The following is a 144,179-nucleotide window of genomic DNA, read 5'->3' on the forward strand; positions in this document are numbered from 1 at the left end:
ATACGTCCCATGAAAAACCTTACTTACCAAGAAAGTGGGTCAGAGGAGAGGACATCCTATTGAGACTTTAGGCGAGAGTAGCATGGAAGAATGGGGAAATAACAGGACCCACAGGGTCCTGGAAACCTACAAGAAGAACTTTATGACAGGCAGATCTGGGTCCTGGGGTCCTCCTCAAACTAAGGCACCAGCCAAGGAGAAATAGGCAGTAAACTTCGAACCCCTACCAAGACCTAGCCGACGAACACGATATTCTCCACTGTTGAGTGGAGAGTGAGATCTGATTCTCACGTGAACTCTGGTGCCCCTTTTCTGACCATGTCCCCTGGATGGGGAGGCCTGGTGGCACTCAGAAGAAGGATAGCAAGTTACCAAGAAGAGACTCAATAATCTTAGAGCATACATAGGGGGAAGAAGTCTCCCTCAATCACAGACATAGGGGAGGGGAGAAGGGGGGAAGTGGGAGGGAGGGAGGAATGGGAGGAAACAGGGGAAGGGCTAACAATCAAGATGTAATATGAATAAATTAATTAAAAAAAATTCTCTTGTAGATTTCAAAAAAAAAAAAAAAAAAAAAAAGAAAGAGGTCACTGGTACCTAAGGACATAGATGTTGAAGTCCATACCTCCTCCATCTCTTGCTTGGTGTACTTGGATGGATATCACCTCTAGACTTGTTTTGTAGTTTGTTTAATGTGTACTATAAATAGTTTTTTTATAAGAGTATCTTATGACTGTTCCTGAGGGGGATTTCCTCCCCCTGTATATGCTCATAGGGTATCAAGTCTCTTCGTGGTAACCTGCTGTCCTTCCTCTTAGTGCCACCAGGTCTCCCCCTCCAGGGGACATGGTCAAATATGAGGCACCAGAGTTCGTGTGAAAGTCATATCCCATTCTCCACTCAACCGTGGAGAATCTTCTGTCCATTGGCTAGATCTGGGTAGAGGTTTAAAGTTTACCGCCTGTATTGTCCTTGGCTGGTGCCTAAGTTTGAGTGGGACCCCTGGGCCCAAATCTGCCTTTCATAATGTTCTACTTATAGGTTTCTAGGACCCTCTGGATCCTTCTACTTTGCTATTCTCCCATGCTTCTCTCATCTAGAGTCCCAATAGGATGTCCTCCCCTCATAGGGGAGAGGAACAAGGGGAAAATGGGAGGGAGGGAAGAATGGGAGGATACAAGGGATGGGATAACCATTGAGATGTAACAAGAATAAATTAATAAAAAATTAAAAAAATTGTCAGGACAAATAAAAAAATAAAAACACAACCACATAAATTATTGAAATATAAAACCAAAATCCTGCACATGTGTTTTAAAATGTTACTCCACTGAGCACCAAATGACCTATGTCTAAGATAATAAACAACAAAAAAAATATACCTGTTTAAGATATCATAAAAAAAGAGCATCTTTTTTTTCACACACAATATATATACTTTATTTTTTTTCTTTTTTTCTCCTTTATTAATTTATTCTTGTTACATCTCAATGGTTATCCCATCCCTTGTATCCTCCCATTCTTCCCTCCCTCCCATTTTCCCCTTATTCCCCTCCCCTATGACTGTTCCTGAGGGGGATTACCTCCCCCTGTATATGTTCATAGGGTATCAAGTCTCTTCTTGGTAACCTGCTGTCCTTCCTCTGAGTGCCACCAGGCCTCCCCCTCCAGGGGACATGGTCAAAGATGAGGCACCAGAGTATGTGAGAAAGTAATATCCCACTCTCCACTCTACTGTGGAGAGTGCTCTGTCCATTGGCTAGATCTGGGTAGGGGTTTAAGGTTTACCGCCTGTATTGTCCTTGGCTGGTGCCTTAGTTTGAGCGGGACCCCTGTGCCCAAATCTGCCTATCATAATGTTCTACTTATAGGCTTCTAGGACCCTCTGGATCCTTCTACTTTGCCATTCTCCCATGTTTCTCTCATCTAGAGTCCCAATAGAATGTCCTCCCCTCTGTCTCAGTTTCCTGGTAAGTGAAGGCTTTCGTGGGACATGCCCCTTGGGCTAATATGCAGATATAAGTGAGTATATACCATTTAAGTCTTTCTGCTTCTGGGTTAACTCACTCATTATGATCATTTCTAGCTCAATCCATTTATCTACAAATTTTGGAAATTCCTTGTTTTTAATAGCTGAATAGTATTCCATAGTGTATATGTACCACAGTTTCTTTATCCATTCTTCTATTGAGGGACACTTAGGCTGTTTCCATGTTCTGGCTATTATGAATAAGGCTGCTATGAACATGGTTGAGCAAATTTTCTTGTTGTGTGCTGGAGCATCTTCTGGGTATATTCCAAGGAGTGGAATAGCTGGGTCTTGAGGAAGCCCTATTCCCATTTTTCTGAGATAGCACCAGATAGATTTCCAAAGTGGTTGTACTAGTTTTGCATTCCCACCAGCAATGAAGGAGTGTTCCTCTCTCCCCACATCCTCGCCAGCATATGGTGTCGCTTGAATTTTTGATCTTAGCCATTCTGATGGGTGTAAGATGGAATCTCAGAGTTGTTTTGATTTGCATTTCCCTGATGATTAAGGAGGTTGAGCATTTCTTTAAGTGTTTCTCAGCCATTTGATATTCCTCTGTTGAGAATTCTCTGTTTAGTTCCAAGCCCCATTTCTCAATTGGGTTATTTGGTTTGGTGGTGTTTAATTTCTTGAGTTCTTTATATATTTTGGATATTAGACCAAAAAGAGCATCTTAAAGGCTTTAAATGGTGTATATAATGTTCCTAATGCAGTGCCCAGTACACCTCAGATTTCTTATTTTTTTCCTCATTAACTCATTTATTTATTCACTTTGCATTCTGATTGCAGCCCCTCCCTCCTCTCCACTGGGTCCCTCCTTCCCACCCTCTTTTCCCTTCCCCCCTCCGTTCCTCCCCAGGAAAGGGGAGGCCTTACCTTCCACCATCAAGTCTCAGCAGGACTGAGTACACCCTCTTCCACCGAGGCCAGACAAGGCTGCTCAGCTCTGGCAAAGTAATCCAAAAGCAGACAACCGAGTCCATGTCAGAGTTGCTCCAAATGCTAGGGGGCCCACAAGATGACCAAGCTGCCCATCAGCTGTATAGTGTTGGGAGCCTAGGTGTAGTTCATGCTTTTTCTTCGCTTGAGGTTTCAGTCTCTGTGAGACTCCATGGGTCTAGTTTAGTTGACTCTGACAGTCTTCTTGTGTAATTTTTGTCCTCTCTGTCTCCCTCTATGCTACCCCCAACTTGTCCACAAGACTTCCAGAGCTTTGCCTATTGTTTTGTTGTGGGTTTCAGCGTTTGTTTTGTGGTAGCTAGATTATATACTCCTAGTCTTTAAATGAGTTTGGCTGCTGCAGCTGTATGACCTGTAACTAAAATGGCTTGACAGAACTGCACAAATTATTTCTAAGTCTTAGGGAGGTCTAATGGAGACCACTTCAGGTTTTAGGATCTTCACATCTCTAATTGCCTGAAAATTAATAGATTTGTGACATTTGAACACTCCAAATCACAGCTTCCACGGTTCCAGGCTTGTTTCCTCACATGGCTGGAAGACAGGCCTGTTCTTCTTCACTGGTCTTGTTTGTTCATTTTTTTTTTTTTTTTTTGCTTCCTGCATATGTTTTCAAGTTCAGCTTTTCTACCTGGTCGAAGCCTTCTGCTACTCCCAATCCTAAACATATATGGATGCCATTGCTTCCTGCTCAAGCAGTCCCTTATTATTTTCAGATAGCTAATTGTTAACCTAAGTTTTGGTAACTTTTATCACATTCTTTTTTTAAAAAAATATTTATTTATTTATTATGTATGCAGTGCCCCGCCATGTGTGCTTGCAGGCCAGAAGAGGGTAGTAGGTCACATTACAGATGATTATGAGCCACCATGTGGTTGCTGGGAATTGAACTCAGGTCCTCTGGAAGAGCAGTCGATGCTCTTAACCTCTGAGCCATCTCTCCAGCCCCTTTGATCACATTCTTGATGCTCTTATAAATGTTCATGTGGAATTCATATACACTCCATAGGAAGCTACTCTTCACTTTTACAGACAAGAAATTCTGGCCCCTAGATGTACAGGGACCTTGAGGTCAAAGCTGGTGGATCATGGAGACAGGCCTTGTGGCACCCATTCTGCTTTCTGTGCTGTGCAGTCAATTATTTTGTCTCTACTGCCCCTAACTAGTATTTCATGCTGGGAGATCTACTGGGCCTATGCTACATCTGGCATGTTAGGGAAAGAAGACAGCCCCATGTTTTACATGTTGGATAATAACAAGTGTAGTTGGGATATGAGCCCTTTAAGCTATGTGAGCAATCGGTGTGAGTGATTTTCATCGTTGAAATGTTACTAAAGGAATTATTATGCATAACATTTCAAGTCTGAGTATTAGCAGGCCCACCACCTCAAATGTGTATCATTTCTTTATGATGAGAGCAAGTAAAAGTCTAGTTTCTGTTTCAAAATATGCACTGTGGGTAAGCACCACTTTAATGCACAACAGAGCACCAGAACTCATTTGCACATCCTGTTCAGCCTCTCACATCTATATCCATTGTCCAGCCTCTCCCCATTCCTGAGTCATGAATCTGATTTTATTTTTATCCCATTTTTTAGCTTGTCTATTCCATAGAGATTAAGCTATTCTGTAAGGAAAATTTTCTTTCATATTTTCACACTCTTCAACTTGAAGCAGATTTTATTGTTGATCATTTCCCAGTGTTCATTAACATCTTCAACAAAGTATCATGTCTCAGCCGATGAGGAAAAATCTTTGAAACATTATCCAATACTTAAATACTATTTTTTTAACCTCAGTGTGCATTGCTATATTTGGATGCCTTTTACCTAGTTATTTCTACTGCCTATTGCTTTGTTGTTATTATTTAGTTTTAAAAATGTATTTATTGTCACTATGTATTTGTATTTACAAGGTGTGTGTGTGTGTGTGTGTGTGTGTGTGTGTGTGTGTGATATCCTGAGTACATGTGAAGATCAGAGGTTAACCTTGTAGAGTTGGTTCTTTCCTATCTTTACATGGCTTCCAGAGATTGAATTCTGATTTTCACGCTTGTGCTTTGAGCACCCTTACCTGATAAGCCAGTCTGCCCATATGATACACTCATTTTTTAAGGCGTAGATCTGCAGTTGCAGGAAAAATATCTCATGATGTTATGAAGTTTTGATGTTGATTTGAAGACAGTTTTAAGATGTTTACTGAAATCACATTTTTCTTTCTGGTAGTGTAATGGCTTGTAGCAGCGTTCTTTCCTCTGACATTTAGCCTAGGCTGCTTTGGGTTTATCTAATTCACCTCTAACAAGATTCTACTGATGTCTCCATGGATGGCACAGCCACAGCAGGAAGTGGTGCCAAGTGTCCCCAGTGCAGCCACTTAGACACTCTGGAGGAAAGTTTGCTTCAGGAAACAGGGCTGAGTTCCTCATGCAGCTTATTTTCAAATATACCGAACCATCTTATTAACACATTTTCAATTCGAAAATAAGGTATAAACAGTCTTTTCATTCAAGGGCATTTTATATAATTAGTACATTTAAACACTCCTGATTTTGTGTGTTCTGGAAGATTTTTCTTTGCAGTGTTTCTGAGCTTAAAACATATCTTTGATCTTTTAGTCAATTGCTAAAATAAAGACCAACTTCATAGATATTCCTTAAACTACATTTCATTTGAAGGATTTAAATTAGATATACTTCAGCTCGGTTTTAGGTTGTTCAGGAAGCAGAAGCCTGTATCACCATCACCAAAATTGCCACCATTTCACCTTTAGAAGGCTCCTCTTCAGGCAAGAAAGGCAGCTGCTAAGACAAGCGTTTCTTTTCCCTGTCTGCATCAGTGATCCGATCCTTAGGACCTTTTCAAATACCTAGACTCTGGCTGCAGGCCTTTCTTCTGATCAAAACCATTAGAAAACCATCCACTTAACACTGGAAACTTGTCAGCTAGATCTGCTTAACGTAAAGGTCTTTGGTGCTTCTGATACCAGACTTTTAAAATATAGCTTCTGTCTTTCCCTGAAGCCATCGCCTTTATCACCTCCGTGTTTTTCCCGCCAGCACAGGCTTTCCTCTGCCTTCCACTTACCCCAGGCTCTGCAAATCCACATACCTTGCTCTTTCACGCTTAGTACTTTTTGATGCTTTGGGTCCATCACTCCCTAACCCTAATCTCCACACATCTGTCTGGCTTGTTCTTGCCTTCTAGGATTGTCTTATAGTACAAAGTCAAATTACTGGATAAATCATCTTTATTACGGCTCCCTTAATTTCCCAGTGGAAAGAGGAGTATTGGAGAAAGAATTGTGATTTGGAAATATATGATGTTTTTTTCAGGGATGGATAACAGGGTTCAGCCATGTGGGAAATGAATAAAAACGTAGCTGGAAGAGCTAGTTAGTTCTAGATCATACATGTGTCTAAAGCCCCATGGTAAGGGGTTTAAACTAATCACATGAGTGATAAGAATCTGTGAGGGAATCTAAGAAGAAAGGTGGATGATTAGAGCTGCATTAAAAATAAATTAAATAGTAAGTACTGCATGGAAGTTAACTTTTCTATAGAGGAAAATTGAGAGCCCCAGACAGGTATGAGGATGGTTGGGCTTGTGTGGTTATACTGTAGTCTGGTGAGCAACTGAAGTAATGACTTCTTTACAATGCCTTATATGACTATTGTTTTTAAGGTGTTTATAATGGCCTGTTTCATTTATAGGATACTTGCCAGAAGACCATGGTTTCTTTAATAAAATGGATTGTCAATTCTATTTCTCAGAGAAAGCAAACACAATCTCTAAACTATTTCTTTAAAGCAAAGATTAGAGTGTATCTGTTCTGTTGTTATAACTGAAAAAGAAAACCAGTTTATTTGGGCTTGTGGTCTTGAAATTCCAAAATATGACAACTGTATGTCCTTGGCTTCTGGAGTGAGGGGCTTATAGCAAAGCACAGCAGGTACATACATACATACAGAGGACTGAGAGAAATATGATGCCCAGACACTTTACAACAAGCCTCTGTCATGATACCCACCCACTGTCATGGATTCTACATTAATCTTTTCATGGGGACCTACGTCCTATAACACAGTACCTTCTAAGTACTCTCTGGCTGTAAATAACTATCATACTGGCAATTAGTTTTCACTATGGATATTGACAGGGACAAACTATATTCAAACCACTACAGCATATTTCCACAGATAGAGTTAGACTCTCTCTCTCTCTCTCTCTCTCTGTGTGTGTGTGTGTGTGTGTGTGTATGTAGAAAGTGTGCCTACCTGCTGCTCAATCTCCACTATAAAATCATGATGGCCTTACACTTTCACCTGTCTGAATATTGTAAAAATCATTGAAACTTTCCTAAAATGAATTTTAAAAGTAGTGATTGAGTAATCAAGATCTGAGTCCTTGCCAAGGGGGTAATAACAATGACCATAAACATCTCTGTAAAGCATCCCCCAAATTGAAGCATCTTCGGACTCAAAGTTTTAGCAGACTCATCTGAGTCATTGTGATCTTGCATTGAGCACGCACTGAGGTCCTTCACAACTCATGTATGACAGTTACATGGCCTTGGATTAGGAAGCAAAATCATAGTGTGGATTCTTTGGATTTTCTCTTGTCTTTTGGTCATTGGAATTTTATATATTTTTGTTGTTTTTTGACATTTTCATTTAGATTTCATTCTGCTTAAGGATTTATGTTTTATTAATTAAATTTATTCTTTGAAAATTTCACCCATGTATACAATGCATTCTGACTACATTCATTTCTATCCTCTCTTTATTCATTTATCTATTTATTCACTTTGCATCCCAATCACATCTCCCTCCCTCCATTGTCCCGCCTCTCTTCCCAGTCCTACTCTCATATTTCCTCACACCATTCCTGCTTCCCCTTCTTCTCAGAAAAGGAGAGGCCTCCCATGGGTACCAACTAGCTGGGGGCACATCAAGTAGCAACACAGGCCAGGGCTCATCTTCCCCCACTAAGACTAGACAAGTCAGCCCAGCTAAGAGAAAGGGATCAAAAATCAGGTAACAGAGCAGGGACAACTCCTGCTCCACTTGTTAGGGGACCCATATGAAGACCAAGCTGCACATCTGCTACATATGTGTAGTGGCCCTAGGTCCAGCCCATGCATGCTCTTAGGGTATGGTTCAGTCTCCATGAGCCCCCATGGGCCCAAGCTAGTTGATTTTGTAGGTCTTCTTGTGTTGTCCTTGACGCCCCTGGCTCCTTCAACTCTTGTTCCTACTCTTCCGCAATACTCCCCAGCTCTGCCTAATGTTTGGCTGTGGGTCTCTGAATCTGTTTCCATCAGCTGCTGGATGAAGCCTCTCAGAAGACAGTTAATGCTAGACTCCTGTCTGCAAGCATAGCAGAGTATCATTAGTAGTATCAGGGGCTGGCTCTCTCCTTTAGGATGGGTCTCAATTGTTTACCTGATCTTTATTTAACGTTGGTAAGTGGTATCTATCAAGATAATCATCTATTTCATTTAGATTTTCCAATTTTCTGGAGTAAAGGTTTTTTTGTTTGTTTCTTTCTTTCTTTTGTTTTTGTTTTCGTTTTTTTAAAGTAAGACCTAATGATTCTCTGGATTCCCTTAGCATTTACTGTTTTGTTCTCCTTTTCATTTCTGATTTTGTTAATTTGGATATTTTTCTCTCTGTTTTTTAGTTAATTTGGCTAAGGTTTGTCTATCTTATTGCTTTCTCAAAGAACCAGCTCTGGGTTTCCTTAATTCTTTGTATTGTCCTCATTGTTTCTAATTTATTGATTTCAGCCCTGAAATTGATTATTTCCTGCCATCTACTCTTATGTGTTTTTGCTTCTTTCTGTTCTAGAACTTTTAGGTGTACTGTTAGGTTTCCAGTATCAGAGCTCTCCAATTTCGTTATGAAGGCACTTAGTGCTAAGAACTTTCCTTTTAACACTGCTTTAAGTGTGTCTCATAAGTTTGGGCATGTTGTGTCTTCATTCTCATAGAATTATAGGAAGTCTTTAATTCCTTCTTTATTTCTTCCCTTGACCTAGTAGACATTGAGTAGAGAGTTGTTCAGTTTCCTTGAGCTTGTAGGCTTTCTGTAGTTTATGTTGTTATTGAAATCCAGGTTTAATACATGGCAGTCTGATAAGATACAAGGACTTATTTCAGTTTTGTTGCATCTGTTGAGGCTTGCTTTGTGACAGAGTATGTGGTCAGTTTTAGCGATGGTTCTATGAGGTGCGGAGAATAAGTTATGTTTTTTTTGTGTTTGGGTAAAATGTTCCGTGGATGTCTGTTAGGTCCATTTGACTCATCACATCTGTTAGTGTCACTATCTCTCTGTTAAGTTTCTGTATGGATGGCCTGCCCATTGTTGAGAGTAGGGTGTTGAAGTTGCTCACTGTTACTGTGTGGGCTTTTATGTGTAATTTAATCTTTAGTAATGTTTCTTTTATGAAAGTGGGTACCCTTTCATTTGGGGCTAAGATATTTAGAATTGAGATGTCATATTGGTGGTTTTTTTTTCCTTTGATGTATAATGTGTCTTTCCTAATTTCTTTTGGTTAATTTTGGTTGAAAGTCTATTTTGTTAGATATTAGAATGGCCTTTAGCCATATGGTTGTCCCTGATGCTGGAAGGTCTCCTCAGGGAGGCAGACAGAGCAGGGGACCTGACAATGGAGCTCAGGATCTTTCCAGGCAAGGGTTTTTGGCTAAATATTTGAAAATTCTAAACCATAAGAAAACAAAAACAAAAACTAAGATCTAGATTGAAAAAAAATTTGCGGCCATCAAACACTATAACTAGTGGAACAGGAATAGTTAAAATTTCCAACCTTGTCTGAAAAACAACAGTGTATCAAAATTATATTGACTATTTGCATCAAACTATTTCTTCTCTTAGTATGATATTTTTCTAATTTCAGTGAGATATAAGGAATATATTTAAAATTTTGCATTAAGCTACCCATTATGGAATAAAAATTCAATGAATGTTTTTAACAAGCAGTCTATAGATTATGTACTTTCTAATCTAGTGTTCTAAATTGAATAGGATTATTTTGCATAAATGTCTATTTATTAATGTAATTTAATTTTTCTCCTTTATTAAATTTGGAGGATATTTGTTAAATTCTCAACTTCCTAATATAATACCAGTTATTCAAGAGCAGGATTGAAATTTCAACTTGGTTTAGTGAAGCCAAGTATGTTTATGAAGTATGTTTATGGTATTTAATAGAGTTCTATGAAATCTACTTCAGTACTGCTTTTGTTAGCTCATTAATATCTTAAACCATGTGAAATTATAACACGATGTCATATAAATAGTGACAGGACAAATTTAAAATATCTTATTATCAAAAACACTGCAATGAGTACTTACTTAACATTTCAATGTTTCTGTTAGGGTCATAAGACACAAAGAAAGATACAATATCTAATCTTGTAGTAGGATAAATAATTAGTTACTGGAGATTCACTCAGGTTTTAAAAAAAAAACCACCTTTTCATTGAGCTCCATGAGGTGTGACACTAGACATTATTTTGTTATGATGTGCTGTATGTAAAATAAGGTTGCTTCTTAATTGAGCAGAGAGGAGATTGTCTTCTGACAGTCTTCGTTATTATAAAGCTTCTTCCCCTCCCTCTCTACTCAAGCACACACATTTGCAAATACATTATTAGCTAAGGCCATTTCTGTTACCGTTGAGGTGAGAAGATGAGATAAAGCATGAGAAAGATGGTATTATTTACTCTGAGTGATAGATCCATGGATAATGAAGTCAAAACACTTTGGAATGCACAAGGAAATGGTCTTTTAATTTCATCTGGATTTTCATTAATGATAGAACGAGAAACACATGGGTCTGTGAATGAACTAATGTTGATTGTAGTAATAGCTTAGCTCACTTTTAACTCCTATATATAGTTATATGTATACATATATAATTATTAAACTGTGATACATATATATGTATATATATACATATATATATGAGTCTTATCCAGTTAACTTTCAAAGTACACTTTTTAAATAGTTAGAAGTTTAATTGACCGTAGTTTCAATCAAAACCACATTTGTTGCATCGATAGCAAGCAGCTTTGAAGGACAGCGGCAAAGGAAGCTTGTGAGACATCAAAATCGATTTCTAAGTGGACAGTTCTTCTGCAGTGTACTCCACATGTGTCACTTGCATGTCTCTGCCATGACTCTGGGGAATCAGGGCTCAGAGAACTTATGCGGAAATGAAGATATTCTGGGTCTGCTGCTCCTCTTGCATTTGCAACTTTTGTTTTTCTTCTTCCTTCTTCTCCTCCTCCTTTTTCTCCTTTTCCTCTTCCGTTTCTTCTTATGATAATAGCCATTATATCAGCGATGGGGGTCATGTGAATATTTTACATTTTATTCTTTTCATAGTTATTGATAAAACACTTATATAGCTTTTTGCGTAGTCATATGTCTGTCTTTGGAGAATGTCAATTCAAGTTCTGTGACAATTTTAAAAGGTTGGGTTATAAGCATTTCATTATTTAGCTTCAAGATTTCCTTATAATGATGAGTTTTTGAGAGCAGTCGGATCCTTCATGTCCTGATTGTGCATAACTGAAATACTTAAGATACTGGACATCACGGTCATCAGCAACCAACATGGGAAAGTATCTCTGTGTTTTTTTGCCTCATGCCAATGAGTATCAGTGACTAGGACATCTGTGGGAATTCATAAAGTAGAAGCAAGATATATTAAGATTTATAAAGAAAAATGAGAAATTAGGGAAACTTAGAAGTTAAGAAAATCAAGAAACTTGGTGAGAGGTAGAGAAACAGGACAAAGCAGCAAGATTTTCTTGTCTAGGGGATTTTATGACATGTCAAAAACTGGACCAAGACTGAGGTGATCTCTTCTGAAGTTGGTTAATTCGCTGGGCTGTCATGAGCTGAGCCAGGGGAGGACACACATGTTCAATGCATGTTTCCCCTCATAGTGGTCATATGCTGCTCATGCACTTTCCTGCCAGTCATGGATGGTCAAAGCCAGGGGAGGACACACATATTCAATGCATGTTTCCCCTCATAGTGGTCATATGCTGCTCATACACTTTCCTGCCAGTCATGGATGGTCAAAGCCAGGGGAGGACACACATGTTCAATGCATGTTTCCCCTCATAGTGGTCATATGCTGCTCATGCACTTTCCTGCCAATCATGGATGGTCAAAGCCAGGGGAGGACACACATGTTCAATGCATGTTTCCCCTCATAGTGGTCATATGCTGCTCATGCACTTTCCTGCCAGTCATGGATGGTCAAAGCCAGGGGAGGACACACATGTTCAATGCATGTTTCCCCTCATAGTGGTCATATGCTGCTCATGCACTTTCCTGCCAGTCATGGATGGTCAAAGCCCCACTCTATCTATCCCTGATTCCAGTTCTATTAGCCACTGGCCTTGCTTGTCTGCTGTAAGTCGCTTGGCCAGAGTTATTACCTTGCAGCTATTTAATCACTGTTAATTATATTGAGCTCTGTTTGTTCTCAGATTTACCTGGTAAGCCTGTAGCTTTAAACTACAGAGGGTTCACACAGCCACCAAGATGTAGCTGCAACCTTTCTTGGTTTCTTTATATTTATCTCCTTGTGGGATGGTCTGAGTTAGATTCCTAAGTGAATCATCTCGTTAGAAGCCATCCTTACTTACTACTTAGTCTGTTAAAATTGGCTACATTAAGACTTCCCATTTACAAACGAGAAACAGACTGATAAAGACCTCAGGGAAACAAGATGCTTCACAAAAGCCTCAAAAAAATGTGTTGGAATAACCCTAACCAAGCAAGTATAAGACTTGTATGATTAAAAGCTTCAAGGCTTTGAAGAAAGAAATTGACGAAGATATCAAAAGGAAAAATGTCTCATACTAATGGATAGGAAGCATTAATATAGTGAAAATGACCATCTCCTAAAATCAATATTCAATGCAATCCTCATCAAAAGTCCAACACAGTTCTTCACAGAAATTGAAAGGATGCTTTCAGCTTCCATGGACACACAAAAAACTTGGGGTAAATAAGACAACCCCAAATAATAAAGTAATTGCTAGAGGTATCACAGTTTCCAATCTCAGTTAGTACTATAGAGCTGTAGTAATAAAATTACCATGGCATTTGCATAAATACCAGATACATTGATCAGTGGAATCAACTCAGAGACTCACACATAGCACCACACACCTACGGACACATGATTTTTGACAAAGAAGTCAGAAATACGCACTGAAAAAGAAAAGGCTAGTACCTTCAACAGATGGCGTTCATCAAACCGATGGCTGCATATATAAGACTACAAATAGATACATGTACCTGCACAAAATTCAACTTCAAATGGATCAAGGCCCTGAACATTAGGCCAGACACTCCGAATATGATAAAAGAGAGTGGAAAATAGTCTTGGAATCCTTGGCATATGACTTTTAACCCTTAAATCCTCCTTTTGATGGTAGCCTTGTAAGGACCAGACAAACTCCATTTTGAAAGAGAAATTCCATTTTGTGTTAAACCTTGCCAAAGGCTGAACCCAGATTCCAGGAAAATAACAAGCTAGTCTAAACAGAAAAATATTCCCTAGCAACACAATCAGCTCACCTTGGGAAAGTCCAAATATACTCTCTGCTGGTCAAGCTGACCAGGGTGTGGTCTGGCACCTAGCAACCACCAATTAGGAAAAGCCAGGTCAAAGTTCCTAACACCCCCATGGCTGCTTCAACCAATCTTTTCTATAGGTCAACTTGACCCTACACTAATTAACCCAACCACAAAACACAGGGCTTGTAATTCCCTGCTTGCAGCCTTTCTGCTCAAATGCCATCCAACTATATGCTACAAACCCCATTTCTTTGTCTAAAATCTATTCAAGACCTTCTCAACTGAGACTCGGAGCCACTTCCTTGTATCTGCTGTGTCAGTGCATAGGAAGTGTGACCCCGGGTTAAAATCTGCAATAAAGACTTCCTTGTGATTGCATTTGGACTTGGCTCTTGGGTGGTCTGTTTGGGAAGTCTCTCAAAATTTGTACATAATAGTCTCTGTTATCCATACTGCGTATGTGAGAAACTTGCAATTTTTACCGTTGGTCTTTTACCCTCGCTGACTATACAAAGCCAGATCTGGCATCGCTTTTAGATGTTTGACTCTTCTTAGATATCATTTTTAAGCATTTTCTCCAATTTAATGAATTGTTTTATTCACTCAGATGATACTTTGCCTTGTTGAGCAGAATCTTTTCAGCATGATGCAATCTTACGTTTTAATGCTTTGTGCTTTTGTACCCCATGCTTTTGTTGTTATAACTGAGAAACCACTGCCGAGGCCAAGACCAAGAAGACTGTTCTCCATGTTCTCTTAGTAGTTTTATGGGTTTCAAGTCTTAAGGAGATGTCTCTAGCTCACTTTGTGTAATTGTCCAGTCTCATTCATGTGGCTGTGGATGCCCAGATTTCACAGCACTGTTTATAGATGAGACTATATACATTATCATTTATTGTTTATTTTTGGCACTTTTGCCTAAGATTAGTTGGCTGTGTGCATCCATGTTCATGTCAGAACCCGATATTTTATCTCATTATTTTATATTTATATTTGGTTGAATTTTGGTTTTCCTAGAACCAAAGCCTTTTGATTGATTTTATCATATAATTTGGAAATGGGAAATGTAATGTCCCAATCTGTCTTTTAGTTCCATTTGTTTTGGAAGGCTAGTTTGTAAGCTTATTAATAGTTACACATAATTATTACCAGATGGCAAGTTTAGAACAGGTTTCTTTAAAAGCAGCTAATACCTAAACACAAACCCTGGGCCTGGGAGTTGGCTCAGTGGTTAAATGCACCCTCTGCTCTTGTAGAGGATCCAGGTTTGGTCCCCAGCACCTCCATGACATCTCACAACCACAGTAACTCCAGTACACTGGAGTATAGTGTCCTCCTCTGTGAACCACAGGTACTGGGCAGACAAGTGTACACTCATATACAAAATAAAATAAATGTTTGGAAAACATAACTAAGGACTTTCATTAATCGTGCATCAGAGATATGATGTCACATCATTTACTTTCCCCTCCTGAAAATTTACAGTTTAGAATCATAATCTTTATTACTATTATGAATATGACACAGAGGCAATAACTTGCCTACTGTAGGCAGAAATAGTCCCTGGGGGTATTCTATAATATGAGAGTCTCATGTTAGTTGTTTTGTTGTTCATTGGTATCTTTTTATTAATTTTTGGGAGTTTTGAGTTTTATACAACATGCTTTGATCATATTTACTTTCCCTCCACCAACTCTTCCTAAATACACGCTTTCCTTTCAACCCAACTTAGTGTTATATAAATGTTTTATTAATTTTATGAGTCTCGTACAATGTGTTTTGATCATTTTCAATGTCCCCCCAAATTGCTATAGATCCATCCTGTTTTTGTGGCCACTCCAATTTGTGTCTTTTAAGAAAATCAGTCAGGTGCAGCTTGTGCTGCCCACTTAATGGATGTGTGGCTTTCCACTGGAGCGTGATCAAATTCCCAGATGCTATATTCTCATAGGAAGCTGACCCTCTCTCCCAGCTGTGATGAATTTCTAGTAGCTCCTTTGCCTGGAGTGGAAGTCCCCTCCCAATTGTTCTGTCTATGATGGAATATGTTCTGGCTTGAGCTGGCACAGGTCATGTGATGCTGGCACAGCCATCATGAGTCCATATGTGTGGCTACCCTGCTGTGTCTGAAAACAATTTTCTCACAGTCATCTACCACCCTCTCTTCTGTAACGATTCTTGTGTGTGTGTGTGTGTGTGTGTGTGTGTGTGTGTGTGTGTGTGTGTGTGATTAGGATCATGCATTCCTTAGTCTTTCATTCTCTGCGTCATGACAGTTTTGTGTCTCTGTGTTAATCCACATAGAAGTTTCTCAGAGATGCCTGATTCTATGAGTGTAACGATGTGATTGTGGAGGTATGCTGAGTGGATGTAACAACTGTCAATAAAGTGCTTGTTTAGCCAATCAGCTGGGCAGAAAGACAGGGAGCTGAAGGTGGAACCTCCTGGAGGAGAAGGAGGATTGTCAGTTGGGAGGAGAGAGATGGTTGACTGTGTAAGCAGATGAAGGGGAGAATGGTCGGAGGAATATCTTAGTGGCAAATGCTTGGGGTATATGTATATTATATCAATTTAGAGTAGTTTGTTTACCATAGTTTAGGAGAAGATTCGTATTAGTTTAGATTCTGCCCAGGCTTGTGCTGGCAGCCTTGAAGTATGCTTCAGACTCTGTGTCTTTTATTAGTAATCTTAGGCCGAACTGATACATTTTTAATGTAACAGATTAGCAGTTAGTTTAATAAATAATAATTACAGTTTCATTTTAAACTAACCTTCACCTCTCTCTGCGTGTGTGTGTGTGTGTGTGTGTGTGTGTGTGTGTGTGTGTGTGCGCGCGTGCGCAAGTGCCTGAACTGTAAACCCACACAAGAGATCTTAGAATTATTCTCTCAATTCTGTAGTCCACAACTTACTTCAAAAAGAGATTCCTTTATGCACAAACACATAGGAATCCCAACCTTTTCCACTTTACTATCATTGGCTAAGGACTGCCCATTCACACACATGTTTTTAGAAGGCTGTGGATCAGGTGGTGGGCTAGTGCAACTTTTGTGCCATATTCCCCCTTGCTTATTTATACTGTCATCTTTCTGAAGGCAGAGCTCCTTTAGAGTCAGTACTGGTTCCCCACACAAGGCTACATCTTCCTGAAACATAAAAGAGGCTCCATAACCATTTATTTGTTTGAATTAATTAAAAATCTGTTTAATTACAACCGACACTGTTTCCAGAACTGATGTTCACAGAGATATCAAGAAAATGGCTTACTCTAGGCACAATACTTCTGCATATTTCAAGTATCCAGCTGTATCTCAAAAGAAGGTTTTGATAACCATCTTCTGTTTCTGTAATCTTTTAGTTATTCCTCACACCAGAGCTCAAGTAAAGAAATAATGACAGAAAACCCTGAGAGAACTTAGTAAATGCCAAGTGTATCTCCTTGTATGTCTTCATTTGGCCATCAGAGTGCTAATAGAAATGCTGTTATCTGCCTTGCAAATGAGCACCTGTGAAGGTGGCAGGATAGAAACTTCCTTACGGTCATAAAATTAGTTATCAAAGTAATCAGGAGTCAAGTGAAGATATCTTGCTTCTCAGCCACCCTCGTGTTCAAGGGCAGAGATGAAAGATGATCCATCATTTGCAGCAGCTGGCCAGACAATCTTGAACATAAATTGAAGCGATAATTACTTTGACACTTGAATTTTTACTGTAGCAAAAAAAGTTTCAGCTCTAAAAGTATTTTTTGCTTGCTTATAATTGGTACATGTTTCCTTCCTAGGTTATGACTGGAACCTATTAAGCAAGTTACCTCCAAGGAGGAAAATACACACTGTATTTGACCAGAGGTTGAACTCCATAAAGATTATACCAGTTAATATGTGTTTGCAACACTCTTTTACTTTTAAATGATTAACAGTCACATTCTACCTGTGTATGAGTTCATGTGCTATTTCAATATATACTTCATGTAATGATATTTCCTATCTGTTCACCCAATAAGTGTTTTTAAATGATAACTTATACTCATTTTCATACATCAAAGTGAGATTACTTTGTCAAGTAACTGTTAATGAATTCTTGCTGCCCCTTCCTTGTTAGGGATGATATGAAATCCTGTAGTTGGCATGTCTATCACCTTAAACTTTTATTATTTATTTTCATTTTGTATATTTCAAATATTCAGATGTATTTTTTTTTCTTGAGACAGGGCTTTGACTATCCCTGACTTGCTTTGTAGACCAGACTGGACTCCAACTCACAAAGATTCACTTGCCTCTGCTTCTCTGAGTGCTGGAATTAAAGGCATGCACCACCAGCTCTGCTTCCATTTGCTTCTTTAAAATAGGTTCTGACACTCAGGGAGGCAGAGGCAGGCTGATCTCTGTGAGTTCAAGGCCAACCCGGTCTACAAAGTGAGTCCAGGACAGCCAAGGCTACACAGAGAAACCCTGTTTTGAAAAAGAAAAAAATGTTTGATAATCATTTGCTGTTTTTGTAATCTTTTAGTTATTGCTCATGCCAGAGCTCAAGTAAAGAAATAATAACAGTAAACCCTGAGATCTTAGTAAATGCCAAATGTTTTTTTTTTCTTTTGGTAGGCTTCGTTTGGCTATCAGAGTACTAATAGAACTGCTGTTATCAGAAAATTTCCTAAATCTTCTTTCCTATCTATACTAAAATATGCAATTAATTGTCAACCCCATTTGCCCCACTGTGCTGTAGAACATTAGAAGTTATTTCTTTTCTCCAACCGCATGCCCGTTTTCTGGTAACATCTTTTATCTATCTCTCCTGAAACCATTCATGGCCTCTGATAAGCACCAATAAATGATGCTTTCTGATGGACTGAAGATAGTGATAGAATTCTTAATCATTCTGTCATTATAGGCTGATCTATAATTTTAGCTTACAAGCTTTCTCATGCCATCATCTCTTTGTGGGAATGCATACCTTGAGCTTAAAGTGAAACTCAAGCATAGATTCCGTAGTGTATTCGGTTTCTTATTCAATCAGATGACAAGCAAAGATTTTTTTCTGATGTGGATTCAGTGTAGAGTACAAGTGTATACATGCTTTAAAAAAGTAAATGTCAGAACCCAGCAACCCGATGAACCAAGAAAATTTAAGAATAATGTCACATAAAGAAATGAGCATCTTCTTTTTTTTCTCCTTTATTAATTTATTCTTGTTACATCTCAATGATTATCCCATCCCTTGTATCCTCCCATTCTTCCCTCCCTCCCATTTTCCCCTTATTCCCCTCCCCTATGACTGTTCTGAGGGGGATTACCTCCCCCTGTATATGTTCATAGAGTATCAAGTCTCTTCTTGGTAACCTGCTGTCCTTCCTCTGAGTGCCACCAGGTCTCCCCCTTCAGGGGACATGGTCAAAGGTGAGGCACCAGAGTATGTGAGAAAGTAATATCCCACTCTCCACTCTACTGTGGAGAGTGTTCTGTCCATTGGCTAGATCTGGGTAGGGGTTTAAGGTTTACCGCCTGTATTGTCCTTGGTGGCTGGTGCCTTAGTTTGAGTGGGACCCCTGAGCCCAAATCTGCCTATCATAATGTTCTACTTGTAGGCTTCTAGGACCCTCTGGATCCTTCTACTTTACCATTCTCCCATGATTCTCTCATCTAGAGTCCCACTAGTATGTCCTCCCCTCTGTCGCAGTTTCCTGGTAAGTGAAGGCTTTCGTGGGACATGCTCCTTGGGCTAATATGCAGATATAAGTGAGTATATACCATTTGAGTCTTTCTGCTTCTGGGTTAACTCACTCATTATGATCATTTCTAGCTCAATCCATTTATCCACAAATTTCAGGAATTCCTAAATGTTAGCTCTTACTAGACTTCTTGGGACTTAAATTTTTATGTCATATAAAATTCACATTTTTCTTAAAAAGTATACTCTTAAAATTGTGCTTTTTAAATGTTCAGCTAGAATACTTAAAAGAAAGAAAGAAATATAAGCACATTTGGACCACACAGAGTCCCATTTATAACCCAGTAATAAATGACATGTGACAGTTAGCAGTTGGATTTCCCTTAGCTGGAGTTCCTAACTTCCTCACTACCAGTACTCTGGACCAGGTCATTTACAGTTACCAAGATTTGTTCTTTGTATTTTAGGATGTAATTGTCTGGATCTTTCTGAAGAGACATCTGTTCATTACAGATGGGGCACTGAGAACAGAAGAGAAATTATTCCACCCAAGGCTAGCTTTGTGATTCACTGAGTTGACTGGGGTTACTTAGGACCATGGGGTTGGGGTTTCTTATAGTATCATGGGTGAATCAGACATAGCTGTATCACTGAAAAGCAGAACCCAACATGAGTGACAACTCCTGAAAGTTACAACCCAACGTGTAGGTAGCTCCACTGAAGAAGCTCCTCCTGCCAGTATTTGTTTTCTGCATATCTAACCTAGACGAGGAGCCCCAGCCTCTTGCAATTTTCTACATCTTGCTTTATTAGTTTGCGGATTCTAGGAGCCTTTATTATTTCCTCAGAAGAGACAATTTCAATCTGGAGGAAATTGCTGTGTAGGAGAGATCAGTTGCTTCTATCTAGTAGCTGCTAGTTCTTCTTCCTCTCAGCGCCAGCAATCAAAAATGTCTCCCAGAGCTGCCATAGATCCTATGGAGAGCAAAATTGCCCTAATGGAAAGTAGCTGCGTATTGGTGTCTAATATAGTGTAACACTAAGTGGCATTTTAAATGTGGAACATAAAAGTAACACAGGAAGGACTTAATAAATGACACATTTATATCAAGTAAATGTATCACAGAGTGATACATTATATCAAGTATATCAAGTAATTATATCTCAGAGTGCTAAAAAATTGAAGAGGTTCAAATAGCTTTAATACAGAGAAGTCTAGAAACACTTTACTCATTAGTAGAAGCATCCAGAACTTATGTGATAAACCTATACTGAAGCAATTAATTAGTTGCAGTGCAAATGTAAATGTAACATCTCTCTCTCTCTCTCTCTCTCTCTCTCTCTCTCTCTCTCTCTCTCTCTCTCTCACCACTACATTCACTTGCCAATTTGAATTCTGTTGCAGTTATGGTTTTGTTTGCATATATTGTTGAACTTGTTTTGGTCTTAGAATGAAATCTGTAAGATAAACTCTAAGCATAAGGAAATTCCACCTAATTTTGTATTTGCACATTTAAATTTTTTATTTTTAATTTATTCGCTTTATACCCCAATTGTATTTCCCTCCCTCCTTCATCCCCCTCCCCCATAGTCCTCAGAAAAAGGGAGCCTGCCTCCCCATCATCTGACCCCAGCCTATCAAGTCTCATCTGGACTACCTGCATCCTCTTCCTCCATGGCCTGGCAAGGCTGCTTTGCCAAGGGAAAGTTAACATAATAATAAAAGTGATTTGTTAGTACTAGAAATATTCAAAGATCACCACTTCCATTGAAAGGATTTATTATTTTTCTGAGAAACATTGGTTTGGAGTATCCTGGTGTGGGCAGAGCAAGGGTCACATGTCAATGGGAAATTGACATATCAAAGAAATATGGACAAAAGTCTAAAATTGGAGATTAGACTTATGTAGCATTTTAATTTTAGCTAATCATGTAGAGAATAAAGTGAGTTTCTATTTGTTTAGTTAGCTTACAAAAGGACACTGCAAATTTTTCATTATTCTGTTATTATATTATTATATAGTTTTCCTTTGACCAAAGTATTTTAAAAATATTTTTATCATGAATACACATCACAAGGAAATTAGCATAGATTAACTGTAAAAAATAAGCCTCACTACATTTTCATACATGTATATGCAGTTTGTCTTTTCTGTGCCCAGTCATCCCCCGTCATCTGCTCTTGTCTCCACATTGGTCCCTTTCCCATAGTTTTCCTTCTACTTTCATGTGTTATTCATTTTTTAAATCTAACTTCTGAGGAGAGAGTTTTATAGAGCATTTTTAGGTAACTGTAAGCCCTGTTTTCTCTCCCTCGGGTAAAAGTGACCCTTCAGTGTTTTCCCGTATCTTCATGGAGTTTTGGGTTGTCTGGAACTTAAGGTCATTTTGCATTTCTGAAAAGGCACAGGAGGAGTCCAGGCAGTGAGTTAGGCCAAGATGTCACTGCATCATTAGGATGACTCTCTGCTAATTAGTATCCTTTCTTTATTCAAAAAAGTTAGGGGATTCAGGTTACATTTTAGACATAATCTTTGGAAAAGAAGCATTTCCTCGTGCTTCATGCAACATAATTAAAGCAAAATGTTAGCAAAGACAGTTCATGTGACAAACCTCACCTGTCACTACACAGCCTGCAATGCACAGTTCATGCTTTGAGGACCTGTTATGTGAAGAAGAAACGTCTTCAAATTGTTGTTATTCTGAATCTGTCTCCTCGTCTCTATAAATGAACTAGCCACACTGATAGAATACTAAGGGTTACACTTATGATGTCGTACTCAAGAAGACAAGTGAAAGAGTAAGTTTGGTGTTTTACTTGTATAGTGTCTTATAAGCCATCAACACATCTGATGGGTGCAACTTCGTAATGAGCTTGTTAAAGTTACACAGGAGTACCAAGAAAAATAAAATTAGAGTTCTTACTGCTAGAGTTCACCAGCCCATTGAAAGTGATGCAAGGATATCTTCCCAGTTAACCCTGTATAGCAGCATCTGGTCCAGGAGATGCCCTATGCAGTTTCCTTCCGTGTAGATCTCCCTGACTACAGATTATGGAAACAAAATCATCTGTAATGTGATGAAGCACATTCTCTTCTGGGTATATATTTATTTATTTTGTCTAGAACTTGATACAGAATTAGGAAGTAGGCTATCATACTTATTTTAAATAGGGCTACTTATATACATTGTTGCCAAATCTGGTTCTATATTGCTAAAAATGTAAATCACTGCCTTAGAAAATTATTTTATATATTAAACAAAGACATTTTCTAAGCAGAATATCCTTTAGGTTTGAACATAACTACCTACCTGTTATTCCTTTTCATTGAAGAAGAATCTTTTCCTAGTAAGATAATGCGTATGACTGGTAATTTAAATCTTGAATTTCAGTCATCATGATAGAAAAAATTAGTTTTTCTCAAGCATTGATTTTTTAAAGTAATATTTTATTCTTTGAAAGTTCCATATATTCCTATAATATATTGATCATATCTATCCACTATTACCTCTCACAAACACCCCCTTGTACTCTCCACCCCATCCCCTTTCCAGCTGTGTGTCCTATTTTTTTTTATCATAAATATCCCTCTGAATCCAATTAGTGTTGCCCACATGCACGTGAATGTGTGTGCCCATCCACTGGAGCATGAGCAACCTATCAACAGCCATATGCCCAGAAGAGAGAGACTTCATGCCCTCAACAGTCATCAGCTGTCAGTATCTCCTCCAATAGGGGTTGGGCCTTTGGGAACTCATTCCTGTATACTCTGGTATTATGACTGCCTGGATCTTGCATAATAAGCATAGTTGCTGTGAGTTAATTCATGCAAGAGCTATGTCATGTCCAGAAGTCAGCATTTCTCAGCTCTCTTCCCCATCATCTGGCTCTTGTGTTTTTCCCATCCCTCTTCCTCAAAGTTCTCTGAGCCATGGGTGGTAAGACCTTGGCATAGATGACCCATCCAAATCACTCACAGCTAAGCATTAAGTAATTCACATTTGGTGCTTTGACTAGTCAGTAATCTTTACTTCAACCACCACTTACCGAAAAAAATAAGTTTTCATAACCAAGGTGAGGGCAGCACAAATACACATTTCAAAGGTACTTTGGCAACACCGCCATTTAACAGAACAGCAGCAGTAGGCATAGTCACTCCATCGCTCCCTTCAGGCCTATGACCTCCTGTTCTGAGCTTTTGAGTGAGTTTATGGTACCAAGGAAAATCCATCTCACGGAGCAGGCCTCACAGCTAATAAGAAAGCAATTGGTTAACCCCAAAGGCTTCACGAGGCTTCACGCCACCTTTGTAGTAGTGGGTTTATGCAGCCAGCAGGTCAGTGTTGTAGTATGCTTGGTGCAGCCCTATATTTAATCACTGATTTTTTTTTCTCCCACAAGGCTGCATAGCACCTTCAAGCATACTGCATAATATTGCAACCAAGGAGAGAGTTTCCTAGTCCATTCAAGGTTGATTTCTTTGTTGTGCATGCAAAGCAAGTGGTGTCTTCAGTGGTAGGGTCTTACCATGTAAGTGTAGCAGTATAGACTATATTGTAGGCAGCCAAGATCAATGGAGCTGGCCTGTGCCATTTCGGGATCTTCCTCTGGGATCTTCCTGACTAACAAGTCATAGGGAGGTAACTTGTGCTTGCACTGAAATTTTTATTTTATAGCTAATCTCTTCTTGGACCAGCATTTTTCACCTATGTAGAATACTTCTGTTTAAAGAAACTAGGCTTGAGCCCTGTAATTGGTTTTAGGGTGTTTAGCAACTTTTTCATTGCAACTACTGTTCTTATTATGCATATTTTCCAGTCACAAACTAAAGTGCTCTTGTGCTCTGTGTACACAGCAGAGAGGCACATCTAAGAAGTCCAAACACATTTGCATAGTTGAGTCTGAAACATGCCTTCATTTCTTCCTTACTCCTCTACTTTTTGTTGCACTTTCTTTTCATTCAGAGATTTCTTCTCTATTATTAAAAAAGTTGATTTTGTGAATAAAGACACATGGTTTCTCAATTGATAACAAATTTTACCTTACTGTTCAACCGTTTCCCACTATACTTAAAAGAATCAAGACACCATATATCAGCTAGAGACACTGAGCCATCTCACATGACATTGGCATATATGCACTGTATAACTATTTTACATATGCCTAAGATGCGAAGTGCAGATCTATATGTTTTCTAGAAATTACTTGTGTTTTTCTACATGAGTAATTGATTGTTATGTTAGAAATATGTGGGAAAACTATCAAAATTATTTTCACAGTAAAGAATTCTCCCTAGAAGATAGGTAGCATTTAATGCTAACAGATATAAAATCACAACCCTGCAACAAAAAAAAGAAAAAAAAAAGAAAGAAAGAAAAAGAAAAAAGAAAATAAAGTACCCCCAGAGGAAGGAGATGGATGTGTTCTAATGCAGGCAAATAGAATCTTAACAAATATCAAGAAATGTGATAGATTAGCTGGTTGGACTTCTTCGGCTTCCGATCCAGCCTACCACTGACTACCTTCACTGTTAACCAAAGTTCTTGCTGCACTAGAATGTGTTCTTTCCAACATTTCTGAGCCACCTCTAGCTGGAAGACCATGGCCAGCTTTTCCCAGCCTTTGAGCCATTCCTAACTAGAGCGATGACTTTATGAATGACTTCAGCATCAGCTCCAGTAAGCACCCGAATCATCTTACCCTGGGATCTAGGGCCAGTCCTGACACTGAACTTCATAGCCCATGGGCTGTCTGATATTCTTCAGGTTTTTTTTTCCAAGCGACACATTGTTCTGAAGGAATTAACGGACAGGACTCACATAACAGTAAGTTCTCTGCTATTTGCTCTTCTTCCCATGCAAATTTGCCCTGCAGTGAACCTTCTTGGAAAATAAGCCAAGACACAAACACCGCTGACAAACCACAGAGTCCTCAGAGTGTGGTGCCCCATTCAAAGAAAGAAACATTGGACTGTATATAGGCTAGAAAGACTGTTTGCTGATCCTAATCACCCTTGCTTGTTGGTGTACGGCATACGTTATCATGAACTCCTACTTGACTGATTTGTTGGCATCCAGTACGTGTTGAGGCTATCTGCTCCCACTTTATGAGCATATTGACATCTCTTTTTCATTATGCCTTGGAGGAGTATCGGTTTGTGTTTCGTCTGACTTGGGTTGTTTGCCTAACATAATTAAAATCCAGACCCTCTTGCCACCTGCATTTACTTTACTTCTATGAGACATGAGAGGAGGATCAAGATTAAACATCACAATATCATTTCTATCTTAGTTAAAGCATCCGAGGTTTTAAAATGCAGTTTGTTTACTTTCAAATTCTTCGTCTATAGTTTCCACTTGATCAAAGCACAAGTGGACATGATAATATTTAAAGACCCTTTAAAACCAAAATATCCAATGTTTCAATGAAGATATGACTCACTAATTATTTTTAATGTATTTTGTAGTATTTAACATATTCCAACACACATGAAAATATCCCACTTTTATACATTAGACAATTATTTCTCTTAATTCAGTTCAACTTTGATGCCAATTAGGCTACAGTGACTTTTTTTTTTTATCCTCCCATATACCCTTCCGGACTCTTCTTCAAATTCTTGGTCTCTTTTTTCATCAATTGTTATTGTATTTGTATTTACATATATATCCCCAAATACAGCTTGTTGAGTGCATATAATGTTATTTGTATGTACATTTTCAGGACTGACAAGTTGCCATTAGACGACTAATTGCTTTGCTCTTCTTGCCTGGGGATGGCCACTTTTCCTGTTACCAGCCTCACTCGGTTGCATGTAGTTCTTCGTGTAGAGTAAGATCTCATGAGCTTTTCCATATGCAATTTGCCACGTGGTTGATGTCCTCCTTGTTCAGCTCACATTTGGGCAGTCCCCGTGGTGAGACTTTCAGGTGTAGATACTGAAACAGATCCCACTTCGCTATGGTGTCTGGGAACCACATCAATGACCTGCAAGGCAAATAGCACTCTAGGTGCAGGAGTGACACACACACTTTTGGCAGTAAGCAACAGCTCTCTAGCTGGACTTAAAACCTGCACAACAAGAGGAATATATACTATGCTTGGTATCAGAAACCAAGCCGATTAGCCGGTATCAGTACTTATGGTTATTGAAGGAGAATTTATGGCTACTAATTTACAAAGTGATTTTAATGTTATGTAAAGCACACATTTCTGTATCTTTCTCCTTTTATTATTCTGAAAATACACATAACTTCTCCACTCCTTTGCAGACTCTACTGCATGTGCCTTGTGGTAATGGGAGAATGGCAGGTACGGCAAACAATCCAGCATAATCTGTGACCAAGACCATAAGAATAGCATCTGGCGTCTGGTTTTCTCTCCAGTGATGGGCTTGCAATATTGTTTTAGCTGCTGGACCATTATGCCAAAGGCTATGGAGAACTGTCAGATTGTAGGACTTCAGATTGTTGAAAAGTTAAAAAAAAAAAAACCCAACCCAAACCAAACCAAACCAAAAAACAACCGACCATAAAACAACAACAAAACAAATGCCTTTTAAGTTTAGTTCTTTCATGTTAATAACTAACATTAATGAGTTAGTACTCTTGTCCATGGTCCATTCTCCTTTGCAATACATTTCAGAAATGATCCATGAGAAAAGTATAATAATAATAGTAATAATAACAACAACAACAATGACAACAACAACAATAAGAAGAAGAAGAATGTCTTGGGTTAGTGGACAGTGCATATAGTGTTATAGGTTGATAGGAGGTGAGAAAATCCACTGATATTAAATATATATCAGAAAACTTTATAACCAGACTTCCTCAAAAGTAATGGAGTATTTTTAACTGACTCAGCTCCAGTGCTCTTAATGAAAGATACTGTAGTGTAAATGCCCTGGATCATCTTGTTTCCCATTGGAATACTGTATTGTATAAAATGATTCTCTTAAATATCTGCAGTCAGTGGACTAGTTCATAACTGAATGCACCGTATATTTCAATAAAAATTTTTGGTTTATAAAAAATAGACCATAGGAATATATAAAATTAAATATTTGAAAATATTAATGTAACAAAGCCAAAAGGTGATAATATTTGTAATTATGGGAGGTATTCAATATGGCTTACTGAAACTCATCATTGTTTTTTAACATCTTTCATTTTATGGGAAATAGATATTTTTCATATAATGTATTCTGATTATGGTTTCTTCTTCCTCTGATCCTCTCAGTTTGTCCTCAACTTTCCTCCGTCCACATCTTCCCCTTTTTTGCCTCCCATTAGAGAACAAACAGGCATCTAACTCATGGCTCCTTTTATAGAATTGTTATCACTGGAAAAAGGAAATACAGGGTTAATATCAAAGCAACAGATCCATGGAACATCCTTGGGAAACAGAAAGATCCATATAGGTCCCTGATGTGGCTCAGCATTGAGCTGACACACTATGGACAGCACCTTTTAAAAATATTATTTTTCTCTCATAATTTTAAAGGGCTGTGATAAGGCCGTAGTAGAAAATATCATGACATTCTTCAAATAATTGCTTCTAGAGATTGTGACAATTCCTAGGGATCAGTAATAGGTAACATGACCTCCTGATGACCACTCACTTGCCCTGCTTACTTGTTTATTTTATTTTGAAAAGATTTAGGGACTAGATGGCCATAAATCCAAAGCATAGGTAACATGTGATTTTCTGTACTCTCAATGGTCTAGTCAGCATCTGGAAGTATAACAGTAAAACTGGAAAGCCAACCTCCACCATTACCCACTGAAGAGGTGGTATACAGAGAGAAATGACAGGGTCAGACCACACCACTGACCCCAAGTGAGCTACTTGGAAACTCCTGACATCAGAATTGCCTGATAGCTGAGTTGTCAAACTGGCGAGCAGAGGAATTCAGGTTGTTGGAAAGTGAATCTTTTTTGTTTTTTGATGAAAGTTTAGACCTTTTATATCTCTTCCAAGAAATTATTTATTTAAGGCATATTGCATTAAGAGAATTTTAACAAGAATAAAAATGGTAGGCAGGTTGGAATTGCTTTGTTAACATGAAATTAGAAAGTAAGGCCTGCAGCCATTTTGAAAGGGAATTTAGAAACACATATTTATTGGTTATATTTGATATCTTTGTTTATTAATACTAAGCTTTCAAGTCAGTGTCCTGTGCTTTCTAAGCACTGGGAATATTCTACCATTCATTTATATCTTTAGCCCATTTGTTTTTGAGACAAACAGTGTGAATATGTTATGACTGACAAGAAAATGTGTGGTGAAAGTAGTCTAAATGGGTTCAAATATTGCAAAAACACCAATTGGCTTGAATAGAATAGAAGACACTTATATTTTTGTGGACGGGGAAAAAAGTTAAACTTCTTCTAAAATAAATGGCAAATTCGTATTTAAAAGCCAGAGATATTGGAGAAATGCTGGGCTTTGGCCTGCTTAATGTGTCTCACTTTCCCCTGATTTATAGGAGTAAATTACAACCAAGCACATGGTGCTCACAGGTTCTAGTGAGCAACTGTGATGGATAAGGTGGAACGAGGCTGGGCTGAGAATTCGAATGGTCCTTAAACTAGTGACAAGGAAAAAAAGGAACACGATGAATAGAGTATTGATTGTCACTTTCTGAGACTTTATGTGTTTGGAAAGTACTTTTGCTATAATTGATCGGATTTTAAGTGTAGTAGATCATACCAAGGCTCACATGTGTGACAGAGAGCACTAGCTCACATAGTCCTCAAGTAACCAGTTGCTGTTGTTAACTTTCTGAACATTACACAGTTAGGAGAGAGATAACTTTATTTTTCTAGGTCCTTTCACTTGGGGCATCTGGCCACCTTTGTGTTAGCTGAACACTCTGCTCATCCTTGGCTAACCATGTTAACTGAAGGGGTCCCAGATCCATACAAGGAAAACGAGCCACCTTTTCAAGTCAAAGATGCACCTGTTATTTTTCTTATGTCTAATGATCTGTGAAGACTCCAGTGGTTTGAAGAATTGAAGATTTTGCTGTCTGTGCACTATAGGACAGCCAGGAAACTGAAAGTTGTTTTAAAACCATGGCCACTTAGAGGAAATCATTACACATTTTTTTCCTGACCAGATATTTTATAGAAATCAAAATGGAAGATGATTTTTTTTTAAACATGATCTGATTTATTTTGAGGTTTGGGAAGAGGCTGAATTTAAAAATATTCCACTATAATAACTATAACAACCCAAGGTTCCTTTCTACCATCTCCTTTCTGTCATTACTCAATCACTATGACACATTCCTTACACACTTTAATTTTCTCACTCTCTAGAATCTCACAGGAAAAATACAAGAACCAAAACAAAGAAAGCTCAGTCAGTTATGCAAGGCAACGCGGCTAGTGAATAAGAAAATTTCTACTCAAACTTCAGCCTCTTTGATCAAAACAAAAATCATTTAAACTCTCTTACATCAATTAAATATAATTACCGTCCTCTGTCACATGACTGAGGTGTTAGCAAGACTGGTTACTGCAAGTGACAGCTGATAAAAGAAAATGTGTCAGAAAGACTATAGAACGCTCACAGAAAGAGTGAACCCGTGTCACAGAAATTGGGCTGTGCTCGAGGGTGGAGCTTAGAGAAAGGCCCAGACATAAGATCAGACCCAGTTCTCACGTGTTCCTGTGTTATGGCAGAGCCCACAGTTGTTAGCACTGCTGTGTATGCAGCATCATCGCTCTATGTTTGCTGCCGTTCTTCCTTCTGACAGCTGTGATAACTAAGACATGACACATACATATACCATTCTTGGCTGGAATCATTTGCATTTTATGAAAGGAAATGCTATTGGACTTGTTGTAAATTACAGAACTTCACATTTGAATAAATATATATGTTAATGGGAAATAACAATACATTAAAAATCAACTTTATACTTGAGAATGTTTGCATCTCAATTTTTTTTTTTACTGAACCCAGCAACAATATATTGAGCAACTTACATCTTGCTTAAAGTGTTGGAAATTATGCTATATAAATAAATAGAATTTACCTTTACTAGTAGGGATTTCATTACTTTTTTTTTCTTTTTTGAGACAAGGTTTCTCTGTGTAGCCTTGGCTGTCCTGGACTCACTTTGTAGACCAGTCTGGCTCCAAACTCACAGTGATCCTCCTGCCTCTGCCTCCCGAGTGCTGGGATTAAAGGTGTGCACCACCACGCCCAGCTTTCATTACTTTTTTTGAAAAGAGTTTTAACTAAATACTTCTCTAGCAGATGGATTCTTCGAATACTAAATTTAAACTGTAGCAAACAATACAGTAAAAAGAGCTTCTTTAATGTAATTTATTAATAATAACAACTTTATGTTGACATGCTAATAAAATAAATGTGCCCTCATTGATTAATTTCTGCCATACCGAAAAGATTTATATGAAAATCTTTTACTACATGAAGAAATCAGATAGAGGTTTCCAAATAAGGTGCATTGTCCACAAGGTGGCGTCCTGACATTAACGACCAGGAGTCTGTGCTCCTCTGTGGGACCTGAGTACAAGTTTTACTGGTTGAAAATGCCAAGTGACCATGCGTAAAAATAATTACTCTTCAGCCCACGTTTTTGTGCACAACGTTCTTGGGAAGATGTATCGTTCAACTCAATTTGATTTAGTCTGTCTCTCTCTCTCTTCCAGCTTTGTACTTATTTACATTATTGCTGCAGTGGGATATTCAGTCCATTAACTTCTAATTTAGCTCAAACAAAGAAAAACTATTTTCTTTGCACATTGCAACAAATTTTCAGATAGAGCAGTGCCTGACCTTTACATGACATAAACTCTTTGCCATCAGCAGAAACAGACGAAGGAACATAACATTTTCATCATGTGTAAAACAATGTTTTCCTAATGGGCTCTTGTTGGGAACTCCAGGATGCTAGTAAGGGCAGTTAATCTGGAACCCAGGAACATTGAAAGCTGGGTCATGTTAGGCTACATTTCATTTCCTGAACTGAACCCCATAGTTTTTTTTATATCAAAACACAATATTTAATTCCTGGACCCTGAGAAATCGCTGTCTCAGTGCCTGTTGCTTTTAAGGGAATCAACTAGGGAATCCGCTTAGTTACATGGACAGTTACTACCTCTCTTTTTCTTTGACATTTAAATAAAAAGATACTTTTTAACCTCTCAATCGAAAGTCAGGCTTTTAATTTTAAAGAGAAAATTTCCTCTTTTGTGTTGTTTCCACTTCAGCCATCCCAGGAATTGCTTAAAATGTGAGTTTTTAGTTTTTGAAGGGGACACGATCTTGAAAAGAAGAAACTATCAAGATGTTTTTTAAAAAGATACTTCCATTTATATATATTTCAATTAATAAATAAATGTTGCATATGTTTGCGATATACAGCATGGTATTTTAGTATGTATACATATTGTGGAATGCCTAAAATCAACATAATTAACATATTCACTGTCTCAAATAAGAATGTTGTAATTAAGTTATGAATACTTAAGATATCTCAGCCATAGTTAAGAGCACAAAAACATTGCAATTGCTTGTGGTCACTATGCTGTAGATAGGTAGATCTTTTGATTTTTTTTTTCTTTTTGCTCCTGACACTTTATATCCTTTGACCATTATGACCTCAATCACCCTTCATGCTATTCTCTGAATTTGCCCTTTTTTTTAATGGTTCACAGGTGCTGTACAGGAGCCTGGACCATCAGCCCCCTCTTGAGGAGGGAAGATGGTGGCCCCTAGTGCTAGGAGAACAGGGTTTTTAAAAGGAAAAGCTGTAGGCAGGGGGTGCGGTGGGGGTGGTTTCTAAGCCTTGTTGTTACATGATAGATGGGAGGGGTAAAAAAGTGTTGCCCTTTAAGCTGATTGGCTGGGAGACCAGGGCTAAGTGAGGGGACCAGGGCCAGACCACAGGGGGAAATTTTTCATTTGTTCTGGTCACTGTGACCTGTAGCTCTGATTGGTGGGTCCCATGTGCAGGCTTCTATGAATAGTTGTTATCTGTATGTTTGTGGTTCTCCCTGGAAACTCTGGGGATGGGGGTTAGGTGCTTAGGTCCTGAATATAAAATGGCGTTGGTTTGGTCTCTACAATGCAATCACGTAGTAGTAGGTCTTTATATATCTAACATCTTTTACTTATGGTAAAATTCCCTAGCTATAGCCATGTTGTTACAATGAATAGAATTTCCTTTGTAAATGATGAATACTATTCCATTGGCTGTAAGTGCATGCACATATATGTATGTGTTATATGTAGATGTACCCACGAATACATGTAATGAATGTACATTGATACGTGTTTTAGAATATATCCATTGAAGCTTATAGGTACATCCTATATGTCAGCTGCAATAAGTATTATACCGTTTCCTTTCAAAACACTGGCATCCTGTGCTTTTACTAAAAGTACCTGAAAGGGCATTGCTGGAAGTTGTGCTTTGTGTTTTCAGCAGCCGCTACGCTGGCATTCTATACCATTGTATATCCCTGCAACTGTGTACAAGGGTCCCCCTTCCTACACATCCTTGTCACTACTTATCTTCGGTCTTTAAAAATATTTATTATTTTCATTTTATGTGTGTTATAAGATCTTTGATCTCAATGTGATCCCTAAGATTGTGAACTGTACAAACCTGCCTTTGATCCCATTGTGATCCCTGAGATTGAGCTGTAAATCTCTGTTTTTGTGGTTGAGCCCTAACACACCTTTAATCTAAGAACTGTTTATTATAAACAGGTGATTAAGGTGTGGTTCAGACAGCCTTATGCACACCTTTAATCCCAGAGATATCTGTACACAGGGTTTAATAAAATTAAGCGTAGGTCAAGAGGCAGAACAAGAAACCACCTGACAGGGATTAAAGAGTAGGAGAGACATTGAGTTGAAAGGTATTTAAGGCAACATGTAGAAGTAGAAAGGTCTTTAGGTTTTTAGTCTTTGGTGCTTTAGTCCTTTACCTTGAGGTTTTAGCTTAGCTCTTACCTCTCTAGCTCTTGAGCTCCTCCGCTTCTTGTCCTTTGGCTTTTTGAACTTTGAACTAGCAAGCCTTTGCCCTTTGGTTTTTTGGCCTTTTCCTCTGGGGCTGTCAGCTGAGCTAGTGAGCCTTTTGGGGCTTTTTCCAGTGGAACATGAGCTGAATAGAAAGGTCAGTGGGGTGCTTTCTCTGCCTCTCTGAGCTAGCAGATTTTTAAAAAATTTTATTTTATTAATTTATTCATATTACATCTCAATGGTTATCCCATCCCTTGTATCCTCCCATTCCTCCCTCTCTCCCGTTTTCCCCTTATTCCCCTCCCCTATGACTGTGACTGAGGGGGACCTCCTCCCCCTGTATATGCTCATAGGGTATCAAGTCTGTTCTTGGTAACCTGTTATCCTTCCTCTGAGTGCCACCAGGTCTCCCCCTCCAGGGGACGTGGTCAAATACGAGGCACTAGAGTACATATGAAAGTTAGACCCCACTCTCCTCTCAACTGTGGAGAATCTACTCAGATCTAGATAGTAGGTTTTTCACCACAACAGCTGGCACCTGAGTCTTTATTGGTAAAGTAGAAGGATCAGGGATTTTCAAGTAAAACAACATACGTGTATGTGTGTATTGCCCAAATGTGCATCCCTTCATCATGTGCGTGGAGTGTTCCTGGAGACCAGAAAGGAGTGTTGGGTCCTCTGGAACTGCAGTTGCAGATGGTTGTTAGCTGCTGTGAAGGTGCTGGGAACTGAACGCAGGTCCTCTAGACGAACATTTCCCCAGCCCTATCTGTTATCACATGTGCATATACCCAATGAACTCATGTTGAATTTTGAATGAGAAAGCATAGTTCTCAGATGTGGAGTAGCTTGCTGATTCTGAGACAGAGGTATTGCTTTGGAAGAAACTTATGGGAATTAATTTAAGATTAAAGGCAACCGTTGAAGATAAAAGAAGAACAACCAATTAAACTTTGGGGTGGGGTGGGCTGTGCGGCAATCACTGTGGTCTCAGATCCTACAGGGCTCACTGGAGGCAGGGTATGCCTGCATGGACATTTTAAGATGGAGGAAAAGTGACTTTGTCAAATGCTCCTGTATGACCTCTCTCTCTACTCCTCCACTGAGCCCACGAGATGTGGACTAGCCCTAGAAAGGAGGGTGGTGTTGTTTCTGTGATCCTCACTCAGTGCTCTATTAGTATTCCCAGAAGCTGAAAATTTGATCCTTTTAGTGCCAATAATCTTACTATAATCTAGCTGGGGTGATCAGCAGGTTAACAGGTGCACAAGGTGCCCACTAGGTCATCTGGAGATCTGAGTGAACAGCAACATGCTTGAAATGGGTAGGGGAGAGGGATAGAAAGTTATACAAGAAAAATATGTCTAATAAAAACACCTCAACATGCAGCAATTGCGCATCCACACAGCAAGCTCAGCCAGGTGTGGAGGTACAGGCCTCTGATCCACACTGGAGGTGAGCAGCCAGCGGGAGAATCCCCAGTTCAAGGTCAGCCTGGCTACATGGCAAGACCCTGTCTCAGAAAATTAAAATGCTTCAAATGCTTTGAGAGTAGAAACAATATGAAAAATTCATGTTTTTACCTGGAGAAACCTCCTTCTGAAACCTTTCCATGACCCACTTTCCTGGAATATCCTTACTTTTCTACATAGCATATTTTCCTTTGTGAATACTATAGAGATAAAATGCTCAGAAACGAAGAACTTACAGTTTGTAACTTTAAAGATTCCTGAGAGTTAAAGATCTCAACCTTAAAAGTATAAGTGACTGACAGAGGTAGTCTCATTATTCTAGGCAGCTATGTCAGCATTCTGGATGTGGTTACTATAATCATGCTAAGATGCTCTGTTGATGATAAATGTGTCTTCTATGACTAGATAACTATGTCTCTAATGTACATGACTGAATGCATTGTGCAGCTAGGCTCTAACATGGCTTGGTAGTTTGATTCACTGATTAAACAGCTCTTGTATAGCAGTTTATTTAGTCCTTGGAGACTAGAAACTGGAGACAGTAATGCAGACTTTTTTAGGGTAGGATGTCATGCAACGTACAAGTGACATTAAAGGGAAGGACACCGGAGGAATAAATGATGCATAGGACTGTGGAGTAGGGGAGATCAGCCCTGCAGTGTGTCCTTGTGCCAAGTGTCTACCAACCTGGGAACAGATGGCGAAGGGATGGGAGAGTGGGTCAGGATACCTGACTGCAGCAGAGTATGTGAGGGTACCACTAAGGATCATGGTGGCCATGCAAGAATGCTAACGCAAGAGATGCAAAGAGCGGGAATAATTCATGTTATAATCTAGCAGGCCTTGGTGAAAGCAAGCCACGTGGGCTGTGGCAGAGAGACTTTCAAGGCATGGTCATCATGTTTCCATCTAGATTAGGTCTTTGTTGTGCAAATAGTTTTCTTCCCATGTTATTGTGACTTTTTATTTGTTTGCAGTGATTCTTCCTTTGAGTCCTCACATATTGCAGTGATAATTTCATCGGTGCTTGGACAGCGTCTCTGTATTATGTAACGGAATACTCATCTGTTGTTACTTCTGAAGTCACTGCATTTTCACAGATTTCTACTCACATGTTTCCCCCAACACAGTTCTCAATTGTGAGTCTGCAGTCATCAATACCATTGCAAAAGTAGCTTCCTTGCCATTTACAATCAGCAGGAACATGCTTTCAGATGACAGCAAAGACCACAGACATCCACATGGTTTCAGGAATCAGCACAAGCCACTGACCTTGGCAGGGTCTGTGGTGGCAGTTCAGATGACAGACATCAACACAATCCTCAGCTGCTACTGGGGTCACTTGGTGGCAGTGCAGACAAAGGACATCGATATGGCCTTAGGTGGCTGCCCAGGACACTCCTATCAATGTGGCCCTCAGGGGCAGCACAGCCCATGGTCATCAATGCGGGTTCAGGATGCAGCACAGACCATGGGCATCTACATGGCCTTCAGTGATAACATGGGCCATGCACATCATCAACACAGACCCCCAGGTGCTGTGGGAACACAGATCTGGGCTCTGGAAGCAGCACAGAATAGACATCACCATGTTATTAAGTGGTAGTGCAGGCCAATATGGCCCCTGCAGCAGCACAGCCCTTGAATGCCAACATAGGTTCAGGCTACAGCACATCCACATGGTCTTTGGTGGTAAATTGGGCCATGGACATCAACACAAACTGAGCTGGTAAGGACAACAGACCCAGAAACAACCTTTGGTGGCAGCACAGACCAAAGACATCAGGATGGCCTCAGGGGCTGGCCCAGATGAAGGATATCCATATAGCCTTCCATGGTAACTCAAACCAGGGACATCAACACGGCTCCCAGTTACTGCAGGATCATGGGCAGTCATGTGAATCTCTAGCTTGAACATGGCCTGGGGCAGCAGACCATGGATACCAAAGTGGCTTCCAGGGGCGCCATGGACCACCGAGATCTTTTGAGCAGGTCTAATTCAGAAAACGAACCATTCTTCATCCTGGACACGCCCTCGCCCAGAACCAGGACAACAGCCTGGCAGCTTGTACAGGGGCTGAGTCAGAGGGCAAGCTCCGGGATGCTGCACACCACTTTGTTGGTCCCACGTGGCAGCGACACTTTCATCCCCTGTCCACCATGGCCCGCCATCACACCGACTAAGGTGATCCCATCGATGTCTCTCTTCACCACTCACTCACCTGCCTGATTCCTCCCCCTTTCCCACCTCTCCATCTCACACTCAGTCATCATAATGGCATTGGAAACTGCAGTGTGACACACCGCATATTTTTTTTTTTTTGTCCAACAGCTTTACATGTAAATAGTTATTGCAATGGGTCATTGGTCTAGTTCAAGGTTTCTGGATTCTGATGTACCATAAATATTGGGCCATCATTGAGACTCCTCTTGGATATCCTGCTGTTGCCAAGGATCAGGGTGATATTGTGGCCAGGCAGGGATTCTGGGGACAGGTTCCAGGTGAGCTCCAGGCTGCTGCACACCTCTACCCCTAACTATCCTCAACCCCTGTACCTGCACACTGCAGGCAGCATCGCTGCCCTGTGTTCTCTGTCTCCCAGCAGGGCAAGTAGCTTTTGCTGCAGCCACAATGGCTCCATGGTGGGGGCCAGCCAGATGGCCTAGGACTGGCCCCATTCAGTAATGACATCTAGTTCTGCAGGACTGGCTCCTCTATTCCCTCTGGCAGCACATAGCTGGAGTAGATGTTGTAGACTGCGTTGACCAGTGTGCTCGTAGGCCTGTCTTCTCATGCTGCACAGGGCAATGAGGAAAATTATTTTTATTTACCTATTTGCATCTATTATTAACGGTATTTCACGTGTGACAATAAAAAGTTAACCATCAAGACATTCAACTTAGATACTGCTGACACTTTAATATTTTCAGGGCCAATTAGTGTGATTGAAATCTAATAATTAAGACTTTGATATCATTATATTCTACTAATGGATGTAATTAAGCTCATAAATCATGTTGTTGAAGACGAAGCATGTACTGAGGAATCTCCTGTGGAATAAGTATTTCATTTAGTTTTTCCGATGAACTTAACATGGATTTGATCTCAAATCCTTCACTATAAAGCAGAGCTGCACAGATCTCTAGAACATGAAAGTGGAAACCCCAGGGTATAAGTTTGGCTTAGACACTTAAAATTGATATGACTTCTCAGTCTAAGTGTATTAGAAAGATGAAATAACACCTAGAAGACAGAGCTGTGAGAAAAATGTTAACACGAATAAGGGAATTTCATAGATTTCCTAGTGCAAAGTCATCATAAAGTATTACTACTCTCATATTTTGCACAAGAACATTGTCTCTATGTTCAATTTGAATTCGCAATGAATTATATTTTCTGTGACTGCTATATTAACTTAAAGATGCTTACTTCAGTTGAGGAAGGCTCAATAAAGGTCAGAAGTCAATCTTTAGATTGCGATCAGGGTTTCAAGCTCTCATCTTTGCTGGTTCAAACACACAAACAGTAGTGAACTATGATGAGCAGTAATTAGGTCAGTGTATACTTTTCATACCTCCTGCCAAAGATCAACGAAAGTTTCCCCATTAAGAAAAAAAACAACCTAATTATGTGCTGTTCCACTTGGAGATTCCTTGAAAGTTGCTCAGCACATCCCCACATTTCAATCACTAATACATAAAATAAATAAACTTAGCTAATAAGAATTTTTGTTATTTTTTAATATGAAAGAAAAAAAGACGAGATCAAATTAGTGGGACACTTGATAATGTATTTGAAGAACTAATGGAACAGTATCTGTTTTGATAGATAGAGTTGAAGTTCTCGGTGAGTTCTCAAGGGGCTCACCAGATAGCTTGGGGCCAAATTTATTTTCTGCGTGCTTCATTCCTGAAATGTAGTTGTAGGTGCTGCCCAGAGGCAATGCCGGAAGTGGTTTGTTTATGAGGTGAGAGATAGTTGTCTCAGGGAAGACAGGCCTGGAAAATGTAATAGACACATTTTTTTTTTAAAGTGAACGCCAGATCTAGCTCTATGCACTTTATTGTGAAAATTGGCAGGGAACATACTGATGTTGATTAAAAGTGGAGTCACAGAAACAGGGAAATGTGTTTTTTTTTCCAGAAATCTTAAAATCTACTTTCAAGTCGCTATATCAGCTCAAAAAGCAAAGATACATATTTTGTGCTGTTACAGGCCTGTGTTTATTCCGTGTGCTAAAATGCATAAAATTGTCTTAAGATGAGTTGGTCACCACTTCAGGTTCATTTAAAATGCTGTTATGATTTGAAATAACTTTACTGATAAGCTGCTTTTTACCTTAAAGACCCATGTTTAACTCATTTAAATGAACAACTAAATGCAGTAAACAATGCAATTTCTGTAAACCAGTTTTCATTGTCAAGTACTGACACAAATACCATTTTTTTCATACCATAAATGACTTTATATCACAAATAATAAACTCTTTTTACTACGTTGCCTTGACTTAGATACCTTATTTCCAAATAACAAATGATGTCATTAAAACCAACACCAAAATTTTCAAGACATTCTTGAAATTGGTGGTGATTCAATATGTTGGCCCATATGAAACTCATATCCTGATGGCAACATAAATAACCTAGTCAATTTTAATGCTTTTGTGCATCAGTTTTTAATGAAATACTTTGTTAAACATGAATATGAGTCTTAGAGTCTTATAGAGTAATCACATCTTTTCCTATTATTTTTCCAAGTCCCTCTTTTTAATGACCATCGCTGGGCACAATGAGTATACTATAGTAGATAATGTTGACAACGAACAAGAGTACTCAATTTAATATTTCAGTGCATTGCATACATTTATTGATTTAGTTGTGTCTTGTAGTGGCAGAAGGAATCATTTCTTCAGTGACGCCATATTTATCACTAACTCTTATGATAACTGAAAAGTTGAGTGGTACTTGTTCTATCAGTGCTGTCATCCAGGATCAGAGTCTAAGCATCAACAGCTCTGCTCTCCAGACCTCTTTGGATAAACTTCCAATACCTTCTGTTTGCCTGGAAACAGTGTGCAGAGACAAACTGGCTTTTAAAAATACCTCTACCCCTTTTAAGATCAGATCATACCTACAACATTTTTTATACATTGCTTAATGCATTCACCACTAATAAATGATTTTTGCTATTAAAAAAGTTACCACATAGCTAGCTCATATAGCAGAATTAATGTACGTTGTAACTTTTTGGAAAATATTGTGTTGTGAAGACAGATATTTTTGGTTTTGCTATTTGGTCCTTATAGCACACTCCTTGATACAACATAACCCTTGACATCCACTGAATTGAGCAGCTTTTTTTTCTTTCGTTGTTTGTTTGTACATATAGTGCCTCTTTGGTATACTACTTGAAATCTTATCAAACTCCCTATAAACAGATTGCTTTATTATTTGCCTTGAGTAAGAAAAGGAATTGTCTGTACACTTTGCTTTGAACAATCTTCCTTCATCTATACTTTTTGGGATCATATTGCCTTGCTTTAGCAGTTTTCTTCTTCTGTATCGTGGTATATCTGTTTCAACATCTATCTGAAGATCTTAGTAAGCAGCCTCTTTGAAGTGTGCAAATTACAGTACCACTTAGAAGGAATAAAAAGGAAATTGTTACGACAGCTACAGAGCCAACTGAACAAAATTTTAAAATCCACGTAAATTCCACTAAAGTCCACTAGTAGGCCACCAATGAATACAGAACAGAAAATGGCAGAATTAGTATTTTAAGCTAAAAAAAATGTAGGAGAAATAGTAGATGAATGAAATAAAAAACAGGAAGATAATAAAAGGGAAAGTAAAGAAAAAGCAAGTTGGATAAAAGAAATGAAAACACGAATGAAGAGAAAGAGAAGAAAGGGCAGGTGGCAAAAGAGACTGCTCAGTAATTTGACAAACTCTAAACAAAATTAAACATAAGAAGGACATTTAAGGAACAACACCAAAGCTCTTTAAAAAAGAAAAAAGAGTTGTGGCACCATGTATTACATCATAAAAGGTCAAGGGCATGAAACATAGAAGGCACACAAAAGGGAAGACTGTTGTATTAGCTTCTTTTCAAAAACTTCAAAATTGGTGTCAATTAGGTGGTTGTATGGTGGATAGAGGGGAGGGCTGGGGGGCCTTGAAGATCTGTCTTCTAGATCGGTGGTTGGTTCTCAACCTTCCTAGTGCTGAGATGCTTTAATTCACTTCCTCCTGTTGTGGTCACCCCAACCATAAAATTATTTTGTTGCCACTTCATAACTGTAATTTTACTACTGTTATGAATCTTAATGTAAATGCCTGATATGCAACCCTCCCCCCCCCCCAGGTTGGGAACCGCTGTATCTAGTGATTGGTTAGCTTGCTCCTGAGCCTGTCGTCCACTGTCAAATATCCAGCAGAGCTTTCTTTATTTTCTCCTTTCCACACCAGTGTCCCTCTGCAGTCTGAACTTGGGAGCTTGCTCTACTGAGAGGAGGCTCCTTAGTCCATATACCCTGGAGGTGGTTAGCTTGTAGCCCCGTGATGCAAACATAGCACTGAGATCTGTGCAGAAGACTAGGATCCATGTTTTCAAAATCCACTAAGCGTTAAACACCCCACCGGAGGGATCAGACTGTAAGTGTTCAGTAGCATAACGGAACTTCAGAGCTCTCAGTCTCCGTGGTAGTGAGCCTTGCGGCTTTGGAGTTTCGTCTACTAACTGACCTAGCTCCGGGCTATTGTAATTATCAATTGTTGGTGTCAGTTCCTAGCTGCTGAGGGCAGAGATTCTGCCTACTTGACTCTTCACTGGCTGAGCCTTCAAGCTTCTTGTTGCCAGACCATCATCAATGTTTGATGGTCTCTTTACCATCGCCTTTTGCAGCTGTCTCTAAGAACCTGTGGTTCTGGCAGGGTGACTCCAGGACCTCTGACTTATTTTTGTTCTTCTCAGGCTTCCACGGAAGCTCAGCTAAAACAATAGATTCCCTTTCAAGGTTGTGTCTAGTCACAGCCCCTTCCCTCACAAAGAGTGACCAGATGGAAACATTCTCTCCCCCTGACCCATAGTGCTAGGGGAGTCACCCTCTCACTAAAACCAGCAATGGAATTCAAGGCTGTCAAGGACTGTAGGCTCGTCCGGTGGGTACAACTTCCAGTGTCTTCTTGCTGACTAGCCTGGCTTGCCCTTTAGATAAGGTTTTCACTTGCACTTACCCATGCCAACAGCCAGGTCACTGCAGTCATGTGATCCTTACCTTTCTGCAAGGAGTAGCCCTTCTGTTTATCCATACTTTTCAGCCATCCTACCATTCTCTCTGTGTTCTCAATACTCACCCTCTTTGGGAAAGAATCTTTTCTCAGTCACCAAGTCACACAGAGGCATCTTCTAATCCATGATTTCATCTTAGTGCTGGTGCAGTATTTTATATTGTGAAAGCCGCAGATTTTGTTTTAAATGTTAGGCACAAAGATTTACTTCTTAGTTATAAAATTTTAATTTGTTTGCTTATAATTTGTAATAATATCTAGGAATAGTGTTAATTAAATGTTTTTACATTGATAGGCATGTTTCCATAAATGATCTCATTTGCTATTTTAGTTATAAAATGGGCTCTGCCAAGGTAAGAACCCTCAATTTGCTTTCTTCTCATTTGAAACTTTGTTTCTTCTCTATTCAGTGCTCAGTGGTTTGTGAGGACAGGGCCTTCCAGGTAGTGCCTGAGCTCTGCTGATCTTGGATAGCACTCTCCCTGGAAGGCTGTCCTATTGCTTGTTTCTCAAGCCTATCCTTTTTGCTGACTTATTTTCTAACATTTACAATCACCTTCCCTCTCTGTGCTCTTGATTAAAGAGAGAGAGAAAGAAAAAAAAAACCTTGAAAAAGCACATTCTATATTTTCCACCTCATTTCCCTTAATCTGATTTGACATTCTGCCTCCACCACTCCTAAAGGCATTACTCTGAAATAACTATTGACTTTCTGATCACCAGCTCTGATGGTCTCTCAGTCTACAGGCACTGTAAACTCTGCCCTGCCCTATCCGGGAGGAACTCTTTTCATGCCTCTAAGATCAGTGCTGCATTTTAACACTGTTGTCTTGATATTTTTATCTTCTGTTTCTGAATTTTTTCAAGGAATTTAAAATTTTATCTGCCCTAAATCTATATAGAGCCTATCCAGTTTGTAAATTTCTGTATTGGGGCCTGTCTCCCGTTTTCCTCTTTCTTTTGGGTACCAGTAGTAATACTAAGAGCAATTACTAATTAGTAATATCTTCCTGAGACGCTTCCAGCCCCTTCTCCAATACTAATATTTTACCATAGTTTTCATTGGTTTTATAAAATTTATGAGAATTCCATACATGAGTTCTCTCCAAAATTTTCCTAAATGTCTAGGTTATCACTTCTGACTAGTTTCAGGATATTTTAATCATTAAGTCATTCATTATCATTATGGGCCTACTAGCTGGCAGGCAGGTCGCTAGAATTATGATGACAGTGGTGAACAAAACAAAGGGTCTGACCTGAGAGAAGAAATTCTGAGCAAAGCAAAAAAATGTATCTGGTGGTAATAAATGCCATTGAGAAATGAAAATCAAAGAGAGGAATTGAGTAATGGAAGAGACAGAGACTAAGTTGGGATAGATGACCCAGAAGTCTCTCTATAGTGGTGATCAGAGAGTGAAGGGGGTGAAAATGCAACTTATATTTGCTTTTGGAGGAAAGTGCTCATCACAGAGGGAACAGGCTGGATGTCCCGGGGCCAGTGGCGACAAATACGGCTGGGTTACTGACCCCCCTTATCCCCTGGCCCCTGCCTCCTTTCCTTCTCCTCCTCTCCCTGCTTCTCTTTCATCTTTTCTTGTTTTCATAATAGAGAGATAATATTGATGATCCCAACATTCATGGGTATTTATAACTCTTGAAATTCAACACACACCCCTCCTCCGCCTCTTTCAACTCTTACCGCTTGTTACAAACATCCATAAACATATAAAAAGTGAATCTGGTCCAAGAACATCAGGCACCAAAATCAAACAGGGCTATGTGAGGCATGACACACATCATGAGCTGGACATTTTTTTTTTGTCTAAGTTAGGGGAATAATGAAAGAGTCTTGAAAAGTAAAAATAAAAGCTCTAAGGTTGGAGTCAATAAAATAGAAACCCACATTGGGTGCTGCCTTGTGGAGAAACAAGACTATATAAATAAGTACGGATACAGTCAGAGCTGTAAAGAACGTGATGTAAACCATAGTGATGCAGGGATGGATGAGAGCTAATAGGAAAACAGAGGCTTTAGAGAGGAGCAATGATTACAATATGGGAAGAAAGAGGAGGGTTGTGTATGGATGGACCATAGTGGTAGAATGGGACTGTATGTATAGAGATTAAAAGATTGGAATATACAGTCTTTGGAGGGCAAGGAAATTAACAATGTGGCTTTAAACAGGACAGATTTGAGATGTTTGATATATAGCTGAAGAAAAGTGTCCAATGTTTGGTACTCAAGCCCAGAGTTCAAAGGGAAGAATTATTGCATTATATAAATATGCTATTTAAAAAAAAACTCATTTGGTTTGATGAGATCTGTAGGAAAAAAATGCAGCTGTACGTGAGAAATCGAGAAGCAAGGGCAGCTCTCTAGCATGGTTCAGGATTTAAAGGTCAGGAGCATCAGAGAGGGTTAAAGGATAACTGAGGTATGGGACAGTGAGTGACCTCACACACCGACAGCGTTGAATAAGAGGAGGCTGGAAATGAATTTGTAAATGCCGAAGCCACACAACTTTGACAAGGGAGACAGACTCTGTGTGAAGCTAAACTTGGGAATGATCAAGTGAGAGAAAAATAAGGAGGGAAAGTAGAGAGTTGACCTTTGGAGAGCAGACCTAAGACACGTTGGAAAGCGGTGGATACATGGTGGTAGCTTACTGTTTTCTACAAGTATTTTGAGTCTAAGGATAATGTTATTTGTTAAAGATGAGTGGTGGTGGGAGGAAAGGGCAGTTTCCATTCTCATGGGAATCAACTAAGGAAGATGGGAAACCTTTGCGGGAGACCTTACTATAGGCATCCTCTGCTCGTGGGCTCTGTGGGAAGGCTGAGGCTGTCTCCTCCAACTGTTGCAGCACAACCCAAAGCGTAACAAATATATACAGATGTAAGGGGGTGATTAATTCAGTGCAGGACCAGTGAAATTTTCCTGCGGTTACTTCTAATTTCTCAGTGAGTAAAAGGATTATCGCTGACAGTAGGAAAAAGAGATTGGGAGACTTGAGGAGCTAGGAGACTATAAAATAATTATCTGAAAGAATAGCTATTGAGTCTTCGAGACGGCAACAGAACAGGAAATGCCACCCTCTGAAAATGTAAGCTCATGAGAACACACACGCGCACACCTGAAGCAAACGTCGTTAGACAGCACTGGTACCTCACCAGCATTCACTTCCGTTCTAATTTGTTCACAGAAAGTGCATGGTGACTCACTAACCAATCTCAGGACATACTAATGGGTTACGATGTGCTGTTTTGAAAAACACTCATCTAGGAAAACTGAAGAGGAAAATTTCTAAAGACAGATAATAGGATTTCTGTGCAGCAAAACAGACTACTTCAGAATAACATGGAAAATGAGACTAATCAACACAAGTGGACTGGAACCATCACACACTCCCCCCTCCCCTACTTAGATCTCCTGCTGAGAGCGCTGTTTATTTTTAAATCACATATTTTCCAGTAACTGACTTGAGACATATCAGTTTACTTTCCATATCCTGTTTTTGTCACCCTTTTCATGCAATTGATCATGAGTACAAGATTTAAATGATTTAATCTCTGAATTCTCACTAGCACCTATTTGTTTCTATTCTGTTCCCATAATTTTGACCATAGTTCAAGACGTTATTGTCTTTCTTAACATCTTATATTTTGTTTTTCTTATGATAGTAATAAGGATAAGAACTTATAATAATCATAACTTCTTATGATAGCCATAAGAATGTTGTCTTTTTTTAACAGATGATTTTTAAAAACGTGAACTACAATGCCACTTCTAGAGAGGCCCTAGTTAAATCATATATATATTTCAGTCATTCTAATATTTTCTGTAAGTCTTCCTATATATTTAGACTTACGTAATGTAACCCCATGTGTGACACTGATCGTTCTTAAAATAATGCACTAGAAATTTATGCCCACATCAGAATGTGTTTAACAAAATTGGATTTAATGGCAGCTCCCGTGTTATCCCATGTATGGCGTTTCCCTGGAAACAGTTGGATCTGCGTAATCACGGGCACATAGTCTTCAAATTACAGGCTACAGGGGGCCTAATTTTCTGAGGGCCCCAAGCTGCTCCTCCAAAAGTCAGCATTTCTTCTGCATCAATCACCCAGGACTTTGGAAAGAACTTAGGTCAGTGTCTGGGATACTGAGCTTCTTCTGATGACTTTGACTGAAGGTCTCTTGCTAGCTCTGTACAGATTTCCATGGAACAATAAATTTCCATGAAAATACTCATCACTTTCTTTCCCTCCTTAGGCACCAGATTTACAGGAAGCCTAATGTAAGACTCTTACAGATTTTAAGACTTTCCTATAAGAGCCAACAAACAAGCCCAGCTTTCCCTAGCTTCTTGTGTACCAACTTTTTGTTATTTGTGTTTCAGAGGACTCAAATTAACCATAGACATTCATGTCAATGCAGGCTAAGCTGCTGATTGTTCAGTGTTTTGAGCATTCCTCCATTGGAACACTGGAAGCCATATTCTTTTCCCACATCTATAGTAACTTCGGCCAAACACCCTCTGTCCCTTATAGCTACCTACACACCGCTATTCCCAGGCTGTTCCCCCAGCCATCAATCACATAGGTCTCTGGTTTATTCCAATACCTGTTCAACAAGCATCACCTCCCACTCATCTTACCCCTTCCCTCCAAAAAACCTTCACCCAGGAGGATTCATTCTTCATCCTTTTTTGACTTTTTCTACCCCGTAGTTCTTCATCCCCTGCATTATAAACATGATGCAATTCATTTTATGAAAGAGTTTCCATCTGGATGGTACAACCCTATGGTTAGAGTCTGGTACAGATACTGAAGCCAAACTGACCTGCTCTGTTGTGTTGTACTTATTTTTTAAGGCAAAAAGAGCATAACAAAGCAAGCCCAAATCACCCTGTCTTGAGACAGCATGTGTTTGGGAAACACTGAAACCGAGTATAAGGCATTTTTGATATTTTTGTGTGTGTTTAATTAAAAGACTTCTCAGAGCCCTTAGAGCGTGAATCCACTGAGATGTCCAACACCACTGATACTTGATGTAGCCAATACCTAATTTGCCGTGAAAGTTTAAAAAAAAACTAGGTCATCCCTATACACTGCCATTTCAGAGCACACTGGGAAAATAGCATAGTTGTCAAAATTTTAGATGTCTGATTTTCAAAGTACTCCACACCTCTGTCTTAGAGTTATAGTTATTTATATATTATATCTTTCCCCCACTGAGCATTTTGCATACGCTCTTCAAGATGGTACAGAATGTTGAATTGAAAATCATGGAATCTCATTTTAAGTTCATGGTTAGCAGCAACATTTGATGACAATACTCGAAGAACATGATCTTCTATCTACTTTCAGAGTTATGGTTTTTTTTTTTTCATCCTTTTCATACCATAGTATTCTGGGCTATCTTTCAGGCTGGAAATATAATAGTACTTTGATGTTGGTAGAAAGCTGTGGTGAACACTGGGCTCGGTATATTTTCTCTACGAAACACTGGCAGAAGAGTCCAAAAAGAAGGAGAATGTAAAGACGGAGTTGAATTTTAAGGGCAGGAAAGCAGGAGACCGCTAAGTCCGGGTCTTGGGACCCACTTGAGTACTGGAAAGGCAGCCTCTGACTTAGTGCTTGCTCTCGCTCCCAAGGGTGTGCTTGTCGAAAAGATACTCTGCCAGGCCAGCAGCTGGAGCCCCCATGGTGACTAAGTTGTGCACGTGGTCACCTAATTCTTTGATCGACTTCACCTGTTCATGCAGGTAGTGAGTTTCCAGAAAGTCACACAAATGAGGATCTCCTTTCTCTGAGGCCAGGGTATGCAAGTCTAACAGTGACTGGTTGACACTCTTTTCCAGGACCAAAGCACATTCCATGGCCCGCAGTCCACTCTCCCAGTCATCTTGGTCCGGCTTCTTGATATCCTGGAGGCAGATCCGGCCTCCACGCTGGTTCTGCAGTCTCATCAGCTTCTCTGCGTGCTCCCTCTCCTCCAAGGACTGGCGAAGGAAATACTTGGAGAAGTTGTACAAGGCTACATCATCCCTGGAGAAGTAGTAGGCCATGGACAGGTACACATAGGATGCGTAAAGCTCCATGTTGATTTGGCGGTTGATGGCGGCCTCGGCCTCTGGGTGAAAGTTCTGGCGCACCCTGGCAGGCCCAGTGGTGTCCTGGGAGGAGGCTACTGATGCCAGCAGGCGGCGAGGGGAGGCTGGGAGGGGATCTAAAAGATACCTGGAGGTCAAGGACTGTCGGGCAGTGAATCTGTGTAGCGTTCGGGGCAGGGATATCAGTGCAGGGCCGATGTGCTTGGAGAAGAACCAGAAATAGGGCAGCATGACTCCTGGTTGAAAGTAGGGGAAACCGAGGCCAGGCAAGCTCAGCACAAGGTCTGCTGTTGAACGTTAGGTCTAAATAAGAACGCAGCCTTAGCGATGACTTCTGCGTCACACGGCCCTTCTCTTTCACGATGCCGAGTTCTAAGAGATCGTGGCCACGGATGCTCTGTAACTGTCTTTTGTCGCGGTAAGCATTAGTGTGGCACTAGGCCCTTGGGAAAGTGAACACAGGTGGATGCCGTATAACAAGACTTGTGCTGAATTACGAACACCAGATTCTGTTCTAGATAGCGTCTAGTTGGTTAGTTTATCTAAATTAAAATCACTGTTTTAAGAGTAGGCTCAGTAGCTCATGAAGAAAGGACTGGACTGTCCCTTGTCTCTCTCCACCAATCTTCTCCTGTCTAAGATTCTAGGGACATAGAAAGGAAATGCCAGACTTACAAATAACAAATACACAAGGCGGGAAGCAATGACCGGCGCAATGGACAGTTCCTACCTGTAGTAGACTGCTTTTAAAGAGCATTGTCTTTTTAAATACAGAATTTGTCTTCATTGTAAAGAAGTCGTATTTTAAAAAAATTGGAATGTGCATACTGGCTGTAAGCTTGCTTTTACTATATTTGTTGTCAATGTAGAGGTAGACACTTTTTTGTTTGTTTTTATTTTTGCTTTTTGAGACAGGGTTTCTTTGTTTACCCTTGCCTGTCCTGGATTCGCTTTGTAGATCAGGCTGGCCTCGAACTTACACAGATCCGTCTGCCTCTGCCTCTGGAGTGCTGGGATTCAAGGCGAGCGCCACCATGCTTGGCTTTTTTTTTTTTTTTTTTTTTTTTTTTAAATCTGAAGATTTAATGGCTTGTTTTCTGTAGCCAAAGCTGGCCTGGAATTCTGCCTCCCACCTCTGGAGAGCCGAGACTACAGGCACGAATTACTACTCTCCTTAATGAAGACCAGCTAATCATAACTGAATTTTTAAAAATTGTTTTGGGGTATTAAGAAAATGAATATGAACATATAGAAAAAACCTCTCCAATTCTTTCCCTATCTAGTGCATGTTAAAGTGTGGACGAGATTCCCACTAAGATGATGGTGGAAGATACTTCACAGAGGAGTGCATAAATATTTGAACAGCTTTATCCAGGAATAATTGCCACATATTAAATTTCAGATATTTATCACAGTTTCAGCTCAACATCTGTGAAACCACCAGCTAAACCCAGATAATGACAACATTTGTCACCTACCTCTGAGTCCCTTTGGACTTCCCAGTTGTGACTCTTCCTGCCTGGCCACATCCCTGATACCCACTGACTGGATTGGCCTCGCTCTATAGGTTAGTTTGTATTTTCTAAACTCTTATATGCTGAATATAAAACACCAAGCACAAAGCTGAGTTTCTTTCACTCCGAGTAATAAAGTCTGTTCATGCTGGAGTCTACTAATACTATAGTCTCTTTTTCATTGCTGTGTATCATTATAAAGATAAAACCCAGTTAGTCTTATCTGATAATGAACACTCTGGCTGGATTCAGTTCAGGCTATCAAAATCAAGCTGTGATAGACATTCCTGTAGCGGTCTTTGTGGGTTTAGATGTTTTTCTCTTGGGTAAATAAATACTAAAGGTATACTCGTGTGGCCAGGGGAGTATGGTAAGGGTGTGGTGAACTGTTTACAAACTGCACCGCTTTCCCCAAAATCCTCATAAAATGACGTCTCTCCTCCATGTTGGGTCCAAGCTCCTCCTGGAACTTTCTATCACTTAGCTCTTGGCATCATCGTTCCTTCAAAGCTAAAAACATTTCAGTCGTTGTGATAGGTGTATGCTAGCACTTCTTTGTGCATCAAATTTGTATACTTGAAATAATGAAATGACAGCATGTTTTCCTGTGCTGCTTTGCCAATTGTCTATCTATCATTGATGAAGTATGTGGTGTATGTGGTTAAGTATTTTGCCCATTTATAGATTAAGACTTTTTATTTTTGCTTTGGGAGCCTTGATACTTTACTTTTTGCATCTACGGCCTTACTACTATTTCTCTTCAGATCCTCTTTATATCATACACACATTACCTCTTTATATCCCTTTTCTTTTTTTCAACAAAGCAAATTCACATGATGATTTTAGGTAAGAGTCTTCAATTGTTAATTTATGATACTCCTAGTGTCCACTAGGCAGATAAATAAGAGAATAAAAGGGCATTTAATATAGTACTTAACTGAGAATGAACATTCAATTGTTCTCTAACAGATCTTATTGAACATTCTTGCTTAATTTCCAGAATTATTTAATATTATTCAGTAAGCAAGTATTATTGTGAATAAATGCGAAATGTGTTTTGATGACTAGAAACACATATATTACATAACATTGTCATGTATAAAAAGTGGGGAAATTACTTTATTCTATGAGAATGCCAAATTTGTAGTTTTATAGTCATCTCGCTCCTTTCAAGTGAGCATCCTAATGTGAGCCATAAATAAAAGTGGGTGCTTAAAATCAAGGAACTAGTAGAACATCAGTGGTTACTTACCCAGCAATCCCTCATGGGTTTTCACTTTTCTAGTCTCATTTTACTTTTATTTTCTCTAAGCTTTTGCTAATTGTGAGATATATTTTTTTAATGAGAGATTATGAAAATGGCTATTCAAAGTCATATTAATACCAGCTTGCTGCTGCTAGTTAGTGCTTCAGGAAATTTTATGCCACTTATTTAAGTGTTTTCTTCCATGTAATAAAATGCATAGATAAAACAAGTGCTGTAAGAGATGATATAGTGCAAGGCTATTCTCCAAATAGGATGCATTGAGACTTTGGCACAGTAACTGCTTAAAGTTTTTTATTTTTTAAATAACAAAATTTGCCATCTAATTAGATGTAAAGAGTGGATGGTAGATATTATGTTTATTTTATGGAAATTTTGATTTCTAGGATTTATAGTAAAATCAAGGTTGTTTTAAGAAGATACATACAGAAACCACTGCACACTGCTATTCTTCAGACATTTGTTCTTAGATTTAGTGGCCTCTTCTCTCCTTGGAGCACCTCGTAAACGTGTGTTTCTCTGGGGCTGCCTTTGCAGCTTCACAGTCCTCTTCTCGCCTTCCAGTCTCCTTCCCAACTTTCTTTTACTACGTTGTGAAGTCTTTCTCATCTGGAAAAATGCCTGCAAGTATTAGCATAAGCATTGCTTATAAGATTTTATATAACAGCATTCAGAGTTAAACACTACTTTGTGGATGTCAAAACAGTTTGTTATACTGAGAATTCACCGCATTATAATTCTTGTGTGTAACTGTGTGTAAGCATGTTTCCATAGGAGCAGAATGTGCTTTCCTCTTTTTAAATTTCCCAGGATTATCACAGTGTTTGATGCACCTTAAGAATGCATAATACATAAAACCAGCTGGAATAGAAATTCATCTATATTGTGTCAGATTAGCTGAATATACTTGTATAACCTATTCTGGGAGCTGTCTATACTGTAATTTAGATTCTGCGAAGCTGCGGAGGAAGTCTCTGCAATTTGATTGGGCCAGATTGGAAAGGAAGACAATGTTTACTTTTTTCCTCCTTTATACATATATTGCCAATAGGGTGTTATCATCTGCGTTGACATTCTTGGCCAATGAGAATTTAAAGACTTGTATGGAAGTAAGTTGTTTTGGTTATGCCTGCTTTTATTTGTCCAGTACATAAGATCAAATTTTATATTTGTTCTTCAAAGCATTTTATTTTAAGTAGCAAAAGTTTTGAGGATTTACTTAGCTCGGAAATAACCTTTAAATTTGAAGAGAGGATGAGAGTCAGAAATAATGGGGAACAGACGAATATCATCCTAACCCCTTTGTACTTGTGCCTCTACTAACAGATTCTTGCTTTTTTTTTTACTTCTTTCAATCAACATTTTACACAATAGAATCAGAATTATTCTGGCGTTTTCTGAAATTACATGTTGAAAGGCTTCCATGACAAATCGAAGATGGAGATAAGTTTATTGATGACTATTGTGGGCCCCAAAACACAAAAAAGAGGAGAGAGAGATAGTTTATTCTAGAGCCAAATATGAGTCACCATGGCTCAGGAACACAGATTTAGGTTACCCCAAATTCCATGTTCTAATATAGAAGCAGTTTTTTGAAGTTTTCATAGTAACCGAACAATGCCAGGCATAAATCAAGACACTTTTCAAACACAATGGTGGAAACATTAAGTAGGTGGTTAAAGCAAAGTGACAAAGAAACAAAACAAACAATGTCAGCTTTAGGTCTCAGATGCTATCTGATGACTCAGCTTTTTGATTCTTGAAAACTATGGTTAAGTTAACAAAGTCCAAAAGGCTTTGTCTGTTATTCTCAGGATGTTAGGTTTGATACAAAGGTGGGCAAATAAGATGGCTAAAAACAGCCCAAGATGAGTTGTAATAAGGTTCTGGACCTGTAATATTCCAAATGCTCTACAAATGTTGACGTTCTAAAAAGTTTTAATCAGCCAAAGGTTGTGGTTTGAAGTTGGGCTTCCTTCCAGGGGCTTTCATTTATGATAAAATATGCCTTAGTTTTGATTGATGTATTTGAGAGTTTTAAATGGAAAATAATAGAGAGCTTTTTTTTTGTGGGGGGAATATGTTCATTGTATATATTGTTGCTCTGAGTATAATCATTGGCAAATCTCTCAGAAAGTGGTTGGACACAGTGAGTGAAGTTTTGTTTGTTTGCTCTCAGCTGGGATCCATTTGCAATGTGAAGGTCTCTCTCTCTCTCTCTCTCTCTCTCTCTCTCTCTCTCTCTCTCTCTCTCTCTGTCTCTGTCTCTCTCTGTCTCTGTCTCTCTCTGTCTCTCTGCCTATCTCTGTCTCTGTCTGTCTGTCTGTCTGTCTGTCTGTCTGTCTGTCTCTGTGTTAGAGAATGAGGCTTGAAAATTGAGCAGAACCAAACTCTAAAGCACAATGTATAAATTTTGAAGGAAGCTTTAGTGCACTTGATTTTGGGGTGCAAAGTGAGAAATCCCTTCATTACTTTTGAATCGATTACTGCATTCATTAAGCCACCGCATTTCTAAAATAGCTCATGCCCTCTTCTGATTATTTACAAAACTCTCAGCTAAACCCCAAATAACGTTCTAATATAATCCTCAGTGAGATGTTAAAAAAGCCAGTGCCTTTGGATTCATTGTGACTGGGAGCAGAGCAGTCAGCATATCTTTGAAAGCAAAATCATGACTCAGAAGAATGTCAGCTGCCTCGGATGCGCCTTCATGAGGGCTATTGGAAATAGGATATAAACCAACTTCAAATCCAAGGCCATGATCAAGGCACCTTCTTGGTCTTTTTCATTAGTGATGCTGTAATGGCTAGCCTTGATTATTGTCCACTTGACACAGCTGGGAAAAGGGAACCTCAGTGCAAGAATCACCTCCTTTAGCTGAGCCTGTGGACATGTCTGTGGGCTACTTCACTGGTCACTGATGTGGGAGAGCCAAGCCTTCTATGGGAGGTGCCGTCCTTGGGAGGTAGGCCTGGTTATACAAGAAAGCTGGCTGAGGCAGAACACTGAGAATGAGGCAGTAAGCAACCATCCTCCATGATCATGGCTTCTTCCTGATTTTGTTTCTCGGTTCCTGTTGAGTTTCTGACCTGACTTTCCTCAATTACGGACTATGGCATGCAAACGTAAGCAAAGTAAACACTTTCCTCCACCAAGTTGCTTTGACCAGTGTTCTGTCACAGCAACAGAAAGCCAATTAGGACAAAATACCATGTCTAGAACGATGGGTGTAGTTAGAGTATGCCTTAATCATGAACCTTTGGGGATTTGTAGAGAATAAATTGGTACAGTCAACGGTGACAGAGTGAGGACATTCACCCCTGATTCTTTTGAGTCTGGGACAATGACACAGTCCATCTTTTCTTAGTGCTTCCGTAATAAGCAGTAAGCCATTGGCAGAGCGTCGGGAGCATGTGTTCTTACTCAAAAGCAAAATAAAATATTTCAATATTTCTTGTGTCATGTTTTCACTGTTCCATTAATGCTGAAATATTTGTTGTGTGTCTGTGTCTGTTACATAGCATGAATTATATGTAATTTCAGTCTGTCTGAATTGCATAATCAAGAAATAAAAGGTAAGGCTTGTTTATAATTCAAGATGTTAACCCTTTTGCACTTTCAGTGACATTAAATAGTAAATAAAACCACAATAAGTTAACAAGGACCTGAAGAATAAAGGCAAATATTTTACCATTAATGTCTTCAGTAGTTATTCTCCCTGCCTTCTAGAGCAACCACAGGCTGTCTTTTGGTGATGGGTCTTCTCCAGGGCAACCTCAGTTGATTTCACAGGCATGCCTTATAAGGAGTTCTGAACTAAAGGCAGAACTCTGGCCTTTCAAACGCATGCAAACTGGAAACTGACCAAGCACATCATAGAGAGATGTAGGTTTCTCTGTGCTTGAGTTGCAGGCTCTCTTCTTAGATGCAGCCCAGAGGAAGAGAGAGGTACCCTTACCTTAACAGTATATGATTTCCATGGAGACCTTTTGAGGTATACTAACACTAACTTATTTCCTGTTCTCATATCATATTGCCATTACTGTAGGAAATATTAGAAATCAAGTGACACAAATTAATTAGAAGAATTCTAAACAGGCTTAATAAAATGATATTATACAAATGTTTGCAACTATTCCCAGAAGAGGTAGTTCAGCACATCTGAGCTAGTTTCGACAGAAAAATTGGTTGAAGGGTAGTTATTCAGAGAAGCAGAGATAGCTGATAAAGCCAAAGCCAAAGCCACAGCCAAGGCTGAAAACATCCTAGAGCAGTGGTTTTCAACCTCTGGGTTGGGACCACTTGGGCGTCAAATGACCCTTTCATAAAGGTCACATATCACACGCACTGCATCAGATATCTACAATACAATTCATAGCAGTAGCAAAATTACATTATGAAGAAGCAATGAAAGAATTTTGTGGCTATGTGTCACCACAACATAAAAACTGTGTCACAGGGTCCCAGCATTTGGAAGGTTGAGAACCACAGCTGTAGAGAGATGTTTTTTCTGTCCTTTTCTTCTAATCTTCATTTTAGCTCTTTTCTTGGGTAACTTTCTAGGGTACAGTCAGATCTCATCTAATAGAAATCCAAGAGGTATAGTGTTGTTATTCCCAAAATTTGAGAAACTCCCTGGACAAACCACCCAAGAGCTGAGTACAAATGCATTCACAAGGAAGTCTTTATTGCAGGTTTGAGTCTGGGCTACACCTCCTATGTGCTGACACAGCAGATGCAAGGCAATGGACCTGAGTCTCAATTGAGAGGAGTTTTTGTACGTTTTAGAAAGAGAAATGGGTTTTATAGTATATGATTGGATGACATTTGGGCAGAAAAGCTGCAATCAGGGAGTTACAAGCCTTGGTGTTTCATGCTTGGGTAATAGGTGTAGGGGAAAGTTGATCTATAGAAAAGATTGGCGGAAGCAGTCATGGGGGCATTAGGGACTTAGGCCTGCCTTCTTCTAATTGGTTGTTGCTATATGCCAGATCAGCTTCTGGTCAGCTTGATCAGCAGAGAGTATATTTGGACTTTCCCAAGGTAAGCTGATTGTGTTGCTAGGGAATATTTTTCTGTTTAGACTAGTTTGTGGTTTTTCCTGGAATCTGAGTTCAGCACTTGGCTAGGTTTAACACAAAATGGAATTTCTTTTTCAAAATGGAGTTTGTCTGGTCCTTAGTGTTTGTAGTTCATTTAGAGTCTAAACTTTACATCAATCCCTGAGGAAACAGGAGGAAATGTTAGAGAGAGGATTTGCTTTAATATATATGTGAAATTCTCAAAGAATTAAAAATGTGACTTACAAAAAGGGGGGAAGAAATAAAATAGTAAAAACATGTCAGACACAAGCTCCTACAGTATTTACATAGGAATTTTGGTTACTTAAAATTATTTAGATATTAAAAACGAACTAATTGATGCAATAAGAAGAAAGGAGTAGCACTGAAAGATAGACTATAAACATCAACCAGGTTCCAATGCTCTTCTATTCTATTTTCCACAGGAGAGCCAATGGTTGTAGAGTGACGGAAAAAGTATAAAGAGCAAATGGCACATTGAAAGGAGAAAGGAAGCTGATTTTAGTCCCTGTGCACTTACAATACTAGGACAGAGCCACTTGTGCTCACAGAGAGCCCTGTTCATAAACAAGGAAGCAAGGTGGGCACCTTCAGGGGCAAGACACCTGTGTTCATGCACCTTCAGAGTGGCCTTTCCTCTATTTTCTGCTAAAGCTTTACAGTGCAAGTTGCGCATGCCCAGAGGCGTTTGTCTATTACTTTAATCCTTTGCGTATGAGCTACATGACTTCCAGCTGAGTACCCCGCAAAATGTGTCTTGTATCTATTCACATTGAATTGTGACCTTAAACTGAGCATGGTCAGGACTGTACTCCTTAGCTAACTGTGTTTGGAATGGGCTGACCGTAGTAGGCATGTGTATTGGCTCCCAGTGTAAAACCCCAGGCTTCCTTTGTTTAGGGAACAAATGTTTTGGAAATGGTTCCAGTGCACTACTTACTTGCCTGATGAAGGTAACTAGTGTTTTTTCACTCTTCTGCTTTGACTGGTCTTATTCTGGCTTTGTATTTAAGGTGTGAACCCATTGCGTTCAGTACTGCCTCAATGTCTGAAAAGAGCTTCAGGAGACGAATGAGTGGCTACTTTGTAGGGATGGGAGTGTTTGGCTATAGTGTTTGGCACGTGAAAATGATATGCAGGAATAAAAGCAGCACTGGAAACTTTCACTTGGACTAGAAAGAAGCATACAGACAAAACTTTTGAGGAGTTTAGTGTTGTGTAGCTGTTTCCTCGGAGATTGAAACACGTCGTCCTTCAGGGAACCAGAAAGTAAACAATTTAAAAGAGCTTCAGGAAGTTCCTAACACTGACCAGATTCACTTCCCCCTCCCCCACCCCACCCTAAAAAATAAACACAGGTAAGGGGGTTACTCTAAGGTGAACCAGGCAGCAAACAAGGCTCTATAGGAGCCAAGCTGCAAAGACCAGTCTGTAAGGAGACCAGCGGCCTGGATGGAGCAGAAGTGGCTGAGCTGTTTGGAAGAGGCTTAGAACACTTAACACACCAGGAAAGGACACTCTCTATCATGCCGAGCTGCTTGCAGTGTGCTCTGGCTTTCCGTTTTTGTTTTTGTTTTGTTCCATACCTTAGAGGAAAATGGATTTGGAGTCGATGTAAAAAACTTAAAGTCCTCTTTTTGTGCCATAAAATTCCATAGCATCTATGTTCTTGCTTTCTGTTGTTTGGAACAAACAAAAGAAACGTGTACTAAGTACTACCATTTTGTTTTGAGAGTCTATTTAATTAGAGGGAGAGAAACTAAGTTCAAGGTCCCAGGTCCTAGGAGAGCAAGGGACTTCTCAATAGCTGAACAGTTTCTGTTGTAATGAAATAGTTGTGTGAGTCCAGGCATCTCAGGAACAACTTGTAAGGAGACAATTGTCTGAGTCCAGCCATCCCAAGGACAACTTCTCCATCTTGCTGGCAGGGTCAAACTAAGTTCATGTTCTCAGGCCCAGGAACCAACTCCTATCCTGATGGATGGAAATTCGCCTGCTCACGCTCTTATGCCAAAATATAATTGGACAATGCTACAGCCCACCCTGCTCCCCCTCCTTGCTTGATGGTTTCATCTTTTAAATAGGCTGCACAGTGTCCCTTCAGGGTCTCAGTTCAGCTTTTGAGTCTGTACTGATCACTTAGTAGTGTCTTGATTACAATAAAATTTTGTCACCTGCATTGACCTGGTATTTGAGGTATGTTGGATTTAAGCAGACTCCACATGATGTAGTACCATCAGATTTCATGATATAAGAAAATTCATAAACATACATGGATTGGCCTTAATATCAGCCAGAGATAGATGTCTAAGTGCTAGGACTTGGCAGGGATGCGGCTTTCACAGAAAGTGTGAGTTGTCATTGCTGGCCATGTGACAACATGAGGCTCTCTCAGCTCATGGGTTAGAGCTCATTAAGAAACAGATGACCGTTTGTGGATATAGGTATTTTTCTGCTATACCTTAGTTACTTCAATATTAGCTCATAAGTAAATATGGAAGTCTTTTTAATTTGTTTCAGGGACCATGATAGATTTTATATCATTAAAATATTTTAACAATGACTTAGTATTTAATCTCATTATGTGTACCAATTTTTTACACTTTGAAATAAGATATAATGATTCAACAATTGATATGTAATATGAATAAATTAATAAAATATATTTTAAAAAGACATAGTGATTCATTTAAATATAAGCACAATTTTTTCCAGTGGCCATAAAGGAGGAAAGTTATAGTCTCCAGATGTTGTGTGTATGTTAAATACTACAGAATTCTGCTTAGGACCATTCTCTCAGAGTTACTACAAAACAGGGCTCAGTAGAATTAATGTACTGAAGTTTACTCTTTACAAATTGCAGAGGATGCATCTAAAATTATCTACTATTTTATAGAACCACGATTTACAACAATACTATCTAAAATTTATTTTTTTATATTTTTTAAAATTATTTTTTATTTTTTAAAGTGAATAATTTTTTATTTTTTTCTCCTTTATTAATTTATTCTTGTTACATCTCAATGGTTATCCCATCCCTTGTATCCTCCCATTCTTCCCTCCCTCCCATTTTCCCCTTATTCCCCTCCCCTATGACTGTTCCTGAGAGGGATTACCTCCTCCTGTATATGTTCATAGGGTATCAAGTCTCTTCCTTCCTCTGAGTGCCACCAGGTCTCCCCCTCCAGGGGACATGGTCAAATTTATTATGAGGCTCTCTCCCTGGCTTTTCTACTGCTCTCTGGCCTTCTGATCTATGTCAACAGAATTCAGAGTAAATGATTATAGGTCATCGTGTTGAGATCTTGCTGTGCCCTGGCCTAAGTTACTCAATACTATGTATATTTTCAAATTGTGGCTTGCCCAGAAAGACTCCATCTTAAAGGCAGCTTTTGATTCTATTTTAAATATTAAGCATGACTCTGCAAGAGAAGATATTGGATGAATCTTTTTGATATCGTTCACATGCAAAGACTGATAAATTACTTGTTTCTGAGGTTAGAAATGATGCAACCTTATAAATTATCAAGGTGCTTATGGAATATGTAAAAAAAGTATCAGAAAAATCAGAACTGAGAACTTACTAGTGACACACAAGACCAAGGAAAGGCTATAACTACCTTTTCTGGACACCGTAAGGAGTGGACACAAAACACAGTAATCCTTTCTGATTGGATCCAAGGACTGACCAGGAAATAACTCTGAACTCTCTAAGGAATTTTGTCTCCGCTCAGTTTTTGCTACTCACATGGCCTATTTGGATTTCCATATGCATATTCTCGTGTTCATCTATGTGGTCCAACTCCCCACCTTTCCCCATCACTCATTTGTCTAGGCCATGTCTTGCCCATTCACTTCCTTAGATGAACTCTACAGTTCAACTTCGACCTTGTAGCCTACAGAAGCTGGCTCTCTCAGGGGCTCTGGTTGGTTATCTCACTTAGCACAAATGTCTTTGAATTTCTGTCAGTTTCCATTATTTTCTGGCTTCTGCAATCTCTTAACCATTAATAGTCACTCTATTCTATATAGGCATCCATATAGATTTATTCTATGATGCATGGTTTCAAAGTCAATCTTGGTTATTAAGACAGGAATAAAGAAGACTTTCTAAGGCAGGGCTCTCAAGGAAAATGAAGTATCTTTCTTTTTTAAAAAATTTGTTTATTTATTATGTATACAGTATTCTGCTTGCAGGCAGGAAGAGATGGTTGTGAGCCACCATGTGGTTGCTGGGAATTGAACTCATGACCTTTGGAAGAGCAGTCAGTGCTCTTAACCACTGAGCCATCTCTCCAGCCCCTGAAGTATCTTTCAAATTGTTGCCACTGGAACCCTGAACTTTATAAAGGTATCACTGTTCATTGTGGAGACACAAGTGACTTCATCTGATTCTCACATAGTTACTCATGTAACAAGGAAGGCAGACAGGCGGCGTTTGTTACAAGGTAATGCAGAAGACCCCCAAGAGTGAGATTTGGTGCTGGCCAGAGGGACCATTGCAGATAAACTTACTGTCCAGGAGTTGGGGTAGACTACAACTAGAGAGACCACTGTGATTAGGTGCACTTACTGCAGAGTTTTTTGTTTTTAACTATTTCTAAAGTTTCTGGGACAGATAGCTTTCCTGAGAGGCACTTTCTTGCTGAGGCCCATTTAGTTAGTTTTTTTTTTTTTTCACAGAAGAATGCTATTGCAGCCTCCTTCTAGATAGTAATCTTGTGACCTCATGGGCATTTCAGAAGTTCAGAATGTCATGTTTCTATTCAGGGTCAGAGACACAACTCAGGTCTCATTCTTTTGACCATTATTCATGTAACAGAACACTTTAGAAAGAAGACAGATGATAGAATAAAAATGAATTCATAAAAATAGCCAGGCTTTACCAGCAAGAAATAGATTTTCTTTCAAGGATATCAACAAAAGCCCCATGCCTCTATCTTCTTCCCCTTTGTCTAGGCTGTAGCCACTGTTACTCATAAAATCCTAAATTTTAAGGAGAGACAATTGTGAGGTTCTCTCTCATCTTTACAAGGTTGTCAATTCTGAAGAAAGGTAGTTGTCATTTGTCCCTCTGATCTTTTCATTCAGTCTGTTGACAGGAGCAAAGGTGTTGGGGCTTGTGGTGTTTTGAATAGGAATGTCCCCCACAGGCTCATATATTTAGAAGAATGGTCATTAGGGAGCAGTGCTACTTGCGAGAGAATAGGAGGTGTGGCCTCATTGAATAAGTGTGGCCTCATTGGAGAAAGTGAGTCACTGGGTGTAGGTTTTGGGATTTCAAAAGCTCAAGCCAGGCCCAGTGTGCAACTGCCTGTTGTCTGCAGATCTTGATATAGAGCTCTCATCCTCTCCAGCAGCATGTCTTTCTGTGTGGTGCCATGCTCCCACATGGCAATAATGACAGTGGTGGACTAGCTCTCAGAAACTGTAAGCCAGCCCCAATTAAATGTGTTACTTTATAGGAATTGTTGTAGTCATGGAGTCTTTTCCCAGCAACGGAACAGTGACTAAGGCAGCGGCTGAAGCTGATAAGCTCTATTTTATTTTTAGGCATGTGCCTTTCCATGGATAGGCATTTGAGCGTGGCTACCCACAGAGGCCAAAGGAAGGTACCAGATCCCCTGGAGCTAGAGTTACAGGTGGGTGTGAATGGTCTGAGATGGGTTCTTGGAATTAAGTCCCACATCCTCTGAAAAAACAGCAGGTACTCTTAACTTCTGAGTCATCCCTTAGCTAGTTTTCCAGGAAAGCATAGAGCACCATGCTCCTTCTTGAAGGTCTGCTGGTAAAAGGTCATGTCCAGGGCCAATGAGCCATGGTAACTATGGGAGTCTTCTACCCATTGTCTTATGAAATCTCTGCCATCTTTCCCTTTTGAAAAATGAGGAGCTGCTCTCTCTTCCTCTCTCTGTCTCTCTGTCTCACTCTCTCTCTCTCTCTCTCTCTTCTTCTTCTTCTTCTAACTTTCCCTACCTCTCTATATCTTCCCTCCCTCCCTTCTTCCTTTCTTCTTTTTAATGAATTAATTTATGTTTTAGATGTTCCTAGCCTATTGTTCCAAGCTTGGACTTGAGTAAAATTCTTCTCTTGAATCTGAGCCTCCAGGTCATTTGGTAGAGACACTGGGCAATAGGACCTCTACATTCACATAATGACTTGAACCATGCAGTTTCATTTCCTGGTTTTACAGCCTGTGGATTATGAGACAGGAGTACATTCTCAACGACCATCAAGTCATCTACTATTTAACTAGCTACCTAATAAAATCTATTCTTTAGCAGCCTCACCTTAAGAAATTAGTCATTTAGAAAAAGGTGTCACAGAAAATTTTTATAAAATTGTACATTATCTTTATTTCTAAAAATTAAAAATGAGAGTTTTCTCACTATGTTTATGTCTCTTCTGTATAATATATGTTTAAAAATAGTTTTATTTTATGTGTATGAGTTTTGCTCCAACTGTGGATCTGCGCCATGAATGTATCTGCTGTCCCTGAAGGACAGAAGAAGAATCCCATCTTCTAACAGTAGAGTTACAGAGGTTCTGGACTGTCATGTGGGGGCTGGAAATTGAGCCCTCTGAAGGAGGAAAAACTGCCAGCTTCTCCTTTATAATATATATTCTTTATTATAACTTTTAAATGAATGTTTGTCTGGTAAATACTCCTGCACCTTGAGCTACTTATCAGCACAACATGTCTTCTTGTGTAAATAAAAAGAGATAGCCATAAATGTTCTCAGTGGGGGGGGAAAGGTAGTGTGTGTTCCCCTTTCTGGAGAGAATAAAGAAGTGGAGACATAAATATGCCAAAAGGTCCCCCGGTGCTTCCATTCCCCAGACCATAGCTCTGCCTGCAACCCATGAGGTCTTCTTCCATCAAAGACTATCAGGTGAAACCCCTCCCACCAATCTCCTGCCTAAGTCACCCTAAAGCACTCGCAACAGCAGTAAACTTCACCTGCTCCCCTGTGCACCATTTTCTGGCCAACAACTGCTCATATTATTGGAGGACTGCCAACATCAGGGACAACCAGATGGCTAAAGGCCAGCAAAAGAACACAATCAACATGGACCAGGGCAACGTCACCACGAGAACCCAGGTATCTTACTACAGCTAACCTAGGATATCCTAACACTGCAGCCTCTCAAGTGGGTAGCCCAGAATGCAGGCAAGGTCCCGCCTGCTGAGGTGATTGGCGTGGTACCCAGAAAATCTGGACAATACTAGGTCCAGTGGGAACAGAGAGTGTATTTCTGGGAGCCCACAGAGTCTCAGAGCCCACGCAGAGAGCACGGACCACCCTGGAGAGCTGCTGCTAGGGCTGCAGCCACTCAAGCGGGTAACCAGGAATGTAGGCAAGGCCCCGCCCCGAGATACACCACTCACAGTTCAGTCTCAGATACAAAGCTCCTGGATAACAATGGCGGACAATTTTCATGATCGATTCCACTTGCCAAAATTGAATAAGAACTGATAAGCAAATTAAATAGTCCTATTTCTCCTATAGAAATTGAAGCAATCACTGATAGTCTCCCAACAAAAAAAGCCCAGGGCCAGATGGTTCCAGTGCAGAATTCTACCAGACCTTCAAAGAAGAGCTAATATCGATACTCTTCAAGCTACTCCAAAAGACAGAAATGGATGGAACTCTACCAAATTCATTCAATGAGGCGACAGTCATGTTGATACCTAAGCTCAACAAAGACCCAACAAAAAAAAGAGAACTTCAGACCAATTTCTCTTATGAACATTGACGCAAAAATACTCAATAAAATGCTCGCAAAACGAAAACAATAACATATATATATTATTCACCATGACCAGGTAGGTTTCATTCCAGGCATGCAAGGATGATTTAATGTATGGAAATACATCAATGTAATCCACCATATAAACAAACTGAAAATAAAAAAAAAAAAAACCACAGGATCATCTCCTTAGATGCAGAGAAAGCATTTGATAAAATCCAACACCATTCATGTTTAAAGTTTTGGAGAGATCAGGGATACAAGGCACATACCTCAACATAATAAAGGCTCTATACAGCAAACCAATAGCCAACATCAAATTAAATGGTGAGATACTTTAGGAAATTCCTCTAAAATTTGGAACAAGGAAAGGCTGCCCACTCTCCCCATATCTCTTCAGTATAGTGTACTGGAAGTTCTAGCCAGAGCAATAAGACAACAAAAAGAGATTAAGGGTATCCAAATGGGAAAGGAGGAAGTCAAATTATCCCTATTTGCAGATGATATGATAGTGTGCATAAGTGACCCCCAAAATTCCACCAGAGAACTACTACAGCTGATAAACACCTTCAGCAAATTGGCTGGATACAAAATTAAGTCGGTAGCTTTCCTATATAAAAATGATAATCATGCAGAGGAAGAATTAGGCATATATAATTTAAAACACAGGGTGCAGAGTAATAATGTTGTCATCAATCTTGAACCATCATTCTTAAATCATTAGATTGGTATCAGTGTATGTGCCCTCTTTATCAAAGATCAATGCTTTCTCATTACACCAAACATCTGTGAGGTTTTTTCTTAGCTCTTCCATCAGTATATGGAGTTTTCTTAAACACTTTATTTGTAAGTCATATCATAAACTATGATTAATTCTTAGCAATGGTTTTATTAACAAGTGGAACAGAACTTGGTGGTAAAATTGCCTGAATGACCCTTGGCTGCAGTCCCAAGTTAGGGGTCTCCTAGGAAGACAGTTATGTTTGAAATGTTCTGACAAGGAAGCATGCCAGAAAGAGAAAACAGTCAGAATGTTCCAAAACAAGAAAGTTTTAATCAGTTACTCCTGGCAGGAACATCAGAGCCATTCCAGGAGGCCCTCCCTGTTGGGGGGGGGTCTTTGCCTTGGGTTTGTGTAGTATTTGTCATACAGACTCCACTGGAGGGGTCATGACAAGTATAACTCTAACAAAGCAACTCTAACAAAGTATCTGTAACAAGAACTTCAAGTCTCTGAAGAAAGAAACTTAAGAAGCTATCAGAATATGGAAAGATCTTCCATGTTTTTTGATTGGTAGGAATAATGTAGCAAAAATGGCCATTTTATGAAAAGCAATCTACAGATTCAGTGCAATTTCAATAAAAATTCCAACAAAATTTCTTACAGTCTTGAAATAACAATTTTCAACATCATATGGAGAAACAAACAAACAAACAAACAAACAAAATCCAGGTTAGCCAAAACACTCCTGTACAATAAAAGAACTTCTGGATGTATCAGGGTCCCTGATCCCAAGCTGTACTACAAAGCAATAGCAATAAAAACGGCATGGTACTGACATCAAAACAAACTGGTGGATCAGTGGAATAGAATCAAAATCCCAGAAGTAAACCCATGGTCGTATTAACACTTGCTTTTTGACAAAGACTCCAATATTATACAATGGAAAAGGAGAACTTCTTCAACAAATGGTGCTGGTCTAACTGGAATTCTGCATGTAGAAGAATGCAGATAGATACATATTTATCACCCTACCCAAAACTCAAATCCAAGTGGATCAAAGACATCAACATACAACCCAATACACTAAATCTGGTAGAAGAAAAAGTTCGGAATAGCCTTGAATGCATTGGCACAGGAGACAACTTCCTGAACAGAACACCAATAGCTCAGGCTCTAAGAGCAAGAGGTAGCAGATTTTGGGACCTCATGTAACTGAAAAGGTTCTGTAAGACAAAGGACACTGTCAAACGGACAAAATGGCAGTCTAAAGAATGGGAAAAGATCTTCACTAACCCTGCATCTGGCAGAGGGCTGATATCCAAATTATGTAAAGATCTCAAGAAATTACACACCAACTAGCCAAATGACCCAATTAAAAATGGGGTACAAGGAGTGGAATAGCTGGGTCTTGAGGAAGCCTTATTCCAAGTTTTCTGAGATAGTGCCAGATAGATTTCCAAAGTGGCTGTATTAGTTTGCATTCCCACCAGCAGTGAAGGAGTGTTCCTCTCTCTCCATATCCTCACCAGCATGTGATGTCACTTGAATTTTTTTATCTTAGCCATTCTGATGGGTGTAAGATGGAATCTCCAAGTTGTTTTGATTTGCACTTCCCTGATGACTAAGGAGGTTGAGCATTTCTTTAAGTGTTTTCCAGCCATTCAATATTCTTCTGTTGAGAATTCTCTGTTTAGTTCTGAGTCCCATTTCTCAATTGGGACAGTCTGTAGGCTGTCCTTTGTTCTGTTGACAGTGTCTCCTGCCTTACAGAAGCTTCTCAGCCTCATGAGGGCCCATTTATTAATTGTTGACATTAAGACCTGGGCTGTTGGTGTTCTGTTCAGGAAATTGTCTCCTGTGCCAATGTGTTCCAGGATCTTCCTCACTTTTTATTCTATTTGGTTTAGTGTCTTTGGTTTTATGTTGAGGTCTTTGATCCACTTGGACTTGAGTTTTGTGCATGGTGACAAATATGGGTCCAATTGCATTTTTCTACATGTAGACATCCAGTTATACCAGCACCATTTGTTGAATATGCTATTCTTTTTCCATTGAATAGATTTGGCTTCCTTGTCAAAAATCAACTGACCATATGTGTGTGGATTCATATCTGGGTCTTTGGAATATACCCAGAAGATGCTCCAGCACACAACAAGAACATTTGCTCAACCATGTTCTTAGCAGCCTTGTCCATAATAGCCAGAACATGGAAATAGCCTAAGTGTCCCTCAGTAGAAAAATGGATAAAGAAACTGTGGTACATTTACACTATGGAATACTACTCAGCTATTAAAAGCAAGGAATTCCCGAAATTTGTGGACAAATGGATTGAACTAGAAATGATCATAATGAGTGAGTTAACCCAGAAGCAGAAAGAGTCAAATGGTATATACTCACTTATATCTGGACACTAGCCCAAGGAGCATGTCCCATGAAAGCCTTCTCTTACCAGGAAAGTGGGACAGAGGGGAGGACATCCTATTGGGGCTCTAGGTGAGAGAAGAATGGGAGAATGGGGAAATAGAATGATCCATAGGGTCCTAGGAACCTACAAGAAGAACATTATGACAGCCTGATCTGGGCCCAGGGGTCCTGCTTAAACTATGGCACCAACCAAGGAATAAACATGCAGTAAACATCAAACCCCGACCCAGATCTAGGCAATGGATAGGAGGACATTCTCTACAGTTGAGTGGAGAGTGGGACTGACTTTCACATGAACTCTGGTGTCCCATATTTGACCACATCCTCTGGATGGGGAGGCCTGGTGGCACTCAGAGGAAGGATAGCAGGCTACCAAGAAGAAACTTGATACCCTATGAGCATATACAGGGGGAGGAAGTCCCTCTCAGTCACAGTCATAGGGGAGGGGAGTAAGGGGAAAATGGGAGGGAGGGAGGAATGGGAGGATACAAGGGAGGAGATAACCATTGAGATATAATAAGAATAAATTATTAAAATATATTAAAAGAAAGAATCTAAGGCGAGTGTATTCTCACAGGTATTGCAATCATTTTGATGTAAAACTACATTTAAAAATGTTATTCATATTTTATTACCACACACTAACAAAAATATTTTCCATTAGCTTTATTATTAACTTGGTCCCCTTAGACATGACTTGTAATGTAGTGGAGAAAATATAGATTTTACTTACACCTACTGTTTTTTTGGGAGGGTAAAAATAATACATATTTCAGTTCAATAACATTTATAACAGCTTCTTGCTGCCTTTGAGCATGAATACATTTTTTCTTGAAAACTATGCAATGAATTTTAATAAATGAGAGTTTTGTGGTTCATTTAATTATAAGCCCAAAGCAAAAGTGTGGCTGTATCTTGGTGATATAGGAAATGGCGTTATCAAACTTTCACTCACCAAATTGATGATCCTCACTCAAGCATGCCTACTGGAAAGAGCACAGAAATAAATGAAATATGGAGTCATTTTGAGATAGTATATGCAGGGTGTTTTGAAGCCGCTCCTTGTTACCCATTAAATATCTTTATACATACAAAGTTATAGCTTCCTCTTTCACTCAGTTTATTTTTTTAAGTGTAAACTTTTCTTCTTCACATAAAGTGGATTTTACGGACTTGTCTTTGGTAAGGGCTAATAAGGCACATGTTACTCCCGGGTCAAGGCTTCTGTCCATAGAACCTTTACTGTATTTGTAGCACAAAGCAGGAAGTACATGTCAGGATGAGTGTGTCCTAAAGTATGTTACAGATGTATTCTATTTCTCTGGATTTCTATAAGAGATAAAGTATTTACCTGAGCTATAACCAAGCACAAAGATTGCTGAAAGTGCATTAGGTTATAATTTATAATCAATCGAGATCACAGCTCTGAGATTTTTTGAAGCTTTTGATAAAATCCCTAATTTCCAGATGCCTCCTTGGAGTTTACGAGCTCTTAACTTTCTAATGTTGTCTGTTTCAGCCAATGCTGTTTCCTGGGTTCATTTGTGCTACTGTGAGAATTATCACAGAACAAGTGGTTATGAGAAACATGATGGTGCTGTCATCTTGAAGTTCAGTAGCAAGGTGACAGCATCTGGCACCAGCCTTCACCCTGCATCAGAAAGGCAGAGCAGAACAAGAGCTGGAAAACCAATCAACCAACCAACCAACCAACCAACCAACCAACAAGAAAGATGTCGAGCCTCAGTTGTCAGCTCGGCGAGATCTGCGATCACCTGGGAAATGCACTTGGGGTGGCTGTCAGAGCTCACGTGGGAGAAAGCAGGCAAGCCTGAGCAGTCGCCACACTCTGCTTCCTGACGGTAGACTCCATGTGACCAGCTGCCTCAAGCCCTGTTTCCTCAATTTCCCTTTGAATGGTCAGAAAATAACGCATTTCCATTGAGCATTTTTACTTGGAGAATTTTATCTAGCAACAAGAAAAGTAGCTAATATAGCTAGCATGAGGAGGATAACTCATCTTATAATAATGCTACTAGTTCATTCATAAAAATTGGAGCTCAGTGACCAAAAACCTCTTAAAAGGCCTGCAAGCTAATGTGACAAAATGACAATGAAATTTCAGCAACAATTTAAGAGCGAGCAAATGTTAAAATCACTTTACTATGCTCCTAGATCCTGGCTTCATGTCCCAGTCAGTCTGTCCTAATATATCACGATGGTTTAACTAATTTTAGCATAAACTCAAAAGTCCAGAATCTCATCCAAGCTATCATAGGTGAGACGCAACACAGAGTTGTCCTTATTCAAATTCCTCTCTAGTTGTAGGCCTGTAAAATACAAACAAGTCATCCTGTGCTAAAGTAGTGTGGTAGTGGTTGTGGTTTCATTTCTTGTTGCTTTGATTAAAAACTCTCATACAAGCTTTGTAGGGGGAGAAAGGGCACAATTCCAGGCTATAGTACGTTCTAGAACTTCAAACAACTATTCACAGTCATGGTCCAGAGCAGTGAGAAAATGAATGCCTGGTGGCCAGCTCACATTCACTACCTTCACATACTGCAGGACACAAACCCAGGGAATGGTGCTGCCCACAGTGGGCTGGCTTTTCCCACACCAATAAACTTAACCAAGATAATTTTCTATAGAAGTGCCTATGGGCCAACCCAACTGTCATAACTCATCACTGAGACTCTCTTCCCAGGTGATCTTTAAGATTGTGTCAAATTGACAAAATCAACCACAGCAGAGGAATGAGGCAGAGTATACACACGTCTGCTTATAGAAACCTTCATGGAAACAAGTTAGCCAGATGCCACATTGACACAGACCATTTGAACTGTGTGCATATCAAGTATTAAAAAGTGATGGATTAAGCAAAATGGCCACAGAAAGGTGTATTTCTAAAACAGTCTTACTAATGGGTGTGAAAGCACCTAGTTATGGTCACCCTGCATCCACACCCCTGAGAACCTCCTGCCTGGAACATGAACTGGATTCTCTGGCTGCTCACAGACAGAAGCTGGGAAAGGCTATGGAATGTCAAGCTCCTTCTTGGATCATGTACTGTGAAGGGAAAAACCAGTCGCTGTGTCGTTGCCTGACCTGTGGAGAGGACTAGACAAGTGAGCTTGGATTTAGGCCTTCAAAGGCTTACCAACTGCCACACATCTCCTTGACAATCCCTCCTTCCTCAGCCAGTCTAATGAGAACACAACCTCAAGTGACAGTTGACTGCACTTCCAAAACAGACGGAACCAGATCAGGTGGGCCAGGCAACGTCTTCAATCCTTAGTCACAGACGCTCAGGGAGAATTTTTTCCTGCTAATTTAATTACATAGTGATGCATTTCTAATATGTTTGTATCAATATACTTTTATGATTATAATTTTTAAACACTTTCTTACTAAAGACAACATGAATCTGAGCAACTTCCATGTAGCTTCTGAATTTATATTGCATGCTATTACCATCTTGAAAAGATATGAAATAATATATTTGAAAATCATAGAAGGGTCGTATTTTATAACATAGCTAAATCCTAAACTTCAGGCAGTATTTACATTCAAGTTAAGAACGCTGCCCAATTTTGAATTAAAATTAAAAATAATGTATTAAATCTATTTTTAGAAGAATGTTCTGTATTAGTATATAAATACTAAATGAGAACTGTTTAACCCCTATACATACATTGCTTCAGTGGATCCATGCCTATTATTTCTTAAGGTAAATACATCACATAAGGATATATTTCTAACTATATTCTATTTAGGTTTCATTTAAAATAAATGAGCATTTTATATAAGTTCACTCTGTTCCCAAACAAAATAGTAGAGGGATTGAGGCATTCCTAATGCTTATGTGCATTGTTCAGTATGCACAGTTATGAGAACTGATTATGATCATCTCCATGGGGGGCCCTTACAGCATGTTTCACTGTAAAAGTCCTATTGTAATATTCTTTTTTTTTTTTTTTTTTGGTTTTTTGAGACAGGGTTTCTCTGTGTAGCCCTAGCTTTCCTGGACTCGCTTTGTAGACCAGGCTGGCCTTGAACTCACAGTGATCCGCCTGCCTCTGCCTCCCGAGTGCTGGGATTAAAGGCGTGCGCCACCACGCCCGGCTTGTAATATTCTTTATATCTGGGCAACATCTGCCAGATTTATGAGAAAAATAGACCCCATATTTAAACATATATTAGTAATACAAAGAAGTTTTACTCAATATGTGGGAAAATAGTGATGTAAATATGCTTGCTACCTTTCCCCAATTTCCATAAATAGATTAATCTAGACTTGGATCCTGGGTGATGAATGGTGATTTTGATGGTTTATCTGGGCAAAGTAGCCTGCCCATACCACAGCTATTCTTTCCAGTGCCTGTAGGTTTTGTTTGCTATACTAAAACTAATACTTCAAAACCCTAAAGAAAGAGATTGAAGATGACATGAGAAGATGAAAGGATCTACCTTGCTCATGGATAGGGAGAATTAACATAATAAAAATGGCCATCCTACCAAAAGCAATCTACAGATTCAATGCAATCCTTATCAAAATACCTACACAATTTTTTAAAGACATTGAAAGTTCAATTCTGAACTTCATATGGAAAAACAAAAAAACCCAGAATAGCTAAAACAATCTTGTACAATAAAAGGTGCTCTGGAGGAGTCTCCATACCTGATCTCAAACTGTACTATAAAGCAATAGTAATTAAAACAGCATGGTACTGGCACAGCAACAGGCCGGTTGATCAGTGGAATCGAATCGAAGACCCAGATATGAATCCACACACATATGGGCATTTGATTTTTGACAAAGAAGCCAAATCCATTCGATGGAAAAGGGATAGCATCTTCAACAAATGGTGCTGGTCTAACTGGATGTCTATGTGTAAAAAAATGCAACTGGACCCATATTTGTCACCTTGTACAAAACTCAAATCCAAGTGGATTAAAGACCTCAACATAAAACCAGAGACACTAAATCACTTAGAAGAAAAAGTGAGGAAGAGCCTGGAACATATTGGCACAGGAGACAACTCGCTTTAATTTTATAAATGGAGAAATTTAAATATCTTTGGCTCTAAAGGACATGGGCCATTGAAATAAAAGGTAGAGTAAACCAATATGCTTGGTTTTATTATTAAAGACCACCATACATTTTTGTAGTAAAAGGTAGTTTAGTAGCTAATATTTGACAAGTGCCTGAACTTGTCTCAAGTCACTACTTCCTTGTGACTCTCATACAGGGGGATTTGTTACAGTTCATACATCAGCAAACCTATCATTTTCTTTTCTTTTCTTTTTTTTCCATAGCATATTCTGTGTATTGTGTAAAATTTCTCAGAATCAGTTCAGTGCTGTTATGATTGTTAGTTTGCAACAAAGCCTTGAAATGTCAGGCTTGCTGAGCAAAGGGAAGCATCATGCAGAGCATGAATCTTTTACTCACTTGGAGAAGCCCTTCCTAACCAGGCTAATCAGGCTTGCAGTGGCACCAGAGGATGCTTCTCCTGTTCTTTAGGAAGCTGGAAGATTGTGAAACATATTCCTAATCTTCCTTTCTCCTGAATGACCTGGAAAAGTCACAGGGAATGGTCTTGCTAAAAAACAAAACAAAACAAAACTAGAATAAATGGCTACATTTCTTTATGTAACATGAAATTACAATAACCCAAGTTTATGTTTCAAAGCTATAAGCTGCTTCCTTCCCTAGTCAACCCCAGTGGACCTATTCTTTTTTCTTTTTGTAGAAAAAGAATGGTGAGAACAGTGAGGTGTCAAATCCACGTCTATGGGAGACAGAGGTAGGCAGAACTCTGGCACTGTTTCCGAAATAGTACATATAGTCTGGCATATTTTGTCATTTTATTAAGACATAATTTTCTTGTGTGTATGGGGTGCTGGAGGTGAGAGAGATGAATCACCTGGTTTTTGAATGAGTTTTATCAGCTTTAATATATGCAGTTAAAGGTCCGTTGATCTTACAAAACACGGTGTTGCTTGTGAAGTAGTATTACAGAACATTGTGAGGGAAGTGTGGAGTTCTCCAGGTTAATTCTTCTAGAATATGGAAAGCTACAACCAAGAGTCCAGAAATCCCCTGAGACCAACAGAACCATCATCCATGACAAGGCATCTCACATCTATAGGATTCAAAGGAGAGATTAGGCCTTTCTTGTTCCCAGAGTACTTTTTTTTTTTTTTTTAGAGAGTTGCACTGAAACTTGGGCAAGATAAGGCCATTTTCTTAACTACAAATCTTTAGAGAGTAAGCTTTTGTAGTGCTCTGGATGCCTTAATATTTGAGTTTTCCTAACTAGAGAGAAGAGAGTAATTAAAAGAGACAATTTATGGTCTCATTTTGATTCTCCAGTTTTACCCAGACAACATTATTTCTCACATTAATAAAGTCATTGACGATCTTGGTAAGCAGGCCACATACCTATCCCTTGTTATCCACAGGAGATTGGGCCCCCTTTTGATACAAAAACTATAGATGCTTATGTGTAATATAGAACATAAAACATGTAAATAGAATATTATTGGTGCTTGTATTGTACTATGTAGGGTATAATATAAAGCAAAGAGATGGTTCATAAAACCATTTTTTACTATTCTAATTTTATTAACTTTTTATTATGTTTCTTTTTAACACATATATTTATATTATTTCACATGTGTAAAATAAACTACATGCAGCAGGAAGAACCATGAGACAATCAGGAATTATATAAATGTTACATTCATAGTGATTTGCCTATTTGTATTTGGCAAACTTGAAGTAAACATCTTTCCTATCTTGTTGGGTCTAAATTTCTGAATGGAGATTAATATCTATCATATCTCATCTCTATTAACTTAAAACATGTGTCTTGATCTAAAAACATCTTAACCCCTAACCTACTAAGCTTAATTGACAGACTAAACTATCTGGTCTTCAAATGCATCAGAGACTTCAGAAGGATAAAACTTAAGTACTTGAGTGAACACGGAGTTCAGGTTATCAGCTTCCAAAATGAAAAATGACTGAGACAGTTTACTTCATGAACAGTCACCCAATACTCTGTATAACATTGGAGCACCATCTTCATCCTTCTCACTCAATATCTCTGACAGACATATTTGCAAGACAGGAACTATTGAGGACTTGGTCTAATAGATAGATACGGTTCTATAGGTATATGAGGTAAAATAGTTATATAAGGTTTTCAAAAACCTAAGAGATCTACAGAATATGGCATTTAAAGATGTTTTTATTATTCTAAAGATTATTTGACAACAAGACAAGTTAACTCCTGGCAACACCCAGCCTTCCTCAAAGAAGAAGACAAGCTTCAAAGAACCCCCGTAAGGAGTTGGCTTCAAATGTGGCAAACCAGTCACTGGGAAAAATGTCCTCGTTTTTGGCACAGCCACAATTCTGTGTAAAAATGGGCAAGTTTAGATGCAGGCAGAGTGGATGGCCAAACTCTGCCAAGACAGGGTAAACCATTTTTTTTTTGTCTTGAAAATTTTAATCCATGTTTGGTTGATGTTTAAATGTAGGATCCTAAGATGCAGAAGTCTGACTGTATACTGTTTTCTGTAGATAGTGGAAATGGTTTTCTTCTTAATATTTTTGTAACTATATCTTTCGGATCAACTTTTGGTGGTTTCCTAGGAGATAGTAACAGTGTCAATTTACAGAAACCTCACAATAACATTTAGAGAGGGAATGTTTTTTGCATATATCTCAGAAAAAAAAAAAAAACAAGCAAAAGACCAGCATGGCAACCTACTCATTGTTCTATAGTGATGATCCAAAAAAATACTGGCATCCTCTAGAGATTTCTATGGTCTATTCTGTTCCTTACTTTTCATTTTAAAGTTATGGAAATCAAATAAATTAAAGAACTAACAAAAGAAGAGAAATAATTTAAAGATGGCACTTAGCAATGATAAGATTTTTAAAACTATGCATGAAAATGGACCATTACAATTGGGGACAATAACTCTCTTCATCATGGATGACAGTTGGTAATGGTAAAGTCATGAATTTGTGCCTTCAAGGGAAGGCTGCTTTACAATATAAAAAAGAAGGTAAAAGCTGGATAACGTATTTATTATTTTAGTCTGTGAATTAATAACTTTTTTCTGTCAACATTGATATTCAGTACTTGCTTTCTATGTTTCTTCTTTTCCAAACCTTGATTGAAGTTTCTTCTTTAAAAAAACAAAACAACAACAACAAAAAAAACCTTTTTATTGATTCTTTGTGAATTTCAAGCCCATGGCCCTCATCCTCACTCATCTCTCCATCCCTTTGTATCTGCCCTCTAATCTTGCAAACTCTGCCCCACAAAATAACATAAAATAAGACAGAACAAACAATAAGTAGCCATCTTTTCCTGGAAGCTATAGTGTGTCACAGGGTGTCCCTCCCCACACCCTTTGGTCCCCACTTTTTTTTGCTTTCAAATATCCATGGCAATGAGTCATCCTTCTGTTTCAAGGCCCCTGGTTTCTGTTATACTATCAATACTGGAACTTCACATGGACTCCTCTCAAGTATCCTGTTGTTGCTCTGTGTTGTGGAGAACCTATAGCTTTGGATCTGCAGGGCCCACCCGGCCATGCACTACAGAAGTTGATAGATGTTGGGGTGGATCAACTCAAAGCCATGGATCTAGGCCTGGGAGGTAACTGAGTTGGTCAGCATGACAGGTCTTCTGAGCCTGCACCACCAGGGCAAGCTCTCTGGGTCAGGGCCAGCTCTCCTGCACTCATGTCCTCAAGGCCAGCTCTACTGTACTGACCAGGCAAGGTGCAAGGCCTGATCTCCTGAGTGCTTCAGCCGGTGAGGTGCCAGAACAGCTCAGTTCTTCTTTTGTTAAAGATGTATTATTACTTTTAATTATGTTTATGTGTGTAGATATGAACATGCCAGTGTGGTAGGAGAAACATGCATCCCCTTGGACTTGGAGTTATTGGCAATTATGAGTCGCCTGATGTGGGTGTGAGGAATCAAGGTCAGTCCTTCTGCAGTAGCATCAAACACTCTGGATCACTGCTCCAGCCACAACTGTATCTTCATGAGACAAGAGAAATCTCTCTGCACAAATGGGAAGATTAGGATTGCCCAAGGGCTTTGTGAAAGACGAGGTACTCACAATTGTGCTTTCACTTCCTGATGAGTTTTAAATGGTTTCCTTATCTAGTCAGGCTTTGGCTTTACTTCTTAAAAATTAAACACACACACACACACACACACACACACACACACACACACACACACACACGTTTTGCCCATATATATGCTTGTATACCACATGTGTGCTTCGTGCCTTTGGAAGCCAGAATAGGCTGGGTATAAATTCCCCTAGAACTGGAGTTACAGACAATTGTAAGTCACCATGTGGGTGCTGGGCACTGAACTCAGGTCCTCTGCAGGAGCAGGAAGTACTCTCAACCCTAGAGCCATCTTTTCAGCTGCACTAATTACTCCATAAAAGTAGATAAAATGGAACTTTACACCACCTCCCCAGAAAACACAGGATGCATTTTCATGTCGCAAGAGACTCTACCTCCTAATCTGTGTGTATTGATACAAGATGTAGTTTTCATGGAGCTCAGGAACCACAGAGAGCAGAAGACAGTTCTAAATTTTCCTGCTATTTTCTGCTAATGGTCCACCAGAAAGTGTACTGTGCCTGTCTCTGTGACTCCTCTATTTTTAGTAACAACTTGGTCATATTAAGTACACAGACCATAGACCAAGGGAGGAACATAAATCAAATTGGCATATCTGATTCAAAATCATAAATCAGTTTGATAAAGGTTGGGTCTTAAAGTGTCTGAGACTGACTGCGAATCTTCTAAATCGTTTCAGCAGAAATGATTGGATACTGGAGATCACTTGGAGAAGATTTTGCAGCTTGAGGGACAGGCCAAAAACTCATCTGTATTTTTAGGAAAATTAAATATTTTTTACCACTACAGTTGGCGGCATGAACCTAGGAGAGCAGGGCTAAAAAAGGACTACAGTCTCTTGCCATAGACAATTTTATTCAGAGCATCAGGCAAATTTATATTCTGAAGGTTAAGAAGAGTCACCTGAGTAAAATTATCATGAGCTCAAGCTGTATACTGCCACCAGGACAAGGCACACATGACAAAACCATATTTTTCCATAGAAACACATAAAGAACAACAGCTGATGTAAACTCACTCCTAACCACTACACCTGGGAGGAGCACGGAAACACAGTCCAAGAACAATTCCACGCTTTTTAAGAAACTGAGGTCACAAGACTCTTGTCTTGTTTTCTTGAAGTTTTCTCACAAGCACTTAAAGTTCTCACATAACTCCATTCTTAGACTATGTTCCTACAAAGTGACATTAGAATAACATGCCTATACATTTTTTTCCTCTTAAAAATTGTTCCCGACAGCTGTTGAAGTTATGTTTTCATTTCTCTGATTATGCATTCAGTATAGTACATAGATATTATTAATGAAAATGCTATTTATTTTATTTATATGATTTTTAAAATCTTATGATTCCTTATTTGTCAATATCCTCATATTTTTCATGTAATATCTTACCCAGACATACAATTTCTTTTCCAGACTGTAATGGCTATTCTTGGTTGTCAACTTGACTATTATTGGAATGAATTAAAACCAAAGTGGCTGGGTATTTCTGTGACAGATTTTTTTTCTTAATTAAATAAGCTGAAATGATAAGACCTACTTTTAATCCAGACCTTTTAAAGTGTGAAGATCCACCTGTAATCTGGGCCACACCCTCTGGGGGCAGCCTGTGTAAAGGCATGGATGAAGGAAGGTCTTTCTTTGCCTGCTTGTCCTCATCTTGCTGGCAAGTTTGTTCCTTCACTGGCATTAAAGCACATTGCATGAGGATTCTAGTGAATTCTGAAGACAAAATGAGACACCCAGCCTTATGGTCTAAACAACAACTGGGTTTTTGGATTTGGTGGACAGTCGTTGTTGGCTTAGCTGGAGAACAGCCTACAGTCCACTCTAATAAATCTTCTCTTTCTCTCTCTGCCCTCTCTATACACACGCAGACTTAGACCTAGACCCAGACACACACACACACACACACACACACACACACACACACACACACACACATACACGCTTGCACGCACCCACACCTGTGCACGCACTCTCCGCGGTGGTATATCAGTTCTGTTCCTGTAGAAAATCCTGAATAATACACCTTCCAAATGTAAGATGTTAATCTCTCAAATCTTCCCAGGCATTTTGAATAAATCATTCTAGTAACAGAGTTCTCTGGCCACTAAAAGCATGTTCCTATGTTAGGAGATATCATTTCACACTGTCAGGGAAATGCACTTCCGAGAATGTCGTCCTTCGATAAGTGATGAAATGCTGTTTTGATATTGATGGTTTTAAAAAGCCCTTTGGGTCATTTCCTAGAAGTCCGTGTTGAGTCTAGGTCCAGTAGAATTTGTTCCTCTGATGTATAATTACTTATTTGTAAGATGCTAATGAATGGATGCATTCAGTAATTTAGCATCATTCTTTATTAGTAAACTAGAGAAATCTAGTTTCACATACTTGTTATATGATATATATATATGATGTTTTATATATATACTACATATATATAAAATATTCCTTTAGAAGATAACAGTAACAATCTTTACCAAATGATCTTCATTGTCACTTCTTCAAAAAAGTTGATACTATGAAGCTTTCCCATGAATGTGTTTTGACTTCCTGGCAATCTACTTTCAGGATGTGCACACGCCCCTCCAGGATGCAGGTGGTACTGCCTTTCCTCCTTTGGTCTGGACCATATATACTACATGACTACTGTTGTGTGTCATTCTTAGCACCATTCTCCTTTGCTCAGTAGGAACCATTGCTATCTTGAAATGTCTTACTTATCTTTTCTGTCTAGTCAGGTCTCACCCAGAATTACAGATGAGGTGAGACTTTTGGATTGGATGAGACCAGGAGTACAGTATCTGTATTTGCATAGCAAGTTTGACCCCAGAAGTAACTACACGTCAAACTGACAAAGACCATCTCATGGAAGACCTGACTTTAACTTTTACCATCTGCACACCCTGAAAGCCCTGGTCTCCCAACACAAACCTTGTAACCCTCATTGATCAACCCTCTTTATTGTTTCGATTGTAAGTAAAGCAAAATGTCATATCGTGAATAGGTTTACAAATCAAACAAACCTGATTTTGACTTTGTGAATGGCACTTAACAGCTGCATAATATTGGGAAAATCAGTTAACTTCTTGAGATTTATCAATTAGGCAAACAAATATCTTTCAGGATGGTTGAAAAGGCTTGAGAAAATATATTTCCATCATGACATCTTATGGGTAAGATTAGAGAACATTTAAGCATGAAGAGCTGTGCGTTATCTCATCCTTCATAGCAGAAAATAATCTTAAGCAAAATATGATCCATTAGTGACCCAGGAGATTATTTTAGTGCGTGTTTTTCTACCATTAAAAACAAAAACAAAGCCAGGCATGGTGGTGTATGCCTTTAATCCCATCACTCAGGAGGCAGAGGCAGGTGGATCTCTGAGTTCAAGACTAGCCTGGACTGTTGAGTAAGTTCTAGAATAGTCAAGGCTACATGGAGAAATCCTGGCTTGAGGAAAACAAAACAAAACAAAATGATAAAGTAAAATAGGACAGTAAATTTCAAATATCTTCACATATGATCAGGTTCATATGTGGAGCAAAGGAAGGCTCTAATAAATGTGTAACGAGTGAAGAACACCTTGCTTGAATGTGTATTATTGTCAAGGACCCCAAGGCATCAGAATCCTAAGAATTGGTAAAGCCTTCTCTTTGTCAGGCTCAGAGAATTGGAAAAGCCTTCCTCTGGCCTGTGAACAAATGTTGACAGAATATACAGAAAGCATAGACCCCAGCTCCCTCCTCCTGGATGTTCATGTCTTGAGACTACTCCACTGTGGAGACACACTAACTCTTCCTCCCTGGCCTAAACATAGCAAACACACTGAGTTTTCTAATCATTGTGTAGGGGGTGTCTCTCCATCACAGTATACATGGCCCACTGGCTCCCATCTTTTCTGTTTGTAGGCCTGCCCCGTGTTCCTTAATTTCTTTGTTACTAGTCGGGTTTCCAAGACCAATTCATGTGGGGATGTGAAAGGCTTATCAAATGTTTACTGTAAGTTATTATTTTAAAAAATATCTTCATTAAAGTTTTGTGCATGCTGTTTATATGTGAAAATTAGTGTGTGCTGTGAACATGCACACAGGGAAGCATGCACACGTGGAGGCCTGAGGTTGATGGGAGGTGTGACCCTTGATTGTCCTGCCCCTTGGAGCTCACTAAATTGTCAAGTCTGGATGGCCATTGCATGCCGGAGATCCTCCTGTCAGCCCTCCCAGCACTAGGATTCCAGGTAAGCCACCACCATGTCTTCCTTCTCACAGACGTCCTGGGGATCTGCTGCCAAAAGAGAAAGAAACACACTCTGTATTTGAGATCACTCTGATCCTTGTCACTCTGGAGGTAGAGGGAGATGCTCCGCACTCCAGGATTTTCATCCCAAGGAGCTACAATCCAATTTTCTGGAGATGTATGGGCTTATGTTCTCATGCATTTTTATCTATACTTTCTCATCTTTATGATCTATTAAACAAAATCTATTCCTTGAAAACATAGGTTTAATGCCTGTGTAGTATGTTAGGTGCTGTCACCCACATAAAACTTCAGTGTAAGAGGCATATTAGTTACCTGAAACTTCCCAGAGTCTCCTTGGATCCTCACCTCACAGAGGAACTTTCATGCTTTGAACTCCAATCTTATTTTATGAACTGATCCGGAGTAGGGATCAAACTTGTGTCCTTTTTGTGACAAGTTCCTTACAGACTAAGCCACCTCCTTTTATCTGCCATTAAATACTTTACATCTCCTTTGAAAGTCATGACATTAGAAGGGCCTAACTCTGGACTGCAAAGTCAAAACCCCATTAGTGGTCACAGGATCTTGTAAGCTACTTAAATACAAGAGGAACCAAATCTTTTGTTTCTTCACCAGAGGCTAATGAGACCATAAAAAGAACTCACAGGGATGTAAATATCATCAATGTATACTTTATACATATATGAACCTGTCAAAATTAAACTCCATTCTTTGTGCAATTAATATACTATAATTTAAAAAAATCACAAAAAAGCCATCTGCCTTCGAATTTAATGCAGTAATGTCTGATAGTCTGTTATAGGAATGAAGAATTTAGAAGGTGAAGACTAAAGGAATTTCAGCTGGATTTCTGGCAGAAAAGACAACTGTGACAGAATGAACAAAATTGAGAACCACTTATACCTGTCAGGAAACATGAAAATATATCCAATTTTCAATATGAACTGCTGAGGCTAAAGGCTTTTTGGGTTTGTTCTTTATTGCCATTTTTGCAGTCTGTAAGAGAAAGAAACCTTTGCACAGAGTACTTTTTTTTTCTCTTACCAGGAAAAGCTAGATAGTAAAGATATATAATAATCAATATGGGCTCCAGAAGGTTTATTGTATGGATCTAATTTAGACAATTGCTCACTATAGCGGTATAGATGTTCTTTTATTGGCCAGACAGAGAATGAGTAACTTCCACTTGACCATCATGAACTCATCAGTATTCTAGGTATGGAGAGTGTGCGAGGAGACAGAAAAGAAGCAACAAAGGTGATGAGCTTATTTGTAAAATCCAGTAAAATGAAGAAATCCAAGCAAACCTGAATAATACCAATACTGCCTGGTAACATAAATCTCATATATTAAGCCTCATAGGCCCCATTGTCTATCTTAAAAGTGGCAAGTATCTGGTCATTTTAACACGTATCTTCTTACATGCATCTTCTCCTCCCATGCTCAGATGCAATCCTAGTTTTAGAAGTTGTTTGCTTTTTCCCATACATAGTCATCTTTTTTAAAAAAAATCCTATAGTCTTAAGTATTGGTGGGTTTAAAATTTTAAGGATGACTGATGTATTAAGTTTCATTGTATGCTCCTATTGTGTGACACTGATTTGGGGAATACAAGAACAAATATCCTCTTATCCCGCACTCTGAACCAAAAACAGACCAAATTAAGATGCTACCAGGAGTTGGTTGGGGTCATGTTCAGGGCCATGAGTGAGGAGTTACACACAGGAGCACAGGAAACTCAGAATCAGCTGCGTTATTGAAAACCCCCAGCAGAGTAGGTGAAGAGTCAATGCAGCTGGGATTCTGGAGTGTTTCCTATCAAGTGTAGGCAGCTGCCTGCTAGGAAGCCGATTAAGTGGGCCAGATCCAGGGGCAGGTGAAGTCTTCAAAGATCCATCCTTGGTGCACACCTGTTGCTAGGACTCAGGTCTTAGAGGCTCCACAGCATTCAAAACAATGCCACAAGTTGTGAACAAATTTTCACAACAGGAGCACGTGTGGGACAATTCAGAAACCATGATGGTACAGCACCAACAGCGACTTAGCAGTATTTAAGACTGTAGATTTAAAAAAAATTTTCCTCCATAATCCCTATCCCTTCTGTAATTTTCAAAAAATCTCTGGATAGCAGTGAAATTGGGAAAGTCAGTTCTTTACATACATGTATAGGGTTTCCATATAGATCATGGCTACTTCATGAAAAACTCTTAAGATGGAGCCTCAATTCTTATGTAACTAAAAGTAAAAATCAGCCAAAATTTTATTTAAAATTATTCTAATTTTTGTACTATAGTGACCACACTGGACTATGTGGTTATTTTTCTTTTTCAAAATCTACTTCATTGACAAAAATGATATATATTTCATATTAAAATATTTTGAAATATATGCATTTACTGCAGAATGACTAATTTTAAGAAATTGATATATACTTATATATGTTTCATTTCTTATATTTAGGAAGTCAGCTAGTTCCTAAACAAAAAAATATATTTATTATAAAGTTCACATAAAAGATATTTAAATAATCCTGCCCATAAATCGGAAACAATTCCCCAGCAAAACAGTTCTTATCTGTTGCTTTTAGAAAACAGGAGTAAGCCTATGCCTTTGCTTTGGTACTGACTGCTGTAATGAATTCCTCAAGCATGTCAAGAACAGCCCAGTTAATTTCATTCTTAGAGAAATCTGTCTGCAAAGTAAGCAGAGAACACAAAGGGTTCGTTAGCCAGACCTTTCTGTCATTGCATTTCCTGTGTTCGACTCATCTCCAGTGCTGATGAAGACACAGATTACCATCTCCCCCTACCTGAGAATTAGCATCTCTAATAAACTCCCAAGTGATGCTGAGGCTTCCATCAGAGGACCACAGTTCAAGGCCTATCATCTTCAGCTCTTGCTGGCTACCATGTCTAAGAGGCTTAACATGTCCTCATACAATGTAGGGAACCTGACTTTTATTAAAGGTTATAATCTCTGAAGCTGTTCTCCCCCTCACCTCATTGATTCTGATTTTTGAACATAATTAAAAAAACAAATAAAGTAGTTTTGAAATACCTACTGTATGTCAAATTTCAGATATAGGCCAAGAGCATACCCGCAGCATTTTCACACATATTTCCGTGATACCACATCGGTTACTTCTCTTGATTTTAAGGAGACCATGAGGGTTACGATTAAAATACTCCCTTTGCACTTATTTTAGTTAGAAATCCTCCATAATGTAAAATATGGCATCATATCTGCTCATTACTTTTATGTTGCTGTGATAAATGGAAGGGTGGGTTTATTGTGGTCAAGGCTTCCAGGAAAATATCGTGGTGTGGAAGGCCATGGCACGGCTGCTAGAGGAGAACGCTGGCTGACTCCTTCCCCCACCCCCACCCACAGACATATAAAGCAGAAGGAAGGATCAAGAAGCTGTGTAAGGCTACCGTCCCTCAAAGCCTTCTCCCAGTGACAGACTTCCTACAGCAAGGAACTACTTCCTAAAGGCTCCATAGCTTTCCCAAATAGCGCCACCAACACGAGGCCACATGCCGTTCAGACCACCACCAAATGCAATTAAATATTCAAAGATGTAAAACCTTCAGCAAGTTTTGCTCTGTTTCTGAAATCTCATGAACAGATGGAGAGCCTTCGCAGGAGCTGTTAATTTTTATTTGTAGAGGTGGTCGGAGTCTGTCTTTTCCACGAGCAGTTTATGTAGAAGAGCTAATGTTTTCTAGCCACTTCTGTCTATATATAGACACAGTGCATTCATTTAACAAGTACTATGTGCTTAGCCCTCCAAACATGTTAACATGGAAACATTTTCTATATTAATTCCCTTTACAAACATATAATGTGTATACTATTTGATATATTTATTTAGTAGACTAGGAAACAGGATCAGAGAGTCTGTCTTTTCTTTCTTTTTTTTTTTTTCTTTTCTTTTCTTTTTTTTTTTTGTAATGCCAGTCCATTGTGGCCTTCATTATGGAAGGACTTAAGTACATTCCCTTTGAAAGATATGTTGAAAATAGCCAAAGCATTTACATGTAAGACATGTTTACAAGTTCTGTACCTGTATTAATTCTTTTAGTTTTTTTCTCCTTTATTAATTTATTCTTGTTACATCTCAATGGTTATCCCATCCCTTGTATCCTCCCATTCTTCCCTCCCTCCCATTTTCCCCTTATTCCCCTTCCCTATGACTGTTCCTGAGGGGGATTTCCTCCCCCTGTATATGTTCATAGGGTATCAAGTCTCTTCTTGGTAACCTGCTGTCCTTCCTCTGAGAACACTCTCCACAGTAGAGTGGAAAGTGGGATATTACTTTCTCACATACTCTGGTGCCTCACCTTCGACCATGTCCCCTGGAGGGGGAGACCTGGTGGCACTCAGAGGAAGAGTCTGTCTTTTCTAAATTGCACAGTAGCTTAAGTGTAGAGGCTGGGTCAGAGTCTGATTCTAGGTTGCCCTCCACTCCACTACGAGCTACTAGCCTTCACATGCAGTTTCTCGTACTTGTCATGCATTGTAATACTTTATTGTGCAATATGTACTATCCAGGGGCTAAAGAGATGGCTCAGTGGTTAAGAGCATACAAAGATCTTTCAGAGGATCTAAGTTTAGATTCCAGCGTCCATGTTTGGTTCCTCACAACTGTCTATATCTCCAGATCCAGGCCATCTGGTGATCTCTTTGGGCCTTTGTCAACACCCAAATGCATGTACACACACACACACACACACACACACACACACACACACACACATAAAATCTTAAAGGAAACGATAACTTTAGTTTCAGTTATCTTGATATCTTGAACATGAAACTTTTAACAAGGAAAATATCAAAACACAGATATCCAGATGTATACTAGATGTATCCAGATGTATACTTTCACATTATTGTTTGATTATTCCATCTTGGTGTTTGTTTAGAAATATATTAGTTTTAGTTTTGTGTATTGACTTCTTTTGCTGCTCACAAAGCAAGCATGAAAATCAAAGAGTTTAAGAACCTTTTGGGAGGAGTCTCTGCTGCTATTACCGGGAAGGCCATTTGGGATGGCAGCTGATCATGGATGACTTATTTACATGTATGGTGTTTGATCAGCTCCTGGGTGAGCATGACTGTGACGGGCTGCATGTTTCTCAGTAGCTGACTCTGGACTTATTCTCTTGGAGGTAGTGGCAGATGCCCTAGGAACACAAATTATATAAGCACTGATGTGAAAGAGCTTTTAACCTTCCTGCTGGGGTCATGTTTTCTGATGTCCATTTATACCTTGTGTTTATGGCCTTCACAGACAGAAGACAAGGGGAAATGGATTCTGCCTCTTACAGGAGGAGTGACAATTATGAGCACTTTAGTAATATAATTTACTATAACCTGTCCTCTGATCATAATTACTTCACTTTCAAGCTGCTCCAAAATTATAAACATCTTCTCTCAAGATCCCTCCCCCTTGCAAAGGCTCATTTAATTTTGGCCTTAGGCCAGGTCTCCAGGATGTCATGATTTATATGAGACTTAGATGCCGGTCTTTGCATGTGTTCCTCTTGGCCTCATGAACCAAACAATGATACGAAATTTAAATATAAGGCATCTGACTTCCAGACACAGTGGAGACAGGATAGAGCAATTGGTACCTACTTTTCAATTCATAAGAGGAAATAAGTGACGTGGCCACTGATCCATTGTAATTCTGACATAATAAAGGGTAAATGCCACCAGGAGATTGATAGGGGCATGGATGATTTCTTAATCACTGTGCAGTGCTGCTCCATGTGACTGTTACTCTAATAGTTGTGTAGCAGCCCCCTCTTTTATCCATGGGTTTTCATTCCGTGTTCTCAGATCTTGATGCTTATTTCCTGAAATATAATTATTTTCTCAGAAAAGTCATTTCTGTTTGTCCTGGGGAGCTTCATGAGCTTGCTCTGCCATTAGAGAACACTGGTTTAGAGGAGTTTTTTTTTTTTAATTTTAATAATCTCCTCTCATCACGTAATCTTATATAACACTTTCACTGATAGAAATTCCTTAACAACTCTACGGGCTTCCAATTAATAAGATTCCAATTTTCTGCTTTCAATAAGATACAAACTCCTAATTTCTTTGGAGTCTTCCTTTATCCCTTGGCTTGATAAGTGCCTTCTGGAGGGATTAGGTTCTTGTGTGAACACTCTCATAAGATTTTTTTATAAGCTTTGTACATAATTTAGAGATATCATTCATTCACCACCTGAATTGCTGGGATTTTAAGCTTAGGGTGTTAGGGACACATCTTTTATTTCATCTTTGTTCTCACTGATGTGTTTTCTCAGTCTTCATGTTGCTTTGAAATAATTGACCAGATGAAGATCCTAGTAATGTGAAGCTGTTTGTTTTCCAGCTTAATGAGTCCTAGCTCTTTAATTTTCCCTTTAAAGTCTGCCTGAAAATATAGCATTTCCTTTTTTTAAAGTTTATCTCTTTCTTCACTTATTTTCAGCATAGTAGATAAAAGAAGCCAACTGCACTTTTAACCCTTGCTTGAAAGCCATCCCGTTGATGTTCACAAGTTTATCAGATGTATTTTTATCTTGTTTTCCATATTGTTAACAGGTGACAGTTTTGCACAATGGCTTAATAGCCAGCCTACCTGGCCAACCACTTCATTTTTAGCTTAGCTATTCAGACAAGTTCATATCTAATGTGATAGATTTTTGGATCCATATCAGTACATCACTTCTAGAAACCTATTTATTTACCGACTAACTTGTCAAAGTGTAATATACTCCAGTACTATTTTGTTCGCTCATGATCCTGAAGTTCTTCTAAGCTCAGGGATTACACTTCTGGCCTGAGGTGGTTTGTCTAATTCCAGCTGGGTTGGCAAATACAGTGTTTGTATTTGGGTTGGCTAGGGGATGGCTGCGGTAGAGTTTCCTTACAAACTCGACTTGTGACTAGGTGTTGTGTAGTGATCTGAGGTGACAGCAATGTGTTTCTCCTCATCTGTCAGGCTATCTTAGGGTCTTCCATATTGTGAAGGTCACCAGGGACCCTAGGGGCTAAAACATGTGCAAGTCCCAGTGAGAAAATGTTTTTAAATTATCTGCTTGGGCTATCATTTCCTAATATCTTCTATTGGTCAAACATACGCCCATAGGCCATGTGTATTTAAGGATTGGGAAATATATTCTACCTCTAAATGGGAGAGGTGGAGACTGTCTCAGTGAGGGTTTCTCCAGCTGTGGTAAAACACCATGACCAAAACCAAGCTGGGGAGGAGAGGGAGAGGGATTTTTTTTTCACTTTCCAGCATGTAGAGCATCACCTTGGGAAGTCAGGGCAGGAACTTAAGACAGGAACTGATTCAAAGGCTATGGAAGAGTGCGGCACACTGGCTCACTCCTCATGGGTTACTCAGCCTTCCTTCTTATATGACTGAGGACAACCTACCCAGTGTTGGCACTGCCCACAGTAAACTAGGCCCTGTAATGTTAATTATTAATCAAGACAATGACCTAAAGGCCCCCACACTGGTCAGTTTGGTGGGGATATTTTCCCAACTGAAGTTTCCCCATTTAAATGACTCTAGCTTGTGTCAAATGACAGAACAGCAGCCAGTACGTTGTCAACAATCATCATTCAACATTTTTCCAGTTCTAGGAACTATGTCTTGTTAAAGTCCAATATCCACAGCCAGAAAATAGAATTCTGAAGAAAACTGGAACATATTTCTTCTATACATTTTAAAATGATTATTTGCCAGGGGAAATTTTGATTCTGCATATTGTTTATATATGTTGTGTATAAGAATAAACAGATATTTAATTGAAATTTGGAGACTTGACACATATACTATTAAAGTTTACAAATATTTAATTGTGCTATTGATAATAAACATATGCTCTGTGAGCTGTCTTTGATCACTATTCAAAATATCTGCAACACCTCCCCCACTTTTGAAGCATATACAGGATATGTAGAAAGTACTATTACTTTCCAGCAAGCCAACTTTTCTTAAGTGTTCACTTGTAATTTGTATAGGAGATAATGGTGTGACATCAGCAGTATTTGTTTTTATCACCATTTGGTACACTTTCTTGAATTAAGGAGGTTGAAGAATTAAACTAAATTCTGTAAACTTCTTTTTATGATTTATGTTACACATGCTATCTGAAGGCAACCAGAGAAACTTACTGCTGAGATTAGAAGTATGTTATTTACATGTAGCTAAGAGGAAACTGAGGGGTAGGCTTTTGATCTACCCAAGTCTCAACATTTTTTTTTAAAAATCCAGGACTCATTTTAAGCATCTGGGTATAGTCATGAAGTGTCACTGACAACAAGAGTCTTAGCCTGTGAGCAACAGAGATGTCCACTAACTCTACCCAAGGGAGTAAATTAAGATAGAGAGAACTAAGTTCCTAAGACTTACAGCCTCTCTACTTTCCATTCTTCTATGAACCCATACACTGGTTCAACCAAAGAGAAGCCATCTGTGCCAACAGTGTACTGATGAAATTGGGTGAGCACACACACTGGCCCAACAGAAGAGAATTTGTTTGTGCCAATAATGTACTCGTGGAGTAGCAATGATAATCATTGTGAGCTGGAGATCAGAGAGGAAATGACAGGACACATCTGGAGGGGCAAACAGCAGATATCAAGTTCTGGTTGCCAGTAGCTGCCAAATGTTTGGTTCTCTGTGTGATAGCTGGCAGGGAGACGCTACATCAGAAGTCTGAGTGGAAGAGTCTTTCAGTCCTATTCTGTCTGAAACCTCCATGTTGTTTTAAAAAAAGATTTATTTATTATTTATATACTATTCTGCCACCTGTCAGTCAGTCACTGAGCAGACCAGAAGAGGGCACCAGATCTCATTATAGATGGGTGTGTTCTTCCAAACGTCCCTGGGTTTTTAAGCACCCAAAGTTGTTGTTGTTGTTGTTTTGCTAAAGACAGGTTTCATTAATGACCTAATGTTAGTACATTCGCTCTGGCTGAGATGATACCCTGTTGCTGGAGACAAAGACTTTTGTAGCAGATGTGTAGAAATTTCAAATGTGTAAGAATAAACCCTTAAGGAAATGTACGTGAACTGAAGATAAAATCATTACCAGATGTCTTAGAAAACTGTCTAGTGATTAACTTTCTAATACAAAAATTCGAGCTATTTTTCAATAGGCTGGTGCCATAAATAGCTGAAGTCTGTGCCTTGGTGATCAGTGTTTGATCTAGACTGCTGGTTTTGACAGTCAACTAAATCTGAGTCACTGACTTGTTTTGAATCTGTCAACAGTGATGCTCTTTGCTGGAAAAAAAAAAGTCCTTAAGTCAAATTTTAGCTTATAAGCTTCTAGAAGGATCTGTGTGAGCCTGAAGCTCATGAACCTTGTTTTAGAGAACCAAAGGCAGGTGAGACTACTGAAAACATAAGAAGGTTTGTGGTTATGGGGGATTCCTGCCCATTTCCACTGCTACAGTCATCTTTGGTTGTTTATCTTATTTCTTGTTTTGATTTGTCTTGTGTTTTGAGGGACAGCGATTTACTGTCTAACCCAAGCTAACCCAAACCATAGGCAATACCTCAGGCTTGGCTCCTGTGTGATGAGATTACAGGTAAGAGTCACCATGCTAGAGACACTACAGCATCAAGATGATCCCACAAAGGCACCTAGTTCACCAAGTAGTTGGGTGTTTGGTAGAATTTGTCTGGGAATGCCTTAATCTAGTGTCAGAATTGCTTATCAGCACATTTAAAGAGCTTGTTACTAAAAGCCGAGATGCAAACATGCTTGCTAAATTGCAGGCTGGATCATTTTCTTCTGAGTTTATAACAACTTGAGAAGTGTGTGACTTGAATCTGAAAAAAATAATTTACTTTTATTTGAGTTCTTGAGCTGCAAGCCATACATTTCTTGGCGTATATGTGAGGCACATTAGTGAGAGCCTGCACAATTCACATAACATTGGGACGCTGTATTGAATCTGAGCCACCGAATTAATATTAAATTATATCTTTTGCATTTTAAAATTGTAAGCAGTAGAAAAAAATAAATGCAGTAAGAAGATGCATGCATTTTGAACATTCTTTTTGTCATTTATAAATCATGCCATTTAACAACATGTCTTCAGTGACAAAGATGAAAAATGTTGATTGTAAGTAACAGGACGCATGGTGGTTATGCTGGTTTTCACTCTTACTCTACACATTCACCGTCTGGATTCAAATAGTTTTCAGTGATTAGGTAGATTTTATTCTTCTATGTTTTCTTTGTATTTTTAGTGGTGTTTGAGAATGAAAATAGAGGCAAAAACAAAAATAAAAAAGGAAAGTAATGTGAAACAAAACCAGTGGTTTTTTTTTCAGTCATGGAATAAAAACAAGAGCTATGAGATATAATTTTGACAGTTATTTGGAAATAGAGGCTCTTGTTTGTAAGCTGAAGACATTTAATTCTTTTTAATTGTACATATAAAGCTTTAATGTAACAATGTGATTACTGTAAACTGCTATGTGTGTTTATTTTCTTCTTTAACAGTTTTTTTTGGCCACAAGTGCCTGAATTATCTAATCTTGATACCATATTCTATATGTAGCATCATAGATATTACATTAACCATTAACAAATGGCTGTAGTTTTGTTAAGTTTGTTTTTAGAAATGTAAGCCAGAGTCACCTTTCAAATGGAAGACATGTGTAAAGAGAAAATAAAGATTAAGTCAGAACTTAACTTTAAAATCTTCATCATCATCACATGCATTTGAGAAAGTGTACAAATGATGAGTGGCCAGATTGTACACAAAGATGTCATTCTTGCCCATTGTGTACAGTTACCAGGTTAGGATGTCAAGTAGCCCACGGCACCCAGGACTTGAGTAATCACCAACAGCTTTTCTGCTGTGTAAACTCCATTTCCAACTTAGGATCCCTTGGGAAATTGAAGCAGTCACATGGGGTTTTCTAGTTGAGTGGCCACACTTTTCTCATGCCAACAACGCCCAGTCAGGACATATGAGAAGACTTACCTGTCCATTCCCACCCCCATAAAGCTTTGCCATCGTTATTCCCGCCTTTATGGCTCTGCTCTAAGCACAGCCTATACTGGTTGGTTATTTGCTATAGGAATCTCTTCTGAATAAACCGCTTGCTACTGTGTGGGTGGGCTTCATTCATTCCCACGTGTTTAGCAACATATTCCTTTCTTAGCACTCAGATGTTCTAATTTGGTTCTCATCGTTAGAGAAAGAAACAACCTTTATAACTGTTATTTCTCAAGAGGCTGAGGTTCTCTGAAAGGAAAGCTATCTCATATCGCTCTGTAACAGAAACAGTAGATGTTCAGAAATTGTTGTCCATTTAGTGCTTGAATGGATAGATTCCAGTCTTACCACTCTGCTAATAGTAGAACACAAAATCTATGAAATCTTATCTGAAAATATGATTCATTATGACTTCTCCAGGTCCAACTTACTCCTGTGTCTTTCCAAAAAGTGCACAGGTAATTGGATCACTTCTGAAAGAGAGATAACGTCTTTTGCACTAGGGGACAATTATTGATTAATGACATTTTCTTTGTTTCCTAAAATTGTATAATTATTTGGGTCATTTTATTCTTTCTCAGTGCTTCCATTTTGGCTGCCTTTAATGGAAGTTTATTTTTGCTAGCCATTTAAAGTTCTGAAATTATAAGCTATCTTAAGATCTCCATTGAACTATATTTTATTTTCTCCTACTGTGAAAGATGGTATTCTGTTTAAAATTTGTTCAGTCAGTGAGCTTCTGGTAAGTGAGAGGGTCTGTCTTAAGCAATAAGGTACAAAGCTATAGAGAAAGACATCTAATTTCCTGCTCTGGTCTCCACAAATGCACACACACACACACACACACACACACACACACACACACACATACACACACACACACACACAGCTTCATGATAGTGAGCCAATATTGTTTCTATCTTGTGTATTCATTCTATTTTATTTGTTTATTTGTGTCAATATACAGGTTTAATTGTTAAATGTAAATAAAATATTACTTTTAAACAAGTCAATTAAAAGAACAAATTTTATTATACATAAGAAAATTATATTGGAAATATAATTTCATGTCTTTATTTTACTTCTTTAATTCTGTTTATTTATAGAGATAATGTATTGCAAGTGCAATTTTAATAACTGCATGCTTTCAGAATTCAATTATTTCTTAATTATTTTACCTATTATTTACTATACTATGTTCTTGTAAGATTCAGTATAATTGAATGAAATATTTTTCCTGAATGCTATAATTGTTTTGGGGACACTTATTGTATAAATAAATGGTTTTCATGAGTTATTTTTTCCTAGAAAAAAAATATATATATATACACATATACATATATACACACATATATACATACACACATATATACTTCCATTTATGATGTGTCCTGGCCAGTGAGAGAAATCGAGTCAAGGTTCACCTGAAAGAGGGAGTGGGGATTGAAAGTAGGGTACAGAGACACGGGAAATAAGGAGTCAAGGTTAGAAATTGCTGATCAAGACTCATTTTCTACTAAGAATATATATAGAGAGAGCAAGGTCAATAGGATCTATTCTAATCCCACTTACCCTAGCCCTCAGGCAAGAATACAATAGACTGAATCACTCCCTGTAGAACTTCCTAGTTCTCTGGGTAACTCCCTGTTAAAACTTCCTATTTCTCTGAGTAGTTCCCTGTAAGAACTTCCTTGATCCTCTGGGTGGTTCCAAGTTGGGACTTCCCTACTTTTTTCAAATAGTCCAAGAATGGCCTAGAACACAAGATCTTGTGAGGCAAAGGTCGGCAACCAGAAGGTCACAGCATGCAGCATAAGCACAGGATTTCTGACATGGCAGAATTTGACATGGCTCCCCACACCTTTCTACAAAGAAGATTATTGAAATCTTATTTTCTCTCCTTCTTTCCTTCCTTCCTTCCTTCCTTTCTTTTTTGAGACAAGGTTTCATATAACTTGGTTGGCCTAAAACGCCCTCTGTGGCTGAAGATAACCTTGGCTTTTGGTCATTGCACTTTTACCTTCTTGAAATCACAGGTGTGCTCCACCACATCTGCTTTATGTGCTGTTGGCAACTGAGCTCATTGGTTCACCATACTGGACTTTGGTGGTATTCATCACTTTGGTCTGTAGCACTCAGAGAAAGCACAGCAAACAGGAAAGTTGGGGATGACTAATATTTTTAAGTTGGTGAAATAGTAACGGTCAATGGTCAATTTGGGGTCACAAGATTAGAGCCTTGAAAGTAATAGAAAGACATACAGAGAAACATCTGACTTTTAGATTATGAGTTCTCAATGACATTAGAAAAACTAACCATTCCTAGGATGGCTGTTCCCTCAGGTAAATCAGTTACTTTTGTTTTGCTTTGAGCTACCAGGATGATAAAGAAATATCCTTGAACTATTGTTGTGTTGTTTTGTATCTGCTTAACATCTCAAACTCACAGATGGACTGTTTCTTGGGAGTGTGTGTCCATGATTAAAGATTACTAGTGCAGAAGAGAAAACCATCTAATCAATAAGAACTGCTGAATAATGAAACAGATTGATCAGTCCTTTGTCACAGAGAGGATTCTGGGAGACCTTTGTGATTACAAAATTACCTGCATTTGATTTTGCAGGAAGAATAATTTATCAGTTGTTTAGTTTCTTTTCCATAAATAATCTCAGTTTATTGCATTGTCATCAAAGATTGTATTTAAATACATCAGAAAATGTAAATGCTAGTAAGGATCACAATTGTTCTTGAATCTTTCCCTTGAAAAACTAAAGATTGGGATAAATATCTATTCTAGATAAAATGACTTGCACACAACTGAATCAATACTGAGTGAGAAGCTGTCCAAAATCCATTTGAAATCATTATGGGTGTTGAAGGTATGGATCTCTTTTATTAATTAAAAAATTTGTATAATATGTTTTGTTCATAATTTTCCCCTCCCAGTGTAGCCAACACCATAGTGACTAATGGGTATTTGTATATTTATGATTCATTTAATTTTAAATATGGTATTCTTAAGATTTATGTTGTAGAGTTTTTCCTTTATGACCTTCTGTTTGGCACAGTAGACAACTTAGAGAATTAAGATCAACTTGAGAATGATGAATTGTGTGTGTGTGTGTGTGTGTGTGTGTGTGTGTGTGTGTGTGTGTGTTGTGGTAGTAGTAGTAGTAGTAGAAAAGTCAGTTTAAATTCAAGATCATAACCCATAGATCATGATGAAACATGACATTTCTAGATATAAAATGAAGCCAACACTTTTCCTGTATCTAAGACTGAATATATTTGCATTACCTAGTCAGTCACTTTATAATTTGGCCAGTAGAGTTCATAAAGTTTCTCTCAGCAGCAGAGCAATCACCACTGTTTTGTTCCATTTCCTAAAGCACTGAGGATTTGGTTGAAAGTGTGATCCCTCTAGGGGAAGTGCTACTGTCATCTGTCTGTTTGAAACAACCTTGGCTTCATTGTGACCACCACAACCTCAGCCAGAATCTCTGGCACTGGGCAACAGAAACTATTTTAACAATTTCTCCAAAAAAAAAAAAAAAAGAGTCTTACCTTGCTAACATGTGAGAAACACTGTTGCAGGTCATAGGTAAAGGAAGATGTGTGCTAGGGCCACTCAAATATGTATCATAATCCTTTCTTTTTCATTTACTAGCTCTGTAAACTGCCGACTGTGTGCCACAGTTGTCATCTCTACACAAGCATGGTAATGACACAAACACTTAGGGCCACTATAGCACTAAACGACAATGCATAAAATAGTAATAGAATGTGGACCGTGTATGTTGGTGTATACCTTTAATTTTAGGACCCGGGAGGCAGAGACAAGTGGCTGTTTCAAAGCCAGCCTGGTATACCTAGGGGATTATAGGCTTGCCTTATCCACATGGGAACTTCCAGGTCAGTAAAAATCTACACAGTTCAACCTCAAAAAAAAAAAAAAAAAAAGATGGTATAATGGACACAGAATATGAGCTTGGTATTTTTTACCATGTGGTAATGATATGCACTCTTATTTATATATTTTCTTGGTGTCCATGTAATTGCTTTATCTGTACTATTCATTTAATTTCTAAAGAAATGTCACTTAGTATGTATTATCTGTTCATTTCTTAGAGAAAGAAATTTAGGTACAAGGTGTGAATTTTTAGCTACACAGGTCACTGAAGAAAAGCTAGTGAAACCTATTAGCTTTACAGTTTCATTTTTAAATTTAAAATGTTATAACCAATAATGGTATCTGCAATTCTATTTTAAATTCTGAAAAATGGACAATATAACATTAATCATTAGCCATTAAGTGCCTCCTCTCAATCAATGTTTTTTTTCCTCTCCCACCATACCATCTGTGTATTGTTCATTCAATGATTTAGTAGTAGGCAATTTGATTTCATATGGTCTGTCATCATCTTTAAACTATTTTAAATAATATTGATCAGTTGGAAGGTCACTGAGACATTTGTAACATTTGTGCTTTTGTGACTAGAGTTGTTGGGGTCAGGATATGGATCCTGGCACCCCTAACGCACTAGGCTTAGCCATCCTTTCTCAATGGGCCAATTAAAGAGACAAGGAATAGTGAAAAAGGCAGAGAATGCAGAAGAATGCAAATGGATTGACCTAGAAATTATCATAATGAGTGAGTTCACCCAGAAGCAAAAAGAGACAAATGGTATATACTCACTTATATCAAAACACTAGTCCAAGGGATACGTCTCATGAAAAACTTTACTTACCAAGAAAGTGGGTCAGAGGAGAGGACATCCTATTGAGACTTTAGGCAAGAGTAGCATGGAAGAATGGGGAAATAGAAGGACCCACAGGATCCTGGAAACCTACAAGAACTTCATGACAGGCAGATCTGGGCCCTGGGGTCCTCCTCAAACTAAGGCACCAGCCAAGGAGAAATAGGCAGTAAACTTCGAACCCCTACCAAGACCTAGCCGACGAACATGATATTCTCCACCATTGAGTGGAGAGTGAGATCTGACTCTCACACGAACTCTGGTGCCCTCTTTTCTGACCATGTCCCCTGGATGGGGAGGCCTGGCGGCACTCAGAGGAAGGATAGCAAGTTACCAAGAAAAGACTCCATAATCTTAGAGCATATATAGGGGGAGGAGGTCTCCCTCAATCACAGACATAGGGGAGGGGAGAAGGGGGGAAGTGGGAGGGAGGGAAGAATGGGAGGAAACAGGGGAAGGGCTAACAATCAAGATGTAATATGAACAAATTAATAAAAAAAATGGTAAAAAAAAAAAAAAGAAAGAAAGAAAGAAAAAGGCAGAGAAAGATTCGTTCAATGTGGCCACACTGGGAAGAGAAGCAAGTAAAGAGGTTTGCTGATGCTGCACATCCATCTTCATGGTATTGACATGATGAACTTCCAGCTTGAGGAAAAGTCTAGAGATGTGCATGTGTAAGCTGCATGCTCAAGATGTGGTTCTGCACAATACTGACTCATCGTCAGTTCGGTTCCCATCTCTCCTGAAAGGTGGTCTGTAGATTTGTCAGAAAATTGTTAAGTCTCTTCCTGGAAGACAAGCTCCTTTTCTGTCTGATAAGAAGCTTTTGCCTTTTCCTTCTCCCAGCCTGAACCTTCCAGTGTGTGTTGGGGGATGGGGTGGGGTAGGGTGGCAGGCAAATTTCAGTTCCAAGGAGATTATCTGATGGTCTAATGGATAGTCAATGGTGCTTTTTTTTTTTTTTAAAGAGGATCTTCATTTCTCTTAGGATGGTTATCTTTTTCTGTGGCATGTATATTGAACCTGGGATTAATTGCATATATTAGAGACAACTATATATTCGATTTATACATTTTGGAGACAACTATATTTTCAAAACATACATTTTAGAGCCAACTGTATCTTCAATATAAAAGTTGCTATATTGTATTTTCTTGGGAAAGATATTCTGAAGTCATGTTTTTAATATTTCATTTTTTAAATGGAAGAAAGGTTGATGATATCAGGGAGAATAAATAGGTATATTATTCTGTCTGGACTGGGTCATGCACTTTTCAAATGAAATGCTTACATCGTATTTCTGTGAATTGAAGAATCGGTGCCCTCTGACCTGATGGCCTGGGATGGTGTTCTGAGTACTTCTAATCACCACTGCTGTCTTCACAGAGAATGAGAATTCACCTCTTAGCCATCACTCTTTTTACTGCCCTGATATTTCCCGTGTCTCTATTGCAATTATTAGCAGCACCATAGGTGATAAACATCCTCACCTACATTTTTTCTTGCAATGAAATACAAATCACATAATCCAATTTTATTTTGTTCTGAGCCTGTAGTAAGTTAAAGACATTTCCCAAATAAGGTATCTTTTGATATTAAAAAAGAATGAAGGGAATAATGAATAGATTTTTTATGTTCTTTCAAATGGAGTGACAGGTACAGGGGAGAAAATCTTTGGATGAAGCATTGAAATGCAATGTCTCAATTAGGAAGTTTTTTTCTTTTTTCTGGTAGAAACAAAAAGCATTCCATTGCTACAGATAAAATTCACATTGTTTATTAATTCTTGCTGTATAGGTTTTTTTCTTTGTAGAGTATGTGAATAGTCTTTTTCTGCATGCAATTTGTTTCCAAAGGGAAAAACAATATTTGCTCTTCATCCAGTTCTTACTTTTAATTATAAAAACATACTTTTCACTGTTGCATTTTATTAGATGTGGTTTACATACTCACCCTTTTTAACAGTCAGCATCTCTGAGAATAATTATAGCCGTGTTTCATGTAAGTCTGCTTTATTGTGCTAATGATTAGCTACGTATTCAGTTGTTCTAATCTTGTTCCATCAGTGAACTCTAAGGGGAGACTTTTTTTCTTGATGCTGTAGGTCAGAAACTACTCTAATTTATGTGGAGGGTGGATGTTTGTAAATGGAAAATTGAAATCAGGGAGAGGAGAAGGAAAGACAAAGGAGTAGGAGAAGGGAACAGGCACATAGAGAAAATCATAACACACAGTCAGTTTGAATGAAGGAGATTATTTGAACGCATTTTTTGATGGTTAACTCGTACCTTTCCGTTAATCAATTTCAAGGCATGGAGGCTTTTAAATGTTGGCAGTAGTCCTCTGCTCTCCTCACACATCACATTTTTAAAGGATATCCTCACTTAGTGTAAAGTGTTGTCTTATCCCAGTATTAGAGACTGTAGCGAAGATTTCCATTTACTACAAAATAAACATATGGTAAGCATATCTACCTACGGTGCTCATGTGAGCAGGTTTCTGTATCACATTATTTATGATTCAGCATGTAAGGTTAGTGTGGGAAAGGTTTTCCTCTGTTGTCAGAAGTGGAGGACCACTGAGGCAAAAGGTCAAAATTTTCAAGCCAGGGCCTTCTGGTAAGAAAGAGGGCTGCCTAGTCTAAATAGGACATCTCCATCAAATCCCTCTCCTCAAGCCTCAGTGAATCCCACAGAAGGGGCTACAGAAAGATTGTCTGAGCCAGCGGGGATGGAGGACTCTGGAAACACAAGGCCCTCTGAATCAACTAAGCAAGGCACGTATGAGTGAACAGAGACAGAAGCAGCAAGCACAGGGCCCAAAGAGATCTGCAACAGGTGCTCTGCATATGTATTACACCTGTTAGCTTAGTAGTTTTATGGGACTCCTGACTGTGAGAATAAGTGAGTTTCTGACTGTCATGCCTGCTCCTGGGATTCTTCTCTTTCTGTTAGGTTGCTGTGTTCAACTTTGATAAGATAGTTTTTGCTTCATCTTATTATATTTTATTTTGTCATATTCGGTTGTTATCTTTCAGAAACCTGTTCTTTTCTAAAGAGAGACAGACAGAGTTGATCCGGAGGAGAAGGGGCTGGGGAGGAACTGGGAAGAATGAAGGGAGGGGAAACTATAAAAAGGATATATTGTATGAGGAAAAAAAAACCCTCTGTTTTCAATAATAGAAGAAATTGAAGAAAATAAAGGACGGTCAGAATAGTATGTGTTTCAGATATGGAGTCACTATAAATTCCTCTCCAAAGAGAGTTAACTCTTCAGAAAATGTATGTATCATAGCAACAGGGCAACAGAAAAATATGGAGGAAAAGATGGAAAGGCATCAAAAAGGAGTAAGTGAAACTGAAATAGGTCTGGCTGTGCAGTTCTCTACTGCAGTAGAAGAAGCATAAGCATTATCTCAAAGCCAGGACGCCCCAGTGAATAGACACGGGCAGCCACACAAGAAGGACAAGCACAGAGCTCTAAAGCTTAAAACCTGTAACATGAGTTTGTGTGAGGAGGTATATCAGGAGGACCTGGGTAAGAGAGGTTCAGGGAGGGGGAAATCATGATCAAATACATAAAAACATATTGTATGAGATATCTTTTTAATATACATTAATTTTATTACCCATGCATAAAACAAACTACATGCAACAGGGAGAACCATGTGACAACCATGAGTTCTGTAAATGTTACATTCGTAGTGATTTGGCTATTTGTATTTGTCAAACTTGAAGTAAACATCTTTCCTGTGTTGTTGGGTCTAAATTTCGGAATGAAATTCACTATCTATAAAAAAAAAAAAGTTGCAGACTGGGGTGAGACAATGATTCTTCAAGCTAATGGCCACCAGTGGGCAGGAGTACCATTATGTAATTCTGCATGACTCAAAGTGGTGCGATTCCACCTCTAGATGGACCCTACTGTTCAATAGTGATCTGGAGACCAGAGGGCAACAGCCAGGTAGGGAGGTTGACTTTATAGTGCAGCAGCCTCAGGGGGAGAAATGGCTCTAGGGGGCATCTGTGGAGATTGTAAGAACTGGGCTGAGACAAGTCCAAAGCCATAAACACAGGGGCAAGGAAACTTACTTAGGCAGTGAAGTTCAAGAGGGCAGCGTCATCCTTGGTGTCCTGGAATAGACTTTACTGAGGCTAACCCTGGAATCAGATCTGTCTGAACCTGAGATCAGCAGATAGTTCTGGAGCTTGCTCCCTGTTTGCAGTTTAGTGCCATGGAGTCCAAGATTGCTAAGCACAAGCAGCTGTGTAACCCCGGGGTTATGCCTCTGCTGCAAGGTGATCCGTATCAAGTGGCGATGAGGGTTGAAAAGCCGGAAGTCAGGCCTTCCAACTGTGTGTTTCTCAGTGCTTGGTTAGTCCCTTTCTCCAAACGTACTTTAGAGACACCTTTGAGCTGGAACACGGACCATTCTAAGTGTAAGAATTAAGAAGGCTAACGGGGAGTGGGTGTGTGTGTATGTGGAGGGGGGAGCGGAGAGAACTGACCTAAACCACAGGCTCCAAATTTGAGTAAGGTCATCAGAGACCCCCAGAATACAAAGACAAGAAGTAAGGCAACATAACCGCTTCAGACAATTCTAACTTTTCAAGTACTGTGTTTAAAGATCATTAAATGGGTAAAATAAGGACAAAAATTTCAGGGGTTTACTAGTAAAAAACAAAGACAAAAACAAAAACACTATCACTAATGTCAATGAGGAAACAGATGAATCACTCCACAAACTCAAGCAGAATGTCAGCCACATGTGGGAAAAAAGTCATCGAGATGGATAAGAAAATTAGGTCAGCAGCACAGCAGAAACTGAGCGGAAACAAACAAAATAACACAAAGGAAATATTGGGAACAGAACAGTTACTAAATCACCATAAAGAGAAAATAGCAGCAAAAAGCACCTGTGATAGATTTGACCAAGCAGAAGAAAGAGTGCCATGAATGGAGGATGAGACCAAGGAGATGACACACTCAGTCAGTAAAGGAAAAAACCAGAGTGACAATAATGTGTCGGAGCTCTTGAGTATGATTAAGAGGCTAACCCTCCCCAGTGCTTTCTGATTAGATTTAACACCCACTCCACAAGATGAAACCCATATCTAGTATAATTATTGGGCCAAGAATCTATGAATAGACAGAGAACCTACTCTCAATTGTGTTGCTAAATGGACATCAAATCAAACCAACTCCTGAGTAATTATTGCTATACCACCAGAGCAATAATAGATCTTTGACTCCTCATCTGAGAAAGTTCTATTTGCAGCAGATGGTGGCTAACAGAGAGAGCCCCAAAATGGACAAGGTGCAGAGAATAGGACACTGAAGAGTGTCCGGTGCTGCAGGGAATATGTATCTTCTATTCCTTGCCCCACCAAGCCTTAGGGATCGTTGTAGCAGATGAGCTGGTAGAGTGTAAGGACACAGTATCTTCTGGACACAGCAGGGCAGCTGCATGTATGAACTCAGTGTTTGTGACAGAATGCACAAAACCCATGCAAGCATAAGCCAGACAAAACCCCTGCATGGAGAAAGGAATACAACAGTCCTGCCGGTACCCATGGTACTATTGGTGGTGGTTGGCTGCTGGGAGAAAGAGGATTTTTCTAATTCTAGTTTCCTATTTAGCTTGTATTAAGCGGGATGCATTCCGTACCTCTCAGGGGTGCTTGTTTAAAACAAACTGTATGATCACTAGGTAACAGCCGGATACAGAGTCCTTTCTGTGTGGGTTTAAACATGCAAAGATGGTACTCACCTTAGGTGCTGTGTTCACTGGGAAACAGGTCCTTGGCATTCTGGATTCATCGCAGCCCCCCCCATCCTTCCACCTGCTTGCTCTTCATTTGCATTCCCACCTATCGCTAGGCATTTTGCCATAAAATTGAAGGCTTGGCTGTTACTCAGCAAAGATGCTGGTCAATAATGCCTCAAGAAATTGGCCTTCCCAGGACCATTTATATTTAAGTAGAAATCCATTCGTGTCAAATAGGTTTAGGAAGACCCAGAGGAATAATTTTCAAATGCCTGAATTTAAGACATTCAGAGGAGGAATCATTAGTCATCTGATCTTACTTTGTGTTATTTTTCTCTATTTGGATCACAAGAATTATACTATCTTTTAATATCTTAGAATTTCTAGGTGTAGATAGAGTTATTGACAAGTTTTATGTTACTAAGCTTGAGAAGGGAGAGCAAAGGGGACAAGGATTCCATAGCTGCATGATCACATTTCTCTCTGAATTTTTATATACTGAAAAGCAATATTTGGCAAGAAAAGAAAAGAAAATAACTCTTTAAGCTGCTATGTAACAATAACTTCTTTTACTTATTGCAAATTGCATTTGTGCCATTTTCATAATATGAAATACATTGCATGGCCCTTGTCTCCATTGCAAACAAGTCTATAATGTTCCTTAATGTAACTTTTAAAGCATCGCTCGCCGGGTTTCTATATGGTTTTCACATCTACTCACTTTAATACATGAATATTTTCCCCATAATTTGATGTCGCATAATTTACCCTATCATTCTTTTTGTCATTGTAATGAAGGCTTTTTTCCTTGTTGCTGTTTTATATTCTGCAATAAGCATTTGGTGCCACTTTGTTCTGCAGAGTTAAATGTTGGTAATAGAATGTTTAAGTCAAACATATGAGAATTTCTGTTTCTTTATTGTAGTTATTATTTCTCTACATTTGCTTTCTGGAATTCTTGTAAACTAAGCCACTTAATGTGACATCAGATTATTAAGAAGTCACCTTCCTGAAACACAGAGCTCAGTGGGTCACAGGGCAGATATGCGGCTGACAGCAATTCAGTGAACAGAGTTAAGCATCTAAGTGACAGGAAGTCAGGAGATGAGCTTTGCACAGGAAAAGCATGCACTCACTCTCCACCCCAAGAACCTCATAGCTACACTTCAAACTTTGTCCTATGCATAAAACCTTTTTGTTCTAAAACTATTCCCTAGAAATTTTTATTCTTCAAAATACTCAGCTTATTTATCTAGAAACCCACACACAAACTCCCCGGTTTTGTTCGATATTGTCATCATTTGAAATTTACTTCTTGTAGCTTCTGTTTCAGCTATGACTGAGTCATTAATACTTGGTGACTTTCCTATAGTAACACAAGCCAGTTCATGTCTCCCTTGTTTTCACAACTGGTTTTGGCTTTATGATTTTGCAGGGGTTGTAGTTTTGGTTTGGTTTGGTTTGGATGTGCTGTATATCCCAGGTTATCCTCAAACTTGAAAATATCTTGCCCCTGAAGTGCTAGAAATCAAAACACGTGCTATCACATTATTTATCTCTCTCTCTTTTTCTACTCCAATTTCAATACCATATATATATATATATACCCAGTATTCATTGGAAGAATTACCAGTGAATAGGTAATAGATGGCCAAATTGATGCATTACATAAGCAGGACCAAGTCATTCTTACTAAAAGTATTACCTTTTTCATTAAAAACTTAAGGATTTAAAGTTTTAGATGTAGATTTAAAGCATTTTTCTTTGTTATATTAAAAACTTAGTTAAATAACAAACTCCCTTTTGCTATTTTTAGACCCTGTTGTGAGAGTTATATACCCCTGGTGAGGATTTCTGTGTCCTGGATGCTCTAGTAAAAGCTCTAATATATACACAGAGGATCTAGTACAGACCTGTGAGTGCCCTGTGATTTCTGCTTTAGTCTCGGTGAGTTCACATGAGCTGTGTTTAGTTGATTTAGAGACTCTTGCTTGCCTGTCGTCCTCTGAATCTTGGTGACACAAGCGGTGTAAGGTATGGGTTCCATTTCATCGAGTGGGCAAGATATTGCATCAGATCAGATATTGGTTGGTTACTCCCACAAGCTTTGTGCCACAAATGCTGAAGCATATTTTGCAGGCAGGACAGATTGTAGATCAAAGGTTTTGTGGATGGGTTGGTGTTTATGTTTCTCTTTTGGTAACCTGAAGAGTACCTTCCCATAGCAAAGACACTAGAACCTAAGGCAGAAGGTTCTATGTAGGTACCCAGTCAATGTCTTCATCTTCAATAAGTGTGTGGGTGTGGTCGTTAGCAATTGGACCCAGCTGTCACTTTGTGGAGAGCAACCTAGGTTGTTTGGGGATTTCCATGGGATTTCTTCAATTGGATGTTACTCAGTCCCAGTATTGGAGGCTTTATTTAGTGACAAAAGATGGCCTGATGGATTCAAGTCTCCGTCATTATTTAGAGACTTCATTAGAATTGCCTTCATATATTTTAAGATGTGCCCTTAGCATTAAATTTACGTACTGTCCTTTTCAAACACAGGTACCACAACATTACTCAAGACCTCTAGCAGTTTCCTTGCCTTATGATATTCCCATTCCAAGCAGATGCATTTCCTCTTAAAGGTTCAGTTGGTCCCTTCTTGTTCTGAGATAAAATGTCGGAGATCTTATTGTTTCACCGGAAGTGCTCCTATCCTCATAGAATTAAGGCCTTGGTTGAGGTTTTAATTTTTTGTGTGTAATAGATCAAGAATTAGACTTTTTATCCCTATGCAATGGATTGAAGGCACTTTTTAATTTTTCAGTTTTATCTGTTATTATATGAGCACCGTGTATTCATATGTGAGTGTGGACATGGGTGTGCCACAGCATGAATAAAAGTCAGATGAAAGCCTTTCAGGAGTTATTTCTTTCCTCCCACCATGGTTTCTGGGACACGAACTCAGGCCATCAGTCTTACACAGCAACTGATTTGACTTTTTGAGCCATCTCCTTATCAATTTGAGATATTTCCTAAGAACCCCTCTGGGGTTCAAGATTAATTGTTAGTGACCAAAGACTCTCAACTTTGGTTGATGTTTTCTTAGAATCTATTTTCCATAGTAGTAAGAACCTAATTGTGTTGTTCCTACATATGGTTTACCTCCTGTATTTCCCAGATGCTTGACACAATGTATAACCAATATACTTTCATATTTGCACACGATCCCAGTTTATTGCTGGTGAGGGATTTTATAGTTTGGGTTATCTCTTAGGACAAGGACTATTGTGTTGTGTTAGGTATCAGCAAAAGATGGTCCTTTTTGCCTCTTTCCCAGATTTATTTTAATATAACATTTAAATGAAAGTACATGCAGTATTAAATTGGTATTAGATTCAAATTTATTTTCACACTGTATTCTAGTTAAGAAATGGTTCAACGATATTTTTAAAACTTTTTAAAGTAGTGATTCTTTTGATGCCTTTTTAAAAATATTTATTTATTTATATGAGTGTTCTATTTGCATGTGTGACAGAAGAGGACACCAAGCCCCATTATAGATGGTTGTGAGCCATCATATGGTTGCTAGGAATTGAACTCAGGACCTCTGAAAGTGTAGCCAGAGCTCTTAACCACTGAGCCATCTCTCCAGCACTCTTTTGATGCCTTTTAATGGTAACTCTGTGCAGGTGAGTGCCTAGTCCCAGCCATTGCAGATATTTTTAAATTATTTTTTTGAGACTACTTTATTATATCATTTTATCCTTTCTTTTCTCACATCCAAACTCTCCAAGAACTTTGCAGTAAAACTCTGTTGCTTATGACACCATATCCTTTGGTCATAGGACATGAAGAAATCAAAATGATATTGACCAGGAAGCTTGTTCAGTGTTGGATATATTTCATAGTACCAGAAAGTTCTTAGGGACATTGCAGGGGAGAAATATCATGAGAAGTCTTACTCAGCTGTGAATCTTTGAGCTACAGTGATGACCTGCATGCCAAGAAAAGCTAATGGGTGCATGAGTGGCATGGATATTTTGGTGGTAGCCAACCATTTTCTGATTCGTTTTAAAGGATCATTCCACAGAAGAAAATACATGCCTGGTACTGTAAATATGGCTAAGAACCCAAGGTTAGGAAGGTAAACAACACTACCAGTGGAACCAACTGCTGTTGTTTTGTTAAATGGATAGAACGTCAACCTGATGTTTATATTTGTATCTCTCTTTGTATATTCTTGCTGCTCTCAGATCACCTTAAAAATGTTTCTTTGTACAGTGCACAGCGGACAACTCAAACTCACAACTGATAAAAAGGATGGAGGATAAATGTCTGAGGAATGCCCAGCCACAGCTAGGACATGGAGCTCCCACATGTAACTGGTCAGAGTCTGTACTAGGATGTTTATCAGCTAGCAAAGACCATGCCCCAGCGAGAGGCAGTTCCTCTTCTTGTAGACAAACACCATATGTCCTTTCACAAATCTGTTTCCAGTGGACAAACACTGCACACCAGAGGGGATAAACCCTGCACAAGAAGACCAACAGAGTTAACTACTAGGCCTTGGAGACTTAGAGATGGAAGCATCAATCAAAGAACATGCATGGATTGGACCTAGGCCCCCAACAAATATGTAACTTGTGGGTAGCTTGGTCTTCATGTAGATCTCCTAGCAAGTGGAGCAGGGGCTGTCTCTGACGTAGACTTTGTTGCCTGCTTTTGGACAATTTTCTCCTAGGCTGGCTGCCTTGCCTGGCCTCACTGAAAGAGAGTGTGTTTAGGTCTGATTCAACTTGAAGTGCCAGGGTGGGTTGGTAAGGAAGCCCTCCCTATTCTGAGGAGAAGGGGAGGGAAAAAAGGGGGAAATGGTGAGAGGGTGGGAGGGAGGAGAGGAGGGGGCCTTCATTTGGGATGTAAAGTGAGTAAATAAATAAATATAATTTTAAAAGTGTATAGAACAGTCCTAGGAATATTCTGCTATAAGATTTTGAAAGTCTATATTTATTTATTGTCATGAGTATTGTTTTAAACATGTGAGAAGAGAGTTTGAATTTAAAGTAACCCATGGAAAATCCTAAGAAATATCTCTTACCATTGTTGGGGAAGACATAAATTATTGATGTACAATTTTATTATTCTTACTGTTCACATTTGCCCTTTAGTATTTGTGAGTTCTATTTCTGACAGTTGCCCTTAATAAATTTCTCATATATAATAGAAGTATTCTTTTATACAAAATGTGGAAGCAGATTGATTACTTGTGGTAAAGATGACAGTTCTTCTTGTATTATAAGCTAAGAAATGTCATTTTTAAATTGCTAACCAAAGTTATCTCTATTGACAGAGTGGTTTGGATTTCTTCATTTATCATTTGAAGTAACTTTGAAAAAAATGAAAGCAAAGAATAGGGAACCATCACTGTGAGTTATGAAACATTTGATTATAATGCCATTGAAGAGTTAAGAAGGAAAAGGGTTTTTTTTTGAGAAAGAAGAGACTTTAATTTAGCCTAGAAAGTTTTTTTTTTTAACATAATGGTGCTACCTAGTAAAGTCTACCTTTGTAGTTAATGTTGTATAAGGGTCTATGTCTCTTGTTTCATTATTATAAGCTCTCTATGCATAGATCATGTAAACAGCTATTGAACTAACTTCCACAGGTTTCTATACCTCTACCTTTTCCCCCAAACAAATGCTGCTGGAAGCCATTTTCTTCATGGTGTATGGAAAGGGCAATCATTCATTTTTGGTAGGCAAACAGAGTTAGTTCCTTTGAGGTCCTCTCATTCCTATTGCGTTTTATGCACTCAGTATCTGCACCTGTGCCTGGTGCTTGTCACTTTCAGAAAGTGGAAACTAAGACATGGTTACACTTTTCACACATTTTCTATAAAGAAGCCTGTCTGGCTTTATGTAGCTTTTTCTAGGCATGAAAAGGCTGTGCATATTAATTGTCTTTAGGTGATCAATTGAATAGCATAGCTTCCTAGTTCGAATAAAGGTGATCCGGAAGAACAACCAAAATCGTTTAAGGTGTGGCAAATGATTTACCCATTTAACGTCATGTTCTTTTGCCTCCTGAGATGAAACATCTTCACTTCCTGAACTGATAAATACATTCTCTCCTGAGTCACAAGATCATCCTGGCAGGATTATTCTTTGGTAAAATTTTATTAAACGGGTAGAATCTCGATCAGCGTGTAGAAAGGAATTCTATGCAAGTTTGTATTTCTAGGGGCTTCTGGATTGGAGTTAAATAATTGACATAAGAGTGAAAATTTACTGAGAATTCACTTAGTTAGAAAAAATAGTGTCTCCTGGAAAAATATTTAGAAATAAATATACTTCAAGTATAGATTTAAAAATTGTCCCTTGGGCACAATTCCCCAAGAAGAAAAGTACAGCATCAATGTTCAGTTTTATAAATAATTTCTAACGTGTAGGGTACAGATGTCCCAAGTCGCTTTGCCATGGGGTAGTAGCCTTTTGTGCGAGCAGACAGTAGTGAGCTGGATTCTGAAAGCGAAGGGACTCACAGAGGGCTTGGCCCAGCATTTTCTTCATCTAAAACCTTGTCAATGAATTATTTATCTGCTAATCCCATATTCATGTAGAATCTGTTAAGTCCTTGTTTGTTTCCCAAAGGAAGCAAGGACACAGGTGACACTATTAATGACAATGTGTCTGGTAATTAAAATTCCATAGGGAAGTTATGAATAATAAAGAATGTACAACACACTCCTCAGAATGCTACTGAAAAGTATATACCTAGAGTTAAAATTATAAGTGTGTGTGTGTGTGTGTGTGTGTGTGTGTGTGTGTGTGGAGAGAGAGAGAGAGAGAGAGAGAGAGAGAGAGAGAGAGAGTCCTAAAACTAGAAAGAGGTTTATTGGCTTGGAGAACCAATCTTATGTAAAAAAGAGAGGTATATGATAAAAAAAAAACCCAAAAACAACAAACAAACAAAAAACAGAAAAGATGGAAAGGAACACAGAAGAGGGCCATGGGAAAAGAAAACAAATAAAAAGATAGTTTTTGTATAAAAATATCATAATCAAAACAATTACTTAGAATGTTAACAAAAAACAAACAGTTTGGATTTTAAGTGTGAAAGGAAGCTGCTGGACATTTTTAAATGCAGTGATCGTCTGGTCTGTCTGAATTTTTAAATGACTCAGACTTGGTCTGATGTATGGGTTGAAATACAGTAGCATCTGCTGCAGATGTAAGAATTGTCAGGGACTAGGAGTCCTTAGCAGAGAAGTTGTGACTTCATTAGATCCCAGATGAGAGAGATGTCAAGATTTATTATCAGATTGTTGGTAAGAAAGAGAGAAATCAACAATAAACCATGGTATGTGACCTGGACACCTGGATGAATATTAGTGGCCATTTCTGTCATGGGAAAAATGTGAGCTATCCAATATTTGAAAGTAAATCAAGAATTAGATATTCTGTGTTAAGCTTGCTATGTGCATGCGACTTCAAAGGCTGCAGACCAAATTAGGTTTTTTTGTTTTTTTGTTTTTTTGTTTGTTTGTTTGTTTTAACAAAGAGAGAACTTGAAGGAGAAGTTGAGGACAGAGATTAAAAAAAAAAAAACCCACAAAACTATGAATGTATTGATTTTCAACAGAGACAAATGGAACCCCAAAGGGAGTAAGTGTATATAAGAAGAGAGGAGCGATGGAGACAAGGGGATACATCCTTGATAGGATAAGCTACAACTAAGGAAGGAATTATTTTTCTACTCTTAGATCTGGTCTCTGTATAACCTGAGTTCCCCCAGCACATTGCATAATTTACGAGCTCTGCTTTCCTTCTCTATTAGGTCCTCTGAAAAGAATAACTTCTAGTCTGATTGGCAAGTAGCAGTGTCAACAAGGTAAGCTGAATGGCATGCTTTCAGCACACTCAGCATTCTGAAGTGCGTGACAAGATCACCTGGACCACGAGGATTGCCTTGTTTAGTTTTGTATAGACATCCTGCAGATGCTTCTGGAGACTAAACTGTTTCAGGAACTGGATGGAAAGTTTTCAGAGTGGAAAAATAAATTTAATTTCTTTTCATCTCAACTCATGCAGGCAAGTGGAGCATGTGGAAGAAGCTTCTGGCTCAAGGGTTTTGATCTGCAGGTTCTTAGGTGAGGCTTCTGTGTTGTTCCTGGAGCTTTGTCTTTTGACAAACAATGGACGTTCCTGCTACATAAAAACTCAGGGGTAGGAGTGCTGCATCTTGTAGAGAAGGAAGAAGAAATAAGGACAGTGGGTTTTGGATGAGAGCAGGCTTGAGCATGAGGGCCTGACAGTGCAACACAGGGCTGGGTCTGTAATGCCACACCCAGGCTCTGTGTTCACTCTATCATTCAGATGTGGAGGTTCTTCCTCTCTCTCTCTCTCTCTCTCTCTCTCTTTCTCTCTCTCTCTCTCTCTCTCTCTCTCTCTCTCTCTCTCTGTGTGTGTGTGTGCACTCGCACATGCACACGTACTTGCTCTCAATACAGTACCATAAAATTCTTTATAAGGAACTTCTGCGTTTTCTGTCTTATTAATGCATTTTGTAACGAACTGATTAAAAACTTTTTGACATTTTGAGGAAAAGATTAACTGCTGTGTTATTTTATAAATATTCAATACTACTATTTTTTATTCATTAAAAAAGTTGGTCAGTCTGTGTTTTTTCTAGCAAATGGCCAAGAAGTAGGATAATGGGGAAACTGCTCAGGAATTTATCATATAGTTGAAAGAAATGTCTATTCCCGTTCTTTATAATGATTGATTTTTATAAACTTATAAAAAAAAGAGGAATAATAAATTCATACAGAATTAGAAATTGGTAGCTAAGCCAGATCTGATGGTGCATACCTGGAGTCCTGGCATTCATCAGGCCAATGAGGAGGATTGTGGCCTATGCAATGGACAATGTCTCAAACAACCAACCACAGAATCAAAATGTATGGCAAACACAGTCAATTAAATGTATGTTTGATATACTAATCCACACGAGAAACCCTAATTTTCTTCAATACAGAAACATGTTGTATCCACTGGAATACTTAATCATTAATGACACTCAAAATTATTCTCAGAATAGATAAGAAGCATAAATTGAGTGATTCTAGTATACAAATTCTGCACCTGTTGTCTTCAGCAGTCTAGGATGTGTATAATAGTATGTTTAAACCACCGTCTCTATAGAATTGTATTTTTGTATATGTATACATTTTAAAGAGAGAAAAATATAAACTTGTATCAGATTCTGAAAGGCTCTCTTGACTTCTATGACATTTTAATAATTGACTTGAATATGTAAGGTAAGAAATAATTTTTGATGGCTGTTTAGGTATATATTAGAAACATTATTCTCCTAGAGAATCCCTACAGTGAGCACCACATGCTACCCAGAAAATGATAGCTTAGTTTACACTTGTAGGGTCCAGGCCAAAGCTTTTGAAGCTCACTACTAAAAGAAGGATATCTGAGTACACTAAGAGGGAGTGGAGGCCTGAGCAGATGGAGCGAGAACTACCAAAGATACACCTGATGAAGGGGCCAGTAGTGAACACCCTCTCTGCAACCTAGGCAGATGCACATGTTTAAGGTATTGTAAAGGTGTGCTTGGCCTCAGGACAAATGGTAAAACTTTATTTATGATGATTAAAGATACACACCAATGTTATATTGATAAACATGAAATAGAAACCATTCAAGTCTTGTTAATAGTGAGAGCTGGTAAGACTGCTTTGGAAGACTCATATTATAAAGTTATATATATGCCCCATGATCCAGAATTTCTTTTGTAAGCAATGTCCAATAAAAAAATAATACTTCTTTTTCATAAGAAGATACCCAGAAATGCTCATCAAAGCATGATATATAGTGCTACAAATTTGAAGCTACCGAAGTGGTCACTGGTTTAACGAATGAGTAAACTGTGGTGTAGTTGTAAAGGTGTATACGACTGTATAGCTTGAGAGCAAGTAATGTCTGGTAACATGACAGTATAGAAAATTTGATAAGCATAATGTTCAATGAAAAAATTCAGGCAGAAAATGCATTTGCTATTTATCCTATTCATAGAACTCCCAAATATAATGAATCAACCTGTGCTGATGACAGAATGGTAGTAAGATCAGAGATAGTGTCAGGCAGGAGAACAAAAGACACACGGCCACCTAAAATATTGGCAATGATCTACTTCTTGATTCAAATATTGGCAGGCTGAACACATACAATTTTTGGAAATCCACAGACCTGTGTATTTTACTCCAGTAAGGACTTGGCAATGTCATTAAAGTATGACCCTGTATCAAGAAAAAAAAAAACCAACATAAATCTGAAATATGTTGTTTTAAGATCCATTATAGAATATAAATGCTTTGCTGATTTCCATCACTTTCTTGTCAACACAGGAATGCAGCACTGGGCAAAGACGAATGTGCTCTGTGTCACCCCCACTTAGCACCGTGGAATAAGGTGGCAATGCATCCAGAAGGGAAGGCTCCCCAGAAAGACTTCTGTAATGATATGTGCTTCTGCAAACCTAGTGATTGACAAAATAAACACTTCAAGCTGCTCTGAAGATTTTGAGCAACTGCTCATTAAACTGCATGGAGAATGACACAAGGATCCACTGAAAAGAAAATAAATAGTTCTGCCATGTAGCGTTTCATTCTCAGAAAACTTGGAGACTAATGAGATTATATTGGTGGAAATTGCTCTGTTCTTCCCACTCAGAACCAGCCATAAACAAACTAACTGAAAAACATATTTGATGTGTTTCGAAGGCTTTTTTATTCTATGAAGAAAGTGAGCTTATAGTCCTTTTAAGAAGGATATGACATTGGACACGCTTAGAAAAGCTGCTTCCCTGAGAGCACAAGTGGAATTTGTGAATTTATTAGTGAAAAATTTGCATTTAATAGTTTCTAGAAGGTGAGCAATCTGAGTAGTTTTGGGGTTCTTTCTCGGAAACAAGTTTTTCCAGGTTCTTTCCCAGGTGCTCTTGTTCATGGGAGTTCTTGCTGTTTTGGCAAGGGGTTCGTGTTTCTGCTTAACTTATATGTCTCTTTATTGGCAAACTTTAAAAAAGCTTTTTTATTTCCATGTAGTTATGACATGATTTATAACCATATTAAAGATAAACAAAGAATGTGGTCAAAATTCAAATAACTAAAAGAACTAACTCCTGAGATAACCTATCCGTCTACCTATACATATCTGTATGTGCGTATACATATTGTTATTACCACCTGGAAATAAATACTAGAGTTATCCAGTCAAAGGCTTATGGGTGGAGACCAAAAGATAAAAACAAGTATGGGTATAAACAGATCAGTTAGCTGAAGGGCCACAGAAGTAATATTTGTAAATTACTTTTGGGCAGAAACATAGGAAATACTTTATTCCATTTCTCAAGTTTCATGCAATCTCAGGAGTTACATATAAAAATATTAAACTACTGATTTTTTGTGAAAGTTTTTTCTAGAATAATTGAGATATGTTTTTTTCTACATTTTCAAATACCAGGTGATAAAGCCACTGTAAAGAAATGACCCTTTCTATTTGGTTCCAAAGAAAAGATGTTACAGCAAGAAAAATGAACACAAGCAAAGAGGAACTATGAACAACTGGAAGAAACCACAGGAGCAGAAGACTCTGCCGCCACAGCTGTTTGGACTTGACCCCTGGTTCCACAAGTTGCACCTGTCCCAGGGGAATGAGAGTTCAAGCAGTGAAGTCTTATCCGCGCCTGCCTGCCCTGCCAATACATAAATCTCAGGCAAGCAGTGTTATTCTTTCTGATGCTACTGTACAAAATTTCTAGGAACTGGGTAGTAACTTATTATTTTAAAACTTGGAAAGCCTAAAAACATCTTAACTCCGAAACAGTTTTAAGATGATTTTAGGTCTAGATAGATGTTTTCAGTTGATAATGACGAGATACGATAGATATTGATTTACATTCAGAATTTTATTTTTTCTTTTGTTTTTTTAAATTAATTTATTCAGATTACAACTCAATTGTTACCCCATCACTTGTATTCCCCCGTTCCTCCCTCCCTCCCACCCCCACCTTATTCCCCTCCCCTAGGTCCATGACTGAGGGAGATCTCCTCCCCCTCTTTATGGTCACAGGCTATCAAGTCTCATCTTGGTAGCCTGCCTATTCTTTCCTTGAGTGCCACCAGGGCTCCCCAACAATGGGAGGTCATCAAATATTGGGCACCAGAGTTAGTCCCTGCTCTGCACATAACTGTGGAGAATGTCCTGTTCATTGGCTAGATCAGAGTAGGGGTTTGATGTTTACTGCTTGTATTGTCCTTGGTTAGTGCAATAGTTTGAGCAGACACCCTGGGCCCTGATCCACCCTTCACAACACAGAATTTTAGACACACTTAGGTAGGAAAGATGTTTTCTTCAAGGCTTTCAAATACAAATAGCCAAAACAGTATGAATGTAACATTCATATAATTCCTGATTGTTTTGTGGTTCTTGTAGCTGTAGGTAGTTTATTGTATGTATGTACACAATGAAATAATATAAATGTCTATGTAAAATAATAAGAACTATTTAATAAAACACATGGAAGGCCAGGTATGAACCAAGGTATGAGCTGCAATACCCTCACTCTGGAGAGTTGCCAGAGGAAGTATTCTTTGCTCCTTCCATGTTCTGATGGCCCAGGAGTTCAGTTCAGCCATCAGAACTTCTGGGTGATGAGAGGAAACAACCATCCAATAGTGACTGTCTAACAACCCAGGACTGTGGCCCATTGCCATTGTTTTTTCATAAAATGAGAGAGGAAGGGATGGATGAAGGGAGGGAGGGAGGGAGGGAGGGGGAGAGAGAGAGAGAGAGAGAGAGAGAGAGAGAGAGAGAGAGAGAGAGAGAGAGAGAGAGTGAGCAAGAGAGCAGTAGTGTGTGTGTGTGTGTGTGTGTGTGTGTGTGTGTGTGTGTGTAAATTAGAGTTTAACAGTGAAAATTTTAATCAAACCCTCTTCATCTTATTTTTGAGATATGAGAGTAGATATGACATGGGAGGAGCTTTATTTGGATACTCTGTCGCTGATTTCTAGAGTCTCCAATTTCCCTCATGTTTAGCATCACTCTCCTTTCTAGAATTTGGAGAATGAGAAAAGATTGGGAAGGCATATATTTGAGTGTTTACTTGTGTCTGAAAACTTATCACCCTCTGCTTCTTATTTGATTAGTTTCTCCCTAAAATAAAAGTCCTGTATCAAACCCATTTGGGGGAGGCATCCTAATTGCAAAGTGGCACCTAAGAATATATATATTTTTCTCACAAACTCCCCTTTCAAACTCATGATCTGCAGCGAGCATTAGATTATCTCTTCTTTTCTCTTGATGTTCTGCTATGGCACACCTCTAATCCTCTCTCGGAACCCTCATTTACTCAGTCTTAGGCTGATTAGAAGAAATATCTCATGGACAGAGATATAAGAGAGAATGAAACACTTAAAGAATTCAAGTTGGCCTGCCTTCCTCACAATGCTTAGGACATCCACACTAAGACAATGCAGTAGGCTTAGTGGGTTAGTAGTGGTTTGTAGTGTTGACCATGAGTTTCTGACACAATGAAAGCAGAGAAGCTATACCTGTTTTTATCTTTATTCTTTATTGAAAATTTCAGCATGAATTTAGTTTCTTCAGATAACCTTAAGGAGTTGGCTACACCAGTTCTGAAAAAATATTTAAAAGCTGAACATAGGCACACCATTAAGTTGGGTTTATGTACCAAGTGTAACCCTGTGGGTGAGATGATGCAAAGGCTTGCTGCTCCTGCCCCCTCCCACAGTAGTAGATATTGAACCCAGGGGCTCCTGCGTGCTAAGCAAGTGTTTCTAGCACTCAGCTATATCCCTAGTCTTTTTTCAAAACCTGAGGTAGATTCCTACTAAGCAGCTCCAACTGAACTTGGCTTTTTTAAAAAATATGTTATGTATTTCTTTTTCTTCCTCTTTCTAACCGTTAAGTTCTTTATTATATTTGAGATCATGAACACAATATTGGAAACATGCCCTTCAGCAGGAATTACCTAGTTTAGTGTTTAGTAGACTGTTCCTGTGTTTCCCTGAGTCAATTTTGGTTCTGAGCTTCTTCCATATGGCACTCTATTTTCTGTTTCCTTGAAAGGTAATCAAGTTGCAATGGACAGCAGACAAACTAGTAGGGCAAGAAAGTAAGATTCCCACTGTGTTTTTATTAATACTCACATTCTGAGACTAAGCATAGGCCTCTGGTTTAGTTAAGTTTCCTGTTACTTTTGACTTTGGCAGTGCCTGGTTTTGTTTCCAAAAGAAGGAGGGAGCAGCATGATCTCCAGGCTTATTTTTCTTGTGTCTTTAGTTTTGCAAACTCAAGAATTCAGATTTAAGTATGATATCTGAAGTCAACTTCCCTCACACCTTACTGTTTTTTCCAGACACTTCTGGCCTCACTGTGCGGCTCCTGTATTCTTCTCTGAGCCACAGTGGCCTCCTGTGTGGTCCATGGGTTTTATGCACCACAGCCACCTCATTTACCTGGGTTTTCACATTACTTATTCAGATGGGCATGTCATCACTCCAGACTGATCTGTTTTGTCTTCTTTAAAGAAATTGAAGAAAATATCAGAAAATGGATAATCTCCCATGCTTGTGGATCGGAAGAATCAACACAGCAAAAATAGCTATCTTCCCAAAAGCAATCTCCAGATTTGATGCAATTCTCATCAAAATTCCTACACAATTCTTTACAGACTTTGAAAGATCAATTCTCAACTTCATATGGAAAAACAAAAACCCGGAATAGCTAAAACAATCATGTACAATAAAAGATCTTCTGGAGGAATCTCCATCCTGAATCTCAAGCTGTACTATAAAGCAACAGTAATAAAAACAGCATGGTACTGGCATAGAAATAGGTGCGTTGATCAATGGAATCAAATTGAAGACCCAGAAGTAAATCCACACAATTATGGATACTAGATTTTTGACAAAGAAGCCAAATCCATACAATGGAAAAAAGATAGTATCTTCAACTAATGGTGCTGGTCTAACTAGATGTTTACATGTAGAAAATGCAAATAGAGCCACATTTATCACCCTGCACAAAACCTAATCCTAAATGGATTAAAGACCTCAACATAAAACCAGATACACTAAATCTGTTAGAAGAAAAAATTGGGGAAGAGCCTGGAACTCATTGGCACAGGAGTCAACTTGCTAAACAGAACACCAACAGCTCAGGCTCTAAGGTCAACAATTAATAAATAGGATCTCATGAAACTGTAAAGCTTCTGTAAGGCAAAGGACACTGTCAACAGAACAAAACGACAGCCTACAGACTGGGAAAAGGTCTTCACTAACCCTTCATCTGACAAAGGGCTAATATTTTTAAACCAAATATCCCATTTAAAATACAGGGTACAAAGCAAAACAGAATTCTCAACAAAGGAATATCAAATGGTTGAGATACACTTAAAGAAATACTGAACATCCTTAGTCATTAGGGAAATGCAAATCAAAATGACTCTGAGATGTCATCTTACACCTATCAGAATTGCTAAGATCAAAAACTCAAGTGACAGCACGTGCTGGCAAGGATGTGGAAAAAGAGGAACACTGCTCCATTGCCGGTGGGAGTGCAATCTGGCACTTTCTCAGAAAATTGCAAATAGTACTACCTAAAGACCCAGCTATCCTACTCCCGGGCATATAGTCGGAAGATGCTCCACCATACAACTAGGGCATTTGCTCAAGCATGTTCATAGCAGTCTTATTTGTAATAGCCAGAATCTGGAAACAATCTAGATGTCCCTCAATGAAAGAATGGATAAAGATGCTTTGGTACATTTATACAACGGAATACTATTTAGCTATCAAAAAAAAACCAAGGAAATCTTGAAACTTGCAGGCAAATGGGTGGAACTAGAAACGATCATCCTGAGGTATTCCAGAAAAATATGCATGGTATATACTCACTTATAAGTGGATATTATTCCAACATAGATGTCCTCTGAGAGATTCCAGCCAGTGAGGTATTGGGACAGATACTGAGATTCACACCACACAGGACTCTGCATTAAGAGCTGAGAGTTGTATGGAAGAGTTGGGGGATAGAAGGATGGGGGCGGGGTCAGGAGTAGCCAGGAACTTCACAAGGAGACTCTCAAGGGTGGCAGATCTAGACTCAGGGGGACCTGCACAAACTGATATACCAGTCAAGAACACTGCAAGCAGAGAACCTAGAACTCTTGTTTAGATGTAGCTGATGGAGGGCTTATTCTCCACGTGGAGAAGGGAAAAGGAGAATGGGGGACTGCCTCTAACATGAACTCTGGTGCCTGTGATTTGATCACTGTCCCTAGGCAGAGAGACCCTGTGGGAACACAGAGGAAAGGGATGCAGGCTATCCAAATGAGACCTGATAGGCTGTGGTCAGACAGTGAGGGAGGAAGACCTCACCTGTTAGAGGTCTAGGGGAGGGGGATAAGGGAGGGAGGGTGGGAACAGGAAGATATGAGTGAGATGATTACAATTGAGATGTAATGTGAAAAATTATTTTTTAAAAAGGGAAAAATTCATGTTACCCTCTCCCACAATCTCACCCTCTAGGGTTCATATAAAGTACCACCAACAGGATGCCACAATGACAGAAATTTATGTTCTTACAGTTGTGGGTGCTGAGCATGAATGATCAAGATGATGGCAGGGCTTCTTTCCTCTCCTGGTCCTGTGGATGACAACCATTCCTTAGATTTTTAAAAATCATCTTTCCTAAACACCTTCAGCAAATTGGCTGGATACAAAATTAACTCAAAAAAGTCTGTAGCCTTCCTATACACAAATGACAAGCTTGCAGAGGAAGAAATTAGGAAAACCACACCCTTCACATTAGCCACAAGCAATATAAAATATTTAGGAGTTACTCTAACTAAGCAAGTGAAGGACTTGTTTGAAAAAAATTTCAAAACTCTGAAGAAAGAGATTGAAGATGTTATGAGAAGATGGAAGGATCTTCCTTGCTCATGGATTGGGAGAATTAACATAGTAAAAATGGCCATCCTACCAAAAGCAATCTACAGATTCAATGCAATCCCTATCAAAATACCTATACAATTTTTTAAAGACATTGAAAGTTCAATTGTGAACTTCATATGGAAAAACAAAAAACCCAGAATAGCGAAAACATTCTTGTACAATAAAAGGTGCTCTGGAGGAATCTCCATACCTGATCTCAAAGTGTACTATAAAGCAACAGTAATTAAAACAGCATGGTACTGGCACAGCAACAGGCTGGTTGATCAGTGGAATCGAATTGAAGACCCAGATATGAACCCACACACATATGGTCGCTTGATTTTTGACAAAGAAACCAAATCCATTCAATGGAAAAAGGATAGCATCTTCAACAAATGGTGCTGGTCTAACTGGATGTCTATGTGTAAAAAAATGCAACTGGACCCATATTTGTCACCTTGCACAAAACTCAAATCCAAGTGGATTAAAGACCTCAACATAAAACCAGAGACACTAAGTCAGATAGAAGAAAAAGTGGGGAAAAGCCTGGAACATATTGGCACAGGAGACAACTTCCTGAACAGAACACCAACAGCCCAGGCCTTAATGTCAACAATTAATAAATGGGACCTCATGAGGCTGAGAAGCTTCTGTAAGGCAGGAGACACTGTCAAGAGAACAAAGCAACAGCCTACAGGCTGGGAAAAGATCTTCACCAACCCTACATCTGAAAAAGGTCTAATATCTAAAATATATAAAGAACTCAAGAAATTAAACACCACCAAACCAAATAACCCAATTGAGAAATGGGACTTGGAATTAAACAGAGAATTCTCAACACAGGAATATCAAAAGGCTGAGAAACACTTAAAGAAATGCTCAACCTCCTTAGTCATCAGGGAAATGCAAATCAAAACAACTGTAAGATTCCATTTTACACCCATCAGAATGGCTAAAATAAAAAATTCAAGTGACACCACATGTTGGCAAGGATGTGGGGAGAAAGGAACACTCCTTCATTGCTGGTGGGAATGCAAACTAGTACAGCCACTTTGGAAATCTATCTGGTGCTATCTCAGAAAACTGGGAATAGGGCTTCCTCAAGACCCAGCTATTCCACTCCTTGGACTATATCCAGAAGATGCTCCAGCACACAGCAAGAAAATTTGCTCAACCATGTTCATAATAGCCGGATCATGGAAACAGCCTAAGTGTCCCTCAATAGAAGAATGGATAAAGAAACTGTGGTACATATACACTATGGAATACTGCTCAGCTATTAAAAACAAGGAATTCCCAAAATTTGTGGATAAATGGATTGAGCTAGAAATGATCATAATGAGTGAGTTAAGCCAGAAGCAGAAAGACTCAAATGGTATATACTCACTTATATCTGCATACTAGCCCAAGGGGCATGTCCCATGAAAGCCTTCACTTACCAGGAAACTGGGACAGAGGGGAGGACATCCCATTGAGACTCTGGATGAGAGAAGCATGGGAGAATAGCAAAGTAGAAGGATCCAGAGGGTCCTAGAAACCTACAAGTAGAACATTATGGTAGGCAGATTTGGGCCCAGGGGTCCTGCTCAAACTAAGGCACCATCCAAAGACAATACAGGTGGTAAATTTTAAACCCCTACCCAAATCTAGCCAATGGTCAGAACAGTCTCCACAATTGAGTGGAGAGTGGGATATGACTTTCTCACGTACTCTGGTGCCTCACATTTGACCATGTCCCCTGGAGGGGGAGATCTGGTGGCACTCAGAGGAAGGACAGCAGGTACCGAGAAGAGACTTGATTGATACCCTATGAGCATATACAGGGGGAGGTAATCCCCCTCAGGAACAGTCATTGGGGAGGGGAATAAGGGGAAAATGGGAGGGAGGGAAGAATAGGAGGATACAAGGGATGGGATAACCATTGAGATGTAGCAAGAATAAATTAATAAAATAAAATTTAAAAAATCATCTTTCCCTGTTTATTGTCCTTTTCTTAGGGGGATACTAGTCATATTAGATGGAAGCCTACCACAAAGACTTTGTTTTAATGTAATTACCTCTTAAAAGATTCCATTTCAAGATGTTTATATTCTGCAGCATCGAGGGTAAAGGCTTCAGCACACAAATTTTGTAGTGATGCAATGCATTGCACAAAAACTATCACAACAGCATCCTCTATTATATTCCTTCCTTTCCTCACTGTAGATACAGCAATGCCCCTATGATGTCCAGATTTTCCCTTCACAAATACTCAGACCATCACCTAGCCTATTGTCTGGGTTAAAGTATAAGCCACAATATAGTTTAAAAATCTTTGTTTTTTTAAAACAACTTTTCTTTTTAAAATGACAATATTATTTCTTATGCTGGTTTTAGTAAGATTTTTCATTTCATCATTTGATTTGAAATGTGAAAAGATGACAAGTGATGTAAAAATATAGAATAGAGAGGAGCCTGGCATCTTCATCATCATCAGGTTCCATCTAGCAACTGATGGAAACAGATGCAGAGACCCACCCACAAACAGTGGGTGAAACTCAGTGGGTCCCATGGAATTCACCAAGGGAGAAACTATTTTAGGAGCTCAATGGGTCAAGGACACCACAAGAAAATCCACAGAATCAACACACCTGTACTCATAGGGGCTCACTGAAGTTCAACCAATGGTCTGGAGCCTGTATGGGTCTAACCTATGCTCTCTGCATATATGCTATAGTTGTATATCTTGGTGTTTTTGTGCTACTCCTAACAGGGAGCAGGGGCTGTTTCTGAGGCTCTTGCCTGTTTTTTGGGGCCCCTGCCCTCCTACTGGATTGCCTTGGCCAGCCTTGATATGAGAGAGGGTGCCTAGTCTTATTGCAATTCGATGTGCTGTGTTGGTTGACAAACCTGGAAGGCCTGACCTTTTGTGAAGGGAAACAGTAGGAGTGGATGAGGAGGTGGCAGGTGGTGGGGGAACTGGGAGGAGAGGTGGGAGAGGGAAGCTGTGTTTGGGATGTAATACATGAGAAAATAAACTGACGAAAAATAAATAAAACCTTGCTTAGGTGCCTGTCCCTTTTTCAGGCATACCTCCAGCACTAGGTGGCCAAAAGCCATTCCTTAGTGGCCTCCTCCTGCTGAAAGGCTGGGTATAGGTAAGTATTCTCTGGTCTGTTAGACTATACCACCCCATCATTCTTGTGCCTGGATTTTTTTTTAAGGTTTCTAAAGTCCTTCTTATGAAAGGAAACTTCTTTGTGCTTAGACTTTGAAATATGCAGGCATCACACAGGTTAGACTTTCTTCTCCTAGCCCTAAGCAATCCTTTTGGATAATTTTTTTTCTTAATTAAGTCTGAATTTTCCTCTTCCCTGGAAAGTCTTTAATGGGAAATATATATATATTCAACATATATATATATGTTGAATACAAGAAAACTCAATATGTGCACTAGGTAATGCAAAAAATAATAATAAACACATTCCCTAATTACTTATGTCATTCTTGACTTTTTTTTGTATGAGTCAAGAAATGTAGTAAATGCCATGCAAAGCATAAGTTCGCTTGATTCTATTTTTGATAAACTCAACTTTTGGTGCCCACTGCTCGCCATTGAAGAGGATATGTGTATGTCTAGAACATATACAACTATTGTCCATGATTGTTATAAACATTATATGCTGGAAGTATTTATAACAGTACTTTTAGGTCTAAAGAAATAGGTTGGTTTGATGTTAATTACAGATTGTATACAAATATCTTTTATTTCAGGGATTAAAAATTGCTGAAAAAAATTAATGTTAATAAATAAAAAGCACTGACCAATGTGCTTTTAATATATTTTAGTATCTTAAATATGCTTATTTTGCTGATTTTAAAAATATAAAAATTTCAAAAATGATTCAGGCAGAGTTTAGAAACTTTTTTTGCATAAGAGGCTGGTAATATTAGTGGTCAGGAAGAGCATATTTGAGTTTCCTGGCTATAAAATCTATTATTCACATGCTTAGGTTAAAAAAATATTTACACGAAAAGGATACACTCTGAAGGGAGCAGCAGCCCAGCCTAGGACAAACTGAGGATGACCTCCTAAGATGCCCTCGCCCAGCAGAGTTGCAATACCTAGAACATGATTCTTGCACCAGTGTTTGACAACATGAACAAAGTATTGAGACCCAGTGACATTCACACATGCTTTGGTGTTCAAGAGATGTTATTGCAGGCTGTGCTCCAGGCTCTCTGCAGATGAAACAAACACTGGAACCAAAGGCCCCACCATAAATCGCACTGTTAGCAAAAAGACCTGGTAGGGTTCATTGGTTCAGACAAACAAATGGTCTCTTGCCACGCAGGGCGAGATGCTCATCTTAGCAGTGGTCAGAGGCCAGAATTGTCTTTGGAACATGCAGAGTCTAAACATCACGGATCTACCAAATTAACATATGGCGAGTGACAGATCAGGCAGTAAACCGTTTTGGCCTTGCAAAATCAGCCATGGACAACACATAAATGAAAATTTAGGACAGTGTTCAAAGCAGATGGTGCAGATGGAAGGTCAGGCTGACCAGTAGGCCAAAACAGCCAACCCTTGGCCTAGAATATAAAATTTGAATGCTGGGAATTTGGGAGTTGTACTTCACTACTTCACTGGTTGGATGGCCTTGCTTCATCTTTCTCTCTTTGTGTAAAAATCAAAGACTGGGACTTTCTTTTAATATAAGGAGGAGCTGTTGAATTAAAAAAAGACTTTCAATAACTTTGAAGCTATATGTCTATTGCAATATATATATATTTGTATATATATTTGATATATATATTTGATATATATATATATATTTGATATATATACCAAAATGAGGGTTAAAAAAGAATAAAATAGCATAAAAATTCAGATGTTGGTAGGAAAAGAACAGAGAAGGAGGAGCCCTAATCAGTCTGGCAGTGCTGATAATTATATCAAGTGATTATGTCTATTTCCTTAAGGGATCATTGTTCCTACTTCAGTTTTTCTCCAAGAGCTAATCTAGTTTTCATGCCCAGCAGAATATGAAAAAATTTGAAAATACAAGAGACTTTTATTACTGTTTAGCTGTGTTTTTCAGACCATAAACCACCAGAGAAAAATACATCACTTCACTTTATTTTCTAGATGGAGCTGAGAAATCACAGCCTGAGTTGTGTCAATGTTCCTGCTGCACAGCAGATGTAATTTTGCAGACAAGAGTCCGTATATGAAAGAAATAGCTTGACATGAGCACTTTCAAACTCTAGCCTTGGGGAGTACGGCAGAGATGGGATCCCAGCTCCTGGATGCCCCTGCCAATAACACTGGATCTAGGAAATATTTTAATTCCATTGCAACTCAGCTTTCTAATCTGTAACACACATTTTATTTTTCTTGTAAATCTGTAAAAGGCTTTATTTAAATCAGGTGTCATACTTGAAAGTGAGCATAAAATAAATCGGGTATTATCATAACATAATTACCGGGTATTTATTAACTACTTGGCATAATGATAATGCACCCTGCATGGATTTTCTTATTTCATCCTCTCCACCTAACAAATGTATCACTTTCCGTGAGCAAAAACATTCAGCCCACTAGCAATTGCGCCTGTTTGTCAGCTGGTAATCAAGCTGTTAGCTGGGCATTCAGTAAGTAACTCTCCCAGAGCAAATCAGCAGACAAAAGCTTTCCTATGGACAACTGAGTAAGGTTTATTCCATTGGTTTCCTAATGTCTTAAAGCTAAGAAAAAGTTCACATGTATTTTTAAATTCTGAGTACATACTAGGCACTCTTCCATGGCAGCCATCAGCTACCTGTGTGTACTTGCTCCCAACTCAGGTGAGGTGAGTGCTCTTAAATTTACATGCCATTAAGGAGGAATTTCCTTCAGGCTGAGAGAAATGCCTGCCATAACAAATCTAGCCCAGAACCTATGGTCATGGAGCTCATGATGCTCAGAGGCCACCATACTACTGTTATTTTGGTAAGTGGACATTCATCATATTGACTTCTAAATTCAGATCTCTTTACCCATGGATTAGTGAAGATCTCAGATCTCATCAGAGAAATTTTATAGTTTAGTGATTGTTGGATAGCACAGAAGCTTGCGGTGGGTCACAGTACAGAAAGTGACTGTCAGCAGTGTGCTCAGCCACACAGGAGTCACCTGGATTGTTTCACTTCCCAGTATTCCTCAGGGGCCATGGCAGAAGAGAGGGTAGGAAAACTTTCCCAGCCAAAGGTTGGGAGGGCAAAACATTATTTTCTGGGTGTGACTTTGGGGAATATTTCTCTTTTCTTCTCTGGGGAGGTTTGTATTGTATATGCTGTTGCATCATGTGTGTACGCATGCTTGCATTAGTGTGGGGCCATGCATATGTGGGGTAGGTACACATGTTGGTATGCGTGGATGGCACTGACTGTCTTTCTTGATTTTTGTCTGCTTCATACATTCACCAAGGATCCTTTACTTGAACCCAGAGCTCATTGATCCAGCTGGTGTAGCTAGGTGTCTAGCTCGATTGCTCTGCCTGATCTCCTACACACTGGCATCACACACTAGGGTTACGGAAAGACTGGAGCTGCCACGATCCCGCCCCCCCCCCCCGTCTTTTCTCTTGAGTGCTGGGGACTTAATGCCAATCTTCACATTGGTTAACAAGCTTCTTACGAGACAATGCATATCCCCAGCCCCATGTCTGAGTCTCATTTTTGGATTCCCTGCACCCCCCCCCCACTGACTGGAATACAGATCTGTTCCCTGGAACACACTCACTTATTAGGACCACAAAGAGGGAGATTGCAGCTTACAAACAGTGAAGCTGAAAAATGGGAAGGATCTTTGCTGTTTAACAGTCAGAATACGATTATTATCTACCCCCGGAGTATTAAACAAAGTTTCAGTTTGCTTTAACCAATGGTATTTTAGGTCTTTATTCCTTTTAGGCGATTTTAATTTTCACTAATAAATACAGACTTGTATATACGAATCTATACATGTTTGGGATCTTATATTTGGCCTTTAAAGTTTCCATAATGCCTCATGTACATGTTATCTATTTACTCACAATGCCTTGGTCTACAGAACCTGAGCAGACTATGCCAGACAGTGACAGGTGCGCAAAGAGTTGCGGCTTTCCAGTATATTTATACTTATGTGCCCCGCCCCTGTCCTCCCACCCCCGCCCTTTCAATCTGTCACAATGATTTTGTGTCTCCTAGGTCCCTCTTTGTACCTTGAAATTTTAGAATAATTATTCAGTTTGTATCTTGACTTGTATGATTTTAAGCCGCGTGGGTGACAGCAGTCACTTGACAGGAATGACTTGGCAGTTTTATGAACTTGTAATTGAAAATCAATGTGCTCCAGGCTTCAGGCAGAAAACATAATGAGGAGGCCAGTCCACAGGGACAAGAGATTATATGTTAATACTATAAAAGGTCAGAACTGTACTAATTAAATTAAACCTGTGGGGCATTACTGGCACCGCCTCTGAATTGCTATGCTCCTTCAGAGAATGCAGATTGACGAGTGACAGCTCTATGACACCAGCCCACTTACCACTCACACTTAGTGTGTATTTTGCATATATTTATGTGCAGTGTGGACTCTTTAATGCTTTTCACTTTAAAATGCAAGCATATGATTAAGTAAAATATTAGTTAAAATTATAACAAAAGGATATGACGCTGGCCTTAAAAACTAGCACTCGTATTCATTAAGACTTTTAAAAAGTGAATTAGACAGCACCTGTTTATTCTTTAGGTCAAGGTTCATGTTCCTAAGAGTGTCTGTTGTTTGTACTTCAGAGTTCTGTCCACTTAGCTCCATTATTTCTCTAGATAAGGATTTATATTCTTTAAAGGCATGCATTGCCTTCTTTAAAAAAATAGCAATGGTACCAGGCACATAGTGGACAATTACGTCATTTAAGATGGATTATATATGAGTGATTTAGTAAATTACTGAATGAAGATGGAAGCTATTCTTAATTTGCCTTAACGCTGGTCAAAGATGGTATTGGAGCAATTTTAGTCTGGTTTGCTCACTGACGAGTGCCATGTTTATAGGAATGTGTCTAGCTATAGTAGCATAGGTCTTAATCGGAAAATCCTTTGGGCTCAGGTGTTTCTTCCTTTATTTATGTGTCACAAATGATACTGTTTCTCTCTTGTGCTGATGGAGTACTGACTATAGATATTTTTCTGTAGTAAGTGTCCCATTACTGGTCTTGGATCTGGATTGTGGATGGCAACAGAATTCATCTCTGTAGCCTGCTGCACTTGGTTATGGTGCTGGTTGCTCTGAACATGGGGGAGGGCCTCCTGTAGCCTCTTCCAGGAACGCTCTGTTCTGCAGACTTTCCTCTCTCGGGGCTGAGCTGGGATTGAGAAGTGTGCGCTTCACAGAAGGGCATTTGGTGAATGCATTGCTTTGTCTGTTTTTATATGATAAAAAGCTTTTCTTTTTCTTATCTTCTTTGAGTGAAGCTGGTATTTAATTCTTGCCTTTCCATTGTTGAGTCCTCATTCCAATGGAATTGAACACTAATCTTTCTTTAGCCCTAACATTTTCACATGATGTGACTATGAACTAGCTATTCACAAACCTGAAAACTCTATTTTCTCTTCTCTTAAATGAAATTAATGATAGTATCTAGCTGATATGAATTTTGCAATGGTTAAACTAAAATAAAAATAGTGCACTTCCACTGTGTGTAGCTTATGGTAAACTTGTGGAAGCATTAGCCATAATAATTTTATTCTCATGCCAGAGTAAAGATTTTGAAGCCAGTCTGTCTTTACTATCAGACAGAGCCTGGCTTTTTATTTTACCTCCGAGGTGACCATATATTTACAGGTAATCCCATGTAGAGAATTACAAGGAAAGGGAAGCTTGCACTGAAAAACAAACAAGACCAACAGAGCCAACTAACCAGGGCCCAGGGGGCTTATGGAGACTGAAGCACCAACCAAGGTCCACACATGGACTGGACCTAGGCTCCCAACACAGAGGTAGCCAATGTGCAGCTCAGGCTTCATGTGGGTTCCCCAGTAAAGGGAGCAAGGGCTGGATCTGACATGGATGCTGTTGCCTGTTTTAGATCACTCCCCCCTGGAGCAGCTGTCTTGCCAGGACACAGGGGAAGATGATGCACTAAGGTCGGTTGCTGTGTGTGTATGTGTGTGTGTGTGTGTGTGTGTGTGTGTGTGTGTGTGTGTGTGTGTGTCCCCTTTTCTGAGGAGTAGGGGAGGAGGGAAAGCAGGAAGAGGGAAGGAAGGTGGGACTGGGAGGAGAGGAGGGAGGAGCTATGATTGGGATGTAAAATGAACAAATTAATTAATTAAAAATAAGCTAGAAAACTTTCATGACAAGTAACCATCATTAGAAGTGTTATTTCAAGAAGTGCAATAGAAGTTGAGAAGCCCCAAAGGTCTTTTGGTAAATAAAAAGACTCAATTGAGTTAACAACAATTTTTAATCAAAAGCATTCCAACCTATAATAAGTGTGTGTGTGTATGTGTGTATGTGTATGGAGTGTATGTGTGTGTAGAGTGTGTATATATGTGTATGTGTATATGTGTGTGTAGAGTGTGTATTGTGTATGTGTGCGTGGAGTGTATGTGTGTATGTGTGTGTGTGTGTATGTGCGCGTGTGCGTGCACGTGTACATGCATAATTAGGTCAGCCAGCAGCTGGAGACTGGACTGAATAATGCGTTTCCCCATCATCAGTTTGAAGAATGCCAAGAGAAATGTTCCTGGGCTTCCACCTGAGAAATAGAGTTTCCAAAATCAAACAGGTGAACAAGGCTTGCTGACTGAGCACAGGACAGTCAGACCCAGTGCCCACTTGCCTTAAGTTATGGCTGCTTCATATCCTATAGTTGATGCCAAAGATGAACACTCTGCTGTATAAATAACTTTACAACCAATATATTTTAAATATCTGAAATTATATTCTGAAGACACATTTCTTTTAAAGCATTAATAGAAAATATAATTAATTACATTTTATATTTTCTTAATTAAGTGTTAAACCATGAAAATGAAGATGTTCATATAAGTAAACTGCAATGCTACAAGGTCAAATTAAAACACAGCAAAACAGCATATATGAAAATTGGACATCACTAGATAAAATATTTACACAGAAAAACACTAGAAGTCAGTCTCTCTCTGTGTGTGTGTTTTTTCCTTCTCTTTTGCTTTTTTGGGTTTATGGTGCTGGGAAGGCCTTGCATGTGCTAGGCAGGCGCCGACCATCCATTCAACTGTGTCACTGGACCTTTTAAATTCTCCATACGTGCACAGTCTTAAAGTAGAATATGGAATTATTTCAGCTTCCCCAAAATGCTTTTACACACCCCAAAGTGGGGAGGAACCACAACAAAAACACTGACTTTTTTTATGAACTATGTAATTAATGAAAAAGGTGTGACCTAAAATCTCTCTGTTATAAATATTTGCTGTATAATGAGTAAGGCTAAACACCATTTTTCCGGTATAAAATTTATTACATGGACTTCCATTCTAAAAGTATATTCCTTATTTAGTGCCTACTGTAAACAGCGGCAATACCCAAAGAAAGTTATGTCTACTTTACTTTGTAAGGATCAGCTGCCTCATTCTCTCTAAGAAGTGCACCTGCAGCAGCAAATGGGGTCCTATTTGTCTGCCTGGCTTTGCCAATGATATGGCCCTGATTGAGCAAGAGACACTTTTGCTTTATACCTCCAATTTTGCTACATCCTTGCAGGGCTCCAGGGACTCGGATCTGACTAGGATGACCATGGAATGAAGAAAAGACAGACAGACAGACAGGCAGGCCGATAGACAGACAGTCAGATACACACACACACACACACACACACACACACACACACACACACACACACACACACACAGTGAGAGGGAAAGGAAGAGCAGGAGGGGGAGGGAGAGAAGAGAGGGAGAGGGAGGGAGGGAGGGAGATGCAGATACAGGGCTATTGCATACACCTGGACAAACAGGCAGAGTTATTACTTACAGGTAAACAAGAAGGCAGGGTTTATGGTGTACAGCTGAACCAAGGGGACATATTTAGCTAACCTCTTTTATAACATCCTCTGTAGTGGGGAAGACGTCAGGCCATAAATGTCCATGGGGAGAAAGTTACTGTAGACATTTTCCGCACACACTCCATATTTGTACTGGGTCCCCTGAGGTAGGCTTTCCCTTCCCCTCAGCCTAAGCCGGGAGGAAGGCTCTGGCATGCCATGCCTTCATGGGTTCATGCTCTTCCAGCCCTGACATGGCCGTGCCCAGGTCAACTGTCACTCAATCAGAACCTGGTCTGCTCCCTATGTAGTTTCTACTTTCCGAAACTAACAATCTTGGCTATTCAGACTTTCATTAACACAAATGGCAGTGTAGGCTAGATGGAAGATTTGAGGTAATGACTGATATATTTTACAAGAGAATTTCCTATTGAAAATTACTGTGAATAGTGACCCAGCATGCACTTTGGGCACTAAAAACCAAGAAGCTGGAAAATGCTTGTGGAGAAATCTGAATTTATAGACTAATAAAAATCTTATTTCCTTTTCTTAAATGTATCAGTCAAGACTCTCCAGCGAAACAGGGCTTTTAGGATATATGTATCCTAAATATATGTTATGTGTATCCTAAATCCATATTACAAATAATATCCATGTGATAGTTTTATGAAGATGGTTGGCTCCTGTGATTAAAGCCAGTGGGAGCCGGTAGGATAAGATGCCTCTCTCTGCCTGAGTTGAGGTCTAGGACCTTCAAAGCTCAGGGACAGAAAATGAATGCCTGAGGATGTGGGGGAATGGGAGGAAATGAGTTTGCCCTTCTCCCAACTCTCCACCTTACACTCTCCCCTGCTGTGATCTGGTGGTAACACTTTAACCACCCATCTGGGCATCCCCTAACCTGCTCATGTTCATACACAAACATAACAGCTATGCCTGCATGTATGTCTGTGCACTCTGTGGATGCCATGCTCACATCAGCCAGAAGAGGTCATCAGATCCCCTGACACTGAAGTTGAGATGTTAACTATCAATGTTGGTCTAAAGGCTAATGATGGAAATTCATTGAAAAATAACCTTTTATTCATTCAGTTCTTTGACAGTTTCCCTCATGTATATAGTTCATTCTTCTACTTGAACACCTCAAACCCTTTTATACCCCTTTCTGTTTTTCTTCCACTTGGATCTTTTTGTTTTAATATCTAGAATCATTTGTATAATCATGGATTGGAACTACCCTTTGGAACTTGGTACGCTCAACAGTTGTCATATAAATAAAGGTAATATCGCCGCCCCACCATCCCCAGAATCTATTAGTTGGAAAGGGCCCTGTACTCACTTTGCTCAGTGGCAATCAATTCTTGACAGGCCCGGGCTCATGCTGGTCCAGTGTAGGAGTTAAAGCTGGCTACTGAAATCTTAATTAACAGTAGTTGTGTCGCACCTCGAAGATAGAATTTCACAGCCCTTCTCTCCGCTTTTCTGGCTCTTACATTCTTTCAATTCCTTCTTCCTTACTGCTCTCTGACCCCTAGAGCATCGGTGTAATTGTCCAGTTTAGGTCTGAGCACTCAGCTGTCACTTATTTTCAGCAGCCTGAGCAGCCATGGATCTTAAGTCACCTCTAGCCATTGCAAAGACAAGCTTCTGTAACTAAGGCTGAGATAGTGGTTGTCAATGGGAGCAAACATAGACTTGTGGAAGAGACTTTGATGCCATCAAAAACTCTTCGTGGTAACTGCTGATGAGGAGGTCTTAGGATTCGAACACCAGATGGGTGGCTCACACTATTATGACTTCATTTTCTTTTAAAGAAGAGAGATGGTAAGGAACATATGAATGAATGGCTTTAAACAACATTTAACTGTGAACGTCATGAGAATATTGATGGATGTGTTCGAAAAAACCAATACTCTGGCTGCAGTTTACCTTCATCCTGCCACTTTGTGCCTAGGATGGATCGTCTCTGAAATGAGCCCTTTTGGTGGAATTTGAGGAGTCCCATGGGTAGCTGGCTGCCGCTCCTTTCGTATTTTGAAGGGAATCTCTTACAGTTGTCCAGTAGTGGGCAGATACATTCCTCAGCATTCAGGTTCAGTGCTCAGGATTGCTGCAGCACTCCTAAGTCAGTGCCTGTGAACCATACTGAGGGCAGATGTCTCATGGCTTTGTAGTCTCCTTCCCTCTGTGGTTTCTGATTCCATGAAGTGCCTGCCAGTTTGTCTGATCCCTCTTGAATGTGAGGTGTGTGAGGAAAGCACATTTCATTATAAATGCTCTTTTTGTTATTTTTAAGTTTTATGTCTTGTTACTTTGAACTTTCATTAGGGACATCTAGAGACTGAAGTAGCATCCTTGACTGATCTCCATATTCCCATGGTCTGCTTTTCCTCTCATTTTAAAAGGGAATTAAATGATACACATGGAATAACTATTCATAGCTTGCAAGATTTTCCTCCTTGTTCTAGCCACTACCCCAAGGTTGATGTTTATCACTTTCATGTTTGTTACTTTCTCTCTTACTACATGTGTGGGCACACAAATGTACCTCAGGAACCCACACTTTGATGTCGGTATGATGAAATATCTGTGCAATTAGCATTTCAGTAACCCAAAAGTGGCCTTAGCATATCACTTGGGATTATTACCTTTACTGCTGTCAATTTGGCAGAAAAACATTACTGGATTTTTCTAGAAAATATTATAAGGAGCCAAGAGTTTATAAAATCTCTGATGAATTATTATGAGAATTCTTAGATATCTAATGGTGTCTTCCTGTCACTCAGCTGTTTTAATTGGTGACAGAGTCTTCTTTGTAGCTTGACACATGTGGGAGCTGTCCTTCAGGTGGCAAGAACATGCAGAGCCAACTTTTTTTCTTCTTTTTCTCATTTTTCTAGAAGTGAAATTTTTTGGCCAATAAAGGGACTTTTGTGATGACCCTGTCAATCATCTTATTTTTTATGATACATATAGAATATCAATCTATCTGTGAAATATATAATATTATTCTGTATTTTGAACTTCTTCACTAGTGGAAACATGGTATATTTTGTTTTACACTTCAGTTGTTTCAATATTATAGTTTCAAAACTATTCACTTTGGCTGAGATCTAGTTCATTCAATTACTCTGTTGTATATGGTTGTTGATTATCATTCTGATGGTTGTTTTAGTAGAGTTCCTACAATTGCTATCTTGGGAACGAGGCAGAGGGTTTCTCTAAGGCGTATGTATATAAAGTCAAGGGCATGAATATATTTGAATTTGTTAGATCTTGTTTTCCACACAGGTTTCACCACCTCAAAGATTCCCTGCAGGAATTGGTTCTTTTCCTCTGATGTTTCCAAATTTGGCTGCACTGTGCCTTCCTGGTCTATTGATTCATTTATGTGGCATTCTGTTGTTTCTATTTCACTATCCTACACAGTGAAATTGATGAAGAATTGATGAAGTTTGGGTCCCACTCTTTGTTCGTTGCCTGCTTGTGAACTTGGCCCAATTCTGTAAAGTTATTCGGTTTATGGATTTGGTGAGTTCTTGCTAATTTGCCGGAGTTATTCTACGTCCTGAATGTGTAGCCTTTATTATACATTTCCATGTAAACGTCAAGCATCAAAACACTTGACTTTGTCACCTTCCATCATATAGGTCAATAACTCTGTTCAGGTGTTAGTTTGCTTTTAACAGAGACATGTGAGATATCAGTCTAACATCTGTTGAACCCAGCGCAAGCACACACTCGAGAAACACACCTCTGTGAAGATGAGACATTGACACCAGTAGTGCAAAGCACCCCGTCTATCCTCACACAGATAATCTAATGTAGACATGAGTTCAGTTGGGACCTTTGTCACACATTTCCTCAGTGTTGCTCTGTGCACTCCATCAATAGTGTGTCAAAGTTCCAATGGCTGAACTTGCCTCCCACTTTCAGTGTCTCTACACTTCTGCTTTTGGCTTTGGCTTGCAGTAGAGTGCAGCCGAGTGCTGAACAAGTCTGTACATCCTCCGTAGATCCTCGTGAATCTTCCCAACTCTTCAGATAGTTTGCCTTTCATACATTAACTCCATGGTCATTTTGTTAATGAGTAGGAGAAATCATTTGATCTGGATACTTGATTTTGACAGATATGTTTTGGGCATATTTTCTCTCAGTCTGTGTTTTCCTATCTACTTTCTTAATGGTCTCTTCTGAAAGAGTAAGAGGAGCAATCATTGCTGGTAAAGATTAGGGTAATCTACTTTGTTCTTTCATATTACACCATCGATAATTTGTGTGAACACTTTCTCACACTGTGTTCTAAGAGTTTCATGGCTGTAACTTTTACATTAAGATTTATAACATACTTTAAATTAATTTAGGGATATAGTATGGTGCAAAGCTCAAGATTAATCTTTTTCATATGAATACTTTATTGTGCCCAAAATTTAATTAAAAAACATTCACTTCCATGTAAGATTGGTTTGGCCTTATGAAAAATCAGTTAAAAATTTAATTTTATGTTCTCTATGCTATTCATTATCAAGTTTGTATCTTCATGTGAGTATCTCATCATATTGGTCTATTGTAAGCTTTGACATGATATAAATCCTATAAATGTATATTATCTCATTTTTATATAAAATTTAAAATAAGCTGGTAAAGCTGTATGAAAAGTTCTATACATAGTTATTGATTTTGTATTGCATACCTGGATAGATGTGGGAGACTTACATTGTAGTAACACTGAGTTTTCCAATTCAAGTACATGCTCTATCTGTCTATTCAACTGTGTGCCCTGTTGGGAGAGCATCATATCTCTGATCAAATTTATTTCTATATACTTTATGCCTTATGATACATTTTAATACAACTTTAAAAGGTTTGTTTTAATTATTTTAGTTGTGTGTGTGTATGTGTGTGTGTGTATGTGTGTGTGTATATGCCTGCGCATGCACGCATTATGTGCATATTATGTGCACCTGAGTGCAGAACCCTCAGAGGCCAGATGAGGGAATCCAGTCCCTGGAGCTTCAGTTATAGGCATTTGGGAGCTGCCTGACTTGATTCTGGGAAGACCTTTCTGCCTTCTGCAAGAGCAGTGTGAGCTCTTCAGCACTGAGCCATCTCTGCATGCATTTATTGTTTGGCTGTCTGTGCTACTAGAGACAATCCAATAGGGTCTTGTAAATGAAGATTGGCTTGATTCTGGAGCTCTCCTGAATATGCTTTTGAATATTATTTTGTTAATAATTTAGGATTATTGCATAGACATGTCTTCTGCAAACAATAGTTGGTTTGTATCTTTCCTGGCGAATTTTTGTGTCACTGATTTTTTTCTTCTTACCGTAATTTCTGAGTAGAGTTTCTACTCAGAGAGAGAATAGGAGGCTGGGGAGATAAATACGTTGGTAATATGATTTTTGCACAGTTCTGATGATCTGAATTCAATCCCCCAAACTGACATAAGAAAGCTGAGCATGGTGCACTTGTAATCTAATTGATGTGGAGGAAGAAGCAGGAAAACCTACAGACTTTATGTGACATCCAGGGTAGCCATAACAGTGAGCCCTAGACAAAGGAGACACCTTAGTGCAAACAGCAAGGTGAGATGGACTCTCAGAGTTGTTTTGATTTGCATTTCCCTGATGACTAAGGGCATTGAACATTTTTAAGTGTTTCTCCGCCATTTGATATTTTTCTGTTGAGAATTCTCTGTTTAGCTCTGTACCCCATTTTTAACTGAGTTACTTGGCTTGGTCGTTTTTAATTTCTTGAGTTCTTCATCTATTTTTGATATTAGCCCTTTGTCGGATGTAAGATTGGTGAAGATATTTTCCCAGTCTGTAACAGATGCTGAGACTTGCTGCTGGACTCTGCATGAGAGTGGTAAGGAAGAGTGGGGGGATGGAAGGACCCAGAAGATCAGGAGCCCCAGAAGGAGACCATCAAGGCCAGTGGATCTAGATCCAGGGGGGCCTGCACAAACTGTTGCACCAACCAAGGACAATGAATGCAATGAATCTAGACCCCCTGTTCAGATCTAACCAATGAACAGCACATTCTCTATGGTTGTGGGAAGAGCAGGAGCACCTCTAACATGAACTATGGTGCTCCTGATTTAATCACTTTCCCTTGCTGGGGAGACCTGGTGGCCACACAGAAGGAGAGGTAGCAGGCTATCTGGATGAGACCTGATAGGCTGTGATCATATGGTGGGGGTAAAGGTCCCCTCTGTCTAGGGGAGGGAAATAGGGCTGAAGAGGAAGGGAGGGTGGGAATGGGAAGATAAACGCAAGAGGATAACAATCAGGATGTAATCTGAATAAACTATAAATTTTTGAAAAAAGCAAGGCGAATCATTCTTGGGGTGTGATATTGAAGGTTGACTCTAGCTTTCACACATGAACACCTGCTAGCACAAACACACACATACATCTATACAGAAAACAGCACAAAGAATACTCAGTACTTCACCATCCAGTATGATGTTAACTATAAATACTTAAAAAAAATATATTAGGGCAGGGAAGAATCTTTTGTTCCTAGCTTATAGGAGTTTTTGTTTTGTTTTGTTTTGTTTTTTATGAAAATGTGTTGAATTCTAGATTCATGTTTCATGCATCTATGAAAATGACTTTTCCCCCAATTTACATAACTATTTCAGTTTTTGCCATTAAGTCTACAAACTTGGAAGGTTCTCCAAATAACTGGAACGTATTGTGTTTCTCACACATTGTTCAATGTGTCAGCTTTAGTGTTTCTGCTCTGTATAGAGGAAGAATAGTATTATATATTTCTCTTTTTCCCTCCCTCCCCTCCTTTCTCCCTTTCTTTCTATTTTCTCCTTACCTTTCTATTTTCTTTCCTTTTCATTTTTTGCATGTCATAGCTAATATGATGCTAATCTGGTATTTAAAGTTCAGAAATATTTCTCCTTTTCAAAGTACTAATATCACTGTTAGCACTTAGTAGTAATAACAATAATACCATTTCCTCTAGACAAGCTTGGCAGTTATCAGATTTCTAAGTATGTCCTATTTATATCTCACTCATCTTCTCTAGCAGATTGAGGACTTCTCAAATTCCTGTTATCTTCTTCAAGCTACAGGCCATTTTACTCTTAAAAAAGTTGTCCATGAATATCTGTGTATCTATGTTGCTGCTCATATCATTAAAGAGTTTGTCTGGGTTCTGCTCATGGTACTGTCAGGACTATTTTCTTATTATGGGAAGACTTAAAGCTCTCAGTCAGCATCGCTTTGCTCTTTTCATAGAGCATCTCCTATCCCATGGCAGTCTAGACATGCTGCTCTCACTAGAGATGTAACACATTGGTTGCACACTGGTATTCCAGACAGGTGATATGATGGTCAATGCCATTGCAGATGAGATTTTCTAGAAACTTCAGGTACACACCCATATGCACAGAACAAAATCCAAATTCACGGAATATAAAAGAGAAGGAAAATAAAAAGATACTCAAATGATGGATTTGAGTGTGTTCAGACTTTGTTCTGAGGGTGTTCTCAGGACCTTAAGTGTTAATAACATACAAATAGTAGTAATACTTTGTAAAGAATAGTTGTACCATCAGAGGAATCTACATGGAGGCCAAGAAATTGCTATTTTCCATTTAAACAATAAACATGTATAGTATCCACTATAGCAGTTTAGTCTTTCTAAGTATTATGGCCTTGTTTTTCGATGTGTTGTTTAAAAATTGTTTGCCGGGCCGGGTGGGGTGGCACTTGCCTTTAATCCCACCATTCGGGAGGCAGAGGCAGGTGGATGGAGACCAGGACAGCCAAGGCTACACAGAGAAACCCTGTCTCGAAAACCCAAACCAACAACAACAACAACCACAAACAAACAAACCAACAACCGCCCCACCCAAAAAAAACTGAATTGCTTGCTTAACCTGAAGCCCCAAAGAATTTTCTCTTATTATTTCATCTATTTGTTAGGTCTAGGTCATGTATTTACACATTTTTTTGTTCTATAATTAACTCTATGGCTCATGTAAATTTTGAGCTAATTTTTAGAGATGGTACATAGTAAAGATCAAGGTACATTCCCTTTCTCCCCACCCTTCTTTCCTCCCTCCCTCCTACCTCTTTCCCCCCCTCCTTCCCTCCTTACTCCTTCTCTCTACCCCCCTCCTGCTCTCTCATTTCCCTGTCTCCTTCTCTCTTTCCTTCCTTTCCTTTCTTTCTTCAGTCCCTTCCCCTCCCTCCTTTTTACTTCTTTTTTGTTTGTTTGTTTTCTTTTTACACGTTAGGTAGGCAGTCTGGAGCTGAGCCACACCCCCAGCTTCTCTATTCTTTCTTTGTAAGTGTCCAGTGGCACCATGTCACTAACTGAAAAGCCTATTCTTTCATGAACTGTACATTTGTCAACAATCAGTTGGCGATGTATGAAGGCATCTCTTATACACCCACATTTTTATTCATTTTTCTCTATGCCACAGTTACTGATCATTGTGATATTTCAATGAGTCTTGGAATCATTTGAGGTCAAACCACCTTTTTTGTTTGTTTGTTTGTTTGTTTGTCTTTTCTGAATTTTGTTTCTTCTACTTCTTTTGCTTTTTAAATATAATTTTCAAACTTTACAATGTACACAGAAATGCTGCTGATATTTCATTATAATTATTAGGCCTACTATGGAGTTTCAAGGGTATTATTATTTAAACAATATTTACTCTATCAGTGAACATAATCATTTACACTTAGCTTCACACAGAAATGCTGCTGATATTTCATTATAATTATTAGGTCTATTAAAGAGTTTCAAGGGTATTATTATTTAAACAATATTTACTCTATCAGTGAACATAATCCTTTACACTTAGCTTCTGTAGCTCATCTAAAACCTTTTCATAGTGTTTCAGAATTTACTGTGTATAGTTTACACTTTATCACATTTGTAGATGAAGAATGTTTTCTGGATGTCCGAATGCTAATTGTGTCCTGGAAACTCTCTAAGCTCGAGAACTATTCTAGGTTATCTATAAGAGTGAAGAGACTAGAAAGAATAATGTGGCAATGAATACGAATAAAGTACATTATGCATCTATGAAAATATCATAATGAAACCCAATACTTTATATGGTTCCTATATACTAATGAAAAGAAAGAAATAATTAACATAGAAAAATATTTAATAGCTTGAGATTTTTCTCATAAATAACCATGCTTTTTATGACGGGAGCTACTTTTTTCTTTTTTATTTAGATGTATGACTTTTGTCTCTTTTCCTAACCTCCCTAATGATCATGTTGGAGGATGATAAAAATGGATACCCTTGTGTTGATTGTGATCTTGGGGTGACAGTATGAAGCCCTTTACTTTTGAGTAAACTTAACTTTTTGTCTTGAATTTTAGAGACACTTCCATTCTACTCTTACAGAATTTTGTTAGATCCAACAAATTTTTATATCTATTAAGACAGTTATATTGCTTTTCCTTTAGTCTGTCTTTTTTTCTTTTCTAAGATAATATGCTGTTTGATGCATGAATGTAAAACCAATTCTGTTTCTGCTACAGTGAGAGCTCCACAAAGGAAACATAGGCTGACATACAAAAACTGTGTGAAAATTCTATGAACCACTCATTAAATAACCTGCACCTAGAAACCAGCAATAATGGACACATGCAACTCACAGAAATGACTAATTGTTCTCAGTCAGGCATTCTTGTCTGTCTTCCAGCCTTCTAGGTATGCAGTGTGTGTGTGTGTGTGTGTGTGTGTGTGTGTGTCTGTGTGTGTCTGTGTGTGTCTGTGTGTGTCTGTGTGTGTGTGTGTGTGAGAGAGAGAGAGAGGGAGAGAGAGAGAGAGAGAGAGAGAGAGAGAAAGAGAGAGAGAGAGTCAGAACCTATATCATTTAAATAAACTAATTTCAAATTTTACCTAGTATCTCTTTCTCCTTAATTCATAGCCCTGATCCTCAATGACAAAGAAAAAACCCTCTGAAAAAGGACAGGTGAAAGAAAACATAAGGACAGCAACATTCAGAGAACATTATTTTTCACATGTCAATGTGATGCATGGAATTGTGCTAAATAAACACTTGTGAAATGAATAGATTTTTCATTAGCTGTGCAGCTCTGATACTGAATGAAACTGGTTTTATCATTCTCCCTAAAAGGAATGCCGATTTAAAGATGCTCAGTGGCCTAGGTCATTGAATGCCGAGACAGTTTATCGCCCTGCTACTATCACTGAGCATTAAATAACCTTGTGCAATAAAACTGAATGTTTTCTTTTTATCACAAATACTTCTAATTCCATTCCTAGGAGGTTTTCTCTTGTATAATCGTGTCTTCTCTAAAAATCCAAGTTGTTCATCTTCAGTTACAAGTATCTCTGTCCTCTGGCTGGCACACTGTGTGTGCTGAGGTAGATCGGGACCTAGCACAGCTCCGTCATCAATCTACTCAATTGATGAGCCATGCACTGCTCTTGGCATTTGATCATCTCAGAAACTGGTGAAAAAACATAACACAGCAGGATTCTTGTTTGGAACTAGTTGGTGCAAATTTTCATCTACACCTCTTGCTTTAACCTCTGTCTTTTTCTCAGTGGGTCTACAAAACCCAAGTTAAGATTTGCATAGAAATTGCTTCATATGGTTCCCCTAAAAGTTAGATTTCTTAACTCTGAGAATAAATACAACACCTGACATAGATAATGTGTTGGAATTTAGCATATATTATTGCAGCTATCCATATTAATGTATGCTACTAGCATCTACTTTTTTCTAGGTCAAAAAAACCCTGCTATATTATGAAGTTATCATTTAATTTCCCTATTATCACTAATTGCCCATCACTAACTTGTTGTGGGTCATGCTGCCAATGAACTCTTTACTCTAGTATTTCTCTGGAGTATGGTCACCTGTGACCAAGGAGAGTAATTTTGATAATGCATACTATGGCAAGGAGGAGTTTGTCCCTCACAGGACCCTATAGTGAAAGCTTGGTTTTTAGTGTGACCATAAATTGGGCCTGACAGACAAGAAAAGAGGCAAATTGCAGTGCAATACAACTTGGTCATCGAGGTCATTGCTCTCAGGAATATTTTATATAGTTCCTTTGGTCCTTGGATTCATGAAAGCTGAATCCTTCCTTCCCCTTGGTCTCTTTCTCATTTCCTGGGTTGCCATTTCCATTTGATTTCCCCAGCTTGTGTGCATTGTGGCCATGTTGCCATTCTTTATAATATAAAGTGTTGGCCACTTACGATCTCCAGCACCATGTCTCAGTCTCAGGTGTTAATATTGAGGACCAGAATATGAACAGATACATTGCACAGTGTATTAAACCACCTTTATGCATAATCCACCAATATCTGTTCATCCAGTGAGTATACCAGACATTTGACAGTCGTTTCTTGCTCTATCAACTCTCCAGAGCTTTGCGAATAGGTCTGCTTTGGGAATTGAGTTCTCTCATGTGCCTCTGCTCATTTGCCCATCTTCCTGATTCTTCAGGCTCAGCACTTTTTCTTTGTTTTTTTTGTTTGTTTGTTTGTTTTTTGTTTTTTCGAGACAGAGTTTCTCTGTGTAGCCTGGGCTGTTCTGCACTCGCTCTGTAGACCAGGCTGGCCTCTAACTTACAGTGATCTGCCTGCCTCTGCCTCCCAAGTGCTGAGATTAAAGGCATGTGCCACCACCACCCGGCTACAGCATTGTATCTTTGAAGTCAACCATACAACTCAAGAAAGGATAGATGTTTTCTTGGTGCTCTCAGAAATGATCTATAGCTACTTGTTTTCGTGCCCTGGTGGCTTCTGGATGCACAGGGCACACAATTTCAGTTCTTCTGACAGAATACAAGCTTTCTTCTATATTTAAAAAGTTTCTCTTCCATGTATACCATCTGACACACATTTTCTGTTTAATGCCAGTTGCATGAACATACAAATAAACATATACATAATTAATATTGACGGTTCATACATCACATGGCATTGTTGCTATGTTTTTGGTTTTTAAAAAATAAATGTAATATTTGATTTGATGCTATATATAGATTTGAGAAGTTTCTAAAATGACCTTTAAAACTGGGTTTTCAAGATAGAAAACTCTTGTCATGGGATTAATTCTCATTAAATTTGAAGTTGCTTAGAGATAAAGAAAGGAGTGGGAGCATAAAAAGTTAATTAAGGAAACAAGAATTCGTGGAAATGTTTTGTCATCCCTGAAATTGCAAACAGAATTGAAAACGCACTCTTTCTAATGGGTTGTTGCATGTTCTTCTTATTGCAAACACAGTTCCATTAAACTGTCATATCTCACCTCAGGGATGTATTCCCACAGTGAAGGCAGGGACAACTTTATGTGAAACATGTATCCAGAAGCATGCCTTGAATGAGGACCTCTCCAATTCTTCTTCTGCTTCAATAAGATGGCAAACATATAGGCCATGTTTGCATATTGATACTAGCTAACCTAGGCTGTAGCATGAGTGGTTATTTTAATAAGAATTAAACCATTCAAGTTTTTTGAGGATACTAATTAGCATGAGATTTGGGTCATTTCTTTCTTTGCTTGCATGCTTGGGTACATATGGGTGCACATCCTTATGGGGAGAAGAGGTGTCTGCTTTGTTTTCTCTCGATCTTATTCTATCTATCTATCTATCTATCTATCTATCTATCTATCTATCTATCATCTATCTATCATCTATCTATCTATCTATCTATCTATCTATCTATCTATCTATCTTTCTATCTTTGAGACAGGATATTTCTGTAAACCTGGAACTCACTAATTTTTCTAAGCTAGCCAATGAATGCTGAGGGGATCCTCTTGTTTCCTCCTGCCCTCACCTACAGAACTGTAGATAGAGATATGCACCGCTACATCCAGCTGTCACGTGGGCACAGGAGATCTGAATGCAAGTCCCCTTGGCCTAAAAGCACTTTACCACTTGAAGTGTTGCCTTAGACAGGGTTTTATCTTCTTTTCAGAATATATTGCTGGCCAGTTTGGTGGGTCAGTAGTAAAAGTCCTTATCTCATAAGTCTGAGGACTTGGATTCAGTGCCTGGAACCAACTAAATATTTTAAATTAAGATAAGGAGGCGTTGAAGAGACGTCTCAGTGGTTAAGAGCACATCCTGCTCTTGCAGAGGATCCAGCTTCGGTTCCCAGCACTGACATCAGGTAGCTCACAAGCTCCTGTAACTACAGAGCCAGGGCATCGGCCACCTGCCTTTGAACTCTGCCGGCACTCCACTCAAATGCACAAACCCACGGGTACACAAATAAATAATTTAAAAAATCAAGGTAAGAATATGTTCTCATTATGCAAATAATTCTGCTCATTGGAAGATGAAATCATGCTTTATCTAAAGTTGTGTGTCAGTAAAGTAACTCATCTTACATGGCTACTGAGTACATAGCATGTGTGGCTTGCACCCACTGAGATATGTGGGAACTGTACCCATGTAGAAGGCTTCAGAGCCTTATTCTCAAAATTAAATTATCCCTGTAACTTTATATTACTTATTGAAATAATATTTTTATGTGTTGACTCAATACAATCTATTACTAAATAATTAAACTACATATGCGGCTTTCAGTATATTTCTATTTTAGACTTTTGCTCAAAGTCATTTTTGTATGCCTAAATTCTTGAAAAAGCATGCTCTAAAAGAACTTTAGAGCAAGCACCATGATTGAAGGCAGCACAATCCATCTGTGTCACTGAATAATAATTGGTGTGGGGAGCAAGCAGGATACTTTTTTTTTTTTTACTAATTCATTCATATTACATCTCAATAGTTATCCTATCTCTTGTATCCTCCCGTTCCTCCCTCACTCCTGCTTTCCCCCTACTCCCCTCACCTATGACTGTGTCTGAGGGTGTCCTCCTCCCCCTGTATATGCTCATAGGGTATCAAGTCTCTTCTTAGTAATCTGCTATCCTTCCTCTGAGTGGCACCAGGTCTCCCCCTCCAGGGGACGTGGTCAAATATGGGGCACCAGAGTTCGTGTGAAAGTCAGTCCCCACTCTCCACTCAACTGTGGAGAATGTCCTTCCTGTCCATTGGCTAGATCTGGGTAGGGGTTCGAAGTTTACTGCACATATTGTCCTTGGCTGGTGCTATAGTTTGAGCAGGACCCCTGGGCCCAGATCCACCCATCATAATGTTCTTCTTGTAGGTTTCAAGGACCCTCTGGATCCTTCTATTTCCCTATT

The 144,179-nt window shown here is 39.0% G+C and overlaps 2 protein-coding genes across 3 annotated transcripts; one reads left to right on the forward strand and one right to left on the reverse strand.

Annotated features, from left to right (window-relative positions):
• Positions 1-46,037: 46,037 nt before the first annotated feature.
• On the reverse strand, positions 46,038-48,540 carry FTMT (ferritin mitochondrial). Its single transcript, XM_084779413.1, has one exon. The coding sequence runs from the start codon at positions 48,400-48,402 to the stop codon at positions 47,689-47,691; it is 714 nt and encodes a 237-aa protein (XP_084635539.1). The 5' UTR covers positions 48,403-48,540; the 3' UTR covers positions 46,038-47,688.
• On the forward strand, positions 48,499-106,617 carry LOC311596188 (uncharacterized protein; the record flags this gene model as incomplete). 2 transcript variants are annotated; one of them, XM_084779418.1, is made up of 4 exons in its annotated part: positions 48,499-48,589; positions 61,584-61,672; positions 72,684-72,737; positions 106,214-106,617. In XM_084779418.1, 4 exons carry the CDS (start codon positions 48,499-48,501, stop codon positions 106,457-106,459), a joined length of 480 nt encoding a protein of 159 aa, XP_084635544.1. In that variant the 3' UTR covers positions 106,460-106,617. The 2 variants fall into 2 exon arrangements, with proteins under 2 accessions (XP_084635544.1, XP_084635545.1); XM_084779419.1 differs by lacking the exon at positions 106,214-106,617 and adding an exon at positions 81,183-81,284.
• Between the last annotated feature and the right edge of the window lie 37,562 nt (positions 106,618-144,179).

The sequence above is a fragment of the Acomys minous genome (assembly GCF_964271855.1).
Source record: "Acomys minous genome assembly, chromosome: 4".
Lineage (NCBI taxonomy): Eukaryota > Metazoa > Chordata > Mammalia > Rodentia > Muridae > Acomys > Acomys minous.

Excerpts from the sequence above, each read along its gene's own strand:
- FTMT (XM_084779413.1), bottom strand. The coding sequence starts at position 48,402 with ATGCTGCCCTATTTCTGGTTCTTCTCCAAGCACATCGGCCCTGCACTG.